General features: G+C 44.7%; 1 long non-coding RNA gene across 2 annotated transcripts; it reads right to left on the bottom strand.

Moving 5' to 3' along the window:
- Positions 1-55,643: 55,643 nt before the first annotated feature.
- LOC118915464 (uncharacterized) lies at positions 55,644-121,987 on the bottom strand. 2 transcript variants are annotated; one of them, XR_008991912.1, is made up of 5 exons: positions 121,835-121,987; positions 121,492-121,646; positions 96,001-96,162; positions 95,447-95,567; positions 55,644-57,975 (listed from the first exon to the last, which is right to left on the bottom strand). It is a non-coding gene; the product is annotated as an uncharacterized LOC118915464 (long non-coding RNA). The 2 variants fall into 2 exon arrangements; XR_005026081.2 differs by lacking the exon at positions 55,644-57,975 and adding an exon at positions 90,615-91,272.
- Between the last annotated feature and the right edge of the window lie 22,192 nt (positions 121,988-144,179).

Raw genomic sequence — 144,179 nt, 5'->3', positions numbered from 1 at the left:
ATGGGAATAAAAACACAGATTTACGCTGTTGTTACACTGGCTCAATGAATTATATTCTAAGGAGCTCAATAAATGTGCACTGAATCTGATTCACAAGTTAATTTTCAGTACTGTTTCCCTTCCCAGGCTCTCCAAGAGCCCCACCTGGGAGGAATGCAACCCCCTCCCACACATTTCTCATTTTTGTAAACACACTTTATTTATTAAATGGTTAGGAAAGAAGTTAACATTTATTTTCAATACTGCTAAGGTTATGATTTACTATTATTTTTACTGTGACATTTTTCATTAAGAAATAAATCTTAGGAAAGTATTAAGAAATAATTCTTAAGGGATTATTTCTTAATAATACATATTTCCTTGTTTTCTTAAGTAGAATGTTTGAATCACAATTTTACTCTTCCAGGATATACTTAGGTTCTTTGTTCAATTCCCACATATTTTGTTTGATTTTAAAATGGTCTCCTTTGTAAAATGAAAAAAAAAGAATTTTCTTATTACAAATTCAATATAGTCTCACTGAATAGCAATAAAAATTGCCAATTAGGAAAAAAAATCCACCAACACCAACAATCAGAACCTTCACACACACACACACATACTCTCTCTCTCTCTCTAAGAAGCTGAAAGGAAATGATTGATAGATATTATTTTGTATAAATTAAAACTGTCTCCATGTCAAAATCCACATAAACAAAATAAAAAGCAAATAGCAAAACTGACAAAATATTTGCACTAACATGACAGATAATATGGTGAATACCTTAAGTATATAATTATCCTTTGCTTTTAAATCTTGTCTTTCCAGCCCCACTTTGAGCTCCATGGAGGCAAAAGGGTTGTCTTTGGTTTTATAGCAGCTCCATTTCAGGGTCACCTCATCCATCTTTGCCAAACTGAATAGGATTGAGTCAAGAAGGCTGGATCTGAAGTTCATTTCTCACTCTTCTTCATAAAGTCTTACGCAAAATTGAGGCTCAATAAATAGTTCTTGAATGATATCTTCCCTATGATGTTTTGATGTCATATATTGGATTTCTGTAACAAATAAGCTACGTGTCCCTCTTGACTTTTGTGCCCAAGCCATCCACTGTGCCTCCCTGTCTCCCAGGGTGTTGCTTCTAATCTCTTGGCCACAGGAAATAGGAACATTTATTATGTACCAGGTGCTTTGCTCAGTGATAAGGATACAGAAACAAACACAATCCACGGGTCCTCAAATAAGTTTCGTCTTGGGAAGGAAGTTGTGATACAGCTCAAACAACCGTGACTGGCTTTGATAACCACTACGCCAGAGGCATCTACAGTAGGAGGAATGCCAGGCCGAAGGCTGGGGGGACGAAGCTGGCCTGTGGGAGAGAGCGGGGCTTCCTACCTTCCACCAAACTCCTGGATGGAAAACATGGGAGGCGGACATGGCAAATGAACTGTATATTCAAAGATGACCATACAGGCTCAGAGCAATGATCTGAATGATAGACAAAGGGAAAAGAAGCATAATTTATTGGTCACCTACAATGTCCCCAGCATGTCGCCAAGCACTTCACATGTGTCATCTGATGATTCTTCCAATGGTTCCTTTGACGAAAGTGGAAACTTAGATATTAAAGCAATGAGATCAATGATCATGTTAAGCAATGTAGCCAATAAAAAGCGAGCCCAGAATTCAAACCCAGGTCTGTCCCCAAAGCCCTTATATACCGTTATTTTGCAGGTGGGGGTTCTTGGAAGCCTTTTCTCACTCAGATCAGACGTGTCTTGCAAGGATGTGAATATAGGACAATTAAAGTGAATTCCACTGCCTTTTGTTCCAATAGGACGGCCCCAGGTGGGAGGATGGCATGCCAGACACTGGTCTGTTTGTAACCATGATTCTCTTGGCAGATTCCCACTCAAACAAACTCTTCTCCCTGTAGAGAAAACCCAAGCCTCAGCTTGCCCGTCGGGACAGATTCACCTGGTGCTGGAAGCTCTTTTTCTGTGAGCGCTCAGGGAAACCCGACACTTAATGACTCCTCTGCTCCTAAGGTGCTGCTGATCTATTATCACCCTCAACATGACACTGGGGCCATTTGTTTGTTTTTCAGAAATTGGCTGCATCGATTTCTGCCCATGTTAAACGTCACCTGGCTGGCTGGGAGGCACTGAGGCGAGACAAGACAAGAGCAGATCAAAGCCAGAATGGAGTTTTTCTGTGTGGCAGCATTTAAGGAGATGCAGAGCCTGCCCCAGATGTTCCTTGTCTCCTCTGGCCTAATTCAGTGCCCATGGTTCCAGTATGACCGTCAGAGCACTTGCGGAGTGGAAAGAGCCCAGGGAGACCATCCAAACACGTGTGCAGCAGCCCGTGAGTCAACGGAGAGCCACTGCCTCCTGGTGTGGCTTCCTGAGGCCACCAGAGAGGTCCTGGCAGCCGCTCAGCCTGTGAGCCCCAGTGCCAGGCAGCTGCAAGTCCCTCACTGAATATTTCTGCATCTATTGATTCTTACTGTCGAAGGGATCGGACTGTGACACCACCCCGGGAAGGTAAGAATTCTGCCTTTCATCTCTAGAGTCTGATGCTTATGGTTCTGTCCAGCTGAGCCAGGCTTTTCCCATCTCTCTGTGTGGCCGGCTCCATTTCATTTCTCCAGGCGTCGGTTCAAATGTCAGCTCCTCAGAGAGGCCTTCTAAGGTAGAGGGAGGAGTAGAGGAAAGGTCTCAGGCAAGAAAATCGAGGGTGTGGTTCAGAAATAGGGAGTGCTAAGCAGAGTACAGGGAGCTACTCCATACTGTGACTACGGAGAGAGGGGGCCGAAAAGATAGATTAGGGCCACGTGGTGGAGCGCCCCGACTTCTGGAGGGAGGCCTCACACCTCTGCCTCCGCCCTGTCCCATGACCATTTGCTCAGGAAGACATGTGTGACTTGACTTCCCTTGACATCTGCTGTCTTTCCTGGACCCAGAAATGTTCATCCATCCCCTCATTCAGCAAATGTATGGTGAGTGCTCACCACACGTCAGGCGCTGACTATGTTCCGGGGATGCAGTCTTCTGACCTCATAAAGTTTGCACTCCCGTGGGCCGCAGTACTACGAACCCCACTAAGTGAACGACAGTATGGAGTTACAGACTGTGCTGCATGTGCTGAAGGAAAGCAGCAGAATGAGGTGATAGGTACCAAGTTGTGGCAGGTACTGTAAATCTGATGGTCAGGGAAGGCCTCTCCGAGAAGGTGACATTGAAGTGAGGCCTGGAGGAATGAGATGGGGAAAGCCTGGCTCAGATGGACAAAAACCACAAGCAGAAGACTAGCGATAAAAAAGTAAGATAGAGGAACCTGAAATGACCCGGGTAATCCCAGTCATGGACAAACAGAAATGGGAAGCCCATAGGGAGGAGTCTTGGCACTGGACAAATTAAAAACAGAACCCATCCAAGTTACCATTAAATTAAAAAGTCCTCTCCTTATGGTTCTCAGACTTGAATGAATGTAAGAATACTCCAGACAGTCTATTAAAAAACATATTTAGGGCTTCCTAAATCCCAAGAAATTTAGAGGATTTTAAACAAGCCCCTGACTGATTTTGATGCAGGTCATCCTTAGAACACATTTGGAGAACCACTGAATTAAAGCGACAGGAAGGAAGGACAGCGCAGCTGGGCCCAGCAGGGGTGCGACCGGAGTGGGGGCCCAGAGGGAGTGAATCAGAGCGGGGCGTGCGATGTACCACCAGCGTCCTGTTTCCATACCTTGCTGTGACCTGCTTGCATCGCCTCCTTGGTGCCCAGATTGGTAAGCTGAGTCATGATGACAGCAGTGAATGCTAAAGAACTCAGTTCTGGGAACCTGGTACCCCCGGGGACATCAGGACGGAGAATTGTTATGGGATCGGGGGAGTGATTGCTAATGGGGCCCTAGTCATAGGTATCACACCCACATTTCCCGCTACCACATCCTCTCTGAGACTCAGGGGAAGATAATTCCTGGCTCTCCTGGGAGCACGAGGAGTTAAATGTAATGTATTTTCCGCGGGCTTGAGGTCCCACTGGACCGGCTGGATGTCACTGTTGGCAAGGTGTGGGCTGCTGAGGAGCTCTGCAAAATGGGCAAGACAGAGGCAAAACAATCGGCTGTTTCATCCCAAACCCTTCTCAGCAAATTTCATGGAGAGCAAAGCAAGAGTCATTTTGATTTGTTTAAATATATGTTGCAGATTTCATTAAGATTAGGCCAGCTTTGCACTTATCACTTGCTGGGGTATTTGCCTGATTCCTTAATCTTCATTTGCAAATGCCGATTAACCTCATAAAGGACTCTCGATGGCCAGGAGTAAACCCAGCCCTCCCCTTGCTTTCTTCTCCCCAGGACCTCAGCCAAGGAGATGCCTACCTGGGGACCGAGCCTGGAGAAGACCTCATAGATCTTCCCAAGGTACCCAAAGGCAAAAGAGGTGCAGACATACCAGTATAAAGGCCTTCTCAAATCAAAGTCCCCTCTAGGCCTCTAGGCAGGGCAAAGCACCAGAATGTCCTCTCTCTGCATTCCCACCTGCAGATGGATGCTCAGCCCGGGGAACACTTAGAGGGGGTGAATGGGATGATGGTGGTTCTCCATGTAGGTTGGGAAGTCATTCAACAATGCATTTAAATTCAGTTATTAAGCATAGGTGGCAGGCAGTGAGACAAACATCAGGGACACAAAAGACAAAAAAGATGAACATGCTAAAATTTCCTGGCTCTGACGTGGAGACGAGTGCATAAGCATGACTGCAGGTTAGAGGGAGGCAAAGAAATCATAATAATGCTGCACATGGCAGAGGGATTTGGAGTTTTATCAAGCAGACTGGAGGTTTTCAAGTCTTCTAGAAACAGCATCATTTATTTTTCCAAATGAGGTCTCATGCAGAGTCTCACAAGTTTCTGGAATGATCTTTCCCAAAGATCCATCTGATCATGTTGCTCCTTGACATAAGGCAAGGGTCTGCAACTCTTTCTATAAAGGGCCAGATAGTATGTGTTTTTACATTTTTGAGGCCAGACAGCTCATGTTGAAACTACCCAACTCTGCCCTCACAGAGGTAAGAAAGCCAGACGCAAGTAAATGAATGGCTGTGGTTGTGTTCAATAAAGACAGGCAGCTCGCCAGACTTGGCCTGTGGGATGTAGTTTGCCCATCCCTGTCTTAGAGTCGCTCAGTCTTCTCTCTCCTTAGCATGAGAGACACCGGACAATTGTACCATCTGAACTCCAGCACCCAGTTGACTCCTCTCTGCCTGCCCCCACTGCATACTCTGTTCCAGCCAAATAGGACCTTTCCATGCAGCCAGAAAATGCCATGGCCTTTCACAGTGCCGTCTTCATATATGCTGTTCCCCCTAGCTGGATGGTCTTCCCTTAATCAACAATGAAATTCCTAACTGTTCTTCACATCCTCGCACCCATGTCCCCTTGCTATGGTCTGTGTGTCTGTGTCCCCTATGTCTGCGGGTTGAAATCCTAATGCCCACTGTGATGGTATTGGGGCTTTAAGGAGGTGACTGGCTCCTGCGGACAGAGCCCTCACAGATGAGGTGGTTAAAGAGGCTCAGCGGAGCTCCCTGACCCCTTCCGCCACATGAGGACACAAGGAGAAGTCTGCAACCCAGAGGAGGTCCCTTGCCCCATCATGCTGGCACCCTGAGCTTATGACTCCAGCCTCTAGAACTGTGAAAAATGAACTCTGTTGCTTATGAGCCCCCCAGAGTAGGGTATTTCATGACAGCAGCCCGTAAAGCATGATACCCCTCATCTCATTTTTTCCGCAATACCTGATTATTTTTAAATGCTGCTTATTTCAATGCCCGTCTATTCCAGCAGAGTCTGAGTTCTTCAAAAGCAGGGACCATGTCTTTATTCCTCTCTGGATCTCAGCTCCCAAGGTCAAGAAATGGTTCACGGATGAAACATACCCTAAGAAGTGGCAGGCAGTAGACTGAAAGGCAACAGCATTATCCTTGTGTCCAGCTGGGTCAGAATCATTGTGGTTCATCTTAAGGAGGTCACTGCCCCCTTCGGATAAACCCACAACGTCTAACGTTTAGCCCTGGTGTCAAGGCAGCTCTACAAATGCCTCATTTGTTCTGTGGCTCTGAGAGTTGGCCACCCCCTGAGGCTCTGTCACTGTGGCTCCGCCACCTTCTCTTTTCCTTAAATCTGTAAATCTGCTTCCCAACCTTGAAGCCTGAGAAATCCTCTCTGGAGAGCCTCCCTCTTTCCAGATTCCTCTTTTTTTCTTTCTCCTCCATCTCCCCTTTCTATTTTAGTTTCACTACCATACCTCAACCTTTCAATAGGTACAGAATTATAAAGAGTTATTTCAAGTGCTATTGTTTAGTATTGCATTATAACTGAAAGTAACTGGAAGTTTTGCCTAAAACCATTTATTGAATGCGTATGTTTTTGAGCATCTTCCATGTATGTAAGACCCACCAGTTCACAAGGCAGATATCCTTCAGCCTCTCAAGAAGCTCAGAGGTAAGAGTATTTCTGTCTCAGGGAAAACTGTAGCATGTTCAAAGTTCATGGCAAATTTATCGGGGCCAACATCACTGTCCCAGGGATAGAATCTAATGCGTGGGGCCCCCAGCAGAGATCTCAGGAAGAGGCAGTACTTGGAATCATTCAGGTGGAAGCCATATAATTCCAACCAACCTGGCTTAGAGCAGGCTGGACTACAACCCAGGTCAGAAGGTGAGAGCCAGCAGTTCATGCATTCAAAGAATAGGAGTGAGCCGCTGCCATGTGGAGGGAGATACAAGGGTGAGACACTCCGACATGGACAGGCAGCTTTTCAGAAGCTTGTCAAGCAGGCTGCAGTCTTCAGGGGTTGGTGGGCACTGAGGATCAAGTTCTAGTACCAACAGGCGTGCCAAAGAGTCATCAGAAAGTAAGACAGAATGAGGAAAACAGAGAAGAGTAAAGCCCCCGGCTGTGGGAATTGGGGTAACTCTGACTCCAGATGCCAGTCACTGGTACATGGGAACACATCACTACTCTGCCCAGCTTGGAGACAGCTGGTTCTTGAAATCAGCGTGCCGGCATCATTGCTGATGTTACCTGGATCTGTAGTCACATGGCCCTGAAGCTGACAACAGCTTCCTTGGCCCAGTGGAAGAACAAAGCTCTGAAACGTTCTAGAGACTCACCTTCATTCTCATCGGCTTTGCCAGGGACATGCCTCCCTTTTCTTCTCACATGGGGTGACATTCTGTCCTCTGATTGGAAACACGTAAAAAAGAACCCACCACGGTCAAGCCCTTTTCGCTGAGATCCCCTTCAGCCTTCTGCTCTAACCTCCAATATGCTCTTCAGGAACACCACGCAGAGTCTGCTTCTATGTCTTCTGGGTTCTGGGGTTAGAGGTCAGCTCTTCATTGAGCCTCCCCACACCAAGAACAGACAACAAAGGTTGTCTCCCGGGGAGGATTTACATATTCAGCAGTCCGGCCTCTTTCCTCTTCTCCATTCAAGACAGAAGGATCTGCAGAAGCCTTGATCTCCTAGTGGTCTGCGGCCAGGATGCGGAGACAGAAATTTGCTTTGTTGAGGGCCCATGGGAAGACCGTGCTGTGGCTGCCCAAGTCTTATCAAAAGAAAACAGTTACAGCACTTTTTTAAAAAAGTAAGTAATGTAGGGAAAAAACTGTGAGTAAGAATATGAAATTAAATGTGCCAAAGACACTGAGAGTTGGAGAAACTTTATCTCTACTGTATAGTCAGACATATCAACATTGGGGGTGCCTGGCAATCGCTGCATGGCATAGATTCAGTTTGTTCTTGTGTAGACAATGTTATCTGGCACCAGGAACGGGAAACCTCAGCACAGATTTTAGTAAACACAATTCCAAATTGTGAGGAAGGGCCACTGGGAGCTCTTCAGGGACATTGCCAACAGGACCAGTCCAGATCTCCCCAGCTGGTGGGCCGTGTCCAGCAGCCTGGGAAGGGATGGAGAGGACAGAGCAGCCATCCCCCAGTGCCTCTGATGGATTGGCATTTCTCACATTTGGGGCTGGACAGTTTACGGAAAAAAGCAGAAATGGACCAGCATGGCATACCCAAAAAGACCATAAAGCCAGTTTTGTTTTTCTCTACAATGAATTCTAGTTGTTTTAGGGAATAATTTTTAACTCACTTGTATTTACAAACACATACATGCTCACTCACCCAAAACTGTAATAATGTCATCTGGAAAAATGATAGGGCACAGCCTCTGCCCATTTCAGGAGAATGTCAAGTACTTGTAAGGGGAGAGGAATATGGATGTTCAAATAAGTTGCCCTGATGGGAGAAGATAAATCAGACCTGCCGCTCCTTTCCCCATCCTAGCTCACTCCACCACTGCACATGCCAGGTACTGGATGTCGGCAGAACAAGAGCAGCCTCCTCTCCATTTGCCAAAGCTGTGCCTTCAGTGGATGCTTTGTTCCAGGTGACCACACATGAGCACGTCAGGGCTGGTTTACCACTGAGTACTATGGGCAGCTGATTCTCTTTTCTGTAATGGTAACTTCACCCCATTCAGGTCACATAAGCTATCTCAGATTTCCATGCTTGGGAGTCTAATGAGATAACCACTTCTGGTACCAAATATTTCATCCATCTGGGCTTTGTTATAGATAACAGGACTCTTCTAACCATTTTTGAGAGATTTAATGCAGAGAATTATTGGAGGAGCTAGAAGAGCAGCCTATAGAATTGGCCTCCAAGATTAATTTCTAGAATAACACTGTCAAAGTGGCTACCAGAGGAGCAACCTCCTCTGTCGCAAGAAGGATGCTGGAGGCCAGGAAGGCACTGGAAACAAGGACGGGTCCTGGGTCTGGTTCAAATCTTGCCATGCATGTCTGATTACAAAACCAAAATCATTACCAAAATCTTAGTTGCAAGGGAGTCCAGGAAATGGCATTTTTTAATTTTCCAGTCTGAGCACAAAAGAAGGAAGTACTTGAAGGAGGCGGCCAGCAGATGTGGAAGGAGAAATCTACTGTATTTTCTTCCCCACCACTATGAGTTCCAACCAAGTTCTCAAAGTATGGACCAACTAGCTAAGTGTTTGTTGAGGTCTTTCATGCATAACACATGTTAGAGGGTATAGAGATCTCTGCAGTATCTCTAAATCAAGATCAAGATGTTCCCATTTCACAAGCCACATGAATTCACCGACTGGAATGAATGCTCGCCTTCAAAGGGGAACCCTTGCAGATCATACATGATAGCTTTGCCTCAGAACTTTCCTGGATTTCCTATTAGGAATGGACTAGACTTTATGAGCATGCACATCTATGTGCACTTGGAAATCAGGCTCATAATTTTAAAGCCATGTCTGTCGGAGTACTCTCTCATGTTTACTATGTGCCAGGCAGCGTGCTCTGTTCTTCACACCCACTATCTTATTTCAACTGCCAATAAAGTGCACTGTGAAGTAGGTGCTATTACCTTTTGCATTTTAGTACATGAAAGAGAGGCTCAAAGCTAAGTGACTTTCCCAGAGTCACACATTTTCTAACAGTGGGGTAGGAGATGAGAACTGCAGACTTTGTGGCTTCAATGACCATTCTCTTCCCATAGCATTGCTCTCCTTTCCTTAACAGAAGTGGAGGTTTTCTTCTTGCATCATCATCTACCATCTCTCTCAGCCTTAGATCCCATTGACTTTCAAATCTTTCCAAATAAGGCATCCTCTCTTAGTGCTCAAAGAAATCTTTGAGTTGGTTACTGTGAGTGAGGACGTTCCAGTGAATGTGCTCTAGGGTCAGAGGTCAGTCCTAGGGAGAAGGAGCAGAAATGTTCCAAATCATGGCTTTATCACTGTGATATCCCCAAAGCTTCCCCAGGTGGCTACCAAAGAAAGGGACAATAATCAGCTAGGTTTAATAATCATAGGATACATAATCAGTAATTAGCAAGATTTAGAAAGTGAAGTATGCTTATTCAAAATTTAGACGTGTTACTTCATTGGTACAGCTTGGCCCCTGTCCTCAGGTCACATACAGTTTGTTCCCTCACTCACTTCCTTCCTTCATGATGTAATAGAATCTGGAGTCTGGACACATGAGCTCAGTTTAGTTTAGATTCTTGGCTCAGCCACTTACTACCAGGAACTTGAGCTAGTTACTTATTCCCTACCAAGCCACATTTTTCTCATAAGTAAGGTCGTCATAATAGTAGAGCCTGCCTCACAAGGTTCTTCACAGAGCTGAACAGATTAAACTCATTAAAAGCATTGGCATGCTCTCTGGTAAATAGTAAACACTAGTAAATGTGAGATATTAGTTATTAGTCACATACCAAACTCAAGGTGTGATATATGCACTAGGTGCCCTGAAGGTTCTCACCTTTGCTAATTCAACAAACACTTACTGAGTGTTGGGGATTAGAAAGAGTCTGGTATTGGTCTCAGTTCTTTAGTTGCTCCCCCTATGGTGAGGAGACACATATGTAGACAAATCAATGGAGGTAAAGTCGCAGCATCCATCCATGTTCCATATCGAGCCTGGCCACAGTGCCGGCATGGGAGTGGGTGGAGAGTTCTACTTGGTTGCCGTGTCTGGGGAGGTTCAAAAAGGTGATACCTGAGTCAAGTCTAGAAAGAGGACTTTTAGAGAGTAGAAAGAAAGGGAATTGCAGGCAGAAAAAAAAAAGGAACAAAAGCAAGATGACATGAAGGAAACTGTAGATAATGGGGCAAATCTCAGGCACAGGGTGGGAGGCAGGTGCATTTAGTCTGGTGGGAAATCACCACAAGCAGTCACACACAGGGTCAGCTCACACTGCTGTAAACCACAAATCCCAGGGCTCCACACGGCCCCGTCCCTACGCAGAGTCACATTCAAAGTAAAAGAACTGACAAGAGGTACTTAATGGCAAGCAAATTTTTCCTAGCTGTCATACCTCAAAATGCCAAGGAGCAGGAATCCGACAGTTGACTCCAAGATTTCCTAATTCTCTTTTAGGTTTGTGTCCCTCTCCCCAGCCTCATACACAGCGTGCTACTGAGCATGCTCTCTACTCCACACATCCCTACAAGCAATTCTTTCATTGTTTCTGTTCCTCCTTCGTACACGCCAGCCACAACCACCCCTTAGGCACCTGCTTTGCTCACATCTGCTGGCCTCTCCAGTGGGGGCACATATGGGATTCTCAATCTTGTTGCCCTAGAAGATGGTAGAGAGGAGGCACTAGTAGGCAGGTGTGGCTCAAGTGGCTTCAAGGAAAAAGACGCTGCCTCTAGCCCAGTGGCTCATAGAAGGCCTTGGGCAGCAGATGGTCCATGAGTTGGGGTAATGCTGTTTGAGAGGATTTGGACAGGTAGAAAAGGAGAAAGGGGCCATTTGCAGGGGGAAGAATGGAGGATAGTAGACCAACATTGACACATCTGTATGCAGTGGGGATGGTGGCGTTCTCTTTGCTGTCAGCACCCCTGTGGTACAGGCTTGAGGAATCACAGCATTTTGACATCGACTGGAACCTCAGATAGTCTGTCCTCCTGCTCTCTGGCTTTAGAAATTAGACTCAGGCCAAGATAAAAGTACACCCATATTCTTGCTTAAAATTCCAAAATTTACTTTATGTGAGAATCACTTCTTGCCCAGAGTTACAATCCAGCTTCACCACCCCTGGGAAACTGTGATGTTACTAATCATGAGTGTGAGTATATAGTCACAGAAACGTATGCCGTAGGCAGGTGTGTATGTATGTGTTCTTTTAAGGGGATTGACTCCTCAGGAGATGGGCTTCAGGATTCACTTTTCCAAGGATGGAATTGGAGGGTGTTGGCAGCATGGAGTGAGTTTTCAGGATTGGGACTAATTCTGATTCTGTCTGGGCTCTACCACTTATAAGTATTGTGGTTCAAGTTACTTAGCTTCTCAGCCTCAGTTTCCCAATCTGTAAAATGGAGTGCGTTTTAAGGATCGATTGAGATAATGTGCACAAAGCACTTAGAAGAGGGACTGGCACTGAGTCTCTGGCTCAGTCAGTGGCAGCTAATATTATTAGTGTTGTTGAACAAACAAATTTTGCAGCCACCTTGAGGCAAAAGACATTCTAATATGCTCACTGTCCACTTCAATCTTATTTGTCGTGCTGATCTTGTCTTCTGAGCCAAGGCCAGCATTTACAGGCAAGGGGCTATGTTGGCAACATCAGCATTGATTGTGGGGCCCCCTGGGGCCTTTAGGCTGTACCTTCCTCAAGTTAGCTATGCCACACAGTCCTCAGGAGGACAGCAGGGGCCTGCCAAGTGTGCCTGGCGTAGAGCATGTGGGCTGCAGGGCTGGCACGGCCTCCTTCCTGGCTGGACAAGGTAAGCCAGCAGATGTTGGCTCCAATACAGACGTTGCCCAGGAGAGAAGCCGCCTCTGGTGTCAGGATCTGCTAATTGTGCTGCCTTCCAGCACAGCGCTCTCACTCAGCCGCGGAATAGCACTTACAGTTAGAAAAGGACCCTTCCTGCCTCTCATTTTGTGGCAGTTTCTTTCCCAGGGACAAAGCCTGGCTCAGTTATGAGATTTGGTTTTCAGAAAAGGCTCTTGTGTTGTGCCCAGTTTTCCAGCTGGGCTGCTCTCTACACTAGAAAGAAAATTGACTTGGCCAAGTTCACCTGGCAAGCCCATTAACCTTAATAGGGCTCTTCCTTCCATATGGACACCAACCTCTGCTACTAAACCTCCTCTTTTAAAGGGCAAGACCTACTGATCATTTAGTGTGTTCCCTGCCAGAGAGCTCACAAAAACACATACACGTCCTTTAATCTAGCATGTGTATTGTAATATTTTTCCTTTTATATTTCAAGCATGGCTGTGTTTTACAGAGGGAAAGGGTATCCTTTGCTATTGGGAGTCTTGACTCTGAGTGCTAACTTCATTACACCACAGTTCTGTGACCTTGGACAAGTAATTTGACTTCTTTGGGCTGAGTCTCCTTGTGTGGATAAAATGTGGATAAGAGGAGAGGGGCGGAAGATGGTGGCGTGAGTAGAGCAGCGGAAATCTCCTCCCAAAACAACATATATCTATGAAAATATAACAAAGACAACCCTTTCTAGAATAAAGACCAGAGGACACAGGACAATATCCAGACCACATCCGCACCTGAGAGAACCCAGCGCCTTGCGAAGGGGGTAAGATACAAGCCCCGGCCCCGCGGGAGCCGAGCGCCCCTCCCCCCAGCTCCCGGCGGGAGAAGAGCAGGCAGAGCGGGAGGGAGACGAAGCCCAGGACTGCCGAACACCCAGCCCCAGCCATCCGGGCCAGAGTGCAGACACAGTGCGTGAGTGGGGCCCTGGATGCTAGGGAAACAGGGCAGCAAGAACAGTGAGCGGGCACCGGAGGCCGGGTGCCAGAGGACATAAGAAAAGCGTGCGACCATTTTTTTTTTTGCTGTTTTGTTTTAGCGAGCGCTTTTTGGAAGTCTTAAAGGGATAGGGACCCCAATACTAGGGAAACAGGGCAGCAAGACCGGTGAGCAGATGCCTGAGGCTGGCGCCGGAGAATAAAGAAAAACGAGCGGCCACTTTTTTTTTTTTTTTTTTAATCTTTTTTTGTGTGTGTGTGTGGTCGTTGTTTTGTTTTGGCAGGTGCTTTTTGGAAGTCTTAAAGGGGCAGGGCGGGACACTTAATCCAGAGGTAGGGAATCAGGGGATCTCTGGGCAACCTAACCCCTGGGCTGCAGGGAGCAGGGAGGCCCCTTACGGAGATAAATAGCCTCCCAACCACTCCCCCTCTAACGCGACTCCACCACTTTGGAGCAGCTGCCCGAGCCAGGCCACGCCCACAGCAACAGCGGAGATTAACTCCATAGCAGCCGGGCAGGAAGCAGAAGCCCTGTCTGCGTGCAGCTGCCCAGCACAAGCCACTAGAGGTCGCTGTTCTCCCAGGAGAGGAGGACCACAAACCAACAAGAAGGGAAGTTCTTCCAGCCGTCACTCGTCCCAGTTCTGCAAACTATTCCTATCACCATGAAAAGGCAAAGCTACAGGCAGACAAAGATCACAGAGACAACACCAGAGAAGGAGACAGACCTAACCAGTCTCCCTGACAAAGAATTCAAAATAAGAATCATAAACATCCTGACAGAGATGCAGAGAAATACGCAAGAGAAATGGGATGAAGTCCGGAGGGAGATCACAGATGCCAGAAAGGAGATCGCAGAAATGAAACAAACTCTGGAAGGCTTTATAAGCAGAATGGATAGGATGCAAGAGGCCATTGATGGAATTGAAACCAGAGAACAGGAACGCATAGAAGCTGACATAGAGAGAGACAAAAGGATCTCCAGGAATGAAACAATATTAAGAGAACTGTGTGACCAATCCAAAAGGAACAATATCCATATTATAGGGGTCCCAGAAGAAGAAGAGAGAGGAAAAGAGATGGAAAGTATCTTAGAAGAAATAATTGCTGAAAACTTCCCCACACTGGGGGAGGAAGTAATCGAACAGACCACGGAAATACACAGAACCCCCAACAGAAAGGATCCAAGAAGGGCAACACCAAGACACATAATAATTAAAATGGCAAAGATCAAGGACAAGGAAAGAGTGTTAAAGGCAGCTAGAGAGAAAAAGGTCACCTATAAAGGGAAACCCATCAGGATAACGTCAGATTTCTCAACAGAAACCCTACAGGCCAGAAGAGAATGGCATGATATATTTAATACAATGAAACAGAAGGGCCTTGAACCAAGGATACTGTATCCAGCATGACTATCATTCGAATATGACGGTAGGATTAAACAATTCCCAGTCAAACAAAAGCTGAGGGAATTTGCTTTCCACAAACCACCTCTACAGGACATCTTACAGGGACTGCTCCAGATGGGAGCACTACTAGAAACAGCACAGCACAAAACACCCAACATATGAAGAATTGAGGAGGAGGAATAAGAAGGGAGAGAAGAAAAGAATCTCCAGACAGTGTATATAACAGCTCAATAAGCGAGCTAAGTTAGGCAGTAAGATACTAAAGAGGCTAACCTTGAACCTTTGGTAACCACAAATTTAAAGCCTGCAATGGCAATAAGTACATATCTTTCAATAGTCACCCTAAATGTTAAATGGACTGAATGCACCAATCAAGAGACATAGAGTAATAGAATGGATAAAAAAGCAAGATCCATCTATCTGCTGCTTATAAGAAACTCACCTCAAACCCAAAGACATGTACAGACTAAAAGTCAAGGGATGGAAAAACATATTTCAAGCAAACAACAGTGAGAAAAAAGCAGGGGTTGCAGCACTAATATCAGACAAAATAGACTTCAAAACAAAGAAAGTAACAAGAGATAAAGAAGGACACTACATAATGATAAAGGGCTCAGTCCAACAAGAGGATATAACCATTCTAAATATATATGCACCCAACACAGGAGCACCAGCATATGTGAAACAAATACAAACAGAACTAAGGGGGGAAATAGACTGCATTGCATTCATTCTAGGAGACTTCAACACACCACTCACCCCAAAGGATAGATCCACTGGGCAGAAAATAAGTAAGGACATGGAAGCACTGAACAACACAGTAGAGCAGATGGACCTAATACACATCTACAGAACTCTACATCGAAAAGCAACAGGATACACATTCTTCTCAAGTGCACATGGAACATTTTCCAGAATAGACCACATACTAGGCCACAAAAAAAGCCTCAGTAAATTGCAAAAGTTTGAAATCCTACCAACCAACTTTTCAGACCACAAAGGCATAAAACTAGAAATAAACTGTACAAAGAAAGCAAAGAGGCTCACAAACACATGGAGGCTTAACAACACACTCCTAAATAATCAATGGATCAATAACCAAATCAAAATGGAAATCCAGCAATATATGGAAACAAATGACAACAACAACACTAAGCCCCAACTTCTGTGGGACGCAGCAAAAGCAGTCTTAAGAGGAAAGTATATAGCAATCCAAGCATATTTTAAAAAGGGAGAACAATCCCAAATGAATGATCTAATGTCACAATTATCGAAATTGGAAAAAGAAGAACAGATGAGGCCTAAGGTCAGCAGAAGGAGGGACATAATAAAGATCAGAGAAGAAATAAATAAAATTGAGAAGAATAAAACAATAGCAAAAATCAATGAAACCAAGAGCTGGTTCTTCGAGAAAATAAACAAAATAGATAAGCCTCTAGCCAGACTTATTAAGAAGAAAAGAGAGTCAACACAAATCAACAGTATCAGAAACGAGAAAGGAAAAATCACGACGGACCCCAAGGAAATGCAAAGAATTATTGGAGAATACTATGAAAACCTATATGCTAACAAGATAGGAAACCTAGGAGAAATGGGCAACTTCCTAGAAAAATACAACCTTCCACGATTGACCCAGAAAGAAACAGAAAATCTAAACAGATGAATTACCAGCAACGAAATTGAAGCGGTAATCAAAAAACTATCAAAGAACAAAACCACCGGGCCAGATGGATTTACCTCGGAATTTTATCAGACATACAGGGAAGACATAATACCCATTCTCCTTAGAGTTTTCCAAAAAATAGAGGAGGAGGGGATACTCTCAAACTCATTCTATGAAGCTAACATCACCCTAATACCAAAACCAGGCAAAGACCCCACCAAAAAAGAAAACTACAGACCAATATCCCTGATGAACGTAGATGCAAAAATACTCAACAAAATATTAGCAAACCGAATTCAAAAATACGTCAAAAGGATCATACATCATGACCAAGTGGGATTCATCCCAGGGATGCCAGGATGGTACAACATTCGAAAGTCCATCAACATCATCCACCACATCAACAAAAAGAAAGACAAAAACCACATGATCATCTCCATAGATGCTGAAAAAGCATTTGACAAAGTTCAACATCCATTCATGATAAAAACTCTCAGCAAAATGGGTATAGAGGGCAAGTACCTCAACATAATAAAGGCCATATATAAAAAAACCCACAGCCAACATCATACTGAACAGCGAGAAGCTGAAAGCTTTTCCTCTGAGATTAGGAACAAGACAGGGATGCCCACTCTCCCCACTGTTATTTAACATAGTACTGGAGGTCCTATCCACGGCAATCAGACGGAACAAAAACATACAAGGAATCCAGATTGGTAAAGAAGAAGTTAAACTGTCACTATTTGCAGATGACATGATACTGTACATAAAAAACCCTAAAGACTCCACCCCAAATATACTAGAACTGATATCAGAATACAGCAAAGTTGCAGGATACAAAATCAACACACAGAAATCTGTGGCTTTCCTATACACTAACAATGAACTAATAGAAAGAGAAATCAGGAAAACAATTCCATTCACAATAGCATCAAAAAGAATAAAATACCTAGGAATAAACCTAACCAAGGAAGTGAAAGACCTATACCCTAAAAACTATAAGACACTCTTAAGAGAAATTACAGAGGTCACTGACAAATGGAAACTCATCCCATGCTCGTGGCTAGGAAGAATTAATATTGTCAAAATGGCCATCCTGCCCAAAGCAATATACAGATTTGATGCAATCCCTATGAAACTACCAGCAACATTCTTCAATTAACTGGAACAATTAATTCAAAAATTCATATGGAAACACCAAAGACCCCGAATAGCCAAAGCAATCCTGAGAAAGAAGAATAAAGTAGGGGGGATCTCACTCCCCAACTTCAAGCTCTACTATAAAGCCATAGTAATCAAGACAATTTGGTACTGGCACAAGAACAGAGCCACAGACCAATGGAACAGACTAGAGAATCCAGACATTAACCCAGACATATATGGTCAATTAATATTTGATAAAGGAGCCATGGACATACAATGGCGAAATGACAGTCTCTTCAACAGATGGTGCTGGCAAAACTGGACAGCTACATGTAGGAGAATGAAACTGGACCATTGTCTAACCCCATATACAAAAGTAAACTCAAAATGGATCAAAGACCTGAATGTAAGTCATGAAACCATTAAACTCTTGGAAGAAAACATAGGCAAAAACCTCTTAGACATAAACATGAGTGACCTCTTCTTGAACATATCTCCCCGGGCAAGGAAAACAACAGCAAAAGTAAACAAGTGGGACTATATTAAGCTGAAAAGCTTCTGGACAGCAAAAGACACCATCAATAGAACAAAAAGGAACCCTATGGTATGGGAGAATATATTTGAAAATGACACATTCGATAAAGGCTTGACTTCCAGAATATATAAAGAGCTCACATGCCTCAACAAACAAAATATAAATAACCCAATTAAAAAATGGGCAGAGGAACTGAACAGACAGTTCTCCAAAAAAGAAATACAGATGGCAAACAGACACATGAAAAGATGCTCCACATCGCTAATTATCAGAGAAATGCAAATTAGAACAACAATTAGGTGTCACCTCACACCAGTAAGGATGGCTGCCATCCAAAAGACAAACAACAACAAATGTTGGCGAGGCTGTGGAGAAAGGGGAACCCTCCTACACTGCTGGTGGGAATGTAAGTTAGTTCAACCATTGTGGAAAGCCATATGGAGGTGCATCAAAATGCTCAAAACAGACTTACCATTTGACCCAGGAATTCCACTCCTAGGAATTTACCCTAAGAATGCATCAATCAAGTATGAGAAAGATCAGTGCACCCCTATGTTTATTGCTGCACTATTTACGATAGCCAAGAATTGGAAGCAACCTAAATGTCCATCGATAGATGAGTGGATAAAGAAGATGTGGTACATATACACAATGGAATACTACTCAGCCATAAGAAAAGGGCAAATCCAGCCATTTGCAGCAACATGGATGGAGCTGGAGGGTATTATGCTCAGTGAAACAAGCCAAGCAGAGAAAGAGAAATACCAAATGATTTCACTTATCTTTGGAATATAAGAACAAAGGAAAAACTGAAGGAACAAAACAGCAGCAGAATCACAGAACTCAAGAATGGACTAACAGGTACCAAAGGGAAAGGGACTGGGGAGGATGGGTGGGTAGGGAGGGATAAGGGGTGGGGAGAAGTAGGGGGGTATTAAGATTAACATGCATGGGGGGGGAGAAAGGGGAGGGCTGTACAACACAGAGAAGGCAAGTAGGGATTCTACAACATTTTGCTGTGCTGATGGACAGTGACTGTAAAGGGGTTTATAGGGGGGATCTGGTATAGGGGAGAGCCTAGTAAACATAATATTCATCATGTAAGTGTGGATTAGTGATACCAAAAAAAAAAAAAGGGCAGTCCCTGTGTGGTAACCTCCAATGAGTTCTACACAAGAGTATAAAGGGCATATAAAAGTGTGGGCAAAGGGTCTGTTTGTGTTTATACAGAGGATCATGCCTAATTGGGCTACCCCGAAAATGAACTAAGATACGATATGAAAAAGAACTTCCAACATCAGCACTCTCTGGAAGACTCATGCCAGAAGATGATCATCAAAAAACCCCAACAGAAGGGGGCGGAAGATGGCGGCGTGAGTAGAGCAGCGGAAATCTCCTCCCAAAACAACATATATCTATTAAAATATAACAAAGACAACCCTTCCTAGAATAAAGACCAGAGGACACAGGACAATATCCAGACCACATCCGCACCTGAGAGAACTCAGCGCCTCGCGAAGGGGGTAAGATACAAGCCCCGGCCCCGCCGGAGCCGAGCGCCCCTCCCCCCAGCTCCCGGCGGGAGAAGAGCAGGCAAAGCGGGAGGGAGACGGAGCCCAGGACTGCCGAACACCCAGCCCCAGCCATCCAGGCCAGAGTGCAGGGCCCTCGATACTGGGAAAACAGGGCAGCAAGAACAGTGAGCAGGCACTGGAGGCTGGGCGACAGAGGACATAAGAAAAGCGCGCGACCATTTTTTTTTGCTTTTTTGCTGTTTTGTTTTGGCGAGCGCTTTTTGGAAGTCTTAAAGGGATAGGGACCCCAATACTAGGGAAAAAGGGCAGAAAGACCGGTGAGCAGAGGACTGAGGCTGGCACCGGAGAATAAAGAAAAACGAACGACCACCTTTTTTTTATTTTATTTTTTTTAATTAAACACTTTTTTTTTTTTTTAATTAAAAAAATTTTTTTTTCTTTTTTTTTTTGGTGGGCATTGTTTTGTTTTGGCGGGTGCTTTTTGGAAGTCTTAAAGGGGCAGGGCGGGTCACTTAATCCAGAGGTAGGGAATCCGGGATCTCTGGGCACCCTAACCCCTGGGCTGCAGGGAGCAGGGAGGCCCCTTACGGAGATAAATAGCCTCCCAGCAGCTCCCCCTCCAACGCGACTCCACCATTTTGGAGTAGCTGCCGAGCCAGGCCACGCCCACAGCAACAGCGGAGATTAACTCCATAGCAGCCGGGCAGGAAGCAGAAACCCTGTCTGCTCGCAGCTACCCAGCACAAGCCACTAGAGGTCGCTGTTCTCCCAGGAGAGGAGGGCCACAAACCAACAAGAAGGGAAGTTCTTCCAGCCGTCACTCGTCCCAGTTCTGCAGACTATTCCTATCACCATGAAAAGGCAAAGCTACAGGCAGACAAAGATCACAGAGACAACACCAGAGAAGGAGACAGACCTAACCAGTCTCCCTGAAAAACAATTCAAAATAAGAATCATAAACATGCTGACAGAGATGCAGAGAAATACGCAAGAGAAATGGGATGAAGTCCGGAAGGAGATCACAGATGCCAGAAAGGAGATTGCAGAAATGAAACAAACTCTGGAAGGGTTTATAAGCAGAATGGATAGAATGCAAGAGGCCATTGATGGAATTGAAACCAGAGAACAGGAACGCATAGAAGCTGACATAGAGAGAGACAAAAGGATCTCCAGGAATGAAACAATATTAAGAGAACTGTGTGACCAATCTAAAAGGAACAATATCCATATTATAGGGGTCCCAGAAGAAGAAGAGAGAGGAAAAGAGATGGAAAGTATCTTAGAAGAAATAATTGCTGAAAACTTCCCCACACTGGGGGAGGAAGTAATCGAACAGACCACGGAAATACACAGAACCCCCAACAGAAAGGATCCAAGAAGGGCAACACCAAGACACATAATAATTAAAATGGCAAAGATCAAGGACAAGGAAAGAGTGTTAAAGGCAGCTAGAGAGAAAAAGGTCACCTATAAAGGGAAACCCATCAGGATAACGTCAGATTTCTCAACAGAAACCCTACAGGCCAGAAGAGAATGGCATGATATATTTAATACAATGAAACAGAACGGCCTTGAACCAAGGATACTGTATCCAGCACGACTATCATTCAAATATGACGGTGGGATTAAACAATTCCCAGACAAACAAAAGCTGAGGGAATTTGCTTTCCACAAACCACCTCTACAGAACATCTTACAGGAACTGCTCTAGATGGGAGCACTCCTAGAAAGAGCACAGCACAAAACACCCAACATATGAAGAATCGAGGAGGAAGAATGAGAAGGGAGAGAAGAAAAGAATCTCCAGACAGTGTATATAACAGCTCAATAAGCGAGCTAAGTTAGGCAGTAAGATACTAAAGAGGCTAACCTTGAACCTTTGGTAACCACGAATTTAAAGCCTGCAATGGCAATAAGTACATATCTTTCAATAGTCACCCTAAATGTTAATGGACTGAATGCACCAATCAAAAGACACAGAGTAACAGAATGGATAAAAAAGCAAGACCCATCTATATGCTGCTTACAAGAAACTCACCTCAAACCCAAAGACATGTACAGACTAAAAGTCAAGGGATGGAAAAACATATTTCAAGCAAACAACAGTGAGAAGAAAGCAGGGGTTGCAGTACTAATATCAGACAAAATAGACTTCAAAACAAAGAAAGTAACAAGAGATAAAGAAGGACACTACATAATGATAAAGGGCTCAGTCAAACAAGAGGATATAACCATTCTAAATATATATGCACCCAACACAGGAGCACCAGCATATGTGAAACAAATACTAACAGAACTAAAGGGGGAAATAGACTGCAATGCATTCATTCTAGGAGACTTTAACACACCACTCACCCCAAAGGACAGATCCACTGGGCAGAAAATAAGTAAGGACACAGAAGCACTGAATAACACAGTAGAGCAGATGGACCTAATAGACATCTATAGAACTCTACATCCAAAAGCAGCGGGATATACATTCTTCTCAAGTGCACATGGAACATTCTCCAGAATAGACCACATACTAGGCCACAAAAAGAGCCTCAGAAAATTCCAAAAGATTGAAATCCTACCAACCAACTTTTCAGACCACAAAGGCATAAAACTAGAAATAAACTGTACAAAGAAAGCAAAGAGGCTCACAAACACATGGAGGCTTAACAACATGCTCCTAAATAATCAATGGATCAATGACCAAATCAAAATGGAGATCCAGCAATATATGGAAACAAATGACAACAACAACACTAAGCCCCAACTTCTGTGGGACACAGCAAAAGCAGTCTTAAGAGGAAAGTATATAGCAATCCAAGCATATTTAAAAAAGGAAGAGCAATCCCAAATGAATGGTCTAATGTCACAATTATCGAAATTGGAAAAAGAAGTACAGATGAGGCCTAAGGTCAGCAGAAGGAGGGACATAATAAAGATCAGAGAAGAAATAAATAAAATTGAGAAGAATAAAACAATAGCAAAAATCAATGAAACCAAGAGCTGGTTCTTCGAGAAAATAAACAAAATAGATAAGCCTCTAGCCAGACTTATTAAGAAGAAAAGAGAGTCAACACAAATCAACAGTATCAGAAACGAGAAAGGAAAAATCACGACGGACCCCAAGGAAATGCAAAGAATTATTGGAGAATACTATGAAAACCTATATGCTAACAAGATAGGAAACCTAGGAGAAATGGGCAACTTCCTAGAAAAATACAACCTTCCACGATTGACCCAGAAAGAAACAGAAAATCTAAACAGATGAATTACCAGCAACGAAATTGAAGCGGTAATCAAAAAACTATCAAAGAACAAAACCACCGGACCAGATGGATTTACCTCGGAATTTTATCAGACATACAGGGAAGACATAATACCCATTCTCCTTAGAGTTTTCCAAAAAATAGAGGAGGAGGGGATACTCTCAAACTCATTCTATGAAGCTAACATCACCCTAATACCAAAACCAGGCAAAGACCCCACCAAAAAAGAAAACTACAGACCAATATCCCTGATGAACGTAGATGCAAAAATACTCAACAAAATATTAGCAAACCGAATTCAAAAATACATCAAAAGGATCATACACCATGACAAAGTGGGATTCATCCCAGGGATGCAAGGATGGTACAACATTCGAAAGTCCATCAACATCATCCACCACATCAACAAAAAGAAAGACAAAAACCACATGATCATCTCCATAGATGCTGAAAAAGCATTTGACAAAGTTCAACATCCATTCATGTTAAAAACTCTCAGCAAAATGGGAATAGAGGGCAAGTACCTCAACATAATAAAGGCCATCTATGATAAACCCACAGCCAACATTATATTGAACAGCGAGAAGCTGAAAGCATTTCCTCTGAGATCGGGAACTAGACAGGGATGCCCACTCTCTCCACTGTTATTTAACATAGTACTGGAGGTCCTAGCCACGGCAATCAGACAAAATAAAGAAATACAAGGAATCCAGATTGGTAAAGAAGAAGTTAAACTGTCACTATTTGCAGATGACATGATACTGTACATAAAAAACCCTAAAGACTCCACCCCAAAACTACTAGAACTGATATCGGAATACAGCAAAGTTGCAGGATACAAAATCAACACACAGAAATCTGTGGCTTTCCTATATACTAACAATGAACCAACAGAAAGAGAAATCAGGAAAACAACTCCATTCACAATTGCATCAAAAAAAATAAAATACCTAGGAATAAACCTAACCAAAGAAGTGAAAGACTTATACTCTGAAAACTACAAGTCACTCTTAAGAGAAATTAAAGGGGACACTAACAGATGGAAACTCATCCCATGCTCGTGGCTAGGAAGAATTAATATCGTTAAAATGGCCATCCTGCCCAAAGCAATATACAGATTTGATGCAATCCTTATGAAACTACCAGCAACATTCTTCAATGAACTGGAACAAATAATTCAAAAATTCATATGGAAACACCAAAGACCCCGAATAGCCAAAGCAATCCTGAGAAAGAAGAATAAAGTAGGGGGGATCTCACTCCCCAACTTCAAGCTCTACTATAAAGCCATAGTAATCAAGACAATTTGGTACTGGCACAAGAGCAGAGCCGCAGACCAATGGAACAGACTAGACAATCCAGACATTAACCCAGACATATATGGTCAATTAATATTTGATAAAGGAGCCATGGACATACAATGGCGAAATGACAGTCTCTTCAACAGATGGTGCTGGCAAAACTGGACAGCTACATGTAGGAGAATGAAACTGGACCATTGTCTAACCCCATATACAAAAGTAAACTCAAAATGGATCAAAGACCTGAATGTAAGCCATGAAACCATTAAACTCTTGGAAGAAAACATAGGCGAAAACCTCTTAGACATAAACATGAGAGACCTCTTCTTGAACATATCTCCCCGGGCAAGGAAAACAACAGCAAAAATGAGTAAGTGGGACTATATTAAGCTGAAAAGCTTCTGTACAGCAAAAGACACCATCAATAGAACAAGAAGGATCCCTACAGTATGGGAGAATATATTTGAAAATGACACATCCGATAAAGGCTTGACGTCCAGAATATATAAGGAGCTCACACGCCTCAACAAACAAAAAACAAATAACCCAATTAAAAAATGGGCAGAGGAACTGAACAGACAGTTCTCCAAAAAAGAAATACAGATGGCAAACAGACACATGAAAAGATGCTCCACATCGCTAATTATCAGAGACATGCAAATTAAAACTACAATGAGGTATCACCTCACACCAGTAAGGATGGCTGCCATCCAAAAGACAAACAACAACAAATGTTGGCGAGGCTGTGGAGAAAGGGGAACCCTCCTACACTGCTGGTGGGAATGTAAGTTAGTTCAACCATTGTGGAAAGCAGTATGGAGGTACATCAAAATGCTCAAAACAGACTTACCATTTGACCCAGGAATTCCACTCCTAGGAATTTACCCTAAGAACGCAGCAATCAAGTTTGAGAAAGACAGATGCACCCCTATGTTTATCGCAGCACTATTTACAATAGCCAAGAATTGGAAGCAACCTAAATGTCCATCAATAGATGAATGGATAAAGAAGATGTGGTACATATACACAATGGAATACTACTCAGCCATAAGAAAAGGGCAAATCCAATCATTTGCAGCAACATGGATGGAGCTGGAGGGTATTATGCTCAGTGAAACAAGCCAAGCGGAGAAAGAGAAATACCAAATGATTTCACTTATCTGTGGAATATAAGAACAAAGGAAAAACTGAAGGAACAAAACAGCAGCAGAATCACAGAACTCAAGAATGGACTAACAGGTACCAAAGGGAAAGGGACTGGGGAGGATGGGTGGGTAGGGAGGGATAAGGGGGGGAGAAGTAGGGGGGTATTAAGATTAACATGCATGGGGGGGTAGGAGAAAAGGGAGGGCTGTACAACACAGAGAAGGCAAGTAGTGATTCTACAACATTTTGCTATGCTGATGGACAGTGACTGTAAAGGGGTTTATAGGGGAGACCTGGTATAGGGGAGAGCCTAGTTAACATAATATTCATCATGTAAGTGTAGATTAGTGATACCAAAAACAAAGCAAAAAAAAAAAAAAGGGCAGTTCCTGTGTGGTAACCTCCAACGAGTTCTACACAAGGGTATAAAGGGCATATAAAAGTGTAGGCAAAGGGTCTGTTTGTGTTTATACAGAGGATCAAAGCCTAATTGGGCTACCCCGAAAATGAACTAAGATACGATATGAAAAAGAACTTCCAACATCTGCACTCTCTGGAAGACTCATGCCAGAAGATGATCATCAAAAAACACCAACAAAGATCCACGCACTGCTACAGCTGTAGATGCACCCATCCCACCAGTTTCTGGACTTGCCATGGGAATGAGGAAGGAGATATCTAAGCTGGCCTGTGCATACAGTAAAACAACAAATTTGACTGGATCTATACTGTTGGAACTCAATCAAGAATTAGGAGAAGTGCAAATTGTAGTGCTCCAAACTCTTACAACTACAGACTATTTACTGTTAAAAGAACATATGGCATGTGAACAGTCCCCAGGAATGGGTTGTTTTAATTTGTCTGATTTCTCTCAGACTGTTCAAGTTCAGTTGGACAATATCCACCATATCATAGATAAGTTTTCACAAATGCCTAAGGTGCCTAACTGGTTTTCTTGGTTTCACTGCAGATGGCTGGTAATTACAGATATGCTTTGGTTATGTAACTATACTCCTATTATGTTAATGTGTGTGCGCAATTTAAGTAGTAGCTTAAAACCTATCCATGCTGAAGTTACTCTACAAGAAGATATGTCAAAGAAATAATCAATCTTCCCAGGTTTTCTTCCGCCTGCTACTTCTATAGCTTTTCTTCTTCCTTCCTAATTACAACCCTTAAATAGAATTCGTGCCTCATATCAAATTTACCGAATATCATAACTCCTCCAAGTGGTAAAGATACCTCAAGACAAATGCTGGGCATAGAAGCCACAGGGCATAAATATGCAAAGAAGTAAAAAGCTAACCTTTTCAAACAATAAGGCTTCCCTCTCACTTACCAACTTCACATTTCCCTGTATGGCCCCGGAAGATGACTGGTTAGCCAGAGACGGGTAAGATTCCTCAAGGGAGGAACAACCTAAGACAGGCACAGTCGCAGGGGGGCCATCAGGTGAGAAATTGGGGATCAACAGAGGTGAGGCTTAGAACTTCACCCCCCCGCTCTGAGAGAAATCTTCTGCATACGTGGATGTTTTATTGCCCTGGTCTAGCTTGGATTAACACATAGTCTACAGGCACACACCTGATCATCTACATTTGCTCTCTTACAACACTAAACTACGTTTTCTACCTTTATCTTGTATCTACCTACCACTTCAGCATTTTATTAAAAATAATAATAATAAAGAGAGAAATGTGGTATCCACATATAAATCAAGTATAAAAACCAAATGAGTATTCATATTTGAACTGACTGTTTAGAGTTCATAATGCATGAGCAAAACCGAAAGTTTCTGTGATGACTGCCCTTGTACTGTTCACGATGTAACTTATTCATTATGTCAGAATTTGTTCTACATGTAAGAACTTGTTTGTTATGCCTCAGAAGATTGGAGACTGACGAAAATTAGGCTTGGGGTGGATTAATGATTGTGCATTGAGCATTGACTCCCCTATACAGAATTTTATTGTCGTTAACAACCATTTGATCAATAAATATGAGAGATGCCCTCACAAAAAAAAAAAAAAAAAAAAAAGGACAGACTTCCAATGGTAAAATAAATAAGTAACTGGGATGTAATGTATAGCATAAGGAATATAGTCAAGATAAAAAAAAAAAAAAACCCCAACAAAGATCCACGCACTGCTACAGCTGTAGATGCACTCATCCCACCAGCTCCTGGACTTGCCATGGGAATGAAGGAGATATCTAAGCTGGCCTGTGCATACAGTAAAACAACAAATTTGACTGGATCTATTCTGTTGGAACTCAATCAAGAATTAGGAGAAGTGCAAATTGTAGCGCTCCAAAATCTTACAACTATAGACTATTTACTGTTAAAAGAACATAAGGGATGTGAACATTCCCCAGGAATGGGTTGTTTTAATTTGTCTGATTTCTCTCAGACTGTTCAAGTTCAGTTGGACAATATCCACCATATCATAGATAAGTTTTCACAAATGCCTAAGGTGCCTAACTGGTTTTCTTGGTTTCACTGGAGATGGCTGGTAATTACAGATATGCTTTGGTTATGTAACTATACTCCTATTATGTTAATGTGTGTGTGCAATTTAAGTAGTAGCTTAAAACCTATACATGCTGAAGTTACTCTACAAGAAGATATGTCAAAGAAATAATCAATCTTCCCAGGTTTTCTTCCGCCTGCTATTTCTATAGCTTTTCTTCTTCCTTCCTAATTACAACCCTTAAATAGAATTCGTGCCTCATATCAAATTTACCGAGTATCATAATTCTTCCAAGTGGTAAAGATACCTCAAGACAAATGCTGGGCATAGAAGCTACAGGGCATAAATATGCAAAGAAATAAAAAGCTAACCATTTCAAACAATAAGGCTTCTCTCTCACTTACCAACTTTACATTTCCCTGTATGGCCCCAGAAGATGACTGGTTAGCCAGAGACGGGTAAGATTCCTCAAGGGAGGAACAACCTAAGACAGGCACAGTCGCAGGGGGGTCATCAGGTGAGAAATTAGGGATCAACAGAGGTGAGGCTTAGAACCTCACCCCCCTGTTCTGAGAGAAATCTTCTGCATACGTGGATGTTTTATTGCCCTTGTCTAGCTCGGATTAACACATAGTCTACAGGCACACACCTGATCATCTACATTTGCTCCCTTACAACACTAAACTATGTTTTCTACCTTTATCTTGTATCTACCTACCACTTCAGCATTTTATTAAAAATAATAATAATAAAGAGAGAAATGTGGTATCCACATATAAATCAAGTATAAAAATCAAATGAGTATTCATATTTGAACTGACTGTTTATAGTTCATAATGCATGAGCAAAACTGAAGGTTTCTGTGATGGCTGCCCTTGTACTGTTCACCATGTAAGAACTTATTCACTATGTAAGAATTTGTTCTACATGTAAGAACTTGTTTGTTATGCCTCAGAAGATTGGAGACTGACGAAAATTAGGCTTGGGGTGGATTAATGATTGTGCATTGAGCATTGACTCCCCTATACAGAATTTTATTGTTGTTAACAACCATTTGATCAATAAATATGAGAGATGCCCTCACAAAAAAAAAATGTGGATAAGACAGCTTACTCCTACATGTTGTGAAGATTAAAGGAGTTAATTTATGTAAATGACTTGATACTGTGCCTGGAGCACCATAAGTTCTTATTAAATGTCCCTGCTATTATTTCATGTAACTCATCACAAGACAAATAAAATCACATCTGTTTTAATAGTACAATTAATTTCTCAAGCTCCGCCTATGCCTAAGTTACCAAGAAGCCCACAGTCTCCTACTGGGGCCCCGAGTGGTCCAAGAATGCTTCATCAGCACAAAAGAGGCCGCTCTGCTGACACATTCTTCACCCCAAGCTGGAGGACCCAGTTAGCAGGTGGGCCGGTTCCCAGCCATTGCTTTATACCAGGTTGACATTAAAACCTGGGCCCACGTCGTCCGGTGAGCCCGTGTGTTTTGCAGCATGATGCCAATGCTGGTCCAGCAGTGGTTTTTCCAGAATGCAGAGGTGGAGGGCAAGACATCTCCATCTGCAGTGGAATGCAGGCCTGTGGTCCAGCGTGCCACCACGGGTCTGTCTTTCAGATACAGTGAGGCTTGACCTGCAGGCACGAGTACTGACCCTAGTATGGGCCCAAACTGGTCAGCTCAAACTTATCAGTGCACAAGGGGAGAAAAACAACAGGGTCAGGTTGAGAGACTCAGGACACCGTAGTGGGGAAGGGTGCAGATTCAGATGCCAGCTGGTCTGTGTTCTAATGTGGATGCTTCCTGTGTACCCTTGGGCAATTTACTTGAACTCTCTGTGCCTCCCTCCCCATATCTGGAAAATGGGGGTCCTAGTTAGTAATTCGCAAGGTAGTACAGAGGGTTAAATGGTTTGATACACACGAAGCACTAAGAACAGTGCTTGACATAAACAAAGCATGCCATAAATGTGAGTGATCATAAATATAAGTCCTAGATCAATCACTACTTACCTATCTGACCACAGGCAATTCACTCATCTCTCCCTCTGTGGCTTCCTTGTATGTAAAATGCAACAGATGGGAAGTACAGCCATATGCTGACTCATGGCATCTGGTTTCCAGTTCTATTCTACACTTAATTAGCTCTGGATTTTTGGCAAGCAATTCTATCTCATTGTGCCTCAGTATTCTCATCTATAAAACAAGAGCACAGGATCAGAACATCTCTAAAATCCTGTTAGTCTAAAGATAGATGTTTTTATTATCTTAGCCTATTGCTGAGTGCCGCTCAACATCAATGATCCTTTAAACCCATAATGTGGCTTTTATTGTTGATTCATAATTACAATCACTTCATGGGGTTGTAGCAAATGGGAATATACATAGTCTCATTTGCTATTTACAACAATCCTATGAGAAAATAATATTGACAAGAACCACTAACATTGTTTCAGTGCTTATCATATGCCAACTTTTGTGTTAAATACTTTGTATGCTCTACTTCATTTCTCACAACAATGGCCCTATGGCTTAGCTGTTATCCTTATTCTGGTTGTTCGGATGAGGAAACTGAGACTCAGAGGTTTAAATAACACGTTCATTAGCAAGTGGTGGAGTTGGAGTTCAAGAATGGGCCTGACTGACCCATTGAGAACACAACTGTTCTATAGACAGTCAGTTATTAATGAACCTGCCGTACAAAGGGAGACTCTAAGACTCATTCAGCAAATAATGTGTCCAGGTTCACTTATAAGTTAGAAGCATGGCCAAGACCAGAATCCAGGCTTTCCCTCCACTTATCTGAAATACGGTGCACCTGCAGCCTCTCAGAGCCCCTTGCTTGCGAAATCAGTGCATACAAAGGAAGGCTGATTTGTATTCATTTTCAGCTAGTCAGATTTACACTCTGTCTGTTGCTCACTTCCAACAAACACATCCCCATGCATACACTGTTAGGGCTTCAGGGACCTGTCCTCTCTCTCTGACTCACTCCCTGGCCCTGGGAAACTAAGATCATAGCTCTGCCTATAAGCATATCGAAGGACGGCTACAGTTGGCACTGGGGAAACAGTGGCAGATGCTTCTGCTTTACCTGGTAGGGAGAACAGACAGAGGTCTCTAAGTGCAGATGTCACAATCACGCAAGACAAAACAAACCATGATGAATCCCAGGGCTGACAGCAGTTGCATGAATTCTCAGGTAGGCATGTTGGCTGACCTAAAGTATTGCACCACATGAGAGGACACCCATTCTTAAATTCCTGGGCAGTAAAAACTGAGCCAATGGATAAGTAACAGAGGAATCCCTTGAAGCTGTAGCTGCCTATCAATAGCCTCTCCAGCATCCATTCTACCCATGGCAGTAAAGGTAATAATGACTTTAACAAATAGAAATCCCAACTCAAACAGAGTTAAAACAATGGATACTGGGAGCTATAGGTGGGGAGGAGTCCAGGCATGGAAATGTCAGGAGTTCAAAAATATTACTGATAACAAGTCCTTTTTTACCTCCATTCTGCAGCCAGTAGCAATAGCCTCATTCTAAGTTGACCCTTATTATTGTCACAAAGTGACTGCTGGTGGTAATAAGGACTATCCACTTTCTTATTCATCTCCATCAAGGAGAGAGGAACACCTCTTCTTCAAGCACAGAATGTAGTCTTTCCTCTCTGGTTCAAGTTAGGTTTTGGCCTAACCCCAGGCTAATAACAGTCACCGGGAGGCCTTCCATGCTCTTGTTATATTAGGCTAACCATGGAATTTACCCAGGCACAGGGTGGTTTCCTCTGGGTCACATGGGCTGCATGGCAGGTAAGTAAACACATGAATAAAATCAGGTTTCTGTTGGAAGAGTGGAAGGATTGTAGGGTAGCCAACAGGGTTCATTATAGTCCCCTTCCCACATCATAATGGCCTTAAAACCCTTGACTTAGGCTCAGTCGATCACCGTATTTCATCATGGACCCATGAGTCATTGGGTTCTAATCCTGTCTAGTCAGTAAACCTCATGACTTTTCTTGATTGGCTGGGATAAAAACTCTTTCTCTCTTCTTTTATGTAATGGTGATGTGTGGCCGGGAGGTCCTAGAACAGCTCTTGCCACTTTTTCTAATGAGGAAGGAAAAGCAGCCCAAGGAGGGTGCTGAAACCTGCAGGAAGTCAGGACAGAGAATTCCTGAGAAATGGGACAGAACCCTGAGGACACTATGCACCTGGAACTCAGTCTCCACCCTGAACTTCTCAATTACCGAGCTGATCAATTCTATTTTTAAATCCAACTTCAGCCTTGATTTCTGTTACTTGCAACAAGAAGAATCCTTACTGACAGCAAAATCCAGTTCAATCCATTGAAAATGTTCCTAATCATCAGAATGCCTCCAGAATGAAACAGGCCGCCTCCTGTTCTCTTCTGTCTTCCGTTCACTGGAGGTGTTCATGCAGAGACTGGCCAACCATCTGGCCAGGATGCTATAAAAAGGATTTCTACATTGGTGGGAGGCTGAAAAACCACCTTCAAAGAACACTTCCAATTCTGATACACTAATACCCCTAGTAAGCCAAGAAGAAAGTGGAAAATGTGCTGAAACATGTATAGGAGGATCTAAATCAAAGCTACTTAGATGAACGGTGAGGGTCTTTCTCTCTGAAGCAGAATCAAAGAAGAGGCACAATTCACTCATCTGTTCTTTGGTCCACTCATTTATCCAACAGAATTGTATTGATCTCCAAATATGTGCTAGGCACTAAAGATGGGAAGAAAAAATAACCAAGAGCCTATTTTCACAGTGCTTATATTCTAGTGGTCATGCTATAGTGGGAAGACATGGGCTTTCGGCTCAGAAATATCTGATGGGTAGGCATGGCCTCTACTAGACATGTAACCTTGGGCTGGCTTCCCTGACCTTCAATATCTTAATTGGTTGAATAGGAGCTATCACACCTACCTCATACAGTAATGTGAAGGTTAAATGAGATAATCCATATATGTAAAGTACCTAATAAAGACCAGGAACAAAGCAGTTTATCGATAAATGGTATTTCTCTTCCGCAGCTAGAGCACTAATGTCCAATGTGTTAAAGGGAAAATTCCAACATTTCATCTCCTGCGTGATCTCCACAACGCTCAGTTATAATAGAAAGTGGAAAGTCATGTAGGACTCTGGAAGAAATTGATTTAAAATGAATCAGATCAGCATAATTTGGATGAAAGAGGTGGGAAGTGCATTCGTTCATTCATTCATTCAACAAAAATGTATTGAGTATCTTCAATGAATTAACAACTACTCTAGCTGTCTGGGATTTAGCAGTGACCAAAAGAGAAATATTCCTTCCCTTCTAAGGCTTGTATTGTCCTGGAGGTAGAAATACAAGATATAAAGTATGGGGGAATTGTCATAACACTGCATGGCACTAAATGCTAATTAATGGTGCTGATAACTGTGCTAAGACAATGGGGAAGAAGTGGAGAGACCCACGGATTTGCATAGCCAGAGAATCCTTGAACGGGAATACAGGGAAGCTGGGGCTGAAGGGGTAAGTACCTAAAGCCCTGTGGTGCTCCTTAGTAAAAGGGAGACTGTGATGATGATGTGTGGAGGGTGGCATGTGTCTTTAAAAACTCTGCAAAGTGATTGCAGACCAGAGGGATTTTGAGGAACCAGTGCATAAAAGTGTGCGGGGTAGGATCACCTTATAAATGCATAGAAGGATTTAGCTGAGTTCAAATCCTGCCTTTAACACTTAGTAAGTCACTGTGAGCAATTTGTCATCGAGTTGAAATGAGGATTAAGTGACAGAAATCCTGTGAGGTACTCAGTGCATACCAAGCTTGAAATGAATTATGATTATGATTATGACTATTATTGTTATTGCTGCTGTTATTATTATTATTATTACCATGATATCAAGGCACATAAAACAAGTGTATTCATTTTCTATGGCTTTAATAACAAATGTCCAAAACCTTAGCAACGTAAAACAGCACCCATTAACTAACTCACAGTTCTGTGCTTTAGAAATCTTAGTGCTCTTAGCTGGGCTCCCTGCTCATGATATCACAAGGCTGAAATCTTGGTGCCAGCTGGGCTGGGCTCTTATCTGGAGGCTTGGAGGAAGAATCTACTTCCAGATTCATCTATATTGTTGGAAGAATTCAGTTCTTTAAGGTTGTGGAGCTGAGGCCCCGTTTCTTTGCTGCCAGGGGCCACTTTCTGCTCCCAGAGGCTCACCGAGCCCCTCCCTCTTCAAACCAGCCTCACTGCATCTGGCTTTTCTCACACTTCCAATCTCTCTGATTTCCTCTTACACCACCAGCTAGAGAAAATTCTGCTTTGAAAGGGCCCATGTGATTATGTTAGGCCAACCTTTAAAAAAAAATCTATCTCAAAGTCAACTGAAATTTAATTACATCTGTAAAATCTCCTTTGTCTCGTCAACTAACGTAGTGAGATTATCCCATCGTATCACAGGGGTGGAAATTATACGTGGGGGAAAGTCTTTGGGAATCATCTTAGAATTCTGCCTACCATGCCAAGACTTACGAAACTAATTTGTGTGACCACAGAATGCAGCAGGGAAAAGAAGCCACTGGGAAGCTGCCCCCACCTAAGATGTGGATGGTCATGTTGAAGCCACATTCACTTAGCACCTCGTCCTTCTCAAATGTATCTCTGGACAGCTACCCTGACCCAGTACTTGAGTAGCCTGTAACACTCCCAGCCAGTTATAAACGCCCATGGACCAATCTGCTGAGATTGATTTGGATTCCTATTGTATCACCGGTGTTCTTGTTACACCCCCAGTGTCAGTTTCAGACATGATGAGTGTGCCTTCTTTGTCCTCACCCGAGTCATTAGGGAAAAGATTAAATAGGACAAAAATACATAGCCAGTTATCTAGCCCCTGTTGACTTCCTCCAGGTTCACAGAAACTGTTAAGCAACATCCTGTGGTTATGATTATGCACCTCCATTACTATCTTCCTAGTTTTACTAGCATCAGGACCTGTGCTCTGTCTTTACTCCTCATGCATCCTGAGGGATGCATCCAACCGCCTGATGATGCCTAGCTATCATCTTTCCAGCACAGGTCCCTCATCTCCACTCCTCCAGCCCTGGCTCCATTCTCTTGGACATCGAGCATCGGCAGCCTTGGTTGGATATTGGCAAGTTCCCCAAGCACTGATGGTGTCTTCAGAGAGCATTATCACAGATAGTTGGAGAAGGACAGGAGGTAAAATTGCAAGATGCCCCCTGGTGATGGGAGGGCTAAGTACAGAACACACTATACGCACTGTGGGTTCCACAGGCTTATTTGTAAAAATTGTGAAGAGCGCTGTGGTTCCTACATTGCAATAGAGAATGAAGCCAGAGAAATATTGTTTTCTGTCTTTGTTATTAAGGATGAACCCTGGTTGGGTTTCAGTGGCCTGAGAAATCCTGGAGGCATGATAATTAGGGATAACAACATATATTCCATGAAGGGATTAAATGAGATCATGTATTCAAAGTTCAGACACAATAACTGGACCATGGAAGATTCCAGTAACTTACTTAGGCCAGGAGATGTATGCTCATTTAAAAAAGGTAAATGAAAATTTTTATTCTTTTTTGGTAACTTCTCACCCATTTTTAGCTTCTAATACCCTGTTGACAAATATTTGCCCTTTCTTTTTTAATAAGATATTTCCCTGAAAGAAAAGAAGAAAGGAGGAAAAATGGAGTATGATTTTTCTCATTATTACAACAAAATTGTACAAATGGCCTCAGTCAGCCTGTCTCTTCCTTGCATATCTTCTTATTCCAAACTTATCTAAAAAATGTGATGCTGGCACAGGAAATAGATAGACAAATCAATGGAACAAAATAGATAACCCAGGAATAGATTCCAGTATGTATGATAAAGGAGACATAATGCACCAATGAGAAAAGGAAGGATTATTTAACAAATGGTGCTGGGACCTCTGGGTAGCAGTTTACAGGGGGAAATCAAGTTTAGGCCCTTATTTCACATCATGCAGAGAAATCAATTTCAGATGGGTTAAATAATTAAATATAAAAGAGACCAAATCTTAGACAAACTAGAGAAAAAAGAGAAGTGAATAAGAATTCAATCTCCAGAGGAGTAAGAACTTTCCAAGCTCAGAGCAACCGAATAAAACACAATGAAGATCAACAGATTCAACTACTTACAATTTAATATTTAAAATCCTGACACACAGACATACAAAAGCTAAAATCAGACTTGAAAGAATAGTTGCAGCAAATATTAACAGTGTTCATTTTTTCTATAAATGGCTCACATCAATTAATATAAAAGAACACTAAGACCTAGATCAAGAAATGATCAAAGACATGTAAAATTCACATATGAGGGAAATATATCTGATAAACAAACATGGGCAAAGATTAACACTTGCTAGTAATTGAGACATGATGCTATGACACTTGGAAAGATTTCAGATAATTTTAAGCTGCATTTCCAATTTTCAGAATCTAAGCTAAAAAATACTTTTAAATGCTAGAGTGAGAAGAGAAACAGAAAGGGAGAGGGCTATTAGCAACAGGCTTTGTGCAACATAATTTAAAATAATAAATAATTGTAAGTAATATTAACAGCAAGAAGGAAATTGAGTCCGTTATGATATATTCACTCTTGTTATATATGGTGTTAGTGAGTATATAGGTCAAGGTTCTAGAGGCAACAGGTGATGAGTTCAAATTAGAATAATCTGGGACAGGTTCAGGAAAGAATCAGTCTACAACAAACAAAGGCATGGAAAACATATAGGGCAACATATGACACAGAGCTAGTAAAAGAGGAGCGCTGACGGCTCTGAGTCTAATGAGGTACAGGAAAGAGGCACTTGCCAGAACTTGTAAGCAGAGTCCACCTTGACAGGAGCTGTGCCTTTTTTAAGCCAGGAAGTCCTGAAACCGTCTTACAGGGAGGGATCCTGAAGACAACCTGAAAACCATCCTACAGGGAGGGATCCGAGAGAATAAATATTCTGATACTATTCCCTTTCTTATCCCTGTCAACCTTAATAAAATAAAAATATCCAATTAGTTTACTGCAAAATGAGTTTATTCAGGAATTGCAACTTAGGACATGCAAAACATGGCAAACTGTAGGCAATCCAGAAAACAAATAAGGGTTTGCTTTTATAGAGGAAAGGAAGAATTTGAGAGGGGCTGTTGGAGGCCAAGTCCACTGGAAGAAAGCCGGCGGTCTGGGCTGTGATGACTTGCCATTGGGTGAGTGGCAGTGTTTCTCATTGGCTGGGTTGTTGCTGGGCAGGGAGAAAAATCTTGCCTCCCGCTGCTGGAGTAGTAAAGGAAACTTCTTCCTGTCTGTGTATGTGAAGTAACTGGTACAGGCATGAGAGCACCCCCTTCAGGACTTCTTACTGTGTTTTGAATGAGTATTGCCTTTACTCATGTTCGCCAGCCCAGTAAGTCTCCAGGACCCCATCCCCCATCACCACCACCCCCCATTACACCAGTGCAAAGCTGGAGGAAAGAGAACATCTTGATGTCATCCACACAAATCAGCCTTACAGAACAGCACAGGGACAAAGGAGCACAAACAGATCAGGAGAGAGAGAATGGAGACACCCAGTACAATGGAGAAAAGCAGGGTACAACCTTGTCCTTATGATATGAACCAAATATTAAGAAGAAATAAAAGAAACACACTAAAATATTAAGTTTCATGTTAGGGACATAGGACTATTTCTGATTTTTCCTTTTCTTTGTATTTTCTAAAGTTGGGGGTTGTTGAAATAGGAAAGAAACCATTTTCTTCAATCTTTGCATTTCCAGCACACAGCATGGTATTTGGCACATTACAGACATTTAATATAATTTAAAATATCAGTCCTATTATTGTCATATTGTTGGAAAATTTTTTATCTCCAACCCAGAAGATGCACAAACCTCATCCCTTATCGTATCATTGAAAAGCGGTGTTAATTCACTGTCACCTGATGTTTAAAACGTTAAACACAGCCTGGGATTAGAGAAGAGGTGAAAAAGAGAAACAAGCCATTAACTTAAAATATCTGTCACTCCCTGCCTCTGCACATGGCCACAGGGTCTAAGCGGGTAATCACAGCCACCTTCTTCCACCACTTCTTCTGTTTCCCTTCTTCCATTCTGTCAGTACCTCAGGAAGATGGGGACCCTGACCAGTCATTTCAGTGGCACCTGAGTCTTGAGAGGCCTTGTTTTCCACTGACCAAGACTGTTGGGTGAGGAAGTACTAGGGGTACTTCGGTAAATCCTCTAAATGTGAGCTTATGGCGCTGCAGCGGCCCAATTTCCCATGGTAACTGGGGTCAGTCATGCAGGACAGGGCAAAGGTCCATCCTCTTCCTACATAAGGAGTCCAGGGAAACCAGGGAGCAACCTCAGCTTACGAATCACCAGAACCACGACTATACTTGGCGGAAGTATTACTCTTCGGGTAATAGCACGTGCAGACCCCACCAAGCCTAAGGTTGCCAGGACAGGAAGCAAAAATTCCTCAGATGGGTTATTAAGTGTAATAGTGTGAGAGTCCCTATGCCCACCTCCGCCTGGACTGATGCATTCTGGCTTTGTTGTTTAGCTCCTGGTTTACAGTAGGCAAGTACCCCAACCACCAAGTGTGGCTCCCGGCTGGCGCCATAAATGAGACTTTAATAACCATCCCATCATTTTCTCAAGCCAGTTCCTTCTGAGTAGTGAAGAAAATGTTAAGATCAGTGAAGGCCATGGATATGAGTCCATGACTACATTTTCTCTGCTATAAAATGAGTTTCTTGATCAAAGGAGATAGTGTTTCAGATATCAGGGCACAGATAAAGCAATGTATTTTTGAGCTAAGAACATTGGTGCTGAGTAGTTTGGGCAGGGAAAGCAAATTCTTGGAATTTGTGCCTATCCCTGTTAGAACAAAGTTACCCTCGCTGTGAAAGGAGGGATGCGGTGTTACCAACATTTTAATGGATGGCTGCCTGGTTCCCCTGGAAGCGTACCACAGCCAGAGCTTAGAGCTAACCTCTGATGACAAGCTGGGCGCTCGGCAGGGCTCAGCCAGGCCAGCGTGGTTGAGAGACATCCACGACGCCAGGGCAGTACAGTCTCCACCTCCGCTGCCATGTCTACTTTGTACATAGGCCCATTGAGCAAGCTGCAGCATGTCTAGGACTGTGGCCTGTGGACTTACATCCACAAAACATTCTTCTTGTGTCTGTGATTTATAAGAGATTCCTCTGCCATGGATGCCCTCAGATGGAATTCATGTTTCCTTACAGATCCCTTTGTCCCTAATCTTCCGGTCTTGTTCTTTTCCCCAAGCAGTCAGCCAACCCATTAGCCACTGCGTATATGTCAGTGTAGATCTCAGCTCAGACCAACTTTCCTTCCACATGAACTGAACAACCAGGATATGGCCTGAGGGTCTTCGCACTGGAATATGGTCCTTCAGTGCTTCCTTTCAGAGACGTCCCAGTGTGGGGCGGAGGCACAGCCGCCATCCGCTTCCAGCTTATGCACTCATACTTTGCAGACCCATCAGAAAACCAAGCCCATGCTTTGTCTTCCTCCCTAACTTGTCGCAAGGAGCTCCTCATGCAGCCAGATGTGTTAGTTGAGGGAAAGGCGGCAAACTAGTCAATGAGACTCTAGTGGAGTCTTACCATCCGTAAGTGCCGTTTACTTGCATCTTCCAGAACAATTCGGGCCTGATCCCATATATTCCATTTATACTTTATAAGGAAATGCTACTGCACATGCCAGGGTTATGCTTCAGCGTATCAAGGTCATGAGGAGCAGCTCAGGTTCTGCAGTCACTTGGTGTCTTGTGGCTAAGCATTCAGTTTCCATCAGGGTCCCGTAGATGCTTTTCAAATAGAGAGTAATTGTCCCAGAAGAAAGCCTCATTACAAACCCCAGGAGTCAAGCACCTTTTAAGGCTTGCCGGAGGCTTCATACAGTATCTCTGTTTGCTCTAGATGTTTCCAATACCATTGGGCCTATAGCATCAAAAAGCTCTGTGATGCTTTGCAGCACAGACAGAGCCTTATTTTGCTCCAAGCCCCATTCAGAGCTGTCATCATTACAAGTTACTCAATAAATGGGTCAGAGGAGCTTGACCAAATATGACATATGTTGCCTGCAACACACAGAAAGGCCCACCGAGGGCTGTGCTGCTTTCTTCGTGGGGGACGATGAAAGGCACAGCAACCAGGCTCTGATGTCAGCGGTATAATGCTGCTACGCACAGGGCCGCCAGGCGTGAGTAACCTCATCCACATGAAAGGCATCTGAAATTTAACAGGATTTTTATCCTCTACCTTTGGACACGGATATACATCTTATATATCTTATTAAGGTATGTGGGGTGTCTGATATTTCCTGCTAGCCATAGCCAAGTACCATCATGTCATCAGTGGAACAGACCAGGGTAATATTTGGTAGGTTATGAGAATAATCGTGGCCCCACCAGACTATAGTGCAAAGACCAAGAAGACCAAGAAAGCTGAAACAGCTCGGGGTGAAGACAGTAAAGGTACAGCTCTACCAGCTAAGTATGCACAGGTTGATTTTGCTTTTGCTTACTAATTGAGATGGGACACAAAGCATTTGCTGCATCATAGCCGTGTGGGGCAGGGACTGTATGGGCTATTCCAGCAAAGATACCACTTTAGCTGGGATTGCAGCGCCACTCAGTTCAGTTTAGGATAACCAACGCCATCCTCCGTGATCCAAATCCCTTTTGTGGCAGCCAAACAGATGAGTTAAAAAGGAATCTGCTAAGAATCATGACTCCTACAGTCTCTCAAATCTCTGCTGGAAGCACTGGTTTCTGATTCATGTGGTATTGCTCTGGTTCGCCGTTTTGTCCTAGGGCTACTTGTCTGTTCATGATAGGTACGAGGCCCTTCACGTGGCCTTGTCCCTTCCAGCCCTTACTCTCGCAATTCTTTGTACATATATTCCCACTACATAGTCAGGGACTGCGGGTGAATGACAGGCGGGTGTTTAGACCACTGGATCCGCGCGAGACATTCTTGAGCTCCGATCCCATCTATCACCCCCCTGCCTGTGCGGCCCCTCCCTCATGGGTGGACTGTGGTGATCCTTCAGGGCTCCACGTATGACCTGGAAGATGTGGGCATTATCCTTTTTTCAGAGTATAACCACCCAAATAAATGGCCACAGTTCCCTTTGGAGAAGGTTTTGGGGAAGATTCATGTTATACACGTGGAAAAAACCCTCAGGATCCTTCTCCAAGGAGGGCCAGGCTCACCCACAGCTCAGAAGCTGTGGGTATGTGAACTGGCTTAGGTTTAGGGAGACTAAACCTTTTGTAAAAGGCTAAAGGTGCCCACTGCAGTGACACAAATCATATTTCTGCCTAGCTGTCTTAGAATTTTTACCGTGTAAGTAAAGCAGCACCTTTGTAGATTGTTTTGTGTTGAGGGCGACTGTGAGCGATTCACCACCTTCATAGATCCCTGAGAGTTAAAATATATCTATGGCCAGTCCATCCCTTTGGCTACCCTGTTGCCTGCATCACTATCTCTACTGGGTAAGAACTGCCACCTAACTTATGCCAGAGTGGGATCCCACTAACTCTCATTAGCAACAGGAAATCCAATTCCTAGACCTCCAGCCCACAGGAGACAGCAAACACTGTGCTTTAAGGATGCTTCTGACCCTCCCACCAGTGAATTTCTTAATTCCCTCCAGCGCTTGTCTGCAGGCCCTCCTGTGAGACATGGTTAGGGGCAGGCTACACAGATTGCACACGATACATCCATTTAAAAAATTCCCATCTCCCTGAGCATTCAGACTCCTCTTCTGAAATATACCAAGGAAGGTCCAGTATTTAAACCTCATTAACTTACACTCTTTGACACTCCAAGTTTCAATTTATCCAGCCTAAGAGATGACAGATGCCTAGGGTATGTGGCCAAACCAACACAGTAATTCCTAAATCTCACAAGGAAACTTCCTGTTCATGAATTTGGCCCACTGGAACTTAATATTCTATCCCCCTGGATTAACACCCTTATAATGCAGTCCCGCACATGCTTCCCAGCCCTTGAAATGTTTCTGAATACGAATAGAATAAGAATTCTGAATAAAAAAGAATAAGCTCTTTCTTGCAGGAACAGGCCTGTGCTTCTTTCTCAGCCTTGCTCTGCTGGGTCAGGTGATGGGGCTGGAGACCGTGAGATGTCCTGGGTGTGAGTCCTGGGATAATCGGCATCAGCTTCTGAGCAACTGCCCCTCATGTGGCAGGGGTGGTGACGGCAGCCCCAGAGTGGGGGTGGTGGGAACCCGCGCGTGGGTAGAGCTGCCTCTGTAGACAAAGGAAGTTCAGAGGAATTTGAGTAATTCAAGGATTTAAAATTTGGTCTCAGCCTTATCTATACCTGCTCAGATGTCTGTCTGCATCTCTGGGAATCACATACTTTTCCTTTCCTCTCTGTTTTATCTGTGGGGCAGAGTTGCACCAAATGTGCAAATAGTTGGTGCTACAAACTATGCGCCTCATAACAAGACACTCAGCTTGGTCCTCACCACGGCTGCCTTACGACAGCAAATGCAGGCCTTCTTCAGTCACGGCATGGAAGCTTCCTGACTGTCCACCACATTCTCAGCTGGATATATACAGCTTGCAAATTCTCTGCTCCCCCTAGGAAACTTCCTAAGGCCATCAGAAGAGGCCATGTAAACTCACATTTTTTATCATTATCAATGCAGCAACAAAGTATCACAGGCACTTAATTTCCCAACACCTTTCCCTCCACCTGCTGATCCTCCATGCTACTATTGATGAAAACTTAAATATCATGGTGCATGCCACCACTTACCGTGGATTACACACACCTCCTCTCTTCTTAGCAAGGGGGTTATCCCTACATTAGTCAAACATATGAGCAACCCCGTCCTAGAATCCAATACTGAAGGTCTCTCTTCTGGGACCTCCAGTGATTTAATCAAGATCCCAACGGGAGATAAATGGCAAATTCTATTTAGGTTAAATTGATAAGAGCTTACTAAATGGACTACTTACAAAGATGAGAGGAAGGTGCAGTAAAACCACAAAAGACGTTCCCCAAGGTGGCTACAGCCCTTAGGTATGGAGGCTAGAGGGATGGAAAAGGTTATGGAACCTGGAAGGGGAAAGTCCCATGCAGAGCAGTTCCTTGACAGGAGCTTTGATCTGCAGCTGAAAAAGGAAGCCTGCCTGTAGCGAACCTGCAGGAAGAGAGCAAGGAGAAACATTAGCCCGGTATCAGTCTATTCCCTTCTTCTGATCTCCTGCTGGGATTTCCCATTAGCCAAATGCCAACTGGAGGCCAGAGGGAAGAGACACGGTGGCTGCATTCAAACCAGCTGAACTCCCAGGACAGAGCGTGGAGGTAAGGAGACGATGTGGAGAGAAACCTAACACGGGGGGAATAGCAGTGTGGAAGTTTGCCCTAACGACGTTACTATGATTAGTAATAGATATTAGGGAGTAAAGGGGAGACTGGAATAAATAAAACAAAATATCAGTGTTTTTGTTAGATTAGAGGGTTTTATTACCTTCATAGACTCATTTTTCAAACTGCAATGGGAGCTAGACTGGCAACTCCTTAATAGGCACTATAGCTTTTAAATAAAGCACTTTCTCCTCAGTATCTAATACGGTAGTTTGGAAATAAAAGGTACTTACTTAATTTTAGAAATAACAACAAATGTAAGTATGCATTTAGAAAGTGCAAAATACATACTTTTTTAGGGCATACAGGAACAAAATACTTCTGACAGTGTGCTGGTGCACTAGACAAGTCTCACACAAGTTTATAGCTGCCACCTCTTCCTTCCAGTTTTCTTCGATTCTTTTACCTGCTAATGAGCCTTCTCCCATTCTTTTCATAGTTGTGGGACACTTTTCCTCTAGTAGGACTTTGGAAAGAGGAGCTAAGTGTATCTTTAATGTCATATCTTGGCTCAGCCATGTCCTAGTTATTTATTTCTTCACTCTCCTCATGAGCCTTCTGGGCCAAAAACACCATTGGGAACACTCAGAATCCCATCCCAACCTCCTCTACCTCCCACCCCATCTAAGCCATACCGTCAGCTCTTGGCTTTTTGACTTGAATTTATGATACCCCAGAAAGGCTGATTTTATATGCCTCTCTGGCTCTCAGGACCCTTGGCTTAGTCAGTTAGGGTTCCTGTCCTGTGGATCCAGCACCCATTTCAATCCCCCTGGGTCCCCTACGCACCATCCCTTCCACATGCATGCGTAGGATAGATCAAAAGAGTGCATCCCATTAGACTCTGTTGCTAAAATCTAGACTTATGGGAAGCTGAAAGTTTCCTATTTGGATCAAAAGGACTGGGGGCAAAGGAAGAGTATGAAGACCCCCAAGAATTTTTTTTTTAATTGGGTAAATCACCCAACACAGCAGACAACAAAATAGGACATTGACAAGTGCTTGGTAGAGTGTGTTGGAAGGAAAACGGTGACTCTGTGTGCGTGCTGTAATGGGCTGAATTAGTGACAGGCTCCCGAGGGAGAGTACAGAGTCATCCCAAAAAGTTCAGCAAAGACATCTGCTCAGATGAAGACATCTGCTCAGTAAAGACGCCACAGTGGGAGTACAAAAGAAAAGAGAGTGAATTAGAATTTAAAAAGCAGCTGAGAAAAATTAGTACAGCATTGAATATCTTATTAAATGCCGCTGGAAAGCCTGATCCTATAGCCCCCATGTAGACGTCGCATATATTGTACTCAGCACAGGGCACAAGCTAAAAGCAGACGTCCAGTAGAGATCAGCCTGCCCATAAACGTCATTGTGTCCTCAGTGCGTGCTAGGTTCTCTAACAGTCTTATGGTAATAATTCCTGTCTGAACATCAAAATGATTGGGAAAGCGGTAAAAATAAATGTAGAGATGATAGCAAAAGACCTGATCCACAGCAAGCATTTGATCAATGTTGCCAGAGTCATGAGTGGATTGAAACTTAAACAAATATTTCCGGAGTGCCTGTCATGTGCCAGGCACGGTTCTAGGCACTAGAGTGACAGAGGTGAACGAGATACCCCCCTTCTTATGGAGCTTATGTTCAAGGGGGCTGAGATAGACAAAACACAGGTAATGCTGTGTGCAGGAGGCAAGGATAGAGAGCAGGGGCGTGTGACTGAAGGAGCCATCTGCAGGTTTCCTTTGAGCAGGAACCTGCAGAAGTGACTGGGCCATGTAACAGTCTGAAAGTAGAGTGTCCCCAGTAGAAGGGGTGGGGAATGCACAGGCCACAAGGCAGCCTGAGCATGTCAGGTGTGACGCACAGCAGGTGGCAAGTATAGCTAGAGCAGAATGTGCTAGAAGGAGGGGGCTTGATGAGATTTTGTGGGGGAAGCCAGGGCCTGACTTAATACGTAGAGTCTTAATGAGTTGTGGTAAGCAACACGGAGGTTTGGAGAAAGGGACACAGGTGAGCTTGTTTGCATGTGACTAGATATGAATTGGCAGTTTCTCTGTGGTCTCCATATTCGTAAAAAGGCCCATAGTTAAAAACAGGAGAATCAAAGTATGCTCAATCTTCCAGAAGCTGCCTGATTTCCCCTCAACAGATCTTATAAGAGAAAAGGCATGATCCTTCAGTTCTCACCTCATCCTAACCACATGGAAGAGAAAATTAACGCTTTGAGAAAACTGTTGAACTTGAGAGGGTGGTTACATTTCCCCTGCCCTCGGGGTAAGGGGAGACTGCCTCTATTCAAAGGAAAATAAGGTTTGTAAAGAAAACCCCACAGAGACGTTGGGTGTGCGTCCAGGAGAGAACTGACATCTAACTGTCTAGTTGAGACCCTCTGACACATACCTATCAGAATGGCTAAAATCCAAAATACTGACAGCACCAAGAGCTAGCAAGGATATGGAGCAACAGGAGCATTCACTGCTGATGGGAAGACAGTTTGGTAGTTCCTTATAAAGTGAAACATAGTTTTGCTATACAATCCACAGTTGAGTTCCTATGCATTTACCCAAAGGACATGAAAACATGTCCACATAGGAAGCGACACACAAATGTTTACAGCAGCTTTATTCATAACTGCCAAAAACTGGAAGCAGCCAAGATGTCCTTTAGTAGGTAGATGGAGACACAAACTATGTTACAACCATACAATATAACATTATTCAGTATTTAAAAGAAATGAGTGATCAAGCCAAAAAAAAAAAAACATGGAGGAGCCTTAAGTGCCTATCACTAAATGAAAGAAGCCAATCTGAAGAGGTTACATACTATATTATTCCAATTATATGGCTTTCTGAAAAAAGAAAAACTATAGCTACAGTAAAAGGATCACTGGTTGCCAGGGGTTTGAGGGAAGAAAAGCAATATACATAGATGGAACACAGGGACTTTGAGGGCAGTGACACTATTCTGTATGATACTGTAATGGTGGATGCATGGCATTGTGGATCCGTCAAACCCATAGAAGAATACAACATAAAATGTTCACCTTAATGTGAATTATGCACTAATTAATAATAATCAATATTGGTTCACTAATTTTAACAAATTTACCACATGTGTGCAAGATGTTAATGACAGAGGAGGCTGTGTGGGGAGGAGGTATATATGGGAACTCTCTGTACTGTATGCTCAGTTTTCCTGTAAATCTGAAGCTCTTCTGAAAAACCAAGTTTTTCAGAGCCGTAAAATGAAACCACAGTGGAGCGGCAAGAACAGGTTTGTGGATGACGCTGAAATGTTCAGGACCGTGGTCAGAAATTTGTCAGTGCGTAAACGGAGATTGCAAGGGTACCAATGAGCTCCCTGGGACTGACTTCAAAAGTCCATCTAGCTGATTGTGAAAATCGGATTAAAGATGAACAAGAAAGGATGAGAGACCATGACAGCATTTCAAGTGAGGCACAGTGACTCTTAAGCTAGCGCGATGGCAATGGATGTAGAAGAAAAGGGACAGCTGAAAGATCTTTAGAGGTGGAATTAACAGGACAGGTGATTGCCTGGTTGTCCAGCAGGAGGGAGAGGGAAAGGTCTAGGTCTGCTTTCAGCTGCTTGGCTGAGCAACTGGATGGAGGGAAGACTGGGGGATAGGCCGGTGTCTTACCAATGGGCTTCAGCCCCGGACAAGTTCACTACGGATTCAGTGAGACCAAAGAATGACAATGGAACGCTCTTGGGGTGAAAGGGTTATACCCAACTTTATTCCCACAGTGGCAGGTCAATCCCTAGAATCCTGTGCACTCAGAGCGAGTCTGCGTACAGCAAGCCGGTCTCTGCCACTGGGCCTCTCTGCTCCGCAGCCTTCTCAGTCTCTGTCCTCGGGGCTGCCACCACTCCAGTCTCTGCTCTCCTGCAGCCTTTGCAGCCATAGGGCCATGCCACCGTGTCGCCCAGAGCACTGGGTGGAGCTCTTTATATAGCATCAGTAACAAAGTATTGCCCACACGTGTCTAGTGAGCTGGCCAACCAGGGCCAGGTGAGAATTCTGGCCACAGGCACCTTCCCTTTATCCACAGCCGGCTTGGGAGGAAGATCACTAGTTCCCTTTTGGATCTGTCGAGACCAAAGCCTGTTGAGTGCCTGTAAGTAAGACTTGCAGGAAGAGATGTTGAGTGGGTAGGTAGGTGTCTAGGTCACGGCCCGGCTGAGGAGTCCATGCTGAGATGCAAAAGCCTGGAGGACTTTAACACACAAGCACATTGCATCTACATGGGCTCCCAGTCCCTCAGCTAATAAGAATGGCAGCTCACCTTTCTGAACTCTTAGTATTCACCAAGCATAAAGAATGCTATATACTAATTGCCTTATTCAATCTTCAGTCCAACCTTATGAGGTAGAGTCTACTGGTTTCACACTTTAAAGATAAAAAAAAATCGAGACTCCAAAACATCTCCCATGTTCTTGTCTTCCTGCTTTCAAACCCGGTGTTTTTAAGTATCAATAGTTCAGATATTCAAGTATGTTTTCAAGTTTAACTTAACCAGCTTACATGGGTATACATACCTATCTAACCTTCCCACCCACCCAGAAGTCTCAGCCTTTATTAAGATTTCCTTCAGGAAGAAATATCTGAGACTGCTTTGATATTCCAATTTTCGTCTGTTTCTTTCATTTTTCTATTGTGGTAAAAAAAACTGCAAAATGTGAGCAGATAGTTTCCAAGTCTCATTAGTCAAATTAATATTTGTACTGCAAGCAACCTGAAATTTTGGCAACCGCAATGGAAAAGGTTTAGAGAAATCAGGGACAGTGATTGCTGTTGGAGGAGAAATTAAACAGTGTTTCATTTGGAAAAAGAGAAACAACTTTCAATTTACAAAATAACATGTTTGGTTATTTTAAGATTCTCTGAGAGGCAATCAGCCCAACAATGGGAAATGCAAATCCAGAGGCTCTGGGTGTATTGGCAAGTCCGTTCTCTGCTCTAGACCTCAGTTTCCCCATCTGTCAAAGGAGAATAAGAGCAGCTGCCCTGGTTAGTTCAGAAGGTTGTGATGAGACACAGGTGAGATGATAGAGATGAGGAAACTTCATGAAGTGTAAAGAGTGATGGACAAATACAAGAGTTAATTGAGTAATGATTATGCTTCATATAGAGACAAGCCACAGGTATTCCCAGACTGCATATCCAAGCTGAGATATGCCCACGGGAGGGATGGAGCTTAGCAATTGCCAGGATAAAGACCCTCACTTGACAGATGAAGCCAGAAAGGGTAGGAGGCTCGCTCAAGGTCAGTGACAGAGGTGAGATTAACAGCTACATTTCTGCTTCTGGTCTATTGGTTTTTCTCTCTTTCTTTAGCAAAGAGGCCTCTTGGCCATTTGTTGGGTCATTACTATCTCCTGGCAGAAAAGAATCTGGAACAATCAAAAGAGAATAGTCTGACTGCCAGTTTGGGTCTTAGTAAGATAAATGGCTTTGCCTGGGAAGAAAAATATGTTAACATAAAGCTCAGAGAGGATGAGTGTTCCACGTGTCCCAGAGTATGGGCAAACAACAGAAGCATCCTGATGTCAGACGCAGCTCACCTGCGCTGGCTGCTCAACCTGCACCTGGGGCTGTGCTAAGCCGTTCACCTCCACATGTGTCTCCTGTTATCCTCACAACACTCCTATACACTGGATGCTATTATCGACTCCATTTTAAGGATAGATAGACCAAGGCTTGGTGACGTTAAAAAAGTTGTACTGGGCCACAGGCCACAAAGGTTAAAAGTGGTGATGCCCCCCAGCCAGTGCGGCAGTTTCCAGATTTCAACCACTGGGCATATTGGCACTCCACTAAATCCTAAGGTCCTTGGAGCTGCTCTTGTGGGCCTCTCACAACCAGCCTGTCTGACTTTCTCACTTCAAATCTGGAGAAGACTTTGGGTCTGATCTTTTACCTCGTCACACAGTAGGGATACTTCTGAAGGACAAAATACTCAGCCTCTCTATTCTCTTGTCCTTGGGCTCTGCTGGAGCTGTGTCCCCTACCCAGGCAGACTGGTCAAGCAGAATGACTGGTCCTCTGCTTGTTCACATCTTACTCTTGTGTTAAGGATCCCCTAATATTCCACCTCCCTCAGGTGCTCCCAGCCACTAAGTCCACGTCGTTGAGTCCCTCCCACAGTTAACGTCTGTACCTTCCGTGGGTCCTGTTGGGCTCAGTGTTCTGATCACTCTGATTGTTTCCACTTGCTTATACTTAGGGATGCTCCTCTTACACCCTCAACCACATTAGAAGCTCCTCAAGGGCAATGTCAATGGCTGTTTCTCCTGGGTCCTCCACAGTGCCTAGAATGGGGCTAAGGGATCATCAGTAGTCATATTTTAAAAGGAATAAAATAAGAACAGGAGGAAGCTATGAGAAGTAACTTTCAGCTAAATGGGAGGCTAACTTCCTCCACTGACAGCTTTTTTTTTTAAGCAATGGAAAGAACATCCTTGTGATGTCAGTGTTTAGCTATCACTGGAGGTCTGTGCATAAAGAATTTCTCAGGGACATTGTGGATGGGATTCCCGCTTTGGGGAACTGGTGGAATGAGCCTACGGGATTCCTTCTAGCTCTGAGAGTCTAATCCCATGACTGAATGAGTGTGTGAATGAATGCATTTGAAGGTGTCAGTCGTTCACGCTTGGACTCCCCCCCACAGCAACCGAGCCAGTGTTCTGCACAACCCAGTTGTGCTTTATCTGAAAAACACTGATGTGAAGTAAGTGAAGAGATCTTATTTCCTCTGTTTTCCAGATGAGGAAACAGACTTATTGTGGTAAAAATAATTTGCCTGAAGTCAGCAGTTGGTTGCACACCAGAGCCAGCCTTCATGCTCCCATGCACATTTAGTCTTAGCTTCAAAAGCCCCAGACAGCTCGCTGGGGTCCCCACATCTGCTCTCCTCCTTTGAAGCATAGAGAGGAAGCTGGAAGAAATCTTGGCTTCTCCCTGTTCTGTGCCCTCAACCACAAAGCCACTTAGGTTTTACCTCTTGAGTATTTCTGTTTGGACCTCTTTCATAAGCATTGCACTGCCCTCACGTTCTCCTGTGCAAAGGGAGGTTCCCAACGTGGGCAGGCTGGATTCACTTCTCAGCAGTGGCTCCTTGGCCACGTTGCTTAACCTCTCTCAATCTCGGGATGAGAACCACAGTTAGAACCCACCTCATGGGGCAGTGGCGAGGAGGAAATGAAGGTATGTGGAAATAGGTGAGTAGACAGAGCTTAGGGCAGTGCCTGGCACATAGTACAGACTCAACATGGGTTCCACTAGGTCTCTTTATATGTGGGTGGGGATGCTTTTTCCTAATCATGTGACCTTGAGTAAGACACTTAACAACTCTGTGACTCAGTTTCCACATCGGTAAGTTAGAGATCCTGATAATAGTGACCCCACCGCCCAATGATTTTTGTGAGGAATAAACATGGCCATGTATACACAGAGCACTTAGAAATTGCCTGACAGACCGCAGGAGCTCTGATGGTGTCACTACTTCTGCATTTCCTGCTGAGTGACGCACGCACTCCGCCTCTTGTATATGCACCTTGGTGTGCGCTGTGTCCTTTGGAGTCATCTCCGCAGGCAAATCATCCTAGACGGGCCATAGCAGCTCTCATTTTTCACCACAATTTTTTAAAAGATTTCTGCTTTTATTATGTCCATAATCACCCTTTTTTTTCCACACTTCCTGCTTTTTTCCCTTATCAGATATGATGGTAATTACCTGTAAGGTAATCGGTCTGTAAGGAACCTCAAGATGAGGCATGAATGCTACAAAGTCAGCATAGATACTAAGAAACAAGGAGAATTTGACCAAGAGTGATCTCCAGAGGAGGCTGGCAGGGGTGCTGGCCCTGGGCTGACATAGAGATTTGGGCATGTCTGGGAGAGCTTCATGGCTCCATGACTAGCTGTCAGTGTCCTATTTTGATGGCTTTGGGGACTGTTTGCTAAGAGAGCCCACTTACTCCATATCTTCATCCTCATGTGTAGTGCAGTCCTGTCCTCACGAAAGGTGCTCACCAAAAGCGGACCAATTTACTCACCTAGATGCAAGCTTCTCGATTCTACAGCTCTGCTCAGAAACTGGGACAGACAATAAGTTCATACATTACAGATGACACAGCGAGCCTTGTTCAGCCACTTTCCATTCTTCAAGGCCCAGTTCAAATGCTAACTCCTCTATGAAGATTTCCTTGATTTACCCCACACTGACATCTAAATTGATTTTCCCCTGAATGCCCTTGACTCCTTTCAGTACATAAATGGAGGTACTCAAATAAGTCCACATGACTGCAGAACTCTAAGAATCCTTGAGGGCAGGGTCTGTGCCTGTGACTTAGGAAAGACTAGGGCAAAACTTTTTACATGAATAAATAGATGAGAAATGGCATAATGAGAGCCAGAATCAGGGATTCTGCGATCCTGTCTCCTAGGAGGCCGCACTGCCTCCCACCAAAATGAATCCTCCTGACCTCCCCTTAGGGTCCTGAGCTGGGTTGAATCATTTCCTGAGAGATGCATCTGAGGAAGCCACGTAGGCTAAGGTGCTCTTTATAAGGGACTATTCCAGACGGATGACGATGGCTCTGTGACAATTAAGGGTGGAGGAAATTTGGGGAATGGAATGGGAAGAAGGGTCCTGACCTCATAATTCACTGGGACTTTCCCGGGGCTCAGCTCTCGAGGAGGCAGAATTTAGATGTATGTTAAGCCCCTTTAGAGAATGGAGAGGCACGGATCTAATGGGATAAATTAACAGGTCCCTGGAAGAGAACATGCCCATCACAACGACCTTGGTGAGCGCTCAGCTAGGGAGATCCTGACTGCAAATGCATTGAAAGTAGGAAGTGGGCCTCCCCCTCAGTGCTTTTTACAGGATCTTAGAACAGCCGCCCTGTGAAGCACCAGCCCTCCACCTTCAACATCCCTCCCTCCCCTTATTCCTCTTACCCCTACTGAGCCTCAAAGACAGGGTGAAGTGCAAGTCCTTCGAATACTCCCCAATTCCAGCCCTGAGCTCTTCACAGCCCACTCTGCAGCCGTCCCTTTCCCAGCTGGTGTCCCTTGATGGCCCCCCACAGACCCAGTAGTGTTCGTGCAGGAAGGACTAAGCTGATCCATTCCCTAGGAAGGAGGAGGGGTGTGGTTTCAAGAATCTCTAGTTTAATCACAGCCTAACAGGCCTTGCCGCCTCCTGTGCCCCGGGCCCCACCTAGTGCCCCTTCCCTGGGTCCTAAGCCCTGCCTGGGTGACGTGCCATGTCCCACTCCTCTAAGAAATCCTGCTTTGTAGATACCATTGAATTTAAGCCACTGTCCCCATCCCTACCCTTGCTGGAAACCTGTCAGTAGGCTCCCTAATTCTCTCCTAATTCTATGCACTGAAATACTACACAGGAAGTTCAAGGTGCTGCAAGAATCAGCCTGCGCTCACCACCCACATCTCACACCACATCTTTCTGTGTCCAGCTGCTCTGACCCTCCAGTTGCTGTGGAGCACCCCCACTCCACCACAGGGCTGATGCACGTCGCCGCCGTCCCTCTGATGGAGCCTTACCATGGAAACGCCAGGCTGGTATGGTGGGAAGATGTTTTCAAAATCTAAGAAAGCAAGGCCAAGTGCTTACAAAAGGTCACATATCTGATGCACTTTCTTCCCAGTACATACATGAATCTGGGGGTGGAGAAGACAGAATGACAGGTTTAGAAAATGGAGAAAGAATAATGGGTCTGTTAGACAGCTGACCCCTGAGAGGGCCCAGGGCCCACGAAGTGGGGAGAGCAGATTCCAGAGGCCCCATTGCCCTGCCACAAAGCAGCCGTGGACCCCCACCTCTGTTTTGAGGTCAGGTGATAGATGGCTGCCCTCCCCTTGGCTTTTGATATACGGGGATTGAGGGAGGCTGGTTCCAGACACAGTAGGTGGGAGGGCAGGCTGCCCTCCCCACACCATCTTGCAATTATTTTCATCAAGCTCTTGGCTTACTGGAGATTTATGAAGCTTTCTCTCTGTCTATCACATTTAAAAGGCGCTATGAAGAGAAGAGAAAGCTTTTAGCTACAATGGAATCAGATAGTCGTTTTTTTTACCCCTTCTATCTGATCTAATGGAATTGAAAAGGAAATTATTGCTTGGCAAAGCAGAAGATGAAAACTGCAATGTCCTTGTTAAACCACTCCATCAGACTCCTAGTCTCTCTTTTTGCACAGAAACTCAGAGAAGGACAGTTGGTCACCCAGTAACACACAGCATGTTCGTGGAGCCAAATTCAGAGTCAAGCCAGAGATGATTGACTTGAGAGCCCTTGGGTGGGTCAATTCCCACAACCGGTAGGTGAGACTTTGTATCATTGGATCCATGGACAGGAGCTGCTGTGATTTCCATCAGATTCTTGTACAGATCCGTAACCCAAACCAGGTTAAAAGCCACTAGCATCCTAACTCCCAATCCTTAACATTAGGAGTTCATAAAATGTAATTGAGGCAATAAAACTGACCCATAGGAAACAATCAGAGAAAAACACACTGATGGTTTGGTGTTAGAATGAAGTGAGTGCACTATTAACTCCCTAAAAAGGAAGGAAAGAAAGTGGCATGTGGTCGCTAAGAATACTAATGACCAGGACGGATGTAGAGCTTCTTTGTGCCAGGCACCACTTGGCACCTTTGTGTTAAGTTAATCCTCACAGCAATGTATGAGGTATGTGCTATTGTCACTCCTTGTGGGGAAACAGAAATTGAGTCATTTGCCTAAGATCAATGGCCAGTAAGGGGCAGAACCAGGATTAGCATCATCCTGTGAAACACCACCATCTGGACATAGAGGATTCCACGCAGGGCACAGCACAGAGGCAGGCATATCACACAGCCCCTGCCTCTGGCAGTTAAAGGCCTATGGGAGGAGGCTGATGCAAAAACACTGATGATGCTTAGAAGGGAACAAGCTAGGAGCACGTTCTAAAGATGTGATGGATGGGCAGGGTTCAGGGGAAAGATGGAAATAGCCCACAGCCCACCAGACAGGTGGCAGCAAGACATGAGTTTAAGCCTGTTGTGCAGGACAGCCTGGCACACTCTGTGGGTTCAGTCTGGCCAGCCAGACGAGCCCTAATTTCAGAAGCAGATCATATCTAGCCAGCCAAAGAGGCAGGCCAGGTAGAAGCCCCACTAAGGATCCAACACCTGGGAGCTGGCCATTCAGTTCTCATGCCAGGACACCTGTCTCTGCAGGCAACCAGACAGCAGGATGAGCCCAGTGACTGGCCTTGGAGTCCCTGGGCCCCAACCAGATGGTCTGGGATTTGCTACAGTGGGAAGTGAGTGAAGAAAAGCAGTTTTCCAGGCTTAGAATGAGGCAAGAAAACAGTACCACTCACCACCTACCCCTACTAGCTGGACCTCCAGCAGTGCACCCTACACCCACCTTTTTTCTCATCTGTGAACAGCATCCTCATGTCACCTCTCTCATAGGACTGTTGTGGGGTTGAAAAGACATGAAGTGTTTTTTCACAGTGCCTGACATAAAGTAAGCACCCAATATACTTACCATTCCCCTCATTCAACAGCAATCTGTTGAGTACCAACTAGGTTCCGGGTTCTGGACCAGATGCTGTAGATCCACATGTTTATAAGCCAGCGTGGCTTCTGTCCTTGCAAAATTCACAGTGGATCACTCTCACTGAGGACTGTTATCAGTCTAAGCGTAGTGTTACCCTCTTGTTTATAATGATTGCGTAAGGAGGCCTTGCTTTCTCCTGTCCCCATTCCCTCCATTCGACCTCCAGGAGTGCCCACATCACACTGCGTGTCAGTCTCCTTGTCTTCACCTGGCTCCAGGGCAGGTCTCCTGTTCTTACCCAGTCTTGTATTCCTCAGTGTACCCTACTCGTTCCTGCAACCCACAGAGCCTGACCCAGAGTGAGCCCCAGGGATGTGTGCTGGCTTGAACTGGATCGAGCCTGGACAAGGGCCCAGACCCTTGACCACGGTGACTCCAGTGGGGGCTGGTGAGTAGAGAAAGGGGGGCAGGAGAGGCTGGGGGAGGGTCTGCCACCTTCCAAGTGTCAGGGTTCACTGCTCTGCTGGTCCCATGTAGGCTCCAGCCAAAGACCCCAGCAGTCTGCTGCACCCCAGCCCAGATCTGAGAGTGGGACTGCACCCCTGCTTCTGCAGACACGAGGCAGAGAAGCGGCCACCGCATCTCACTGGGATTTGCTCAGGAGCAGGCCTGGGCTGCAGACATGTGTGAAAGGCTTTGGTGGCCACAGCTGAGGTGCTGGATGGATCTACACTGAAGCCGATACACTTTGGGCCCTCTTTATTTAAAAACTTTTTTTAATTAGAAATTTTTTTAATTGTTTAAGATTGTATTTATTATTTATTTACTTATTTTTTTATTGACGTATAGTTGATATACAATATTATATTAGTTTCAGGTATACAATATAGTGATTTGACAGTTTTATACTTCATGAAATGCTCACCCCAGTAACTGTAGTTTCCATCTGTCACCACGCAAGTTATAATATTATTGACTATATTTCCCCTGCTGTACTTTGCATCCCCATGACTTAATTTTTTTATAATTAAAAGTTTGGACCTCTCTATCCCTTTCACCTCTTACCTATTTTGGGCCCTCTTTAAGAAAAGGAATACAAAATTAGGTTTAAAATGGAATTAAAAACGTCAAAAAAAAAGGTCCATGCAAAGCTCATGACATCAGAGAAATAATATAATATTTTAATTAATTTATCCACAATAAATGGATTGTGCTAAACTTTGGGCTGCTTACTCTTTGAAAGACTCTCCACGTGATAAAAATTGTGTAGTATTATGCTACAGGAAGAATAGGGAGATAATTAGACTTACTCAAATCAAAACAATTTTATTAATAGTTTATCAAAGGTTCCACTAACCTCACAATGCAATATTGGTGATGTCCTGTAAATGCTTATGATCATAATCAAAATATAGTGAGTCTTCTATCACACATACTTCACATGTGAACTGTGATGACTTTACTCATAATTGGTGGTGCTGTTAGGAGTTTTTTCCCTAGAAACATGAGGATTATGACAAACCATATTTTCCACAATTCCCTTCAAAAAAGACTCCCACCCCCATACAAAAATATGCTGTGTTTATGATTGTATGGGTGGAATTATCAAGTATATTTCTGACAAGGAACTTTCATGTCAACTATGTATTGATGGGAGAGGACTTAATACTTCCATTTACAAATGTGCATCCTCTAAGGGCGGAAGACAGTTGCAAATACTTATTCTGTACATTTCTGCTTATATAATCCTGGCTCTGTACATTTCAAACTTTGTTTTCTTCCACTACATGTGGACCTCCAGTACCACCTGCTATAGGACATACTCATTCCACAATAAGCCCTAGGCAGTGGATCATGCTGCAAAGTGAATCGACAGCAGGAAGCCATTCTTACAGCAGAATGACCAGCAATATCGTGATTATGTGCAGAAATGGCTGTGGGCACGTAAATGTATCTCACTAAATCCTAAGCCAAATTTGTTCCCCATCTCAATGTTCCCTTTGCCGATGCCAGAGAGGTCCAGGGCCACTCCCAGGCAGCCACCACCCAAAATGAGAAGACATCCGTCTTCACTGATGGTGACTGCAGGTTTACAACAGTACATTGTCTTGGACTGAATGTCTGAGTCCCTTCAAAATCCAAATGTTGAAATCGAGTCCCTGATGTGATGGCATTTGGAGGCGGGTCCTTTGAGAGGGAATCAGGTAATCGGGGTGGGGCCTTCATGAACAGAGTAAGTGCCCTTCTAAGAAAAGGCCAGAAAGCTAACTTGCGCTCTTTCTGCCACTTGAGGATACAAGGAGAAGTTGACAGTCTGCAATCCGGAAGAGGGTCCTCAATAGACCGTAACCACACGGGAACCCTGATCTTAGATTTCTGGCCTCCAGAAAGGTAAGAAATAAATTTCATTGTTTATAAGCCACTTGGTCTATGGTACTTGTTACAGAAGCCTGAACAGATAAAGACTTGCTCATGTGAACACATTGCCAGGGCTTCCCCCAGCGCCTCAAAGGGATCTGGGCAAGTGGGGGTCCTGACTCTTCAGCTTCACTTACTGCCTTCAGGGTAGACCCACCTCGGGTTATGAACCCTGGGGAGGAGGGAAGCCTGGGTTGGTGCTCTGAGCTGTGACCCATAGTGTGCTGGCATTGGGTGAGGGCTGCCCAGGACAGTCTGTGCCTTTTGTCTCTTGTGTCCCTATTTTGGCATTCTGTCCCTCTCTCTCTGGGAGAAGCAGGTAGCTCTGAACCTCCCTGAAAAACAGACAGGGAAGGAAAGAGAGGACAAATCATCCAGCTCAAGGAGGCAGCATCCAAGTGTGAGCTAGTCATTTCCATTTCTTTTTCCTGGAGAAATGAGGCACTGTGGACAGCCTGCTGGCTGTACCCCCCGATCCTCCCCCTAACCTGCTCAATCTGAAGCTGATTAGCCAAGTGGCCATCAGCCCCTGCAATTACAGAATCACATCAGCTGTAATAGGTTTGATGAAGAGACCCCATAAGGGGGAGAGACAATCGTAGCAAGCTTCAAAAGATCTGTAGAAACATCTGCTATCACATCTCCTGGGAATCAGAGCATGTGCACTTCACAATTCTAGTCTTCAAGCTGGGTTCTGAGCCTTGAGTGCAGACACTGTGTTCACAGAGAAACAGAAGCAAAAATTTGACAGAGATCCCTTTTGATGGACATAGCTCAGGACCATCCCAAAGGGTCATTTTTAAACCTTTTGGGAAAAATTGGAGTTTCCTATTGAAAACAGGAATCTGGCAAGGCAGGTGGGCTCCCCACCTGCCCCCCAACCTGCCTCAGACATGAGAGGGGACAAGAGCTGGACGGAGCAGGCCTGGGTGAGCACCTTCTGGAATGCTCAGCACTCAGGTGAAGTGATTCCTGATCGTGCTCTGAGTATCTCTCGTCTGCAAAAAATCATATCAACCCTCAAAGTAAAAAAAAAAAGACTCCCACAAAGTTCCAATACCCTTCCCCAGTAGGGATTTAGATGCAATTGTTGAAATATTGAAATGTCAAATTATCTGTAAAAACCATTTTTATTGTTATCCCTTCTTTGTAGGTGACCTAGGTGGGATTCAGTTCATGTGTTAAGTGCTCAAACCCCAGGAAGAAGGTGCCTGCCAGGAATCCAAGTTCATTCAATCCAATGGCCCTATTTATTTAGGGAGAATAAGCGCCTCAAAAGGATCTGTGCAAGTGGGGGAGAAAATTGACTTGGCCAAGACCGCACAGTAAGCTGGGGGTGGAAATGGTGCAAATACTCAGGTCTCAAATTCCTGATCCAGGGCTCAAATTGCATTCTTATCCCATCTGCTTGCCAGAAACTTAACGAGAGTTCCGTTCAAAGACCTGGCCTCCCCACACAAGCTTCTGGACAAGGCTCCTGGTTTCCTGCCCAGGAAAGCGCCCCACAGCCTTCTGTCACAAGCATCAATGCCTCACCCATTCCAAAGACACCTGGTTCCGTGTTTGCTCCCTGGACTTGGCTCCCAACCCTGGCAGATGAGGAGATGCACATTTACCTGCTCAAAGCCCAGACTGACTACGCGTATCATTTCCCAGCTGGAGCACCAGGCCAGGGAACATTAGCTCAGCAATGTTCTGGGACTTGGGGAGACTCGTGGCACGCTGGGGTCCAGGGCAGCTGTGCAGTGATGGGGAGGCTTCTGGGTGATGTTGGGAAGCAGGTCAGTGCTGGCATCCTCTTTTGAGGGCATCTTGGTTCAAATGTCACCTCGATCCTGAGGCTCTCCCTGACCATCTAAAATAAACCCCAGTCATTCTTAATCACACTTTGCCATTATTGTTTCCATGGCACTGATCACTCTCTAAAATGACATTCTTGTTTGTTTAGATGCCAGTTATCTATCTTTTGGGAGCTTTTGGCAGGTAGGGATCCCACCTGTCTTGACAACCGCTGCATCCCCTTGCCCAGTGCAGAGCCAAACACAGAGAATGTTATGTGCAGAATGAATGAATGACCTTGTTCAAGCTGCTGTCCTCCGGGATCCACAGTGCAGTGAGCTGCCCATGGCGTGATGTGGCCTTTCTCCCAGAGCTGTCAGGACTGGCCGAGCCTGAAGATGAAGAGCTCGCTGCCCAGCGCCTGGCAGGGAATTGACTCTCACAGCTCAGTCACCTCCCCAGCAACCCAGCCCTGCCAGGAACCTCGGAGGGACCTGGTAGCTGAGCTGGAAGCACAAGGGTAGAATCAGATCTCTTAGATTCCTGAATCCCAGAAGTATATATTTACTTTATTTTCTTCTTATTTGTTTTCACAAGAAGCCAGAATCCCCTTCTGCTAATAGCTTTGGTGTGCTATGGGCTTTCATCTTAAAAAAAAAAAAAAAAAAACACCTTCACAGCTTCTGTGCCTGGTAATTCTTTTTTCTCAGCCTTTTGCCTCCCTGTCCACCTGCGGAGCCAGCGACAATCCCCCAGCCTCTGCGCAGTGCCCACTGAATCACCCTGACACTGGCTTCCCATTGGTTTCCTTGCCTCTGCCTTACAGACATGGATGAAAAGAAACAGTTTTTATCTAGCCTGGAGGAAAGTGGGTACTGACGGGGAGATGCAGAGGAAATTTCTGGAAGAAGTTGCAGTGGTCCTGCACATCAACAAAATCCAAATAGCAGAGTGCGTCTAGCTCATATACAGCAGGCATGGATCTAAAAAAATAACAGATAAAAAAATTCCTAGGCAGACCTATAACTAAAATGAGAAGCCTGTCAGCGACAGTATAATTCACTTTCAGCTCCTAATTTGGGAAGTAATGAGATCATCTCCACCTCTCAGGCTGCATTAGGTGACTGTTAGACTGCAAAGTGGAATACTCATCTCCATCAGAAATGGTTTCTTCCCTTAGTTCTCAGGCCACACACATGGAGCGTATTTAATGGGGCCTGAGGGATTGCCCTGGGACAGAGACAGGAGGCTGGTTTGGCCACGGGATTTCTGGAAGACAGGAGACGATAACCTGCAAAGACAGGCCCCGGAACAAGTGCGAGGTTTCTTTGGCCATTTTCTGCTTTGCAGAGGAAGGTGCTAGTCTCACTGCTGAGGTTATCATGGGCTATTCAGTTTCTCCCTCCCTTCCTTCCTTCATTTGCTTGCTGAATTATTTACTGCTAAGTCACGGGCTAAGCAGCAGGGCTGAGCAACGCCCTCTCCTCGGGGTGTTCACACTTTCACGTAGAGAAAGAGAAAAGCCAGCGGTCAGTTTCAGGACAGTGTACTCGGTACTGGGTCGGAGGAAACCCCCAGCACCACAGGGGCGCTGCCATGGAACACCATTCCCGCACTCCAGGGAGAGGGTGGTGTCCAAGAGGGTTTTCTGCATGGGGTCTATTCAACCAGGACTTAAAAGAAGAGCAGACGTTTGTCAAGAGAATAAAAATAAGCCTCAGACCACTGAGACAAAGCATTACATGGGCAGGGCCTGCTGGACAGATAAGACACAAATCTGACCCATCTTAACCTGTCAGTGGCTTCCCATTGCTTCCCATCCTGGGAGACCCAAACCCTTTCGCCCAACAGGTCAGACCCTGAGGTTCTGGTCCCTTTATGAGGAGCTGCACGTCAGCCCCATCCTGCCTGCCCCTTCCTGAGGCTCTGACCACACTTACTGTAGCTCTCACACCTTCCAGGGCACACTCTTCTCTCTGTGTGGACCATTCTCTTCTCCAAATCCCTCTTTGCCTAATGCACCCTGTTCATTTTTCAGCTCTTAGCTCAGGAAAGCTTTCTGTAGTGAGTTGAATAGTACCCCCCAAAACTGATATCCATCCAGAGCCTCAGAATGTGACCTTACTTGGAATGAGTTTTTGCAGATGTAACTACTTAAGATGAGATGATACTGAATTAAAGAAGGCCCTAAATCCGGTGACTTATAGTATAAAGTACTCTTACAAAGAGAGGACAGACACAGAGAAATATGCACCAGGACAAAGGCCATGTGACAACAGAGGCAGAGATTTGAGTGATGCGATTACAGGGCACAGAACAGCAAAACAGCTGCAGACGCCAGGAAAACACTTCTTCCCTAGAACCTTCAGAGAAAGCAGAGCTCAGCTCTACTTCCAGCCTCCACAACTGTGAGAGAATAAGTTTTGGTTTTCTGAAACCACCTAGTTTGTGATAATTTGTGACGACAGCCACAGGAATCTAATACACCCTCACCTCCCCAGCTTTCCCAGAAACACCCCAGTCCCTGCTGTACATACAACCCACTTAATACATGTCGTGGCAGTCTGAGCTTGTCTTGGGTATTGCTTATCACAGTTTGTAATGACATATTTATTCACATGATACTTTCATTGATATTTGTCTTGCCCACTAGATTATAAGCCCTATTATGTTAGGGAGTCTTACTTAAGTCACCTTTAAGTCATCAATCATGTGGGACCACAATAAATGTTATTATATTAATTAATTGTCAACCTATCCCACACAAAGGTAGGTCACTATAAGAAATCCATTAAATCATTAACTAAGTACCAGAAAGAAAAAGAGAGAGAAAGGAGGGAGGGAAGGGGGAGAGTGGGAAGGAGGAGGATGGGAGGGGAGGGGAGAAGAGAGGAAAAGCATTGGGAGCAGAAGAGAGAGAGCCTGGTGGTGTGGAATCCACAGAGAAGCCTGTGAGTTGTGCCTAGAATGGATTCAGCAGAGGAAGCCCCTAAAGTGGCGTGCCTGAAACTGGCAGCTTACCCGTCTTCTGGTTGTGACCCACAGTGAGACACGCGTCTTGCGTCCTGGGTGCCACGGGAGGAACCATGTCCTGAAGCTCTGTGGGGTGTGGCCCTGTAGACTCCATTCTGCTCTCTTCTAGGCCCCTCGGTGCGTACCCACCCTCCCCTGCAGCCCCTGTTGCTTCTCCTCCTCCTCCTCCTCCTCCCTCGATCCTAGTGCTGTTGCTGGACGGAGCTCATTACACTCCTGTCCCAACCCATTCACAGGTTGGACGGTTCCATCCAGACTACAGGCCCCATGAGGGCAGGGCCCACGGCTGCTTTGCTCACAGCTCTGCCCCCAGAACCTAACACAATCCCTGATGCATACTTCTTGCTGGGCAAAGGTTCGTGGAGCGAATGAGCAAATAAATGTATCAAGAGTTCCATTTTGTGGCAGCTCCTAACAAGCTGTCCCTTCACATCTGATCCTCGAAGACCACTCTTCTCTTTCATCGGACCCCTTCAAAGTCAGCTGTCTTCAAAGCTAAGTAAGGTAATTCGTACTTTATGTTCCGTGTTTCCTTTCATGATATTAACCACTCAGTCAGTTCTAGGAGCTAAGATGCAAATCTAATCCTTTAACTCCTCCGTTTAAAATCTTCGTATTTATTCACTTCTTTAACTCACATTTGTCTAACACGTACAATGTGTGTGAAAGCACACACTGTTTACAGGTTCACCTTTCACCTTACCCTTCTTTATTCCTCTTAATTCCACTATACCGTGCACACACCACCCCCTACGTACACCATGACACCCTTCCATGTCCCATGCCTCCCCCTAGACTGCCCCCTCCACTTGGAATCGTTAAAAAGCCTTTGCATATCTCACCTGATGGAAGAGGAACAGCCTGACAGGCCACCTTCAAAGTGGACCCAGCCCCATAGCCAGGGCCAGCATGTACACATAACTATACGTATATACTTCCCCAGTTTGAATGCAGATAGATCATTTCTTACGTTATTTTGTAATTATGTTAGCCATTTTCTCCCTAGCCTTTGAGCTCCTTGAGGACAGAAATGAATGGAATATTATTAATCTTCATCTTGTATCTCCGGCGCACAGTAAGCGCTGAAGAAAGATAGGAAAAAGGGAGGGACGAAGAGAGCAGAGGACTCAGATAAAGGCCCTCCACCTCCTTATCACTGCCCTTGTCTGTGTCCATTGCTGTGAGGTTCATAGCACTGTCTCCTTTATTGCTTATTCCAGCTTCTGAAAAATGAAATGATTATTAGGCTTTTACAACAATTTATCAGTCGACATGTTTTCACAGAGTCAGACCTCCAGCAGATGTCTGCCTCATTGAAATTCTCCCTGGGCCAAGATCTTAATTCTTTGCAGATTTGGAAATCTATATACGAAAAACATCATCTGTTATTTTGAGTCTGAAAATCTCTAACCCCCTGACCTTCCTCCCATTGAAATGTTTCTTTAATAACTTGAATGTTGATCCTAAGAAGTTTGTCAAGAACATCCCATTCCTGCTCTTGCAGAACAGAGTGCATTATGTCTATGTGCTCCCCTTGGGTTCTAAATGCTGTTCCCTGCATATGGAACCCTTCTTGTGCTCCACCCCTGTATCTCCTCAACTCACTGGCTCCTATTCATTCCCATGTCTCAGTTTGGCCAAATGAATTCTTCAAGATCCCTGCAAGACCTCTGGTCCTTCTCTCTTTTCACCTCACTGAAAAATCTATCTTCTATCAATTCACCTATTCAGTCAGTATTTATTAAAGGTCTGCATTTGCTTAGTGTAATACAGGAAACAAGACACAGTCCGTGCCTTTTAGGAAGGTGAAATCTAGTCCAGAGCAGGTGGCTGACATGTAAAAGCATAACAATAACACATGGTGTTACTGTCCAGCCTTGGGATGGAGATGGGGTGGGGGGGTGCATTTCCCAAAAAGGTGACCTCCAAGGGAAAACACTGGGAAAAAAGGGACCTGTCACATCACAGGTCTTGTGAGAACTCTCTATTCTCGCATAAAACGTGAAAGTTGTGTTCTTGAGAAAAACACAATTTTTGTCAGAACACTGTGTTATGATAACAATTGTTTCTTTTAGGAAAGAAAGAACTCAGAGCAGAGAATTTCAGATGCAAAATAACAAGGCTGGTTTCCTTCCAAAAATTTCAGAACTAATGGTGTTTTAAATAGCTCCAAGTTGGTTTTGCTACTGCAAGCTAAAAATAATAAATTGGCTAAAGAAATGCTTCAAAACCAAACCTCAATGCAGATTAGTTTGCTCTTTGATACCCAGGTAGTCTAAACAAAACAACAAGAGAACCTCAGTAATTATTATTTTTTACTATGCATTTCTCACTCCCAATTGGGTTATAACCAATAGAGGTCTATGTAATAAAGATTATGTATTTAATTAATTAACTGATGGTTTTATAGCCCAGGTGTACCCTGAAGACACCTGTTGTGTAAGCAACCCTGGAGTTCAGTAGGGTAGAATCCTTGCTTCAACTTGCAAGTCTGAGATTCTCCCCCAGGTTCATTATCTGAGTGGAACAAGCCCCTCTTTTTTAGACTAATTTTATTTAAACAAGTTGCAGCCTCTGTGTCATGTTTAAGCATAAGTCCGGGCCCGGATCAGCTTGGGCACCCCACTCTTCCTTGCCACCAACCCCACAGCTCGCTCTGCCCCTGGACATCCCTCCACCTCCCCAAGCCTGGCTGAATCTCTCTCATTCCTCTCCTCCTCGATGCTTCCAAGACTTGCAGAAATTTGCCTTCTATGAATTTTACTGTTAATAGTAAAGGAAACACATGAAAATGGAGGGAAGTTCAAGGAAGAATACATTATGGAAGAACATTACAAAGGTCCCAGGATTTCCCAGGTCTCAGAGTCAAGGCTCTGAGTCCCCTACCTCTTTGCCAAGAATCCTTAGAATCCACACTGAATTCTGATCCCTCCTTAGCTCCTAAGGGCATACTTAGCTCACTGAGTGTTTTCCCTGCAGGCAGACCTGGATATGCAGTGGGGGTGGGTCCATAGGCATGAACTGGAGTACAGAGAAGTGTCTGCTTGTGTTAATGAGCTCACTGGAATTTCTGTGAGCTGACAGGGAAACGCAGAAGCATCTCACAGATCTACCTGTTTGTCAGATATTCACTGAGCACACACAGCATATCAGGTATTGCACATTCACGTGATCACCCTCACTTCCCCTTGTTTGATTTCATTCCATGGTTACATGAGACATGGGTATCTTCCCGAAGTCTTCCTTGCTCACTAGTTTATCTCCTCTGGCGACTGGGAAATTTGGGAGAGAAGAATGCATTTATCCATTTATTTATTTATCCATTCTTAATGCTTCCTTCTACCCTGTACCCTTCCTGAAGTAGAAGGTGTGACATAGCTAATGGGTGAGTGTGAAAGGACACACCTGGCCTGCATGGCAGATCTGATCCCCTGCATGGATTCTGGCTAGTTCATAGCCAAGCAGTGTGCTGAGTTCACGTTAGGAATCCACTTGTCTTAGCCCAGACTGCCATAACTGAATGGCTTAATAGATGCCGTTGTTGGAGGCTAGAAGTCCAAGATCAGGGTACCAGCATGATGGGGTTCTGGAGACAGCCCTCTTCCTGGCTTGCAGACACTACCTTGTCACTGTGTGCTCATGTGGTGGAGAGGGACAGAGCGAAAGAGAGAGAAAAAAAGTGCCTGGGTGATTCTTCTTATAAGGGCACTAATCCTGGCATGAGGAGCCCACCCTCATGACCTCATATAAGCCTACCTCCCAAAGGCCCATCTCCAAATGCCATCACACTGTGGGGGAGGCTTCCACACACAAACTTGGGAGGAACGCAGTTCAGTCCATAGCACTCCTGAGTGAAAGACCTTAAAACACATTCTCCACCCTGCTCTGACTAGTAAGGAAGGTACACCTGTACGTCCTTCTCTCTGACTTTGCTGTTCATCTCTAAGTCAGTTCCTAGCTCTGGCAGAGAATAAGATTTTATTTAATGAGCTCTATCAAATGCCAACCAATCTACTCAAAGGTTTATAGAATTGTGAAAGGAGATGGAAGGGATTCTATAGAACTGCTATCTTCCTCTAGATCAGTGTTTCTCAAATGGGGGGCCATGGGTCACTAGCTTTTTAATGAGACATTAAAGGGTGTTGGTGGGAGAAAAAGATCCTATGGTCAAAGTTGTGGAAGACTTTTTTCCCTAACCCCTACTGAAAGTCACCGTGCATGGGGGGTGCGAGAGGTCCTTCCCTCAAGAAACCTGATCAGGTTTGTGTAACTGGAGCTCAGAACCATTTTTAGGTGAGAACAGTTAACCTCATGGGCAACTGAGGCTCCCACATTTGGGAATAGCTGTCCTAGGTGACGACCTTCATTCTCCTCTGTCTCCTGACACACTGTTTTATCTGAGTCCTTCTTATCCCTCCCAAATTTCAGTTTAAAATACCCTTGATCAAATTAGTTCAACCATTGTGGAAAGCAGTATGGAGGTTCCTCAAAAAGCTCAAAATAGAAATACCATTTGACCCAGGAATTCCACTTCTAGGAATTTACCCTAAGAATGCAGCACTCCAGTTTGAAAAAGACAGATGCACCCCTATGTTTATCGCAGCACTATTTACAACAGCTAAGAAATGGAAGCAACCTAAGTGTCCATCAGTAGATGAATGGATAAAGAATATGTGGCACATATACACAATGGAATATTACTCAGCTATAAGAGAAAAACAGATCCTACCATTTGCAACAACATGGATGGAGCTGGAGGGTATTATGCTCAGTGAAATAAGCCAGACGGAGAAAGACAAATACCAAATGATTTAACTCATATGTGGAGTATATGAACAAAGAAAAACTGAAGGAACAAAACAGCAGCAGAATCACAGAACCCAAGAATGGACTAACAGTTACCAAAGGGAAAGGGACTGGGGAGGATGGGTGGGAAGGGAGGGATAAGGGGGGAAAAAGAAAGGGGACATTACGATTAGCATGTATAATGTGGGAGCAGCATAGGGAGGGATGTGCAACACAGAGAAGACAAGTAGTGAGTCTACAGCATCTTACTATGCTGATGGACAGTGACTGTAATAGAGTTTGTGGGGGGGTCTTGGTGAAGGGGGGAGTCTAGTAACCGTAATGTTCTTCATGTAATTGTAGATTAATGATAATAAAATGAATTTTAAAAATCCCCTTATCAAGAGAGCAAGCTCGCTTTTAGGAAAACCCTTTCTCTGCAGTAAACTTTAGCCACAGCAAGCTATTATTCCAGTATCTTAAAACATAGTCCGAAAGACTGTGACCCATTTCTTTGAAGTTTTCTACAAGGTTCACCCCACACACCTTCCTTTCTCTTCTAAATGATCATCCTTCAGTGAGGAGAAAGAAGAAATGTCAGTATCTTCTGTCTTGAGGGCCTTTGGTCTCCTTCCCCAGACATTAAACTATTAATACTGAGTCAAGTTTCAGGCCGCTTAAGCTAGTCCAGTTCTCCCCACACATCCTGGGAGAAGTGGGTAGGGATCGCTGGGCCTGATGCATCTCGGCAGATGGTTGGTCACGGCAGGAAGTCAGCGTATCCGATCTACATGCAGGCACCCCCACATGGCTCAGCAGACTCCAGGCCACCCTGCAGTCTTCCTCCTGGACCAGTAGTCACAAAGCTCCTTGAACTTGCTCCTTTAAGGCCCTGCACACATGCGCTGCAGCAGCTCTTTAGCAGGTCCAGCTGTCCGTCTGCAGGAGGGCCCTGGGCCTGCCACCCCTTCAGCTTCACAGCCTTTCCCAGCGCTTGCTTTTCTGCACTGCATTCTTCCTCTGGCCAGCCTCCGAACAATGGTTTAATTCTTCCTCTGCCTCCCCTTGAATCTTTTTTTCTCTCTCTTTCACTGTCATGTTGGATTATGGCTCCTACCAGTCAGGGATTGCTTCATTCTCACTAGGAAGAAGGAGCCCAGAGAGAAATTCCTAAATCCCCTTTCCCTTCTCCCTAGCAGGGTGCCCAGTTCATAGTTCCAGAACCCACAGTTGATGAAGCCTTCAGGCAGAAAGACAACCATAACCCATTCGGCGCAGGTCACTGGAGATCTGTCCCTACCTCCTGGGCAGCAGGTTAAGAGATCGGGGCGCCTCCCCAAGCTCCCTCACTCTTAGCTGCTAAGCAAACTCTTTGTTCATCCTCTTTGCCACTGGGGTCTTAGCAGGGACTCGTGGGCACATGATCTGGGACCGGCCCCTCCTACTCCCTACTTAGCAGCCCCCGCTCACCTGATAACGCAGTATTTTCCAAACTTATTAGATCATTGACACTTTCAACACCTTCGCAATTTTTACGCACTGGTGGAATGCCAACAGTGGCTTGTGCATTACAAAGCGCAGTCCTTTGTCGTCTCCTGCGAATGCATTCTGAGTTCTTGTTTGATTCAGACAGTTTGGAGAAGCTAAGACTCCTCAACTGGTTCAAGGCTTCCTTCTTTCTGCCATACATCTCCGGGTAATAAGTCAGAATCCTATAAATATTTACCATGCGGTACAATTTGAATACTACCACAGTCATGGGTTGAAATTATACATAACCAAGCTGACATTAATGTGGTGGTCACCTGGTGCGGCAGGATACATGTTAGAGATAGCTGGTCACATGATGATTAAAGCAATTACATACATGTGCTTAGTTTTGGACAGGAAAAGGTGATTGTAGATCATCTTTACCCTAGAAAGGTTAGGATGTTACTGTCTTGCTAAGTTGATGGGGCCAAAATCACATGCTAGTGGTTGGTGGTAGGGCATCCTCCTGAAGGAAATTAACATGTGTCTTGCCCAGCATGCTGGGGAGCTAATTAATCTGGGGTCAGAAAATGGGTTTTTAAACAGAGGAGAGAACTGGACTCCTCCTCCCTGGGGCTGGGAGCAGTGGAGACCTGTAGAGAGAGCTGGAGGGGTCCAGATGGTCGAGGCAAATGGCCCCTGGACAGGCAGAGACAGCTAAGTACCAGTGGTACCCCCTGAGCACTCCATTTTTGCAGAAAACTTAGTGAGTGGCAGTGTCAGCACCAGAAGCATGAAGAAAGAGCTAGTATCTGAAACAGACCGCAGCTGTAAAACCCCCTCTTTCAGGGGGTCGATCTGGTTTCTTGCTCCAGAGAAGCCACACAACAGCCGAGACTGACACTCTGGATATGATGAAGGCGGTGCCTTCTGGCTGAGGCAAGTGAGGAGCCAGAGACGAGCTGCTTGTTCCAAGAATCAGCAACAGAAAAGGCAGCAAACAAAGAAATTGGGATGGAGAGCCCAGAAAAACACATCTTCCATGTAAGGAGTGCACCGCAGGAAAAATCTCAGAAATGACTGGAGGGGGACACTTGGATGTGAAACGATCCCTGGCAAGTAGGCTGGTGGGTGTTGATTCTATAAAGAGAGCCTAAGGCCTGGTTGCCGCTGTCAGCAGGCCAGGTCAATAACCAAGATCTTATACTTAGATATCCATCACCAGTCAACTGAATGAGCCGGACTTGGCAAGATGTGAACAGAAGCTTGCTGTGTTCTTCTGCACCTCTCTTCCTTTGAAACTCTTGACTTATCCCTCCTTGTCTGTGATAAAATCTCAGGAAGATCTCATAACTTCACAACTCTGCTACCAAACAAAACGTCTTTTCCCTGGTATTAATAAAAGATAGTCCAGGGAGGTATCAAAACTCCAAGCCTCAGACAATTTCAAACCTTTCTCTGCCCCCAGTACAAGTCAGAAGCAGAGATGGGAGGGGAGTGACAGTTCCTTTTTGTCTGGCTGCCCCCCGTGCCTTACCTTCCCCTCCACTCACCAGCCGCTATCTGAGGCCCCTGCAGTGTTGAGAGGATGCCAGGGCCTGCTCTGACAAGCGCTGTTTGACTTTCACTTGGAGAGCTTACAGGTAAGATGGATGTCTGAAAGCGACTCTCCTTTCTTAGGGCATCTTTGTCGGATCTTTATGAACTCCCAGGACACTTGATCTTCTCAGCTGCTGCCCCCTGATTCTATGCCCCTCACCAGCCTGGTTTCCAGTGGCCACTCCTCTATGCTAGTTCCTCACCACCCGCTCCCAAGCAGTCTTTTTGGAGAGACACCCTCTCATGACTCCCAAGCCGTATGGCCATCCTAGGGGCCCACATTTGGCTCTCCAGAAACGTGCGTGCATTCTCATGCCACAAAACTCCAGAAGGCGGGCCCCTTCCCAGAGCAGCTGTCCTTGTGTCCTGGTGTGCATGCCAGCTCGGGAAGCATCGGCCCCAGTTCTCATGTGCAGACTTTTCAAACCTGAAGAAGATCCCAGCCCTGCCTCCCTCAGCCCTAGGGGATGCATGTCAAGGTCTAGAAATGTCTTCTTGAAGTTTTCCTTGCTTGGCTGGAGTTGTGGGGGAAGCACCCCCATGCCCTGTGGTGGACAGGGGAGTGGGGACTCATTCCTCCCTGACAGCTCTTTCCCTGAAAAGGTTTCACTTTTTGATCTCTTCTAAGTCTTCAATCCTACCCACATCCCCTGATACCAAGGTCAAGTGTCGGGCTAGTGCAAGCAGAGATGTATTCACATCCTCAGAAGTATATCTATTTAGCATGTGGGAATACTAGGGACTATTGTGTTGTCCTTGACCTCTGAGGCTTCTGAGAAAATAGGAAGCACTTCATTTAATAATCTTTTGTGTAAACTGTCGGACAAATTATTGTTCCATCATTTATGGGCGCAGGCATGGCTATGTAGGTACTAATCATGCTAACATCTTGCAGAACTCAATGTGAGAAATCTGGGCTAAGGAGTGTCTGATTAACTTGCACCAGAGAGAATCAGCCCAACTTCTGAGAACAACACTTACTCAGAGAGTCTTGGGCAGAACGATCCAAAACACCTACAACGTTTTGCTGAAATCAGACCCCAGGCTGCGAAGTTTGCCACCGAGTTTGGCGAGTCTTCCGCCCACAGGGGATTGGATTTGAATCGTTCAGCTCTATTTGGAATGAACAAAGCACAATTACACAACAGTTGTCTGGGCTTCTAAATGATGCCGGGGGACGGGGAACATGTAAAACAAGACTGTCCCACTTAGAGAAATTACCTCGGACCTCAACCTCACCATTATGAGGCTAATCAGCTTACTCACCAGCTCCATATCCTGAGATCCCACTGTTCCCTATAACACCTCCTTGGGGATTAGAAAAGATGCTCCTCTGGGCAGATGAATTGAAAGAGGTGGGACCCTGGGCAGGTGCACCTCCAAGCCACAGCCAACTGTGCTCTTATTTCCGCTCTAGCAGACCCTTCGGCTAGGTGCCCTGGGCAGCACACAAACTCTGCAATTGCAAGGGTGGGCCTAAACCTCTTTTAAATAAAGTTCGTATTTCCATTATACATGCAATACATACCCTTTAGAAATAAAAATTATTAGAAATAAAAATGATTCCTAATACATATAAAAATGAACTGTCTCCCCCATCCTAAAGGCATGTATGCTATTATATTTCCTAAGTATGTTGTAAGTGGTTGTGATCATACTGTATAAATGACTTTGTATATATTTTTTTATTATATTCTTTCTTGATAAAAGCTCTTTCGTGCTCTACAAATTCTCTGTAAGGACACCTTCAAAGGTTCACCCTTCGATATCCATCAGAAAGGCATTACCAAATCTCAGGGAACTCAGAAAAGGGTGAAAGAAAACTGAAAACGAGCAAAGAACCCCAGGACTATCCTCTGGAAAAGATGAAAAGAGAGAAACATCTATACAACAGATGGAATCCTTGAGCCTCAGATTTTGGCAGGTACTCCCAGGGTCAGAGTGCAGATCTTGAAGGGACTTGAGAATGAGGCTCAGGAAATCTGGTACTCACTGTGGAATCCTGCTCTCTCCCTCTGAGGAAAGCTGTAGCAAAAGGTGCCCCACCGGGTCGACTCACGCCAGCTTCTCGAAGCCAAGGATAACATTTTTGCCAAGTATATTGCTTTCCAGTCAATGGAAAGTCAAGCCTTAAAAATAGTCAGAGGCATTTTGCAAACCTAATTTGTGCCTTCTGAGATCTTCTGATGGCCCCTGAGCACCACCAGCCTGAATCTGGCTGACAGGAAGTGAGATACCCTACTTGAGGGGTCCCAGTGATGGGAGAGCGCTCGGAGGGGCAAGCAGATAAGCCACCCCACTCGCTCACCTGCTTGAGGGAGACCACAGCTGAAGTTCAGGGAGTGTCCTTGGAAGTTGTTACTTGGAGAAAGCTGTGCTTAGCATTCTCCATCCCCTCTCCTTTCTGAAAGCACCTCACCAGAGAAAGTCCTCATCTCCACATTTTCTCCTCCTTCATCTATCAAATAAGTTCTGGAAAGAGTCAGATTTGGTCAGTTTGGGAGAAAAAGTCAGACCATGCCCTGACTTGAGGTCGCTGACTCACTGAATGAACTCTGGCGCATGGATCTTTCTGGGCCGTGGCAGTGACTCTATATTTGAAAGCGCCTTAGCTTTTGTCTTTATGAAAAGGATGCTCGTGTTAGAGTTCAGGTTGCAACTCATACATTCCATTCAAGAAGTGTTTATTCAACATCCTTTATGAAACACAGATTTTATAAAAAAAAAAAAAACCATGCTAAATTATGAAAATAAACTTAAATTATATAAATTTTCTGAATGGAAAGGAAAGCAAAGTTGTTCATAAAAACTTTTATGAGTTTCTGTAACTGAATTGACTGTAGTCCTGATGTGAAACAGATGGTTCGCTCAAAAGGGATGGAGCTTAAAAAAGGACTACTTATAAAAGTGTGGGCAGGCTTAAGAGAAACCCAGAAAGGACAGCAAACCACTCTGGGGCAGCATCAGTGGAAATCCTCTACCTTTGCTACCCCAGAAGAGGCTATTACCAGAACTGACGAGACCTGTGGGAGGGCATGGTTTCCCAACTGGGACTGTGGTTTTCATTAGCAGAAGGTGCCATTGACAAACTGAAAAGAAAGACAGGGAAATGAATGTTCAAGCTTTCTCCCCATCCACCCTCCAGTCTTCTGCCAGTGACTCTTACTGACTGAATCCCACAGGAATTGAACAATCCTTAGAGGTCAGTCTCTTAGGGCACAGAAGAGGGATGGAAAAGTGTAGGGAGTGCTTCCGGGTAAGCAAATGAAGACCATCCACCATAATGAGCCCCCTTTCTTCCTTTGCATCACTTTTACATGTTGCATGGAAAATTCATATCCTTAACAGGTGGAGCACAAAAAAATTCCATCAGCTGTCATATCATCACCTGATAATGCCAGTTCAGCTATATTTCCACCTTGAACCTTAAATATTAACAACTAGGTGGTGGGGGCAGAGGACTTATGCAAGACCACCTTTAGCTACTCCAGTTCATACTTCTGTAACTAGTCACAAGGCATGAACTGATGAGCATAGCTTCCTTCTACCATGTTACAATTGCTATCTATAGAACATCTCCTGCATCTTCTTTACCACGTGGGGTGACCAAACCCTCATTTTTTTAGGATCATAGTCATTGACCATCTTTCTTTATTGAACTGTACAGTTTTCAGTTGACCAGGACTATTGAGCAAGGAAGTACTAGAGACCCAGAGAATTTTGGGGTGGGGGATCTCAGATTGGTCTTCCATTTAGTATTTCTGGGTGATAGGGCACAATAGATATAAGCCAATTGCTTCAAATTCTTCATCTTAAATTTAGCACCTTGAGGTAGGCAGCCTTCTAAAATGGTCTCCAATGATCTCTACCTCCTGGTATTCACACCCTTGTGTGAGCCCCTCCCCGAGAGTGTGAGTGTGGGTTAGACTCAGTGACTTGATTCTGATGTACAGAATACAGCAGAAATGATGGCATGTTTCTCCTGAAATGGGGTTACTCAGGATTTATACCTCTCTCTCCCCGTTTTTCTTGCTTTCCTGGTGTACTTGCTCTGATGATGCTGACGTGTGTGAGGGGCCCTGTGCAGGGACACTGAGGATGCCCTCCAGGCAGTCACCAGTCCAGGAACTGGGGAACTGAAGGCCCCTGTCCAGTAATTATTGCAGAACTGAATTCTGCTGACAACCCTGTGAGGAAACTTGGAAATGGATCCTTCCCCAGTTGATATGAGGCATGCATGTGTCTCCTAAGATATATAAACTGTTTGGTATCCAGCACATCAAGTTCAATTAGCATCATGTCTTTAATGTAATAGACTTGTGTGCTATTCCAAGTTCTTTGATTATCGGGCCCCTTGTCTTCAGCCTTGTGAGCAACCCTGAAGCATAAGACTTTACCTGATAAATGCCTGTTATTTTAAACCACTAAGGGTCTGGATAATTTCTTATACAGCCATAGATAATTAATACAATAAGCGATATAATGTGGGCCACCATGGTGGTGGATAAGGCAACAACACATTCTCATGGGTAATCAGGATCCGATCTTTACAAGGACCCCTTTCTCTGCTTATTGGCCCAGCAGCACAAGGAGCCCAAAACGGCTGGGGGAATTCTCAGCTTCACACTTACCAGCACCATGTCTGTGTTTTCTGGTGGAAGCATTCCCCCTTTGGGCACAAGGATCTCTAAACACTCGAAGGATAACATTGTTGAGAACAGAAGTGAAAATTCCTTCAGTATTCTCTTATTTCCATTCCTTTACAGAAGGGAGGCAATACCACGTACAGGCCATGATTTAAGGCATATGCTGCACCTTATAAGGTCTGACCTCATAGGATGTTGTCTCCTAGCTGGCACCATAAATGCTTCAACAGGACATTCCATCAGTTTATCACACCAGCTCCTCCTGGGTGATGGGATTCAAAAGATATGAGTCCAATGATGCACCCCTTTCCCCATCATGTAAGTTCCTTTGTTGAGGCATGAAGTATGGGAAGCCATGGTAATAGATAAAACATTCTTAGTCCATGACTGGTGGTGCTGGCAGAAGCATCGCAGGCAGGAAAGCTTAGCTTATATTTGGAATATCTATATATCTGTCCATCTATGCACACACACATATTCCCTTAAAGACCACTGCCACCTCCTCCACAAGAAAAGAAACCTAATGGAATCCACCCACATTAAAGTGGATGGCTTACCCCCAAGGAGAAGTTCCATATGAGAGGTTCCGCAATGGCTTCTGATGCTGGTAAATCGGGCACTCGGAAGTGGCAGTAATCAAATAGGTGTTCACAAGAGAAAGTCCTTGATGTTGGGCTCAAGCCCCCAAAATTTGAGAATGCCCACCTAGTAGTGTAGGAAGTACAAGAGGCAGTTACTTGTGTCTCACTCATAAGGGGACTCACACAAGACCACCAGATACCTAGAAACTTTAGCAATTAGGCTCCTGAATTTTTTTATTTTTCTCTCATCCTCTGGCAGTCATATTTCTCATAAGGTGGATAAATTGTTTGGTATTTGGCTAAGTCCAGTCAGCATCCTGTATTTAATGTAATAGACTAGCATGATATTCTATAGGATATCAAGATAATCGAGTTTCCTCATGACACTATTAAGGCAACAGCAGGAGAACTGACATAATCCTGACATAATCCTGTGTGACGAGAATGGCCCCCTATTCTGGCCATATGAAGGCAAATTGCTTCCAGCTACCTTTATCAATGGATATTGCAAAAAAAAACAAAACATTTGCTTGACCAATAGATGTATGTTAGATGCCAGAGACCTGATTTTTTTCCAGTAAACATCCCTCATCATGAACCACAGTTGCAGTTGGTATCCCTACCTGATTATATTTGTGATAATCCAGACTTCCCCAGGCTATTTGGATTTTGCACTGAAACAAGAGTCAAGTTGAACAGGGAATAATGACCCCTGAATCTTTCAGGTCTTTATGATGGCATTTATGTCCACAATTCGCCCCGAGGATACAGTATTACTTCTTTATTTGGAAGAAGTGGTGGACAATTCCTTCCCATCAAAATACCCTTCCCTTAATGGGTCAGTGAATCATAGGGTTTCTGTCAATTATTAAGAATGTCTATTCCCAATTGTATTTCTGATTTTCTGTTACTAAGGGACAAAGTACCATAAATTTAGCTGCTTAAAACAACAGTTCTAAAGATCTCATCTACAGATGAGAATTCTGGGTGGGCTGGACTGGGTTCTCTACTTGGAACTCACAAGTTCAAAGTCAAGTTAACTGAACTGGGCTCTTAACCTGGAAGCTCTGGGGAAGGATCCAGTTCCAAGCTCATTCAGATTGTTGGCAGAATTCAGTTTTTGTCATTGGAGGACTGAGGTCTTCATTTCCTTCTGGCTATCAGCTGGGGACTGCTGTCAATTTCTAAAGAACCCCTGCATACCTTGGCATGGGGCCCCCTCCCTCTCTGAAGCCTACAATGGCACCTTGAATCCCCTCTATGCTTCAAACCTCTGACCTCCCCTTCTGTCACGAGCTGGAATAGAAATTGTTTTCAAAGGGCTCATGTGATTAGATTAGGCTCATCCAGATGATGTCCTTCTTACCATATAATGTAACATAATCACAGGAGTGATAGCTCATCATATTCACAGATTCCATGCACTCTCAAAAGGGGGGACATTATACAAGGGTCAGAGTCCTTGGGAGTCATTCTTAGAAATCTACCTACCACATCATTATATATTTATGGTCTGAAAAAATAGCCACAGTATGGGTCCACAACCCCCTACTCCCCTGTGAGTTAGACCCTTCCCAAGACTTGATTCATCACCTGACTTCCATAAGCCTCCACGCTGAATGACGGAACCATATGGTGTTCGATGTGTCTGAGGAACAGGCATCAGTTTAAAGCTAGTACCTGGTAACTTTTGGGACATCCGGGTACTTCCCACCCCCTAGTTTATAGTCACCCTGGAAAATAGTAACAGGTCCCTTATGGGAAGGCTTGGGGGAAGATTGATTGAGTAAGCTTTTCAAGGGCTTTTTCTCAAAGGGACTTGGCTTCCCCCTCAATTGATGGGCTGTGGATGCACGAGCCAGTGTGGGTACGGGAACCGAAAATGAGGTCATAAATCCCCACTATGGCAACTTGAGTCAGATTGGTACCCACAGAGCTAAAACTTTTTCACTTACAGGTCAAGTATCACCTTAGTAAGCTGCACATCTATTTCGTTACTAGGGACCCATTGATCAATTAGCATCACCATAATTTCCTGCGAGTCAAAAGTCCCTGATTGCCACTCTGTCCCTGGGGCTTAATTTAGTAATTACACTCACTTATCTCTGACAATTAAGTTATGCACAAGGCCTCTATGACGTCTGAGTCCCTATTCCCACTGAAATCTTGAGCCCAATTTCATTGCATCATCTTACTCTTAGCCTACACAGTACAGCCATCACAGAACTTTTTGAGAACTCCCTCCTCTTTGCGAGGAAAGTTCTATCATCCAAATCTCTTTGACTAATAGGGTGATATTGAATCCAGTCTTCAATTACCCAATCTAGTAGATTGTTAATGCCATTCCCAGCTGTTTACAGGAATACATTAAATCTGAAATCTTAAATGAACGTCCCCCACTGAAAAAGTTGTTCTAATTTAGTCATGTCTTGTGATCCTCTTGATCTATTACTCTTAGAATCAACTCCCATAGTCTCCAGACTTCTGTTGATAAAAATCAGCAAGACTGCAGACCTGACAGTTATCTTTCTGATAAAGATTGCTGCAAATGCTTTGTATTTGTATCAGCAAATACTGGTTAGCTAGGCTGCTATAACAAGGTTTCACAGACTGGGTCATACAAGCAACAGAAACTTATTTCCTTGGAATGGAAGTTCTGGAGGTTTGAACCCAAGATCAAGGTATTGACAAGGGTGATTTCTTCTAAGGCTCGTAGGTGGCCTCTTCTTGGCTTGTAGATGGCCATCTTCTTCTTCTGTCTTCACAACGTCTTCCCTCCATGCAGTCCCTCCCTTTCCGAATCTCCTTTTCTTATAACATACCAGTCTATTGGATTAGGGCCCACCTTAATGACTTCATTTACCCTTAGTTACCTCTTTAATGACCTTATCTCCAAATGCAGTCACATTCTGAAACCCTAGGGGTTAGGACTTCAACATATGAATTTGATGGGGTATATACTTGTGGGTAAAATTGTACTATTCCCAGAATATCTCGCCTGACTTTAGTGCATTTGCATATCCTCAGGGGTGGAGAGAAGTTCATCTCCACATCAATGCGTAATTACCTGGGCAACAGAGGGCGTGTCTGAACGGAGAGTTTAGAGGGAGGGGCTTGCTTGCTTGCTTGCTTCTTCAGGAGCAGAGGAGAGAGACGGCCCTGGACTGCAGTTTGTAAGTAATAAATGGGTTTTAAACTTTATTTCTCCCTTTGACTGATTTTGGGTTTTAGAGGTATTTTGCCCCGGGATTTCCTCTCCCTGGACTTACAATACTCTAGCCCATAATACTATTCTTCCCATAGATAAGGGCATTGATCATTTCTTCCCAGGAATATTGACTGACCCTATGATCTGTTTTAGACAACAGATCGTGGTAGAAAAAATATCGGATGACTTCTGAGGCTGGACCTTAAGAAATGCTCAGCTTCCTCCTTCACGTTGGACCACTGCCTCTTCAAAGCCACCTACTAGGTAAGAAGCTCCACACCAGTAGAGAGGGCCTGCGGAGGGAGGCCTGAAACTGTCCTGCATGCTCCACCTCCAGCTAAGCTCCCAGCAGAAGAACTACCCAGCAGAGCCCTAACCAACTTACAGGATCATAAGAGATAATATGATGTGGCTACTTCAGGCCACTGAAGTTTGAGGGCACAGATTGTTACCCACCCAACACTAAACTAAAATGATAAGCTAGCCCCTTTTGGAGCAGTCCTTACACCTCTCTGGCTGAACAGGACTCTGTCATTATGAGTCTGGAGGCAGATCCTGAGAATCTGCACTTGGCCAGAGTGCTTACCACCTGGGGAAACTTCTCCTCAGACAAGAGCAGCAAGGAATACTCAACAGAAGTTCTCAGTTGCAGCTATGTCCGTCCAAAACCCCCATCCCGTGTCTTAGGGTCTCACTCTCTCCTCCAGGCCTTGGCTTTTGCGTAAGAGACACAGCAGCTGTTGGCTCTGCAATCCCACAGCTCTTACAACCAGGTGCTGAACTTGACCCTCAGCAGCTATTCCTGGACATAAGAGACTCATTCCAAATGGCCAGTGGAGCATTCTGGTTTTACCCCTGTGCCCTCTGAAGGGCATTCAAGTCTGGAAATTTGTCTTTTTCTATATATATGCTCTCCAGTGCCACCAGATGCAACCTGCCCACATGACATTTCTGAAATCTCCACTGTTGCCATAGTGACTGAGTATCTCGGTCCTTTGATCTCCCAAAGTCTTGGCCTCCATAAGCACCATCTCTCATGCTACCAGTAATTTTAGAAATTGATGCCGACACATGCCACGGATAACCAGTGTCTTATTTTCTCCAGCAAGAAGGTTACACAGCACTCACCAGATGTGTGAGCCACCCAGTCCCTGAATCCTCTGACAAGTTCCAGTGGAATCACTGCATAAGCCAGGGTCCTGCCTTGAGTTTAAGAAAGGAACCATTTACAAATACATGGGCAGAGGCAAGGAGCAACTACCAGGGAGGGTGAAGCACCTGGGGCCATCCATGGCAGGAAGCTGTAAGCACCCCTAGGCTTGGAATGGACAAGGAATGGGAATAGTTACCAGAACTGGCAAGAGCTAAAGCTGTAAGAGAGGCCTGGCCAGTGGGACTGGGACTGTCAGGAAAGGCACGCAGACACTGCTGAACAGGGGCCTGGTGCAGAGGAAGCCAGAAATTAATACCACACCTCTCTCTCCTCCAAGCTACTCATCTCCTGCCAACTTCTACCATTGGCCAAAGCCACCAGGAAGCCAGGGACAAGGGATACAGGCAGATGTGGTTCACAGAAGATCGCCTCCTGGGCTCACAGCAGTCAGAGCAGGGTGGGAAGCAGATCTGGAGAGGCACGTGAAAATTCCCAACACCGTGACGCAGATCCACATCTTCTTGTTTCCTCCCTGGAATGTTCTGCACACACAACCTCGCTTGACTACCACTTTGCTTGATGGAGGCCCTAATTAGGTCCTGCTTGCTGTTTTCCATACGGGTTCTGAATCTCTCCAAAATGCAGATATAATGTCCTCCAGGATGGGTCACTGGTTTTCAGGCACGACTCTGAGCTTTGCTTTTATTGTTCTTACTGTATTTTTTCCCTTTTCTTGATTCATTTGTCCTTTTTTAAAAAAAATTTCCATTCCCACCTTATTTTTCCTAGCCTCCTGAACTGCCACTCTGATGTGTTTATTAGCTATTCTTGAGTTTATGTATAAATTTGTTAATAGGTAATGTTTTATAAGTACTGGTGTCTTTAATTTATAGGCATGGTATTGTATTCTTTTTTAATTCAACATTATATTTCTGAGACCCATGCTCATTGCTGTGTGTATAAACAGTTGGCTGTTTCTAACTACTGCTAAGTAGTATTCTGTAGTTAGTGTCCATTTGTGGGTAAAATTGCAGTATTTCCAGAATCTCTCACCTGGCCTTAGTGCATCTTCATATCAATAGATGTTTCCAAGGGGTGGAGAGAAGTAGTCCATCTCCATATCAATAGAGGATTACATGAGGGAGGGAGGGTACATCTGCCCTGGAGAAGTTGGGTGAAGTCCCTTTTTGCAGCCGGATCTCTAGAGACATGGGTGAGCAGAAGTGGACACCTGCTTGTAAGAAATAAATGGGTTTCTCCTGCTTTATTTCTCCCTTTGACTGATTTCAGTTTCAAGGGTATTTTGCCCCATGCTGGGAAAATATTTTCCCCGCGGACTTAGCGCATTCATTTCACTTAGCCATTCCCTCCAGTGATGAATCTTTAGGTGGCGTCCATCTCCCAAGACCCCACACCCAGCACTCCAATGACCACCTCCTGACCTGAGTCCTTATGACCTGGCATGAGAAGCACTCAGAGCTATATATTCAGAATTGTTTTCCTGGTCCAGAAGTAGTCTGATGTGGATGGAGGTTTCCTAAGTGTGAGTTTTAATTCTCTTTTTTTTAGGTTGCTCCATTGTTTATGATACTTCCATTTGATCAAGATTTTTTTATTATGATTTCTGGCTTAGCCTTGGCTATTTCATTCCTTTCACCGGGACTTCTTAATTAGAATTGTAACACAGGAATAGAGAATGACAGAAATGAAAGGGTCCTAAGTGGCCAGTCTTGTCATTTTTCTAAATGAAGAAAGCAGCGGCTAGAAAGGAGATTTTTAATTCAGTTGAATTATGTTTTCAGTTTGACCTCAGGCAACTTTATTGAATATCCTATTTCTGATGTGTCAAGCATCAGGGAGAAGGACTCCTACCCTGGCCAGCAAGCTGGCAAGGCTGGCGTTACTCTACTGATGCACAGGTAGGATAACTGAGGCACACAGAGCACCTAAGATGTCAGAGTTAGGAGCACAGAAGCTGGGCCTTCTAACTCCAAGTCTCTTGCGTTTGCCTACAACACACAATTCCAAATTCCATGATTTGGGTTGCCTCTGCTAAAGGTGAATCGACAAAAACCAGGGTAAACTGCATTCAAAATCCTGATGTGTCTTATTACACTTCAGCATGTATCCCAGAATAAATTGACTATCTCAGACCTCTTGCCCTCATCTAGTAGCTCTTAGACTACTGGCCACTGGGTATACTTATGATTTCACCTCTGCCTTTTGAAGCCTGTGTTTGGAAGTTAAATTTATTTGGTGATAAGGAAAAGGTTCTCAATATAAAAGTAGATTTAGGAGAGTATTCATCTTCTTTAGGAGAGCATGATCCTTGATCAAATTATCAATCATAATAGTTAATAGCTACTATAAATTGGACACTGTAATGCTAAGTACTCACAAATACATTATCCTTTCACCACATGGCTTCCTGAACAAGCAGATACGGACCCCTCTGCCCTACTGTCCCTAACACCCAGATAATGAACACAAATAGGATGTGTCCCCTGGTCCTGGGGATCTTTACCTCCTCTCTAATGCCACCGTCCCCCGGCTGTGTGAGCTCTCAAGCAGACAGTTCTCTAGTTCCCTGGTTCTTGTTCCTTGTATGTACATCCCTTTCCAGAAGAGAGGAGAGATCACTGCAGAATAACTGAAACCTGGCCCTGAGCCCCTGATACTTGTAACCACCCATATATGTCATTTGCACGCTAGAGCTGAGAGCTTTTAAGTGACATTCCCAAGGGACCTAAGCAGTAGACAGGAATGTCCAGCTGTTCTGTGCTCCATTCATAAATGCATTAGTTTCCATCTGCTGGGAAATGCAAGTGACTGGTTTCTACCTAAAAGACAGTCATAATACCTGGCACCGCTGCTGGGAGATGTCGGTGCAGAGTTGCGACTGCTAGATTATAGGTTTGCTAACACCGATGCTCGCTTGTAAAAAAATTTTACTCACACTGCAGTTCTTCGGGATCCTCTCCTAGCTTTCCTGATTAAACCCTGCTACTTCGTGTCCTCTTTGCATGAGCAGTAGGAGAACCTGAGACCTAATTCCAAGCCGCTCAGTCCGCAGGGGGCATGCGCTTTCCCACTGGGTGCAGCAGGCAGAGCTGGTCCAAGGCCCAGCTTTTCAGAACCTCAGGACTCTCTGATCTCCTTCCACACCCCTTATAAGCCCACAACCTCCTGGGTAGGCATAATGATTCTTGTCCAATATTGGACAAGATGGGGGTGTTAAGAGATTATCTTTTCAGACCCCCACTTGAAGCAGGGCTGCTGGCCCAGCAGGCCGGCAGCTGGCTCCTGCTTCTCTGGAGAACGTCCGTCTTATTTCTCCCTGTCACTCAGGCGGCTCCCACCTTGGGGGAGTGCCAGCCTGGATCTGGTCTGAAATCACCTTCCTGCACCTCCTCTGCTTCATACCACCCAGCTCCCGGGGCTGCCCGGCCCGAGGTGCGCCTCCTGCCCCCTGAGAACCATCACAGCACTGCCGCACAGGCAGGGCGGTTTGTCTCCTCCAGAGAGATGGCCGCGTCCCCCTTGTTTTGTATCCTTGCATAAATAAACTCAGGTCCAAGAGTTTTCCCTCTAGGCACTATTTCCTCTTTACCCTTAGGCCTCCTTATGGAATGAGGACTACTGACCCCTGAAAGGCACCTCAAGAATTTGTACAAGTGTTTAGGGTGTGGTTAGGGGGTGAAGAATACCGTTCATTGTCTCTCAAATGAGACCAGGTGAGCAATTCCCAATCCCTCTCACCCTCTGTACCTAGTGGACTCCAGAGGGAGTCACAGAATGGCTGTAAGATAGCCTGTCCCCCGACACACACCGCAGGCACACACAGGAGGATCTCTGGGGTTTCCCTGGGCAGGGGGGTGAGATCACTGCCAAGACTCCATTACAGAAAAATAAAGCCTGTAATGCTGAGGAAGCCAGCCCAGGCACCACCACCATGCAGAGGGCAGAGACCCAGGGCTGGAGAGCCGGGGCACAGTGGGAAGCTGGGTCGCCGGACCGCACTGAGCCCAGCTGCTCCTGCCAGAGAATTAGTTGCTTCATTAGCCAAGAGCAGGTTCAGTCAAGGAGGTTAATTAAAGTCTGCAGCCTGTGCTTTCAGAAAGGAACCTGGTGGCCACAGGTTGCAGTCACAGACGAGACACAGCCCAGTAGCCTAGCCTCCAGCCTTTGCCCTCCCCGCTAGCCAGGGGAGCCTAGTATCACTTCTTAAAGGAACAGAACTTGATTTGCTTAAGAGTCTTCCTTCTTGGGTCCTCACAAGGCAAAGGGTTATCGTCCCAGATGAAAATGAGCAGGAAATAGTTTTCCCGTGTGTGTGTGTGTGTGTGTGTGTGTGTGTGTGTGTGTGTGTGTGTGTGTGTGTGTGTGTTTGCATATCTATTAATGATTGAATGAATTAACCCAGGGCAGCACACGAATGACACAGAACAATGGCTGGAGAAGGTCAGGCATTTGCCTTGGCGTCCAGAAAGGATGCATTTTAGTTTCCTCAGGGCTGATGTGGCCTTTCCAGATTGGATATTTCAAGGCCCCCTGAGGCCATGGTTGAACTGTGTAAATCTGCTTTCATTTAAAATTGTATATAAATGAGTATATTTATACAATGATAACTAATTCTGCAATTATTTGAATGAGAAGTGCATACATGAATATATCTATTATATATTAATAATCAAACCCTTCTGGAAGAAGCGAGGATGGATATAATGCAGAGTTTTCAATCCATAGTGTCAGTACAGAAATAGCATGTGCTCCTCCCCAAACCACCAGCTCACCTCTAAGAAGCTCATCCAACCATCATACTATTCTGTGAGGGGCTTTGTCAGCAGGCTTAACGTAACCCAGCATCCAGGGTCTGCCACCCTCTGTGCTTGCTCTCTACTGGAGCTGGGGCCCCTTGATTGGTGGGTTTTCCTAAAATCTGTAGAATCTCCAAATGAATTCAGAGTTTAACAGAACTGATCTCCCAGCTGGCTGCTACCGTCCATGCCTTCCCTTTCTCTGGAGCTCACTGGGACTCCGGTCAGGGAGCAGACCATGGCCAGCGGTGCCATTGCCCCTACCCACACCACCCTCCACCTGCTTGCCCTCTTAGAACAGCCCCCACCCCACCCCTACACATGACAGGCCCATTCTCAGGAGGCTTCACAGAAGTCAAAAATAGTTTCTTATCAGAAATATCTCAGGCCCCCTGCTTTAATATGAAAACCTTTGAGAATGGCCTTTTCAGCTTCAAAGCCACTGTGGTGGGCAAAGCTTCAAAGACAGGGCAGTGTAAGCCTTTAATGGTCTGGTGTCTTTAAAGCACTGGTCTTAACCTTTTTCTAGGTCATAAACCTCTCTGGAAACCTAATAAAAGCTATGGAGCCCCGTGCCATCGCAATAAACAAGTTTAATGAAAAAGTTGCTGGCAGCTGCAGCAGGCTTGTGTATCCCCTGAACACTATCTGCAGACCCCAGAATAAGAATTCCTACTCTAATAGCATTGCCCGCATCAAGATGTCTTTTCCAACTTTCTCTGAAGGACCCCAGTGAGCACTGATTCCTCTAATCTCATCTCTCTATATTTTTACCTTTCCCCTTTTCTCAAGGTTGTGCTATGTTCATCCTTCTACCCAGGGCTGACATTCAGGAAGTACCCATGATTTTGGTCAAATTTTTTTTATAGTCAACATCCTTTCTGATTGGTAGGTGCCCATATCTCATAGGTTTATTTTGAATATTACTCCCACATTCACCATTCATCTATCCATCTATCCATCCTTCCATCCAACCATTCATTCATTCCCAGGCAGTTGTTTTTTCTCGAACCTTCTGTCTCCTAGGACCGTTCCAGTCACGGTCAGGAGACAGCAGGAACCAACACACAGATTCCCATCTTCATGTCACTGACAGCTAAGCGAAGAGACGGACATATAAAACAGCAGTTACAAGGCAATGGGGTAAATGCTCTAGAGGAAGAGGACAAGACACTTCGAGAACATAGAGGGGGAATGTAGCCCAGATTTGGTAGCAGAGAATCAAGCATGCTTTCCAAAGAAAAAATTTATATCTGAGAGTAAAGGATAAGTAAGAATTAGCCAAATACAGTGCAGGTAGAGGAGCAGATGAAAGAATACACAATTGCCCAGAGGTTTGAGCTTTATCCTGTAGGCAATGGAGAGTAACTGCAGGGTTTTAAGTGGGATAACAATGATCACATTTGAGTGTCCTGAGATTGCTCCATCTCTCCAGAGGAGAGTGTGGATTGGAGGAATCAAGACTAGAGACAGGAAGCTGGAGAAAGCCATTGGTAATATTCCAAATGGTGGCTTAGATTTGATGATGGCAGCAGGGTTGGAAGAAAGTGGGTCCTTTCATGAGATACAGAGGTATAAATGGTAGATTTGGTGACTGGCCAAATTAGAGGGTGTGCTAAGTGGGGAGGAATAGCCAAGGATAAAAGGATAATAGCCTGATTTCTGGTTTGGCCAGCAAGGTGGTTGGATGCGCTACTTATGTGAATGATAGAAAAGAATCTGATTTGGCAGCGAGGCCAACTGATAATATTCAACATTTAGCACTGAGATTCAAAAACAAAAAAGTTTATTACCTTGTCTCTCAGACTAACAGAAGCAGCTGCAATCGCAACAAAAGCTTCGTTTGTCCAGATTGTGTCTCTTCCAGGAGTTCAGATCCTTACAGAACCTCGGCTGCATCGTTGGCTTAGGCCATGACTGTGGTAGGATTGGGAAATGAGCCTCAGTAGCTGAAGACAAGTGGAGGGTATCAGGCAAAAAACCCTCAGTTGGTATCTCAAAAGACTCCCCTCTACATGTCTTTGACCGGCTCTGGTCTTTGGGACATTCTTTGGTTAAGCCACAGTCTTACTCCCTCTAGGCTGCATCACTTAATCTTGGCTCCATTTTCTAGACAGAAAAAGGACAAGGCTACCTTCCTCCACATGGAAGCCTTTCAGGGGTTTGAAAGCTGAGTTTAAGGCCTTAGCCTGTTCTCTCTCTCTCACTGTCCCACTTCCCAGTCTTCTCACTTTTAACATCTCTTGGTCCTTTACCCCTTCTTCCTACAACATGAGTTTAAGTCCTCTGCATGGGCTCAAATTTGTCTCTGGCCCTCCTGCAGCACAGGCACCATGATGGGCCACAATACCAGGTGTGTGGTTGAGCAGGAACAGAACGCCCTTGCCAACGTCTCAGTTATTTATTTCTGCCGCCACTTCTCATTCGTCCAGAGGTTTGAACCTTATCCTAAAGGCAATGGAGGGTAACCACAGGAGAATAATGATCAGAACTGAGTTTCTCTAAGATCCCCCCAGCTCTCCAGAGAAGAGAATGCATTGGAGGAATCAAGACGGAAGGCAGCAAACTCACCAGAAAGCTGTCCAAGTGTTCCAGATGGTGGCTGGTTCATTTGGAACCTCTGGCCCCTAAATTATTTTAACCCATGTTCTATGAGGCTAGATTACCTCTGTCTTAATGCTTTTGAACTTGGAGTTCAGTTTCCTTTATTTAGTGGTGGGAGACAAGAGCCCTCATTATTTTTTTCTTAATCCTTTGGTCATTCATTTGCATTAGGGCCACATGCCTCCTTCTTGTGCTTCTAAAACAAGCTTTTAACTTTTTACTTGGCATCATGTGTCTGTGTGCTCAGATTAGCTGTGTACATCCTCCCTGCCCCTGCTCAGGAACCTGAGTCTTTTGAAGAGACACTCTGGGCCTTTTCCACTTTACATTTCCCATCACATAACCAAGCACCTTGTACACAGGGAACCTTGTTGTATTCGCTGAATTAAGCCGAGATGAAGGGGGCTGAATTAAAAGCTGCTGTTAAAATACAAATACACTATCTTACAAGACATTAAGATGCCCATTAAAACCTTAGCACGGACTAATTTATTGGATCGGCGAATAACCACCCAGTAGGCAGTGAGGGACTGAAACGCAGGCAAGTATAATTCAGACTTGAGAGAGCTTCCCAAGAGATAGTTGTGGGTATGGAAATGAGACACCAGCCTGGCCTGGCTGAAGGGTAAGCACTTTAGGCCCTGCCTCCCCTAGAGGGAACATGGACTTTGAAGCCAGGATAAACTGAGTTCAAGTTCCAGCTCTGCCCTGTGACCTGGGGAGAGTTAATTAAACCCTCTGGACCATGGCCTTGCACAGTCAAGTGGCCAAGACCTGTCCGGCTCATCTCTCCTTTCTGAAAGTCACACACATCGCAGTCAGGAGCCAGTGTCTCCTGGGTCTGCTGCAGACGGGTGCCCAGCATGTGGTAGGCACGTGAGGAGTGGTGGTTGAGTGACGAAAATAACTGTGGGACATTAGCCTGACGCGGGTGGGGAAGCCAGTGCCCCCACCTCTACCAGCCCGCTTGGGTCACCTGCGTCAGCTCACACTGCCTCATTTGTTAAAACTGCAAAATGGGAAGTGCAACACCCACCTCTCAGTTTATCACAAAGACTAAATGAGAAGGTCCGCAAAGTATCCTGCACATAATCAGTGAATATTGATTCTCCCCATTTCCCTTGCTAACACACCTAATGCCATTTCCACACATTTCTAGCCAGAAAATGAATTGCTTGGCATTTGGCTTTACCCAAAATTTTCCCTTCCAGATGAATTCCTGACTGAACAAGACATGATTGGTTTAGGTGGACCTGAGCTCACTCCGTGTATGTGAACATGGGGGGAAGGGTTTACGCACTCAGGTACCTTGGCCCACTTTCCCCCAGAGAAAGAGACAAAATGCACGAATGCAGTAGCAGTAAACAACGGACAGGCTGTAGGAGCCCAACACCAACGCCTGCATGGCTGTGAATTTCTAGCAGCCCTGCCATAAATGGCCACATGACCCCCATCAGCGCGGAGAGCTTACAACTCACAGGTGCAAGAACAGTTTTTCAATTAGGGATAATATTGTTCGCCAATTCATGCTTTTCTGGAGCCCCGTGGGAGGAGGGAGGGGCTCTGGCCAGGTGGGTGCTCAGCACAACCCTTACAGTTTAGCAGCATGAGCTGTGTTTTCCCAAAGAGCGTCTGCTCTCATAGCTTTACGGAGTGAAAGTTCATGGTGGGGATTTATTTTGCTTGAACGAATGGGCAGACCCAGTGCTAATCTTTTTTAAATTATCCCAAATGTATGGACTTATTCACAGGCCACTTCTTATCCAATTCAGGCTGAATTATCTTTGAATCCATTGTCGGTTTCCAAATCCCATAGACTTTCTCTTTTCATGCGTCCTCTGCCCATCATATGTTTTTCAAGCAAGCCTTTGCTCCTACAGTTACGATGAACAGACCTAGTAGCACAGCTTGCATTCGACCTCAAAGGAAAGAGTCAGATTCAAAGAGGGGAGGCAGACCGGCATCCTAGCTGGAAGAACCGTGTGGGCCTACGCCTGGTTGGCGAAAGGACAGTACAGAAACCACGGTGTGTAGAGTAAGGGGGGCTGGCTGGGATACAGAGGGAGAGGAAGGTAAAAACAGGTGGGGTCAAGTTGTTGAGACATGATTTCCTTATAAATGTACTTTTGACTTTATTATGGAACCTGTGGGGAACCATGGGAGGTTTTAGGGAAAAGGAATTTTGTCATCAGTCTGGTGTCTGTGCAAAGGACAGACTGCCAGAGACTAGAAGCGTGAGATTAGTTAGGTTTATTCAGGCTTCTTATTTGGGGGGACCAGAGGAATGTAACTCAACCTAACGTGTTTTGAGCCAACTGTGAAACTCAGGACTGTGCAGAGCCGAGATGTGCCTACTATTGAATTTTAACCTCAAAATGCACAGAGCAACACAGATTCCTGCTCAGCAAACACTTACTGTCAGTTAGGGATGCTTTTGGCCACAAGTAACAGAAACCAGGATAACATGGCTTAGTGATGAGGAGGTGAGCTACCGCACCTGCTAAGAAGTCTGGAGATTGTCATCAGCGTGTTGGCCAGTAAGTGGCCATATTGTCACCCCCTCCCAGTTGTCTCTCCTCTAGATTCGGGGTATCAGTCCTCAGTGCAGGTACCACATGGTTGGGGGCCATGGCTCTAAGCCAGCCAGGAACCTGCCTTTGACTATCTGACTTTCCCAGACTTGCGATCTTTGCAGTTACCTTAATTCATATCTGCAAATCTGGCCAGTATCCCCAAGAGGGGAACACTAAGCCCTTCCAGCATCGGCCACACCCCATGCTCAGGAACCTGACATTGCTTCCCAAAGGTTTCAAGTGCAAAGACTCCTTTTTATAAAAAAAAGTGAAATGCAGCTAACCTCTTCCCTCATGGTAGAAGTCATGTATTCAACACTAACTAATCGAGAAGGTGGATACTGGCTAAAATCTGTGTTGAATTTAGAGATACTCTTAAAGAACTACTGCTTTTTTAATGAAAATAAAATCTTGCATGTGCCCTGGGGACTCCCAATACATTTAATAAAAAGAGGAACATGTGAATTTGAGAGACACTAGATCTATCTACTCTACAGACAATTCTGGAATATTCATGGATCTGAGAGCCCTGAACAATGACTCCTTAGCTTCTGGGAGGTGTCTCCCTCGCCTCTGGTTTAAAACATTTGGTGTTCACACCACCTCTGCAGAGATTTTTTGTTTTAATGAGGAAACCAAGACCAAGACATCATTAGAAAAGCAGATCTCCCAAAGCAGGAACACCAGCATCAGGCAAATGTGAATTCAAGCTTATCCCTACAGCAACATAGCTTGAGAATTCTTCCTTTTTTTCTTCTATGCTCAGAATCTTGGTCCCTTAGCGGAAGTGGAGCTCACCTCTGTTGTTCTACTTCCGACCCCTTCCACACCCACATGCTCCGCTGGGCACCAGGTTCTAGCCTGGAGTGGACAGGGGTGATTTATCGTTTTACAAAGCAAATACAGTTCGAGTGAAAAGAAAGCCAAGTGATAAATAATCCTGAACCAGAAAGCTACTGTGGAAGTTTTGGAGCAAAAGAGAGAAACAAAAACAAACCCCCAGAAAACATAAAAGCTCAGGATGATTTATTTCATAATTTAAAAATCAAAATTGCCTCCAGGCACTAGGACTTGTTTGCCCAGTTTTATCCCAGAGGGAGTCATAATAGCTAAGTTATATACCCTTGGAAAAACCAGAGCTTCTCCAGGGGGAGCATCGAGGTGTCATTAAGCCCGGAACTGTGTGCGGCGGTGCCAGAATCAAATGTCCTTTGAAATCGAGACCAGCAGAGAGAAAGCCTCAGGGCCAGGGCTGTGCTCCTCCAGACCAAGTCTGGTCCCCACGGTCTCATCCAGGAGGTGGCTGGGAAAGAATTGTGGGGAGCAGAAAATCACTTTGGTTTTAGGGGCAGCGCCCAGGAGAGATGTGGGGAAGGCTTATAGATTCAGATCTAGGTGAGTAGCAGGGGGCAAGAGGCTATTAATGACATGGGGCAGATTGACTTCTGTCTGCAACAGGGGCCCAGGCTGGATACAGCCACCAATAAGTCCAGGCCTGTATGAGTTATCCACTGCCACAATAATGCAGCATAAAAAAGTCCCCAGACTGTAAACATGGATTTTCTCTCACAAGTCTGTGAACCGCATTTGGCTAGTCTCAGCTGGTCTCGCTGTTGTGTCTGTGGTCAGCTGGCGGGTCAATTGGGGGATGGTGGATATGTAACAGGTTCACTCATGCCTGGTGGTTGACTGTCTACCAGCTAAAACCATGAAGATGAAGAAGAGGCAAAGTTTTCCTGGACCCTTAGGGTCCCTAGCTGGGTCTGCAAATTAAACTGACAAAGGCAGATTCACAGGAGAAAAGCATATACATTTATCTAATGTAAGCTTTACGTGATAGAGGAGCCTTCATAAGGAAATGAAGACCCAAAGAAGCAGTTCCACCTGAGCAATTTTATGCCAGACTTGATGAGCGTGGACAGTCGTAGAGAAAAATGACAGAGCAAAGGCATGAGTAGGTGTAGTGAACTGAGGGAAACTTAGGAAGGCTTGATGTTCGGACTCTTGCCAGCATCCCTTTGAGATAGGATGCTCTTTCCTGAGGGTATGGGGGGGGTACCTCTCAACAAGAGGGTTTTACGACTTACTTGCCTTGAGGGGAGAAGGTCACTCTGAGCTCCCTGGTTCCACTGTCTTCTCAAATCCCTCACCTTAAAATATTCACTATGCCACGGTGCCATATTTTGGAGTGGCAAGTCCTGAACCCCACCAGAGGTCACCAGCCATCATCATCCAGCAGGCTAGCCTGGGCTTGTTCATATCGTGGTGGCAGAGTTCCAGGAAAGAATGGAGGCACAGAAGACCCAGTCACACAGCCAGCTCAGATTCACGGGATGGGAAAGTGGATTCTAAGACTCGTCAGACGGAGAAGTCCAGAGAAGCACAGATAGGATGAGGGGGGAGAGCTCCCCACAGTCAGTCTTCCACAAGAATAAGCCACGTGCCAAGGTTGCAGAAGACAGACGGCTCATGAAGCCAGAGAGTAAGGTGCCCACCTGTTTGTCGGAAGGCAGATTTCATCTCAGAATCTGAGCAGGGGAAAGAGTCCAAGCTGCTTGAGAATAAAACAGGCTCCATTAAGAAGTAATGTTTTTACATTGTAATAATTACTAATGTTAATTGGGTGCCTTTCATGTGCGTCAGACAATGTTCTGAGTGGCTCATGGAAATGAATCAGCACAATAACGCTGCGAGCAGGTGGCCGTGAACTGTTATGCGGGGATGTTCTGTAGAAACGGACTGCCTGGCAGAGAGGCCACCGTGCCTGCCATGTCTTGAGCCCTCAGTGTGGAGCTGTGTCTGCTTGGACCTTTTTCTAATTTATATCCAGGTGATGTTTTAACTGGCAGAAGCCCTGCCTGCTTAGGAAGTTGGTATTATTCTGACTCCTTTTAGAGCTAAGCTGAATGAAGCTGAAGGGAGCTGAGGTCTGTCCTGGAATACACAGGTTTCAAGCAGAAGAGAGAACTGAACTCATACCCTGGGACTACACAGTCCATGCTCTGGACTGGAGAACTATCCTATCTTACAAGACGCTCACAACGACCAGCTCAGGATGGCATTGCCATTTCAGATGAGAAATCTGAAGCCAAAAATAAAGGAACTTGCTAAAAAGTCCTTTATTCAGATAATGGAGGGCTCAGTGAAGGAACTTGTTCCCACATCCATCTACTTTCAAAGTCTATTTGCTTTTAATTATCAGTAGTCTAAGAAAGCCTCCTTTACTGAAGACATCCAAGAAGAGATTGGAAAGCTATATGTATGTATGTATGTATATCAGGAATGCTAGGAGACATTAATGCATCAGCCAGAGAATTATAAATTAGGGCCCTTTCTCCTCTGAGATTCCATGAACAGGATGGGCTGCGAAGCCTCTCTTGGCCATATTATTCTTGGCCTGGCCAATCCCCAATGCTCATGGGTAATCCAGGCAAGGAGCTCCTTTAGACAAAAATGATTATCCAAAGCTGAGAACGGCATGGAGACCTGGTTAGGACTTTCATTTTGTCTTTCATTATTTACCTGCTCCAGGGGAGGGGGCTCTGGGGAGTGCAGGGTCGGGTCTCACTAGATCCCATTAATGGCCTGTCGTAGGCCCTGAGACACCCTTCCCTTGGGGAAGACACCCCCAAGCCTGCCAAGCTGTTCTGACGCCTCGAGTCTATCATACAAAGAGTGATTTAAAGTAAAAGGTCCAGCTCTGTGTGTGAGGCCCTGTGGCCCTAGAAAACTCATGAGCTGCAGAGAGAGGCAGAGGCTAGGCCACCAAAGGCCAGGACACCCGGCAGGCGCCCCACAACCCCTGCTTCGCTCTCCTGCTCTTGTCAGCCTGGGGCTCTGATGCCGACCCTCCTCATAGCCTAGGATTCCTTTAGAGCTGGGACCTAATTCATCCCACCCACATGAACTGCATATGTTTCTTTGATCCTTCAGATTTTAAGTGGCCCTACACCCTCACCCCACGACAAACCTGCTTCGGCTCCCAAGTTCATAGGCTATAGCATAACCCAGGCTGGCTAGCTTTGCTGCACCAGCACCCACTGCCCATCCCAGAGGGACTCTGAGTTTGAAACCTGGCTTTACAGTTGATTCATTGCATCACCTTGGGCTGGCTGCCTAAAACTATCTAAGCCTCACTCACATAGGAAATATTATCACCCAGGGTTGTGTTAAGAACTCAGAAAGATGAAGTATATAAGGTGCTTGATACAGAGCTGGCAATTAGTAAGTAATTAATTTGCATCTCCAGTCTGCACCTCTTCCACAGTCTGCCCATACACCCCTCACATTCTAGGCTTGCACAGATAGCTGTCCACTTGGCTTCTCCACTTCAATGCCTAATGGGTATTTCCAGTGTATTGTGTCCAAAACACAAGTGGTTTCCACTGAAAGCTCTTCCCAACACAGGTTTCCCAGTCTTGGAAGGAAGGTAACACCCACCTTTCCAGATCTTAGGCTAAAATCCTGATCCTCCTTTTCTATCACATCCCACATCTGACCTATCAGGAAACTCATTGGTTCTGCATTCAGAGCCTATCCAGAACCTGACCATCTCTCAGCAACTCGATGGCCGTAGTGGACCCAGTCACCATCACCTCTCACCTGGCTTAGGCGACAGGCTTCTCACCGGTCTCCCTGCTTCCTTCCAACCCTTGGTGGAACTGGAGAATAATTCTCTCTAACTGTAAGAAAGATCACGTCCTTCCCCTGCTTGGAACCCTCCAGCAGCTTCTCCATTTCACTCAGAATCAAAGCCAGTCCTGGCAATGGCCTACGAGGCCCTAAGCGCTGTGCCCACCCCCATTTCCTCCTTGCTCTCATCTCCCACTCTCCCCGCTGCTCTCTCCTCTCCAGCCACGGGCCCTCCTTACTGTATCTCAAAACACACCAGGCACCCGCAGGGCCTTTGCATGGGCTATTCCAACATGCTTCCACCAGCTACCTTCATGCCTCATGTTTTCCACCCCGTGCTTCTTCCTCAAAGATACCTACCCCACCAGCCTATTTGCCATTGCAACCCTCCCTTCCACTCTCAGCACTACCAATTTCTATAACCCTCTTCTTTTCTTTCCCCGGCATTTTCTTTAGCTTTTATTACATTCCAATATATTATATAATTCACCCATTTATTGTGTTCATTGTTTCCTACCTCTCCCCCAATTGCAAAATGTAAACTCCAATGGGCAGGGCTTTTTGTCTAGCCTGTTTGCAGATAGTTCTCTGTGCCTGATACAGCACCTTGCACAGAGTAGATGTGCCACAAATATTTGTTGAGGAAAGGAGCAGATGAACCATAGCTGTTAGCATTGTCATGTTTTGATCCCCTTAAAACCAGGAGCCATGTCTTATCCCTGTCTGTATCCCCAGCACTTACCACGCACTGCCAAGATGCTCAGTGCGGTTTGCCAAACGAGTGAAACCAAGCACTTCCCCTTCCTGGAGACAGAGGGGCATCCAACACCGACCTCATATTGGCTTCCCTCAAAGGACAACCCCTCGCATCACGAACAGACAGCAAAATTGCTTTTGACATGTAATTTAAAAGCTGAGATGCCTGGATATAAAGTCTTATTCCAGTAAATGAGATCAAACATCAGGGCATTTCCACTCTGCCAAATGGATATTCTGGATTTACTATGTCACCTGTTCCCTCCCAGGCCTCTCAGGCTGCTCCCCGGAGGGGAAAGAGGCAGATGAATCCGGCAATTGCTATCAAGAGGTTGATGGTCTTACTTCAGCCAGGTAATCCCAGGTCCCAGCACAGTCTTGCTTTAATATCTGATCACTGAGAGGCCGTCCCCTCCATCATTTCTATTCTGAGCCTCCCCCATGTAACCCAGACCCAGAAGAACCTACAGTCTTCCCTGTGACAGCCTCAATCCCGCAGAACGTGGAGTCCATCTGCGGCCCTGGAGACCTTCAGACCACTGTACTCACAGTCAGTTGCACATCTGCAGCTGTGGGAAGAACACCAGCTTCAGTGTGAATCTCCAGTCTGCTCACTACTTCCTGCGGGACCTGGAGCAAGTGGCTGAACCTCTGTGGACTGTTTCTTCATCTGTAAAATGGACCAAAAGAAAACCCACCATTTGTTATTTTTGTGGGATCTAGATGAAATACACATTCATCCCCTGTCAGACCCTGAGTTCTCCAGGACAGAGACCACTTTCTTTTCCTTCTTTTTATTCCTTCACTTATTGAGCACCTACATTTATTGAGATCCATACAAGATCTCAAAAGGACAAATATTAAAGTACTGTCTCTGCCTTAGAGAAGCTTACAGTCCAAGGTAATAAACCATTACAGTCCAAGGTAATAAACCATTATAATATAATGTGATGAGTGTTAAAATGGAACTATGAACAAACACCACGAGAACACAGACAATTATACTTAAAATGATCAGAGAAGGCAAACAGAATGTAACGTGTGATCAGTTTTGAAATATCATTGCTGGGCAGAAAGGGGATTAGGGGAAAGGGCCATCTGACCCTGTTCCATCAGTGAATACCGACAGCTTCTCAGGTTTCCTGAGAATAATGGGAAGACTGGGTCTTCCCTCTCTCCTCTGCCTCCTCTAACTCTGCTCCATCTTGGTCACTGGACTACTGAATTTTCTAGAGTCTCGAGTAGTCCTAGGGAAGATGATCAGTCTGTAAGATGAATAAACACGTCAGAAATGCAGAAAATCCTCCCTGCTGGGAAGCCAGGGAATGGCCTGGCTCACCCTGGGGCCAGGTCTGAGGAGCAGAAATCATCAGAGGATTTCTGAAAAGAACGAACAGGAACAGCCAGAAGCAAAGATGAAAACTTGCAGAAGGCATAGCCATAGAAAACAGAACTTCTGGCGTGTGTGTGTCTCCAAGTATGTGTGTGTGTGTGTGTGTGTGTGTGTGTGTGTAGGAACATGAGGGGATGGGTGAATGGACATGGTCACATGCAGTGGGAAAAAATAGTATATAGAAGTGAACTTGAAGGGAGACTGTGCAAACAAAGTTACGTTGCCAGAAGAAACCTCTAAGAATTCTTCCTTCTGCAGACATTTTTAATACCCTCATACACCACAAATGTCCATTCCATAAGGCCCTCTAACATGTCTTTAATTTTGATTAACTAAACTGCTTGCTTCACCAAATACCAGAAAATTATTCAAACCTGCGTTAGAGACTTAAAGGTTTTATATTGAATATGACATAGGCGTTTTTTAATCAATAGCTACATACAATAGTGATCTTGGTAATGTAGTTCTCAAAGTCAAGCAAATCCTCCTCTCTGGTATTAAAAATACCATTTTTTTTCATGCACAGAAACTAAACACTAGATTGGGGATAAATGACAAGGTTTGTGGAGGACAAACTAAAGCTAATTATTCTTTAGAGGTTCTCTGTCAAAACTGCCTCTACCTTTCCATCAATTTCCTAGGAGGAAATATTGGATAACGGAATCAAGCAGGACAGTCCGATTGGATGGTGTGGGGATTAAATGCCATTGTACGGAATTGCACAGGGATATTCATCAGGCCCTGCACTTGTGTCCAAAAACCAGCTGCACCTTGTCCACACAGGACAGTGAACAGAATAAGGCAGAGCAGCCACACGAGGCTCAGAGTAAATCGGCCACACTAAGCATATGTTGAAGCCATGCCTACAAGCTTTGAGCATCCTAGAACACAGAGAAAGCTGGATAAATGTTTGCTGATTTCATATCAACATAAATGAATTCAAGAATAGAAATGAGATAAGAATAGCCATCCTGTTCTCCAAGCTGAGCAAAACACATGCAAGGTTGGGATTTGTCCTGTGTCACTATGCTTTGAGGACTACAGCACCCTGGAGTGTGGTACAGATTTGGTACCTGGATCTCAAAACACTGTTCTAAGAAGAAAGGTGAAGGAATGCAGAACATTCTGCTCAGAAGAGCACTCATGGGGCATGACCGTTGTCTTCAGAAAATGGAAGGCTCTTGCCCTATGTTTATTGCAGCACTATTTACAATAGCCAAGAAATGGAAGCAACCTAAGTGTCCATCAGTAGATGAATGGATAAAGAAGATGTGGTACATGTACACAATGGAATATTATTCAGCCATAAGAAGCAAACAAATTCTACCATTTGCGACAACATGGATAGAGCTAGAGGGTATTATGCTCAGTGAAATAAGCCAGGCGGAGAAAGACAAGTACCAAATGATTTCACTCATCTGTGGAGTATAAGAACAAAGCAAAAACTGAAGGAACAAAACAGCAGCAGACTCACAGAACCCAAGAATGGACTAACAGTTACCAAAGGGAAAGGGACTGGGGAGGGTGGGTGGGAAGGGAGGAATAAGGGGGGAAAAGGGGCATTACAATTAGTGCACATAATGTAGCGGGGTGGGGGACATGGGAAAGGCAGTATATACAGAGAACACAAGTAATGATTCTATAGCATCTTAGAACACTGATGGACAGTGACTGTAATGGGGTATGTGGTGGGGACTTGATGATGGGGGGGCGTCTAGTAACCATAATGTTGTTTAAGTAATTGTACATTAACAACACCAAAGTAAATAAATAAATAAATAATGGTAGGCTCTTGATGTAGGAAGGGGAATCACAGTTTGCTTTATGTGACCTTAAGGGGAATGGAACCCTGCCTGGGAATTACTGTGATACAGCTTTACCTTGAAATTTAAAATTTAGCAATGTTTCAATGTAGAACTTTTAAAGATAGAGTGGGCTGACTCAATAGAAAGTAAGCCCAAGTAACTTAGCCCTTAAAGTAAATGTCTTCAAGAGATTTTTTTTTATGGGGTCTTAAGATTCAAAAGTTAGTCTGGATTACCTTTACAGGCAAAGACTTTTGGATTTTATGAAGGGGTGGGGGGAGGGGAAAATCACTATTTTATTTGGAGTAAGAGCTAGGCTTCCATAACAAAGAAACTCAAAATTTCACTCACTGGAAGAACCAAGGATGGTGTGACTCTCTCATATGACAGCGTAAAGCAGGCTGGCCGCCTCTGCTCCATGAAATCCTCATGGGAACCAGGCTGAGTGGGATTGGGGTGCAGCTCTGCCCTCAGCCGGGGGCTCCCAAGGCCACCCAGTCACAAACATTCCCACTCAGTGGGAGGAAACTGGCAAAGCCCAGGACCCATGCTTCTTACTAACCAAGCGATTCAGAAGTTGAACATGTGACTACCACTCCTGCTCCATTGTTCTGTCTGCTCACATGACAACATCTCTCTTTAAGGCATTCTGGGAAGTGTAGTCTGAGCTGAACAGCCAGGAATTACAAAGGAAAATGGATCAGGAGACCAACAGCCGACTCCACCGCAATAATGATCTATAAGTTTAAGTATCTGTTCACTAACATGTTTATTAATCAATTCATCTATTAGTAATAATAAGTATTAATATGTTAACATTAATATTAATGCCTTATATAGTTAACACAGCTTTGGGGCCAATCTCTCTGGTGTCTATACCTAGCTCCACCATTTAATAACTGATGGTGGGCAAGTTAACCTCTGTATGCCTCAATTTCTGTATCTGTTATGTGAGGATAGTAAAACTACTTATTGAATAAGGTTTTTGGGAGGATTAAACGAAACAGTGCAACTAATATTCTCAGAACAATGCCTGGTACTTAGTAAGAGCTCAGTAAGTATTGTTACTTATGACTATGCAAATAGTAAGGAAGGACATTTTTCAGGGTATCCTCTAGAGAGAATTCCCATTGGCCTATGTGAGCAGAATGTGAAGACTTTTCAGGGAATGTAACTGAAAGGAATGATCTGGCCTTTGTCACTTTCAGATATGGATCCACTCATACCCACCTATTTGCCAACTCAGAAAGAAATTATTGCTTCCTAAGGCTTCCTTTCCATCCACCTTCCCACATGCTTTGGAAAAGGAAACCTGCAAGGTTCCACCCCTGCCTGTTCTGTGATGTAAATCCTAAGTGAACAAATGCACCCCACTTGTTGAGCAGGTTCCAATCAGTCTTTGGAAGAAAAATAACAACACCATCCCAAGAACAAACACCGAACCACAAGAAAATAAATAAAAATGTTCCCCGTGTCTCAGTGCCAGCTCGGGGCACGTGTCTCATTGCCAGCTCGGGGCACGTGTCTCATTGCCAGCTTGCATTGGCAAATGAATAATCAGAGTTTTCAAATGGAAACATACTCTTGCCGTCTCCTTTGGGCTTTTATGATGAATTTTACGTGATGGTTAAGGCTGCCTTACTAGAGACCTGGGAAAACCTCCTCCCATGATACGGCTGCTGATCGCCTCTGAGAGGTTAGGGTTGCTTAAAAATCCACCCCATTAATTAGCAAGCACCCCGGCTACAGGGGATGGTCAAGGCCTTGTGGGGAGTTGTGGAGTTGGCCAAACAGGAAGATTCATGCTGGAAGCTGCAGTCCCTTTAGGGGGCAGGAGTGAGCTGACCCGAGGGATGTGAGATCTAATTGTTTTGAGCACCAACCTGGGCCTGTATCCTTTGAGCATCTGCCCTTTAGGGTCAGCCCACCGCCTATCTGCTGAAAACCTTGTGTCTCACTCACCCATTCTTTTAATAGCAACAATTAGCATGTACTACGTGCCTGGTGGCCTCGGAGGGCTGGGGAGTCATCAGTGGAAATATTAAATCCCTGCCGTGTGAGGGCTCACCTTCTAGATGGAGAAGGCAGAATGTAAGCATATAAGTAGACAAATAAGCACCCATAATGTGTCGATGGTGATGAGCGCTCGGAAGGATAAGCAGTGTGCAGTGACAGGAAGAGCCCAGGTGGAGGGCAGGCAGGATAGAGGGGACAGGATTGACACTCCAGCAGAGACCTGAGCGAGATGAAGGAGGGACCCACGCAGACCCTGGGGGAGTGGACTCGGCCGGATGTGCCCCGTCAGCAGCACCTGCAGCGAGGCGCAGGGGAGGAAGAGTGGGGAGGGCGGTGGCCCAGGGGGAGCATGGGTCATGCTGCCCCGACTGGGACTGACCACTCTCTGCTTCCCACCTTCCCCACACAGTCCCAGGACCTGTGTTTCTACCTGCCCTACTCTGGTCAACTGGTAACGTGTCAGTCTCCAGGGGGCTGTGACCCCCTGGGGCTGATGACCTTGTTTTCTTCCCCATGGGGCCCTCGTTCCTGGTCCAGAATGGTTCTCATAGTCCTGACTTGTGACGGTCAGGTCCCAGATTGGGAGGACTCGGCAGCAAGGCATGGGGGTGAAAGCCAGGCCTAGGCAGCAGGGGGTGTGGAGTTGCCGTCACGGCTCCTGTGGGCCAGCCCATCACATCAGCCTAGTCCAACGGGTCGGACCCCATGCATGTGTGATGCTCAGAGCCAGGACCATGTCGCGTCTGTAATCTGTGTGTGAGTCGTCAGAGGGGTTCCAGAAACAGGACCAGGATGCTGAGGGGCTGCTAAGAGGTGAAAGGAGAGGAAGGAGCCAGGAGGCTGAGTGAGGACACAGCTCAGAGCTCAACCGCAGCTGAGAAGTGAGGTGTTCAATAGGAAAGAGAGGCAGGAAGCCTGTCTGCAAGTCTGGGCCAGCACAGCAGGTAAGGAGAAGGCTGAAGCAGGTGACTCGATGCCTCCCAGACACCCAGCCTCACCCCCCAGGTACCTCCAGTCCTACACCTGTAGCTGCTACAAGGGCAGAGACAACTGTCCCTCCTGATGAAATCCGGGTCTGGGAGGAAACTCCGGCAGACGGACGGAAGGCACCATCGTTTCTGGCCTCTTCAGATGCACAGAGATCACACTGAAGCCTCAGCCCTGTGGAACGGTTCAGATAACGCCCACTTTCTCTCTGCCATCAGCGGGCATCTCCACACACAATCTCTTCCCTGCCTCCACCCTGATTTCCTCAGAGCCTCATGTGACAGTCTGGGTGGTGACTGGGGGGAGCACATCACGTCCAATAGGTCTCTCCTTAGAGCCAATTTTGAGCCTGAGAAGCAATCTGCAGCTGGGTAACAACTCCTGAGTGCATCCCCACTTCTCCTCCTCCCTCCAGCGATTAATCCAGGAGCTTTTAATGAGCTTCCTTGGCCTTCCTGTTCTCCTCCAGGCTTGCTGTTGAGTCTCTGGTGAAGTCTCCAGAGTCACTGAATGCAGAAGTGGGTTCACCCAGCTAATGGTCACCACTCTCCCCTCTGCCTATGCCAGCACCACACTCCAGAAGTGAATGGAGTGGCTTGATGCCTCCAACACTGGGCATGAGGCAGGCAGAGCTCCAAAAAACAGGTCTCTCAAGCCTCCAAAATAGCCTCATACTACAGATGAAAAAAACTGAGATGTGGAGAGAAAGATCTTTTCGTGGCATTTAGCTTCACTTTGGCCTTTGAAGAAATGGCCTGTCTCTGGCTACCTGTTGGTTTCCAGATTTTATTTTAATCTCTATCATTAATCTTTCACCTCTGGTTACTGAAAGTGAGATCTGAGCATTCCAGAGCACTGCTCTGGAGACAGCCCCTCACAGTTCACAATGGGCAAGAGCTTGGGGAAGGGGTTAGGACATGAATGCTCTTATTAGTGCCCCTCCCCTTCCTGGAGATAGATACCTACCCCAACCCCAAGCCCAAAGGTCCCACTTTGGGCATCTCATTAAGCAGAAGGAAACTATAGTTATAGCTAACTTAGATGGGATGGTGAGGGAATCCTCATGGAGAAGATGGCATTGAGTTGGGTCATGAATGTCAAGACTTGGGCAGCCATGAGGAGATCTGAGAACGAAGGGCTCCACTCAAATGCAAAGGTACTGGTGTAGAAACAAATCTTTTGTTAAGAATGAAGTGACCATCCTCCCTTGCCTCAATTCTTTCAAGAACCTCCAAACTGGTTCTCCCTCTTTCTGCCATTGACCCCTACAGTATATTTTAAAATAATAGCCAGAAAAATAATTTAAAATATAAATCAGATCATTTTACTTATTTTTCCTAACCTCCTGGCCCCTTCATTTAGAGAAAAAAAGAAAAAGAAAGCCACCCACACAAAGTGTCACCCACTTAATCCAATACCAGCCACTCTCTTCTGATATCATTCTATTTTATTGTCTTCACAAATATTGTTCACTGTCTGAAAGTGTCTTGTTTATGTGTTATTGATTATTTTCTGTCCCTATCCCCTCAAAGGTAGGCTCTAACAGGATAGGGACCTAGTCTATCTAGTTTATTGTTGTATCCCCATTGCCTAGAAAGTAGTAGGCACTACATAAATATTTGTTGAATGAATGAATCAGTGGATGAAGACCAAATGTGCTGTAAGAGGATGTTAGAGGGCAGAGACCAGAAAGTCTGCCTTGTAAACGTGGGCCTTGTAAACCACACTTGGAAGTTGAACTTCATTCTGTGTTTGATGGGAAACTGTTGGGAAAATGAAAAGGGGAGTCACTTGACCATACTTTCCTTTAAAAAATTTCACTCTGTTGTGTGGAGAATATATTCTACAGAGGAAAAAGGAGATACGGGGAGATGATAGGAGTGATCAGTGAGTGCTCTGGTCCAGATGAGAGAGGACAGTGAGCTGCACCAGGTACATTTGTGGAAATGGAGAAAAATGAGTGGATTCAAGACCAATTTTGGAGGCAGAGCTTTTAAGAACTTACTCCTGATGTAAGGGATTAGAGAAAGGAAGCAATCACATAAATGGTCCCCAAACCCACATCTTCAGGACAGAACGTTTCTCCAAACTCATATATTCAACATCCTATTTCACCTCTTTACCTGAATGTCCTATGATAAATCTAGAAGTAAAATCCTTATCTCCTTTCTACTAAAAGAACTATTCCTTCTCCTTGTCTTTATTTAAAGCTCAGAGAAGAACCTTGAATGGTCCATTTAAGACACATACCCGATCCTTGGACCAAGCAGTTGGAGAGCTATGATTGGTCAGGCTGGGTCATGTGGGTGGAAGAAGGCTGTGATTGGCTAGCTCCCCAGAACCATATGGAATTGGGAAAGACAGTCCTGCCAAAGGACAGATGGGGGGAGATGATAATTAGAAGGGAAAGGAAATGATTGTTCGCAGACAGAAACAACAGTTACCAACTGCTAATGGCAGATCGTTGCCCTCACTAACTGTGCTCTGGGGGAACTTAACAACCTGCAGTTCTCGCAGGATGCCCTGCATCTCCCAGAACTTCTACTGGAAAGGCCCCCTGCCTGTTTCTTTGTCCAAAACCTGTTCTATTCAGCTCCTATGTGATGTTTTAAGAGAAAGCCCTTCCTGATACTCAGGCTGCCATAGACTCTATGCTTCCATCTTTCAGCACCTGCAGCCTGTGTGTGCACTCACCTGGGAGCTCCTTGAGAAAACAGCTGTGCCTTTCATTTCTTTCCACCGACATTTTAAATGTCTGTGTTTGCCGCATTTGTGAATGGGACGGAAAAGAGAATCAGGGAGTACAGACAGGAGAAAAGAAGGGATGGAGGGTCTCAGCAATGAATGAGAGAGGCTTTTATAATATAACAAAAGAATACAGACCCTGGGGAAAGTCCATAGACAACCCTCAGCTTCTCATACAAAACTGGGTTGGTCAAAGTTTGTGACTGGGGTAGGAGACAATCTGGGGGCAGAACATCTGTGCATGACCTGAGGCAGATATGTGAAAGTGTCTAGGTAACACATTTTTTTCTGGAAATTCCCAGATGTGAAGGAATAGCCACAGTCACACACTGCTGGTGGGAGTGTGCATAGGGATAAGCCTTTGGGGGAGCGGCTTAGCAGCACCTTGAAAAGTGGAAGATGCACATACCCTTTGACCCAACTATGCCCCACTCCTACATCTAGAGAATCCCTCAGACACATGGGGGCATTCACAAGACTGTTCACTGAAAGATTACTTGTAACTGTGAAAAATTCGGCTGAATTGTCTATTTGCAAGAGAACAGATAACTAAATCCTGATGTGTTCATTTATGGCAGTAGATGTCAGGAGGCAAAGGGAATGAACTAGCATGACTTACATCAAAATAGGTGAATTCCAAGGGCATTTGGGAAAAAATAAATTTTAGGAAGATATGTAAAGGATGACATAAGCAAAGTTTAAAAATATGCAAAACACATCAACATCTTATGGTATATAGTACAAGTATACAAATGTGCATGGAAATATTAACTGTGCCCAGAAGAGTAATTATAACTGGTGAGGAAGGGATGTAAATGAAATGGGGGGGGGGGATGAAGATAGTGTTTATAGGGAAATTTTAACTGCATCTGTAGTTTTATTTCTTTTTAAAAGTCTGAAATACAGATGAAAATACTGATAAGTCTGCATAATGGACATAGGGGTTTTAAATATTACCCCTTATAATAGAGTAGTCACTAGCCACCTACAGCTGATTCATTTTAAATTTAAATTAAATTAAATTTCACAAAATTAAAAATTCAGTTCCTTAGTACACTAGCCACATTTCATGTGTTCAGTAACCACATGTGGCCAGTGGCTGCTGTTACTGGAAGGCTGTGGCTGCCATATAGAGCACAGCAGATTTTAGAATATTCAATCATTGTAGAAAGTTCTATTGGATAACCCTAATCTATACTCTTGTATAACTGAATATTTCATAGTTAAAATTTTGAGATTAAATTGACTAAAGCATCCTCTGCTGTCAGCTATCTTAATGACATGGGATCACAGTACTTAATTATATAAAATCTATCCTATACCATCTTAAGTCTCTCAACCTGTGAAGGTAACCTGTTTTGGGAGAGTCACTGGTCCCATTACAGCCACCATGATGTAGGAAACTAAGCCCTGACTCAGAAAACACAGAATAAAAGGCATGTGGGTAAATAACCTGGACTAGCTGAGGAATTTCTTAGACCTAAATAGGTGGAGAATGTTGGAAAATTCTTACTCTCTGATGCCATTAGATTGGAGCCAGGATCTAAAACCAGACCAGCACCAGTGGTTCTATATATGCATGCCCTCCCATAAGGAAACAGGAGGGAATAGTAATGAAGAAAGGATGTTTGAGAGAAAACACACATGCATGCACACACACACACACACACACACACAGGTGGATATTCCAGAATAGAAAAACTGAAAAAGAGGAATCAGAATCATGTTTGCTTGATTAGATACATTATTATCATTATTATCCTTATCATACAGGTGAAGAAAACAAACCTCCAATAAAAACATTAAGTGATTTTCCAAGGATCATAGGCAGGAATAACAATAATGACCATTTACTGAATGCATGCTAAATGCAAGACACTCTATGAGGCATTTTACAATTGCTATCTCACTTGATTCTCATAATCACACCTCAGAATTGACAGGCAAGATTTGAACTCCAGTCCATCTAATGTCAAAGTCCAGGCTCTTCCCCCAGTATCATGTCAACTCTCTAGGAGTTACTGTTCCTGAATAAGATAGTCTCTAGATTTAAAAACCTTCTACCTGTAAGGGGTGTCTGTCATGTAACAAGACCAGTATAACATGATATGATCAGTGATGTAGAAGAAGAAAGTATGGGATGGCATGGGAACCAGAGGAGGGGCCCATACCTGAGTCTCCTAGGATACAAGAAAGGCTCCTGAAGGAGGGACACATCACTGAGTGTTGGAGAAGAGTGGGATTGAAACAGGGAAAGAAAGCATTACTAAAGTCTCTGTTTGCAGTTAACATGATCTTATATACTGGAAACCCTAAAAATGCCAGAAAAAAACTTATTTGAATCGATAAATGAATTCAGTTACGGGATACAAAATCAACAAAGAAAAATCAGTTGTTCCTATAAACTAACAACAAACTATCTGAAAATGAAATTAAGAAAACAATTCAATTTCTAATAGATTCAAAAAGAATAAAATACTTAGGAATAAACTTTACCAAGGAGGTGAAAGATTTGTACACTGAAAAGTACATAATATTGATGAAGTAAATTAAAGACACAAATATAGAGAAAGATATCCCATGTTCATGGATTGCAACACAATATTGTTAAAATGTCCATACGACTCAGAGCAATCTACAGATTCAATGCAATCCCTATAAAAATCCAATGGCATTTTTTACAGAAATAGAAAAAATAATCCTAAGATTTATTTGGAACCATGAAGATCTGCATAGCCAAAGTAATCCTGAGAAAGAAAATAAAAAGAGCTGGAGGCATCACGCTTCCTGATTTCAAAATATATTACAAAACTCTAGTAATTACAAAAGTATGGTTCTGGCATAAAAACAGATATATAGACCAATGGAACCAAATAGAGAGCCCAGAAATAAACCCACACATACACAGTCAACCGATCTTCAAAAAGGTGCCAAGAATACACAAGGAAAGGATAATCTCTTCAACAAATGATGTTAGGAAAACTGGATAGCTACATGCAAGAGAATTTACATGCAAGAGAATTAAATTGAACCCTTATTTTATACCATACCCCAAAATCAACTCAAAATGGATTAACCATTTAAACATAAGATATGAAACTGTAAAACTTCTGGGGGAAAGCTTCATGACATTGGTCTACACAATAATTTCTTAGATGTAACTCTAAAAACAGAAGCTACAAAAGCAAAAAATAGACAAGTAGGACTGTATCTAACACACCCTGGATTTTGACACAAGCCAAAATCTGATCTAACTGAAATCCCAACCTTTTTTTCCTTTCAGATCTCACTTTCCTATACACCTCATTTCCCCCATCTTCCCCCATCTACTAGAGGAGTCTCCTGTTTTTACTTCCTTCCCTACCTGCCCTAAAATCAATGATGTGGTTACTCTTGTGACATTCCCCTCAACCGCATTCCTGCCTGTTGATCTCCAATACCTGACAAGATCCTATCCCTGAGTTAATCCACTAAGAGCATCTGGTGCTACAGGATATAAGAGCATAATAGTTTGAAAGAGGATAATGGGGCAAGTCTTCAGCTATACTGTCAGAGTAGTCCACCAGTCCTTAATATCCAAAGTCAGCTCATAATTTAACTCCTTTATTTTTGCTAACTTTCTATCTCTGCACTTCCAGCCACCAGGTTCCTCCCCTACTCTGGCATATAATCCCCTTACTTCACAGAAGAATTATAAACCAAGGAGCAGAAGTACCATCCAAATCCCCTGCTCTAACTATGATCTCATTTTCATCTGATGCTGTCTGAAACTCATTTAACTTTTTTTAACAATGGGAGAAATATTCCTCTTCTCCCTAAGACTAAATATTCCATTTTTTAAAATTCCTCTCTTTTCCTGCCCCCTCAAGGAGCTCACTCCTTGACATTAGTCTTGACAAATGACTTTTTGGATTTGATATCAAAAACAAAGGTAATGAAAGTAAAAATACACAAGTGGGAGTATATCACACTAAAAATTCTCTGCACAGCAAGGAAACAATCAACGAAATGAAAAGGCAACCTACAGAATGGGAGAAAAGATTTGTAAACCATATTCCTGATAATGGATTAATTTCCAACATGTGTAAGGACCTCTTATAACTCAAAAGCAAAAAACAATGAATAACGTGGTTTAAAAGTGAGTAAATGATCTGAACAGACATTTTTCCAGAGAGATGTACAAATGACCAACAGGTACATGAAAAGTTGCTCTACATCACTAATCATCAGGGAGATGCAATCAAAAACATGAGATACCACCTCACACCTGTTAAGATGACAATTATCAAACAGACAACAAATCTGACAAGGAGGTAAAGAAATTGGAAACCTTCTGCACTATTGGTAGGATTGTAAAATTGAGGCATACGTTATGAAAAATAGTATGGAGGTTTCTCAAAATATTAAAAATAGAACTACCATATGATCCAATAATCCCACTCCTGGGAATATGCCAAAAGAAACGAAATAGCTATCTCAAAGAAATACCTGCACTCCTGTGTTCATTGCAGCATTATCCACAATAGCCAAGAAATGGGAACAGGCCAAATTTCTATCTACAGGTGAATGGATAAAGAAAATATACACATGCAATCACATGCATGTGTGCACACACACACATACACATACACACACACATGGAATATTATTTGGCCTTAAAAGAGGAGGAAATTCAGCCATCTAAAACAACATGGATGAACCTGGGGACCATTATGCTTAGTGAGATGAGCCAGACAGATAAAGACAAATACTGTAAGGAACCACATATATATGGAATCTTAAAAAAAAAGAAAGTTGAACTCATAAAAACAGATAGTAGGTCAGTGGTTGCCCAGGCTTGTGGGTGGTGGAAATGGGGATATGCTGGTCAAAGGATACACATTTTCAGTTCTAGGATGAGTAAGTTCTCAGGATCTAATGTCCAGTATGGTGAGCATAGTTAATAATACTGTAAGATATACATAATTAAAATAATACTGCACTATACTTGAAATTTGCTAACAGAATAGATCTTTGGCATTCTCAACAAAAAAAATAGATAACTATTTTGAATTACCACATTGTACATTTTTAATATATTATACTTTTGTCAATTATACCTCAATAAAGCTGGAAAACAGATTAGTTTCCAAGTCTACTATTAACATAAATACATTACAAATAAATAAAACGTTTTCCCCAAAATAAGCTACAGCAAGAAAAATAAAATTTCATTTACAAAACTTTTAAAGAAGGTATCAGGGGAGTGTTCCGTCCTCAGGATACAGTATGTGGAACAGCTCCAACCCAGGGGGCTTGATTTTCATTAAGATTTCAGGTTTGAGGCACATCAGTGGTTCAAGGTGGCTAAACTGTAGTTCTGGAGAGGGACTGGAAAGAGATGAGGCTGGATAGCCAGGAGGTGACAGGGAATGACATTGTTGGTCACGGTTGACAGTTAAGGCAAGGGAAGCCACTAAATATTTTTATGCAAGGAATTAGCTAGCTGATTCGCATTTTAAGAATATGCCTCTGGCTACTATGTGGATGATTATCTGGAAGGAAATTGGTCAGAGGTTATTGTAATGATCTAACCAAGAAGTGATGAGAGGCTTAACTAGGAAGAGATAGGGAGGACAGAGTTTAACGAATTTAAATTTTAGAGGGAGAATTCATAGGACGTGGTGACTAACTGCATGCAGAGATGAAAGGAGAAGATGAAATTAAGAATGGTTGCTATGCTTTGTGCCTGGTTGACAGTTAAATGTAACCAAAATGAGGAACATGGGAAAACAGAGCCAGTTTGGAGAGAAAGACACAAGTGAATTTTTTGACATGTTGTATTTTAGATGCCCATAAAACCCACAGGTGGTGGTATTAATAAGCACTTGATTTTATAGGTCTGAAGCTCATGAGAGAGTTCTGTGTGACCAGTACAGACATTGGTGAGTCCTCAGTATGGAGATGGTGGCAGACATGGGGCAGGGATGGTAGTGTTATAGGAAGCACAGCAAAGGACCTCAAGGGGACATACCGGGAAAGGGAAGACGGAAGGAATTCTACTCTGCTCTGCCTGCTGCTCTTCATACCCCTTCCTCACTTCTCCTCCAAGAGAAAGGAGGGGTAATCTGATTGTCCAGATTTTAGGATATTGATGGATCATAAATAAGTAGGTGAAATCACTTCATGTTAAAAGATCAGCCCAGGCTTTTCTGCATCCCCCACCTCTGTGTGGTCGGTAGACCCAGTCTAAGCAATCCCTTTTCAGAGCCTACGTCTTTCTTACTGCATCAGTCAGGGTAAACCATTGTGCTGCAGTAACAAACAATTCCAAAAACCTCAGTGACTCCACAAGCAAAGATTTATTTCACATGTCACATATTTATTTTGGATCAGCTGGGGTCTCTGTTCCATGTCCTTATCATTCAGTAACCCAGGCTAATGGAGTCACCATCATCTGAAACATAGTGATAACCATGGAAAGGAGAAATTAATGTGGCAGAATGAAAATATAATCGTAAAGGCTTCACATTTCCTTGTCCAAGGCAAGACACATGGTCTTACCCAACTTCAAACTGTTCAGGAAGCATGATCCTCTTATGTGTTTAGAAGAAATACAACTGGAAATGTTCAAGGTCAGCTCCCTTAGGTGTACAGGCTGGGCAGTGGGCTAAAGGTAAAATGTGGAATTGGATTTGGGGAGGAGAGAGAAGCATGAACTTAAGCTCAAGCCTAAACAAAAAATAGCAAATCAACTTTATCTGAAGGCCCACATATATGGTAAACAAAGCACTAACTCAACTCAGGGTATAATTTTATTTGTTTCCCATCTTTTCCTTCTTCATGAAACTCACTAAGTGGGGGTGATTGCGATTGCAAAGCAATATTTGTGCCTTCCTAGATCCTCCAGCCAAATAGCATCAAGGACCATTCAAAGTGCACCTGCATGATAATAGAGTCCCTAATAAAACCAACAACCATATGGTTGGGTAGAATAGGAGTGTAAAAATGAACAGTTAAAGATATTGAAGGAAATCAAACTAAATGAAAGCCAAAAGAAGAGAGATTTCAAAAGGAGGGAGTTGCTAGAAGTTCAAGTGTCAATAAAGATTAGGAAAAAGAAGCCTTTGGATACAGCCACTTGGAAGCCATGGATGACCTTGGAAAGAGCAACCACAGTGCTGGGGATAGAAGCCCTTTCCAAGGATTTTCACCAGGGAGGGATGGACCAACACAGGACAATAACTAGAGACCATTTGTCAAGAAAATATATCTTGAGTGGGAAAACCTTGAACATATTGCATCCTACAGGAGAAGGATCAACATAGAGGACAAGTAGAAGGTCAAGTATTGAAAGAGTGAGGACTTTGAGGCATATCCATAGGCTCCAGCAATTCCACTTTTGGGTGTATATCCAGAAGGAATGAAACCAGGATCTCAAAGAGGTATCTACCCTCCTGTGTTCTTTGCAGCAGTGTTCACAATAACTAAGCTACAGAAGCAACCTACATGTCCACCAACAGATGAATAGACTTTTTTTAATGTGGTATATTACTTAGCCCTAAAAAAGGAAATCCTGCCATATGCAGCAACATGGACAAACCTGGAGGTCATGACGCTAAGTGAAATAAGCCAACCACAGAAGGACAAGTACTGCGTGATTCCACTTACATTAAGTATCTAAAATACTCAAACTCACAGAAACAGAGAGTAGAATGGTGGTTTCTAGGAGCCAGGGAGAGAGGGAAGTAGAGAGTTGTTGTTCAACAGATACAAGGTTTCAGTGACACAGGTGAATAACTCCTAGGGCTCTGCTATACAGCATCAGTGCCTACAGTTAGCAACGTTGTATTTTGTGTTTAAAAGTTTAAGAAGGCAGATCTCATGTTAAGGGTTCTTACCCTAAAAAAAAAAATCCAGCGCATGTCAAAAGAAATGAAAAGTTAAGGTCCCACAAATTCCTGTAAGTCAATGTGTACCGTTCTTTGTACATAATTTCTCAAAACCTGAAATAAGACAAATATTTTTTAACTGGTAAGCAGAAAAACAAAATCAGTACATTCATGCGATGAATGCCACTCAGCAAGAAAATAGATGCACCAACATCAGTGAATATGCTCTCCATACTGTATGATTCCATCTATATGACATCCTCAAAAAGGCAAAATCGCAGGGCAGAAAACAGCAGTGGCTGCCAGGGACTGGGGGACTTGACTCCTCTGTGCCAGCCCTTCCTTCCTTTGGAAAGAGGATGGGGAGGGGAGAAACACACCAGAAACTTCAGATCCCTCGACACACTCACAACCCAGCATTGGTACACGACTTTTAAATCCTTGATAACTTTCCACAACATTCTACTGTATTCCGTGGATAGACAAAGTGGGGATTAAACCTGCCAATTATAGACAGTTAGGCTGCAAATTGAAAGCCTTGGACATTCAGTGGCAGAGCCGGGGTGGAAACTGGCAGCCTTCATAATCATTGCCAATATAAAATAGACATATCACTCCCTCCAGCACTCTAGTTTCATCTGAGAAACAATGGAATTGGCTCACAGAGAATTTACCTGATCTGCAGAGTGGAGTGGCACGGGAGTTAATGATCCGGTGGGTAGCACGCAGCGACAGGGTAATTGAAGGGTTAGCACCATGGGGTGGTGGGGTAATTACCAGACTGATGGTTGAAGCCTTTGTTTCAGGTCCAGACAGCAATTAAAGACCCTGGCACAGTGCTTATTAACTAGACATCCAGGTGGCTGCGGGATTGTTCACACACTGTAATTTGCTACAGACCCTCGCTGGTCCCCCCCACCAGTGACACTGGCTCTGCAAACAGCCCCCCATAGATGAGTAAGGGCACCCCTCTCTCTGCTTAAAGCTGAACGGTTTTACCGAGCACGTTACATTCTGCAGTAGAGAGCTGCAGGATTATTTTTTTTCTAACAAAGATCTAAAAGTCTAATTTAAAAAGACAGCGGCACGATTTGCTGCAAGTTTCCCTGCCTATAAAGGAGCAGGCCTGAGGAAGTGGGGGAGTTTCTTTGTTGGGTAGTTTTTTTCCAATTTCATTGTCAGCAGTATTTCTACTTCCCTGTTTTCAAACATTTCCTTTGTTCTGTCTTTCTAAGACTCCAGCCACTGCCTGTTTGTATAGTAAATTCCCAGGAGGAAATCCAGTTGTATCTGTCAGTTCAGAACGTTTTCCACTTACTTTTAAGGAGAAAAGTCAACAACTCAAGAACCATTACAAAGGAGGGAATAGCAAAATGGCAGGTAGCTGCTTTAATTTTCTTTCAAAGGCTTCCTGGCCAGGCGGCCTGGCGGAGGCGGGCTGCAGGGCCGACATTCCGAACGATCTGCAGGCCGCAGCACAGTGCCGGGCTCTGCTTCCCACGCCTGCCATCTGCTTACTACCAATATGGCTGACCATTGACTTGTGACTCTTTTCTTTACATTAATGCACCTGTTTTTAATTACATAAACATATTTGAAATGGCAACGCTGTGTCAAGGGCAAGAAGAACTTCTTCTTTGCCTAAAAGGGATTTACAGGAATTGAATTGGGGTGGAGGGTGGGTACCCAAAGAGTGCTGTGACAAGGAAATGAACACCTGGGAAATGCAGCTGGGGAAAGTGGTGGGCAGAGGAGTGCCTGAGTGAGAACGGAGCCGCGCTGCCATGCACACCTGTCCCCTCTCCCACCCGCCCCCTAGAGATCGCCTGGGTCACACTTCCAAGAGCCGGACCACGGAACTCCATTGCCCCCATGCATAATACGCACGTACAGACAGGCACATACATCCCCCTCCAGGGCACCTTCTCCCTTCCTCTCTCCTCTACTACCCTGCACCCCAGGGCCCAACACTGACTCAGGTTCCAGGAGAGTAGCCAATATTTGTGCACAATAATACAACCCACTCCAGAACTGAAGTTAGAAATGGATTCTTCATTGTGCAGAAACAGGAATCACGTGGCTCTCCCCTTCCAACACCATGCAAAATAGCCCTGGGTGCAGGGGTTAAAATACATTATAGTTTTGGATCACATTGTACCCAGCATCTTGTAAGTTATAAGGACACTGAGAAAGGGGAAATTAATACTAATCAAGGAATGACAGAGAACTTTAAGCAGAATGCATTTACCTTGAATTTAGAAGGACAGATGAAGTCTTGATAAGAGGGGAAGGTTGAATGAGATTGTGGCTGGAGGGACTAGCCTGAACAAGGCTAGGAAGAGCAAAAGTGTCAGAAAAGAGCAAGTGATTGAGTGTGGTCACATGTTAGAGTAAACAGTGAGCAGTACAATTAGGAGACAAAGTTGAAAAATTAGGTTGGGAATAAAACATACTTTGTTACCTGTGCAATGGACAACCATTGGATATTTTCATGCAAAGAAAGAACAACCAGACTTAGGATTCAGAGTTATCTCTAGCAGTCATGCACAGCTAGAGAGACAATGCCATTTTATGGGGCTATGACTGTAGCTCATGTAATATGAAGGGGCTGGATTAAGGCAACGTCCATTCATTCGTCATTCACCCAACGAACATTTGTTGAGTCCCTCCTCTGGAGATAGAGTGGTTGGCAATAGAAAATTAGTTTACTGGGGAAGAAACAGTCCTTGATCAAACAGTCAAGCAAATAAATACAAAATTGAAGTGGCCCTTAAGTGCCATTTGGGAGGTACATGAGTGTGTTTGATAGGCAGGTCTGACCTGGTCTTGGGACTCTTCCCCAAGGAAATGACTGTTGAGCCAAGATCTAAAAAATTAATACAAATACTTGATATAAAACAGAAGAAAGGACTTTCCCTGTAGAAAGAATACACAAAAGCCCTCTGATTGCAGGAATATAGCATATAGGAAAGAAATGAGAGAAATTCAGGACTGGGAAACAACAGTGGGTGAACGTTTGGAGGAAAAGGAATCAGACCACGTAGGGTCCCTTAGCCTGTGTTAAATATTTGTGTCTTTATTTCAAGAGCAAATGGAAGACACCAAAGGGTTTTAAACAAGAAGGTGACACAATGGGATTTGCATTTATGTATGTATGTCTGTGTATACTTATAGTCTAATTGGAGACTTGCACAGAGAGGAGCAACATTCAGTGTGGAGAATCCCATCGTGAGGCAATAGTCATCAGTCTTGTGAGAGATGATCATACCCTGGACCAGGGTAGTGATGGGGGAACCCAGGAAAATGGATAGATGCAAAGATATTTAAAAGGTGAAATCAATAGGATTTGGCAGTAGATTGAACATGGGAAGAGAGGGAAAAGGAAATGACAAGGATAAGGTATGGCTTACATGGCTGGATAGATGGTGGTTATGTGCCCTGAGACAAGCAATGACGGGGAGGGGTGCATGTGCATTGACACACACAGATCGCAAGTCCAGTTTGGGAGATGTTAAGCTTGCCCATGTCTTTTCAGACACCCAGAAGAAGCTGTCAAGTCAACAGCCCATAGGAACGTCTGGAGTTCAGCAAGAATAGCAAGGAAAGGAAGGTATCAAAGCTGCAAGGTGCCATATAAACCATTTTCTGACCAGTAATGTTCAGGTCTCCCAAGGAAAGAACCATTGTATGCTGATTATATCAGTGTTTTTATTTGCAAGTAACTGGCTTAATTCAGACTGACTACAATATCAAGGAAAGTTGTTCTCTCATGTATCTGGAAGCAGTGGGGTAGGGTGGACATGTATGTTGTTGATGCAAAGACTCGTTAATGTCAGTGAGGGCTCAGATTCTTTCTATTCCTCTGTTTTGCCATTCTTGGTATTGTGTCCATCTTCAGAAGATGAAAGTCACCCTAAGTCTCACGATTACATCTAAACTTGACAAAGCCCAGAGGAAAAAAATGGACCAATGTGTTTCTCCCATCAAGTGTCATTAATTAGGATTGGCTCACAGGCCAATGCCTGGATCAATCACCAGCAAGTGGATGGAATTATACCTTGATTGGCTCTGACTAATGATCTGTGGTCATACGGATGTTGCATAGTCAACCACCATGTCTTTATGATGGAGTAGACTAGATAGATATAGATAAATAGACATATACATAGACTGATATGTAGACAGACATAATAATAAGCAATCATTGAGAGTTAGCTACGCCAGGTATTGCAGTATTTTCTTTCATGTATTGCCTCATTTAATCCAAAAACACAAGTTGCATTTTTTTATTCCCATTTTACTGATGCAGAAACTGAAACTCAGAGATGTTGAATAATTTGCTCATGGTTACACCAGTATTAAGTAGCTAAGATGTCATCACACGTTTAATTCCAAAACTTAACAGCTAGGTGATATTACTACCATTCCCTGACCTCTACCAGAATTTTTAATATCAGCATTAAAAAGAAAACATGTCATTTTATAAACACACACACTCATACACACAGAAAACATGTACACGTACAATGATCTTTTTGCAAAGATTCTCATTTTGAATTCTCTAATTTTGCCATATTCATTTACATGTCTACTTTGTAGTCACAGATTCGATTTTCAGCCTCTTTTTCCTCTTAACACCATGTTGTATATATTTTTATTGTCTCTATGGTCTTTATAATCACTTGTTAATAACTACATAATATTTTAGTGAGCGGCTAAACAGTGATTTAGTAAACAATTATTCTCCCACTGTTGGAGGTCATTTTCAATTTTACATAATATTGATAATGCTGCCTACATGAACTTCAGACATGTCAGATATCTTTCCTCTTCTGTGGAGTTATTTGTCCAGACAGATTAGGAAAAGTACCAGGCCAACAAGTATAAAGCCTCTTATAGCTCTGGCTATGTCCTGCAAAATTGCCTGACAAAAATGTCTCGCTAATTTGCACTGCCAACCACGGTCTATAAGTATGCCATTAACATAATGTCCAGCCAGTATGGGTTGTTTGGATGGCGACTATATTTTTATTATGTAACAGAGATAAAATGGAACCTCCATATTTTCTTCTGATGACCAGTGAGGTTGAATGCTTTCCTGTGCATTTAATTCCCATTCGTATGTCTTCCCATCTTGTATCCATACCTTTCACCTGTCCGATTTAGGAGTTTTAAACGGTGTGCACTGAGGGTATTCTGGGAGAAGGGATCCATTTAAGGGAGGGTCCGTGTGAAATGAAAAGTGTTTCTCTTGAAGTTTGGGCTTTTTAATGTCTGAGAATCTGTTCCAAGCACAAGGCAACGAAGCCATAGATGTGAGCGCCCTTAATGGGGCTGTGAGGAGATGTGATTGCCGAGATGTATTCGGCTCATTCAGGCTATAAATTCATTTCTTAGCCCGATTCCACTAAGTGCCATAAATAACTAGAGCTGTGTAAACAATGTCACCCAGGCACACGAACCCACCGAAATTAGACTTAAAAAATAATAGTAACCTGGTGTAGCTACTTGATTCTTGCATGTGTCATGCACCAAGATCACCCTTGGCCCCCCCAAAGCTGTACACACGAGACACACACATACGTATCCATACACACGCACACACATGCACACAACACACATACTATGGTTGCCTGAGGAATAAATGGTCTCATAGGGGGTCATTCTAATGAAGTGCAAGGAAATGGAGAAAGATGTTGACAGATAAATCATTGTTAGAAAAACATTAACATTTTTCCTTAAGCAATTCTTCAGCTCTAATGAGGACTTACTGGGAGGTACGTGAGAAAGTGGAAAGTAGAGTCACAGAAATAAGGGTTTGTCACCAGTTTTTCTATCAGCGCCCATCTTCTAGGTGAGGAAACATGGGGCTTTAATTGGGTAACTCCGTGGGAAGTGAAAATTAATAGACATACACAACCCAGACCAAGAGAAAACCCAATCAGGGATATGATGTAGTGACTTGAGTTTGCAATAGTGGGCATGAAAGGCAGCCTCCCTCAATGCTTATTAGGTGATTCTTAAAGGTTCAGGGAAGTAATTTTGTACAAATCACGGAGATGCATGCTATTGCCACTGGACCTTGCAAGGTGAGTTAAAGCAGCAATTTTAAATGATACATCTGTACACGAATCCCTCCTGTATGCCCAGCAATGAGGTTTTACCCCTGGCTGCAGCCCAGGGGGGTGGCGGGTCTTGGCCTAGGGTCAGCCTCACTCAGAGCCCGTGGTCTTGTCCTGCCCTGTGCTGATTATTCAGCAGTCACCATATTAGTGTCATGATTTGAGAGATAACCCCATGCATTTGCCTCATTAGCTTTTCACCCAGCAAACATTTGGGGGGTTGCAATAGACTGAATGTTTGTGTCCCCACAAAGTTCCTACGTTGAAATCCTAACCTCCAGTGCGAGAGCATTAGGAGCTGGGGACCTCAGGAGATAATTACATCATGAAGGTAGATTCCCCAAAAATGGTATCAGTGTTCTTGTAAGAGGAACCCCAAAGAGCTCCCTCACCCTTCCCCCACCTGAGGACACAGAGAGAAGACAGCCATCTCTGAACCAGAAAGCTGGTCTCACGAGACACCAAAACTGCCAGCACCTTGATCTTGGACTTTCAGCCTCCAGAAGTATGAAAATTAAGCATCTGTCGGTTACACTGCACCCAGTATTCTGGTACAACAGCCTAAACAGACTAAGAGAAGGGCCCGCCTTGTGCTGGACAGTGTGCTTGTGAATAATACACAATCCTTATCCTCAATTTGTGTTGGGTCTGGTGCAGGAGAGAGACTTTTTTAAATTAAAATATGGTATGAAACACACCATGGTGGGCGTAGGCAGAGGTGCTGTGGGGATACACAGGAGAGAGCTTGACCTGCCCTTAAGGGACTGAGGCTCCAAGAATTCTCCTGAGTCATCAGGACTCATACAGCTAAAAAGCAGCAGAGCTGGGTCAGCATCTGCCAAAATCCTACAGGCATCTGTTTTCCCATCTGTGAAATGGGAATAATACTAACTACCCCCATCAGCTTATAAGGGTCAAGTAAGGGAAAACATGTTCTATGATAGCCATGGCATGGGGGTGTTCTATGAAATTTAAAGAATTCAGTAAGTGCTATTTATGGTCACTGTTGCTATTATTACCAGGCTATGCCATGCCAGCCACAGGATTTGGGAGGGAACAAGGAAAACAAGAATAATAGAGATCAAAATATGGGTGTAATTTGATTAGCTTATCTGATTCATCTTCTAAGTTCATTCATTATAATCAATTAAAATCCATCAAAGGCCTACAATGTCCATGGCACAAGATAGGCTCTGGGAATAAGCAATGAAAAAAACAGTCAAGCCACCGATTACACATTCTTTACTCAATAATCTTCACACATGCCATAAAAAAAAGAATTTGGGGCACACACGGGCTTATAGAAGGGAAGCTGACGTGCTTTGGAAGGGCAGGGAAGGCTTCCCTGAGGAGGTGTCGTCAAGTCAAGAGCCAAAGGTTGAGTAGGAGTTCCAAGCAGAGGGAAGAGCATGTGAGGGAGGCCCTGAGCCAGGAAGGAGAGTGGCTGTAAAAGTCAAGGCAAGTGGAGTCAAGGAGCAAGGTCAGAGAACAGGAGCTAAGATCCTCTATACACAAGGAGGGATCTAGGCAACAAGGTGCCAGCAAGGTGCTCAACACAAAGGAATGCCACCGAATGACTTAACTTTTAAAAAGCTCATTGTGGCTAGCTGTGTTGGGACTGGATGGAAAAGAGGCAAGACTGGATGTGGAGAGTCCAGTGAGGAAGACATTACTCTGGTCCAGGAAAGAAAGGATGGAGCATAGCTTGGGGAGTTGACAATGAAGTTGAAGCACCTCAAGGATGTGTGCCAGAGAAATACAAGGTCCTCCTGATGAAAAACCTTTCCATTTAAACAAGGAATCCATTTCATCATCTAGCTGCGCATGAATACATTTCCCCATCCAACTGTGCATTCCCACCCCCCTGCCCCAAGGCCAGTGCCCCTTGCCCATAAAGAAGTCGTCAATAAATAGTGTTCCTTCACTCTGACCTCTAGATGGGATGTGCCATCAGTGAGCATCCCTTAGTTCTCAGATGGTTGTGTGCTGAGAAGCATGCCAAAGAAAAGTGCTTGGATCCAACCCAGACTGTTTGTCCTCTTCTTAAATGGAGGTCCTTCTTGTCATCTAATCCTGAGTGATTCTGAGATGAAGGCAACTTAACTTGTGTCATGCCATCCACACCAGATTTACCTGGAGGAAATTAAACTGCTGTGTCCATGGGGCCTAACCCTTGGCAGAGGAGAGATAGTGCTTTGTGCCCTCGTGCTTGCAAACAGTCACTTCTAACCAGTTCTACTCCAGTCAAGACATCCTCATAGCTCTCCCAGAGAAATACCTCCCCCTACTTCTTCAACTTCTATATTTCAAGGGCCTTCGGTGCTCTCTGAGCGGGACAGAGGAGAGAGATGAAGGCCACCTCTTTGTGTGGATTTCTGGGGCTATACAGAGGGCACTGATGGCATGGGTTTTGCCTGTACAATCCCACTAGCCATGGGGGAAGCCAACAACCTCATTTCAGAGCTAGGGACCCTGAAGCCTACCCAAGCAGGTGAGCTGGTGGCACTCGTCACAGAGCAGGCTTCCCAGAAACTGGGCCTTAGGTGGGGAGAAACCTGGAGGGGAGTGCGGAAGCAGGACCAGGTAGGAAAGAAATTAGACCACAACAGCACTTCAGGAGAATAGACTCAGCCTGATTCCTTCGGGAGCTCCGGGTATTAACTGCAGCACAGAGGGTGTCCTGCCCAAATGCCAGAGAGCTGAGGCCTTAATTCCACCCAGCAGTCACGGGGCATGGGCTGCCCCCTGGGGTGGGTGGGGAGCTTAAGCTCCCAGGCATCTCTGGGCAAGGACAATCATTCGTAGAAGAATGCAGATGGGAGCTGTTAGCTGCCAACACCTGCTGTAGCTATGGAAGGCCAGGGGGAGCAGAGAGCCCACCATGGGACTTGCACGGAGCATCAGAAGCATCTGCTACAGAGTCTGTGACCCTTCCTAAATATTCATGCATTATGGGGATGGTGGTTAGGAATGATGCTCAAAGGGTACCACGTATGAACAGCCACTCTCATGTGATGCGGTCTTGGGTAAGTGACTTCCACTCTCTGAATCCCCATGACTCTTTTGCTAAATGGGTTATTGGTCACTAGGGACTATAAAATCCTTACAGGTTCTGTGTTTCTGACATGGATCCTACGCTCTTGTTAAATTCAAGTTTGTTAGAGAGTTTCCCTAACCATAGATTACAACCTGGAAACATTTTGGTCTCTGCCACCTTGGAACCCAGAAGTGTGTGTTTGGTGGAAAATTCAGATATGGACTGTGGGGAGGTAAGTGGGGTGATGGCCACAAGCCATAGACTGTGACGCCCTCCAGGACAGCGGCTATAGCCCCTCATTTTTGCATCTCCAGGGCCCAGCCAGCAACTGGCATTTAAAGTCTGTACAAAGAATAAGAGAGAAAAAAGAAAAAGGTAAAGATAAAGGAGGGGGCCAGGGCAGTCAGGCAAGTATCTGGGAAGTGCTATAGTAGTTATTTTGATCCCCCAAATGTCCTGACTTTAGGTAGCAATAGTATATTTCTAAACATGTACAAATGAACCTGAAAAAATGGACAGGGAGAGAAGAAACGTCCAGAGAGGGAGGAAGAAAAACAAGTATGACTAATACCCCAGAACCCATTCAAGGTCAAGGGGACAGGGGCAGTAGTGTCTCACCTGCCAAGAAGTCAAGCAGACAAGGATGGGCGAGTTCCCGCTGGATTGGTCAACAAGGAAATGACTGGCAACTCTCTTCAGCAAGCGCGGCCCTTGATTCAGCGACCTTTCGTTCATTGCCGTGGTGGTGATCACCAAGGCAGGGCTGGCAGGGGCTACAGGAGGATGAGAATAGGAGACCATGGCAATGCTGGAGAGAAGGGACCCACGGATTGTTCATGCACCCCCACGTGGGTAATGGAATCCTGCTCAAACTGCCCCCCCAGCGCACCCCCTCCCAAGTAAGGAATTGCAGCTAATGTGCAAACATTCCATATGTTCTGATTAGCTACAACCTCATTACCATGCTCTGCCTTGCAATGTAGCCCTTCGGTTAATGAAATCTGGTGCTGGAGCAATGAGTCCACGTAGGAGAGGAGGCTGTGATGGTGGCAGCTGAGCTTTAGTTCTTTCACTTGTGATTCCTACTTCCTCCATCCTCATCCTAGAAAGAGAAAGGGCTAGGAGAAGAGGGGAGAAAGGAGACAGAATTTGAAACAGCCTCTAAACCCAAACAACAAAAACAGCAATTGCTATATTTCAAAGCCAGTGCAAATGAGACTAAGCGGCCGCAGAAGCCAAATGGAAATCATAATTCTTCCAGTCCCTTGCTGCTCCGACACGTGTAATAGTTTTGGCAGAGAGTCAAGGAAAACGGGGGCCAAGCCGCGGTATGTTTCAAAGAATCTAAAGGCTGCTTGCTGTGGGGAAGCCAGATTTCTGCCCAGCTTGGAGGGGGGACATCCGGACTGAACTGAACGGTCGCAGTTCTCCATTGGAGAAGGGTCCCGGGCCTTTGACAGACTGGAAGCCTGCAAGAAGAGGCGGGCATGTTTGTTGGCAACAGCAGGCTTGCATGTACAGGGCCGAGTTTGGGTGGGGAAACGTGCACACCCGGGACCAGATGTGATTTTAGCCATTGCTAAATCAATGCTAAATCGGGACCAGAGAGAGGGGACCAGCCTCCTTCCAGGAGGGGAAGGCTGGGGAGCATTGGGAGAGGCTGCCAGGAAATGCTCCTGCCTGGATTTGTTGCAAGAGAGACGGAGAAGAGGAGGAGGGGCAATTGAAGGCAGCTTTCCCTGCTCTGTTCAGGCGCTCTGCTGGGCTTTCTCATTTAACCCTCAGGACAGCTGTCAGCCTGCCTGCTTCCCAGAGGAAAGTGAGGGCTGGAGAGCCTCAGGGCTAGCCCAGCCTCATAGACATGGGAAACAGTGAAGGTCAAGGTTTAGACCCAGGTCTTCCTAACTGCAAAGCTCATGTCTTCTCCCCTACCCCAGGGCCAACAAACGTTTTCTGTAAGCTCCAATAGCAAATATTTTCAGTTTTACAAGCCAGATGGTCCCTGCTGTACCTACTCAACTCTGTTATTATAGGGGAAAGCAGTTATAAACCTATAGACAATATGGAAACAAATAGGCATGGCTGTGTTCCAATAAAACTTTATTTACAAAAGCAGGCGGTGGGCCAAATTTGGCCTGTTGGCCATACTTTGCCACCATTGTCCTACACTAATACAAAAAGAAAACAAAGGCATATTGCAGAGACTTATGGGGGGAAAAAGTAATCTTAAGACTACAACAAATACAACCAGAATGATAAATGTGTTCACATACCAGAAGGCAATACGGCATATGGGTTTGAGCACAGATTTTACATAACTCAGTCCTGTGTACGAGTCTGTCTTTGCTCCAAAACTGGTTAGATCCCCTGGGGCAGATTATTTAACTTTTTTCAGTCTTTGTTTTTCCTATTGTATTCCTTGGACATACTATCCAAGCCTATCTCAGTAGTTTGATAAGAATGAAAGGAGATAATACTTGTAATGTGCTTAGCATGTCCCCAACGCATAATAAACATTTCAGTAAATATTAGCTGCGATTATTCCAGCAGATACTTAATCATCAGCGGGCCACGCAAAGTGGCTCTCATCACCCGCACACGGTGAATGAGGACACAGAGTTTCCGTAGGATTCAGGATGGTGCCAGGGTCACACAGCCTGGAAGGGGAGCTGACAGCATCTGAGTCTCAAGCTCATTCTCATTCCACCCCACTGTGGGAGGAAACACCCGAAAACGAGGGTTCCTGGAAAAGAGAAAGACAGACGGCCAGCACCCTGTCCCTGCAGAGTCCCAAAGGATCGCCCGCCAGAGCTTCCGCCTGGACCAGGGACCGGACCTGCTATAAGAGCTCTCCAGAGGCCCCACTCTCGATTTCGAGAGCCTTAAAAACACTGTCTGGGTGTGAAAGGCCGCCGCCTCTGATAGCTCTGCGTAGCTGCGGAAGCCTGCGGGTGCAGGACCAACGGGCGGGCTCTCTTCCCAGCGCCGGAAAGGAGTGATGGCAATCTGTGTTTCCAGGGCACGCGAGCAGCAAAGCTGCCTGTGTTCCAGTGTCCCAGGAGCTCAGTCACCAAGTGTTCATGTTCACTGGGCAGGAAGCTCCAACAGGAAAAACAGAGGGGTCTTAATTCAGAAAATTTTAATGGAATTGGAAAAAATCACTGCTTTGCTTGATTCCTGGCAAAATGCCTCTTTCTACATGTCTTTGGGGTTATACCTTAGTTTCCTGTGGCTTCTGTAACATATGACCACAAACTGGGTGGCTTTAAAAACAGGAATTTATTCTCTTACAGTTCTAGAGGCTAAACGTCTACACTGTACATGTGACCAGGACCCTCCTCTGTCTGGGCTCTTGTGGGGAATCCATGCCTTGCCTGTCCCAGCTTCTGGTGGCTGCCCTGGCATTCTTGGCTTTGTGGTCCCATCCCCACAGTCTCTGCCTCCATCTTCACATTGTCTTCGCCTCTCTGTGTCTCTCTCTTATAAGGACATGTGTCATTGGATTTAGGGCCTCCGAAATAATCCAGGATCATCTCCTCATCTCAAGAGCCTTCGTTTAAGTACATCCGCAAAGACGTTTTTTCCAAATAAAGTCACATTCACAGGTACCGGGGATTAGGACATGGACATATCTCGGTGGGGGCGGACACTCTTCAGGCCACTACAGGGTGTCTCGTTGTTGGATTCAGAATCAAAGCATTGATTCCTGATGCCAGAGAATCCCTGTGTCAGAGTCTGACAAGACATCAGAGAGCATCAAATGCATCCCTCTCTTCTGCTCCTTCATTTTTTCTGTAAGAAGTTAAATAATTTTCTCTAAGCTGCTCTACTTACAGCAGGAGAGCTGAGCCTAGAACCTGGCCCTCCCTGTCCAGCTCCTTCTGTTGTTGTGTTTTTCCATTGCTCTCCCTGGGGAAATAAACACACCTCCAGGTCTCTACCTCCCATGTTTCTGCTTGGTCCGATTAGGTCAACCCCACTGAGCTCAATGTAATTATGCTTTCATAAAATGCACCATGCTGCCACGCTGGGGGAGTGTCATTTTTGCCCTAGAATTAAGGTTGCAATAGACTTAAACTCGGTTTCAAACACAGCTTTCGGAGCACAGAATCTTGGTAACGACACTGATTCTTCTTCCTCTGTCCTCTGTGCTTAGATGACAATTTATGGGCATCCACGTGCCCACAGGACAAGGTTGGCTTGAATCTTAACATGGTGACTGAAGGCGAAAGAGAAAGGCCTCCATTCCATTGTTCCCCTATGAGGGCTCACGATTAGACACAGACGGCAGAAAATAAACAAGCGAGAACTGAGGCTTTGGGAAGGAGCTTGCTGTCAAGCCCCTGGAGTTTTACAGAGAATTGATGGTGTGCGTTTTGTGTTACAAATACCGTGTGAACACAGTTTTATGGAAAAATGAATGATCGATCAATAAGTATCTATTAGTGCCTATCATGCATTCCAGACCATGTAAGCAGAGCTCATAGTTTATTACTTAGTACAAGCATTTCTTTGTTTATCTACCTTTGATGGGTATTTACCCTGGCAATGGCTAAAATCACATCGTAATATAAGAAATGCCATCAGATGATGGGGTGGGGAACACTGGGCATTAGTATGTGCATCACTCTCAGGGCCGAAGAGCAGGACCCTGTCTGTGTAGAAGTGGGGGTATGTCCCCCCAAAGCTCATGGCCAGAGGGTAGCCAAGGGGAGCAGCCCCAGTGGGGTGCCCTGCTCTAAGAACACGGTGAAGCCTTGAGGCCTGACTCTTAAAATCGCTACACTTTTCCCATGTAGTTGAGGTAAATGGGTTTTGCTGACTGAGGTCACCCAGAAATTCGCACTGCCTGTCAGCAGCAAGATACTTAATGAAGCAACACACTTAATGGAGGATATGTGTGTGCCATGGTGTGTTCTCTTAATTAAAATTTTAATATGTTTGTGGTGAGAGGGCTTGATCATCTGAGAAAAAGGGAATTAAATGCATTCAAAGTGCTTAATATAATATCAGGCATGTGGGAAATGCCCGGTAGATGGCAGCCATTATTATCAAGAGGACCTTGTGCCAGGACCGCTGTGTGGTGCACCCGACCTGGGAGAAGTCACTGAAGGTGGGACAGAGGGAGATGTGAGGGGTGTGGTGTGTCTGCCTCCCTCCATCTCAGTTCAACAGCTTGAGAGTAAAGGGACCTTGACTGTTTACCTCCCCTCTGGGTCTCCAGCTCTGCATCCTCTGCCTGGCAAAGAGCAGGCTCAGGACCAGTAACTGGTGCAGCTGAAATGGCCATGACCCCCCACAGCACACAGTGAGAGCTTTTGAGGGCACATCAGATCTGGTTCTGACCAGTCATGTCATGCTGGGAAAGACATGGCTCTTGCCTAGGCTCAAGGGCTTTCATCTGAGAAATGGGAAGTCTTAGCCCCTTGATCTCTGTAATCCATTCTGACCTACCTAAATGTCAATGATTCCATGACTCTTTGTTCAAAGCCATAAGTCTTGGTTAAATTGTGTTGGGATTGGAGTCATCCTGCTCGACTTCGGAGGCTATTTAAGATGAATGTGATCCTTTACCCTAAAGTGCTTTCCAATCTAATGAAGGAAATACACAACACGGACAAGTATTAATGCATAATAAAGAGTTAAATGATAACACATTCCTTTACGGCTAAAGATAATGCTAAAGGAGACATTGTTTTTCACAAAATAAATGGTCTAGATCAGGAGTCAGCAAACAACTACAACTACCCAGGAGCCAAATGCAACCCCTCACCTGATTTTCTACAGACAATTTATTAGAACACAGCCACCCCATTTGTTTAAGTATTATGTATGTCTACTTTCCTTCCACAATGGCAAGATTGAGTCGTTGAAACAGAAACCAGTTGGTTCACAAAGCCTAAAATATTTAGTATCTGCCTCTTTGCAAAGTTCACTGGCCCCTGGTCTATATGAAAAAGGATATATTGTAAAAGAAGGCTCCATCATGGTGAGCTGCAGTGGTCTAGTAAAGCTGGGTGGAAGAAAAGGTTTTTGGAGAGAGCCCTAAGAATTGGGCAGGTAAGAGAGAGGCAGAGAGAAAGGAAAAATCCACAGTTGTGGAATCCTAGAGTGGAATGCACCTTAGAGGCCCCTGTGCAGCGCATCCTCAGAATGGAATCCTCTGTGGATCACGCCTGACGGATACCTAATCAAACAATCTCTGCGGGAATTTGCAGTGAGGGCAAACCCGCCGTCCATATGGCGACAGCAGCCACAGTGCACCACCCTGGGACTGGCAGGAAGTTGCCGTGGTTAGTGAGGGCTTCCTTCTCAAAGACTGAAATCTGCTTCCCGGGAACTTCTGCTTAGTTGAACCCTCAGATATTTGGAAAGATAAATTAGCTGCTTCGGAGTCGTCGCTGTACCAGACTAAATTTCTCATAGCACAGTTCCCATCTATGGTTCTCAGGCTCTTGACCATCACTCCTGCCTCCTCTGAAATTACCTGTTTGTAAATGCCCACTTCCAGGAAAGCACCACAAGCTGATCTCCCTGCTCCAGGGATTTGGGTTTTCCGTGGATCTTTGGCTCCTTCGTTTTTCCCCAGACACTTCCCTCAAGGGCAATGTGTTTTGAAAAAGCCCTAGCTTTAGCATCACACAGATCTGCATATAAATCCCAGCTCTCCTTTACACATTTCTGCAAGCCTCGGTTCCCTCGTCTTTTCATTACAGGCTACAGGATTCCTATGAGGACTAGAGTAGATAGCTATAAAGAGCCCAGGATATACAAAACACTCAACAAATAGTAGTTATCCATATCATTCTAGGTAGCCAGCTCTACTAATGAAGTCTGAAGTCACAGGGCAATCAATCCTTAAGACAAGCTTTGCTCCTTGCCAGAAGTCCCTGTGTCTGTTCCCATAAAACATTTACACTTTCTTTTTGTGGAAAAAGCAGGATCCTGATTTGCCCCAACAGAGGTCAGAGGCCAATTACAAGCCACCCTTAGGTTGCAGGGCTCTCTCTGTGCTCCTTCTCTTTGGGTTGGGGCGAGCAGCTCCAGCTGCCTGCGCACTTCCATGGTCCTGGCATCTCCGCTCTGACCTCCTGCTCCTGCCTTCTGGCTCCTGGGGGCAGGGCAATGTAGGCCTCATTCGGCTCTGCCACAGGGCGGGACCGCCAACCGCACAATGCCTGACATCAGGACAGCGTGGGGCCTCTGAGATGCTGGGGACCAACCTCATCCTGATTTTGATGCCTTTCTGTCCTTGGCATTCTCAAAGAACAAACTTTTCCTTTCCTCACAAGGCTGTTTTTCCAAACAGGCAGCACAGAGATAAAAACGGATTCTAACTACAAGCCCAGTAGCTGGACTGGGGTAAAAGCCAAGGATGAATGTGAATTTATTCCAGAAATGCCTACGAAGCACCGAGTGTGGCCAGCAGATCAGACCCCAAAAAGATGTGCACGCCCTTATCCCTGGAACCTGTGAATGTATTACCTTACACAGCAAACGGACTTTGCAGAAGCAACTTATTAAATTAAGGACTGTAATGTAAGATGGAGAGGTTGTTTGGGATGATCCGGGGGCACCGATGTAATCACAAGGGTCCTTAACAGTGGGTAGGGAGGCAGAAGGGAGGTCAGAGGGATGTGATGAGAAAAGGACTTCATCATTGCTGGGTGTAAAGAAGGAAGAAGGGACCCCGAGCCAGGGAATGTGGACAGCCTCAAGAGCCAGCAGAGGCAAGGAAATAGATCACTGCTCAAGTCACCAGAAGGGAGTGCAGCGCTGCCCACACCGTGATTCTAGCCCAGTGACACCTGTGTCAGACTTCTCAACCACAGAACTTCAAGATGATATACATTTGTGTTGCTCAAGCCACTAAATTTGTGGTGATTCGTTATGGCAGCAATAGAAAACTACTACCCTCCAGAAAAACAGACAGGAAGATCAAAAGACAAAAAGAGAGGGTTTGTCAGAAAAATCCATGCAGACTAGAGATTCAAAGCTGGAAGGTGGCTATTTTAAGAACTGTTGGAAGGTTAAAGGAGATCAGAACTGAAAAAAGAAATCCTGGTCCTCTTCCCCTGCATTCTAACCCACGTCTTCTATTTCCAGCTCCCCCCACCACCCCCACGCCCACCCATAATAATATCCAACAGCCACTAGGGTGATATTTTTAAAACAGAGATCGAATCACATCATTCTCCAGTTTGAAACTTTCTCCTACTTCCACAGTCTTCATGGTCAAGTCCAAAACTGCTTGCAAGACATAATCTACACACAGCCACCTCTCCAAGTCTGTGCCCTGCCACTTCGTCCAAGTTCCAAAACACACTGACCTTTCCAAACACACGGACCTGCTAACGCTCCATTTTACAACCACGACACATTGGGGGCACTCATGCCCCCACACGTTTCACCTGCTGCCCCATCCCCTGGGTCTGCTCGGGGCCAGCTGACAATCCCTGCAGCAGTCCTCAAGGCCTAGTTCCAGCATGTGCCTCCCCTGGGATGCTTTCTCTGATCAGCCCCAGTCTCAGTCTTGAATTCCTCCATGAGCCATGATAACCTGGGTGTGCCTCTATGATTCAGAACTGTGCTTTTCAGGGCAGAGCCCAGCTGGCTCCCAGTTCTTAGCGTATCTCAACTCCCCTCCTTGGGTCTTGGCTCTGACTTAGACTAAGGTTTCTCTGAGACCAAGGCTAGGAAGACAGAACTGGCCTGTGGCTACCAGATATACAGCAGAGGGACCCAGGAAAAAACAGGGTCTAGACCATGCAACAGATATGATGATGGACATGTGCTGTATCTAACACTGTCCCTTAGCCACAGGGGACTACTGAGCACTTGAAAGGTGACTAGTATGACTGAGCAACCAGACTTTTCATTTTATTTAATTTTAATTTATATTTAAGTAGTCACATGTGGTTATTGGCTACTGGATTGAAAAGTACAGATAGTGGAAAGGCAAGTGAAATAGCAGTATAAGCAAGATATCAAACCCAAAGCAGTGAGAGCTTAGCCATTCTGAAACCACAAGACATTTATATGGGAATTGAACAACTGAGTAAATAGATGGCAGAAGGGGGAACCAGGTTTCTCACATTACAGTGGAAAGTCATGGAAAACCAAGGGAAGAAGGCTGGGATGATCCATATGTTCATGGATCAGTGTTCAACACATAAGTCTGAATTCATATTAAGCTTAATATAGATACAAATGGTTAGGTACAGAAATATTTACAGATACATGTAGATTCACCTGTTGCTATAGACACATGTATTTCCTTCTCTCTGGGCTGAGAAGGCCCAGGAGCAGGAACATCCCAGTAGCAACAAGCACACTTAACACCCAGATCTTGGTCTTTAATACCATTCTACTAAAAACAGGAACCAGGGATTTTTAGAGAAATGACTGATTCTAGGATTGGATCAGGAAATATACAAATAAACAAGATAAGCCTGGGGCTTCCTTGTAGTACCAGAAGGTAAGGAACCGGGGGAAAAAACACACCATGATAGAGCAAGCCTGTGGGGCACAGGAACCAAATGCAAGAAGACCCCCCCGCCAACGCCAAGGGAGGAACAATTTGAGCAAAATAAAATCGACTGATTAATTCATTAGAATTGGATTATATTACTCAGAGTATAAAAAATACATTCAGGAGTCCATACTGACATAAATAAATGATTGAATAAATAAGTAAATGAGGGGGAATAGATAAATCTGCACAGAAACATTTTAAATAATTAATGTAGATACTACACCATCCAGGGGATGGAGCACAATTCCCATTCCTTCTGTGTGACTGTGCATAATGACTTTTTGCCAGGAAAGCGAGTACCTGTAAATCTGGAAAATCTGACAAAAATAGCCTCAGCCAGGTAACCAAGGTAAACATCAGCAGTGAAAAGTCACATACTCTTAATATGATGTGAAAAGAGATAAAATGGTACTTTACCTCTGGGTCTTCCTCCCCAAAACCCATAACTGCAGTCTAATTATGAGAAAAACATCTGAGAGGTCCCAACCAGAGGGAGATTCTATAAAACACCTGATCAACACTCCTCAAAAGTGTCAAGGTCATCAAAAACCAGGCAAAATCTGAGAAACTGTAATAGCCAAGAGGGATTTAAGCAGACATGATGGCTCAGTGTCATGTGGTGTTCTGGACGGGACCCTGGCACAGAAAAGGGACGTGAGCTAAACACTAAGGAAATTGACTTAAAGTATGGACTTTAGTGAATAATAAAGGATCAATATTGGTTCATTAATTGTAACAAACGTACCACAGTAATGTCAGATATAATAGAGGACACTGAGTGTGGGATCTATGGAAACTCTCTACTATATTCATAATTTTTCTGTAAACCTACAACTATTCTAAAACAAAATGGGAATTTCTTAAAAATCCAAAGAGAGCAGCAAAAAATTTAATAACTGTGGGGTTTTTTTCCTGGTCTTCATGGGGAATTTTCTCCACCCCAAGTCCTACTTCACATGATTGGGAGAAAACTTTTCCCCACATCTTTACCCCGATGGAGGATGAGTCTATGACCCAGGCCCAGCCAATCAAAGCTCTCCATCCCCACGGCCATTCTGACTGGCTCAGGAACAGGCACGTGATCCCGGCCAAGCCCATCACCTGCTGCTGGTTGGTTGGAACCGCTGAGGAAGAAATTCTCTCCCCCACGCCACCAGGGTCCCTGAGAGGGTATCAGCTGGCAGCCATCCTGCCGTCACAGCGGACATCTTGCCCGACAAGGGTGTCAAAACAGGACAAGGCTGAGAGAAGCAGAGGGAGTCCTAACGAAGTCCTCTGAGCTCCTAACACACCGTGTACCAACTGAGAAGTAACCCTGGATTTTGCAGTTTGATGAACACACTAGTCCCTTTTGCTTAAGCAAATTTGAATTGGGGTTTTAATCAATTGCATCCACAAGAGTCTTAACCAATATGGTGGGGGTTGAGGGTCATGGTCTGGGGCCAGAACCTACAAGAGAGAAGACAGGAGTCACCCTTCCCCCCAGCCTTCATGTTTCCATACAAAATATTTCTGCCCCGGCTATCAAACTGGGTGTAAGTAACTTCCACTCCTCCTTTCTGGATAGAGTGATGACCGTCAAACAGATAATATCCAAAAAGGAAACAAGAATGTGTGCATCCATTCCATCTGGAGACCTGCCTGCAAACTGGGTATGTTCTAGCCGACCACTGCCACGTGGGCACCCACGTTAGGGCCCGGGCCCATACCTTCATTCCAGCAGCAGGTCTCAAGGCTCATCTTCTCTGACCTCACTCTTCAACCTCAGTAGGTTCCTGTTCTGGATAAGGGGGACAGCTTCACAGACCCCCAACTCTCCGTTGGATGCATTGTGCTGTGGTTTGAATTCAAGGGTAAAAACTAGGATGCCTGATTGTCTCTGCAGATTTAAAACACACTCTCCAAGTTAGCATTACCCATAATAAAAGAGGTATTTTGCCCTCCAATTGTCTGACATCTATTTCTCATTCTGTTCTGAACTCAAAGTTGAGAGAAAGGGTGTGATTAATTCCCACCTGTCAAGTTGAGACAGAATAGGTTTGAGGATGGAGCATGGAGAATAAAACTTAGGGACATGCCATGGCAGAAGTCATTTTATGGTCCTTATATAACCCTTCACCTGTGTGTGTGGACAGAGAAGTGTTCGGGAGAGTGTATCTTTTTTAAAACTATTAAGAAGGGTTAAGAACTAGCTTCTGAAAGAGTAAACTTCTCATGTCATTGTGCATAGCAATGCAGGCACACATAAAGATTAACAGGTAATTCCTTGATATCTTTTCTGCTGCCCTGAATGAAAAATAAACTGAAATAAGGGGCACACAATTACATTATGCCCTAAATAAGCTATAAGGAAAATTGGTCTCACCTTCCAGGGATTTATCTATCCACCAGTCTTGCAAAGACATCCTCCCGAAACGCTGCTTCTGAACTAGTCCCTTTATCTGTCTGTTCAACAGGAACAATAACTTCCCCTATTTTATGGGAGCTTGGCTGTAAAAATCAACTTGGTTAAAGCTTCTAAAGTGCCGGGCAAGTACCAAGAATTGCAATAGGGGAGTCAGAAAGCAGGAGTGAATTCTGAGAAAGCTCCCATTCCTTTTGAATAAATAACTTGTGCCGTTATCTTAGTTTCTCAAGTCAAAATTTCTTTTTGTAAATAATTCACAGTAATAGACAGGGAGCTGGCTATGAGGGGAAGTGGTAAATTATTTAGAGTAGTGGCAGAATATGAAACCTAACACAATCTGGAAGGAGAATTAGGAATGTGTTGGGGATCAACGAGACCAGCCCCCTTCGGAGGAGAGGATGCTCACAAACAGATTCAATAATATTAGCGCACATCTCAGTGAGCTAAGGCCTGCTGTGCTTAACCCCTGGAGTAGAGCAGTAACCAAAGAGCAGAGTTCAAACAGCTAAAAATAATTTCAAGTAGCACTTGCTTGTAGGTCTTGAATCTCAAGCAGGATGCACATAACAAAATACACGCACTGGGTGTTTCTTCTGTTGGGTGAGATGGGGAGCAAGGAGAGACTGAACAGGCTAAGTCAGAATGCTGTTTAGCAAACAAGAGGTAGAGGTCTGAGGGCACACACGTGCTAACTTCTATCACTCTGCAACGTAATAACCTACATCTATGGGACTCTTACCTTGACCTTACCAGCATTGTATAATTTCATTTTCTTAGCAACCTCCAGATTGTCACCATCCTCATTTTTATAGATACTAAAACTGGGTTTCAGAGAAGTTAGGAAACTTGGCTGTGGTCACACAACCAGCAGATGGAGAACTGGGATGCAGCCTCGGGTCTGGCTTCCCCACTTGTTTTCCCACCCAGTCCAGTGGAAACATACCACTAGCCTCACAACAGTTTCTTGCAGGTCACACATGGACAACCCTTGAATCCTTTCTTCTCACCCATGAAGAGATACAGCCTCGGGGTTGCAGGATGGGGTGGGGTAAAAGCATTGGCTTCAGGTTGAGCCAAACCTAGGCTAGAACTTTGCACCTTTGTTTAACAGCTGTGTGACTCCAGCCAAGTGATTCAACCACGCAAAGCCTGTTTCATTGTTGATTCATCCCACAAATACTCATCGGGAGCCCCTCATGTGCCGGGCAAGTGTTCAAAGGAAAGAAACGAACACAAACGAGCCTGCTCTCATGGTGCTTACATTCTAGTGGTATGTTGAGGAGACCATGCAGGGGACAGGGGAGAGTTAGCCCCAGTCAATACAAATAAATACTGCGTATGGTACATTAGATGGTGCTGTATGCTGAAGAGAGGAAGAGGGCAGGAGACAAAGAGCAGAGAAGGAGTAGAGGGCAGGCCCTGGAGCGATCCTGTTTTACTATGGTGATCAAAGAAGGTTCCATTAAGATGGGGACATTTGACAGAGACTTGAAGGAGTGAGGTGCAAACCCTGTGGACATCTGGGAGGAGGATTCCACGCACAGAGGAGACCAAGGGCAAAGGCCCTGAGATGGCCTCAGGTGAGGAGGTGACAGTTTACCTGGCAGGTAGAGCAACAGCAAGGAGGCCAGAAAGGCTAGAGCAGAGGGAACGTGAATGGGAAGAGAAGAGGGGGCCAGACAGGTGACGTGGCACAGGAGCAGAGCCCGCAGAGCCCGCCTGACCCGAGGGACCCATTCTCCTTGTGTGGGACGGGGAACTACAGGTGGTTTTTAGCAAAGAGCAATGCGATCAGACATCAGTTTTAAAAGACCCTTCTTAACTCTGACAAGGTGCATAGAATTTCAAGAGACAAGGGTTTGCCTTCTACCAATGGTGCCAATGGTGGGGGATGACAATACCACAGGGGCTGGCTGGCAAGAATTCAAGGAAGCGTTGTCTGGAAAGCACCCGGCACACAGTAGGACACAATAAGTGACCGCTAGCACTACATAGATCCCTTTTCAGGGGAAGACGGCTTTCACCCTTGTTTATGAAACATTTTTAGGAAGCTGCTTAAGTCATCAGAGGATGACAGCAGGAAAGCGTGTGCACGTTCATACACCTTCGCAGCAGCACTAACTGGGCTTCTTGCAGTGGGAGCGCTGTCTGAAGAGCTGTAAAGATGCCCACTGATCTCCTCCTGCTGGGGAGTGATTTTCCTGCTTCCTATTCTGGCTGCACAGAATCATTTAATAAAGTGATTTCTGACTGTCTCCCTGAAATCTACACAAAATGCAAAGCTTTTGGCTCCCCTGATTATTCTTCTTGACACTGGGGACTTCATGATGTTGGTGGTCATGGTATTATTGTTCTTGGAATTGGATCAATTCCAACATGTATCATTTATTTAATGGGTGTGACACCATGAGGTCGACTGTCCAAAGGAGAAGCAACTCAGCCCCCAGCCTCCAAACAGTCCCAGAGAGTCAAGCCCACAGCTAATTCGATACAGCAAGGCAATCAGCACCTTTGTGATGTGTGCAAAGCCCCATGGGAACGGAGTGTAAGAACTCGACGTCAGTGAGTCGGGGATCCTTCACAGAGGAGGTGCTGTTTGCCATGAAGCTTAAGAGATGAATTTGCCAGGCCAGAATAAAATACAGTAGAGGCAGGGGGGCAGCCCTCTTGGAGAAAAAACAGCTTATGAAAGAAGGCACACGGGCGTGAAGGAGCCTGGCCCAAGAAAGAGACACAAATATTTCTGAATAGCTCTTGGGAGGTTTTGAAATACATGTGATACAGGATAGACTCCATGTCCTCCAATGTCTGTTCCCACCCCGAGAAGCAGGCGACTGCCCCGTCACCTTGGTGAGCCCCGAGCATGTGCCAGGTGCTGGGAGTTCAGAGAAGAGCAAACCACAGTGTTTTCCTTCCAGGGAGTGGGGGGCTTGTCGTCTATGAGGATTTTCTAGCAGCATAAAACAAAGGACCTTTTCCTTGTGGATATGTCACAGAAACATAGTTCTGCTCCCACAATGGCTTGTCACTGGGCAATCTGAGGGCCCCAGTCAATGTGCACTATTGAATGAATGTTGTGTCCCCCGAGATTCATGTGTTGAAATTTAATCTCCAATGTGATGGTATCTGGGCTTTGGGAGGCGGCTGGGATTACTGCCTTTCTAAAAGGTGCCCCAGAGAGCTGCCTCGCCCTTCCACCGTGTGAGCACACAACAGAACAGCGGCTGCCTGTTAACTAGGAGGCGACCCTCCTCGCCAGCCCCTGAATCTGCCCTGCCTTGGTCCTGGACTTCCAGCCTCTGGAACGTGCCTCCTTGAGCAGGTGTATTCCCTCTCAGTCTCTCTCTCACCTTGCAATCCACGACCTACATCTTCAGGTGAGAGGTGGGACAGGCTAGTTAAGAAAGGTGTGGAAGGAAAGGGGGAGGCTCAGAAGATGACACAGGAAAGAAGGAAAGGGAGAGGAGGGGACAGGTACCTTCAGAGTAAACACCCCTGCATGGCCTCTGCAACCACTAACCAATTACCACTAACCAATTACCAATTACCAGGCTGTCAGACCATGAAAGCTAAACTGGCCCACCACGGTTGTCTATCTTAAATAAGAGTCATAAAAAGCTGATATCACAACACAACCTATCATGCTGCTCAAAATAGAAGTGATTAATTTAGCAGAGACCACATGGCAGCTTTTCAAAGGGCACCCATCTGACCCCTGAAGCCAAATGGGGAGGGTCTGCTTAAAAACGTTCATACTTCCCCACTCCTCCAGTTCTGGAGGCTGAAAAGGGAAGATGGTCATGGGGTCCCCAGAGGTCAAGCAAGTCATTCCTCCAATACTATGTCCTGCGGTGACCATGTTCACACACACGACAATTGTTCCAAGACCCTCACAACCTCCAAACATCCTGAAAAACAGTCCTGTACAAGAAAAAAACTGAACTAAACTAAAAATACAACTTTGTAAGTATCTGAGATGATAACCTTTCTCCATTTTACATAAAAACACAAAGTACTTTTTTCTCTATTTTATGCTATTTTCATGCTGAATTATCCCGGAGTATGACTACCACGTAAATCAAGGGAATATGTGTTTGCTTTGCTCAGAACTGTCCCAAGAGTTGACAGCTGATTCACAAAACATGCCCAATAGCAGGGCTGCTGGTGGCATTGGTCTTGGCAAAATAGTACCCCTGGGTCATGTGTCCCTCAAGTTCATGGTGATTTTACAGCACTGGCATCTGAATGCTTATATGCTCCTATAGTTTCACCTGGTACATTTTACTACTTATTAAATGTTAAATGCATTCTTGTTTTATTAAACACCACTTTGCTTTTTACGGTTAGGGAATGCATTTTTTAAATTTTGTGTTGAGGTAAGTGTATTTTACCTATAAATTTCATATAAATGGGACATAATAAAATATTTGTAACATGAAAGTGTCTTAGGCCAGGTTTCCCAGGAAACAGATGGAAATCTACATGCAGGAAGCATACTGGAGGGCGCCCTTGGGACCAGCTGTGAAAGGTAGGTGGGTAGATGGGGCAGAGGGAGAAGCTGAGCCATGAAATAGTCCCAACAGAGGCCTCGGCCAATCGCACGAGCAGCTCTGGGGCTGGGATGGCCTTGCAGAGTTGTCCTGCCTTGAGGCAAGGGGACTGAGCCTTTATACGCCCACCTGGACCAGTCTGGACCTGCAGGGCGGACATGACTTCTGCTGAGGGCAGGTCTTGAGAGAGACTCGGCTGTGAACTCTCAACATTCCCGGCAGCCGGGGGATTGAGGGCCTCGGGCCTGGTCGCTTCGGACAACACACCACAGCAACGCGCCAAGGTCCACCCTGCTCTGTTCAGATATGTGTGCTCCATGAAACGAGTTCTAGGAATAACACCTATGCGATTCTGGGGGGTGTCTTTAAAAGAAGTATATGTCGGGCTGCCATAACATACCATAGACTGGATGGCTTAAAATAAATTTTTTTTAACATGTATTTCTCACAATTCTAGAAGTCCAAGATCAGGGTGCCAGAAAGGTAGGCTTTATCCTAAGGCCTCTTCTCCTGTCGGTGGCTGCCATCTCGCTGTGTCCTCACATGACCTCTTCTTTGGGCAGAGAGGAGAAAGTAGGGGTGGGGAGCACATGACAGCTCTGGTGTCCCTTCTTAGGAAGGTGCTAATATCACAGGACCAGGGACCACCCTCAGGACCTCATCTAGCCCTAGTTACCTCCACAGGCCCCATTTCCAAATGCTATCACCCTGAGGATAAGGGCTTCGATATGTGAATTTGCAGGGCACCCAAACATTCATTCCATAATATTAAATCTGTATTAGAGTTCTTCAGAGAAACAGAACCAATAGGATACGTATGTGTATTAAATAAATCTCTTCATATATACATGTACATATAAAATATAATGTGTATCAATCCTTTTATATGTAAGGAATTGGCTCATGCAGTTATGAAGACTAAGGGGTCCCAAGACAGTCAACAAGCTGGAGATACAAGAAAGCCGACGTGTAGCTCCAGTCTGAGTTCTAAGGCCTGAGAACCAAGAGAACTAATGGTATGAGCTCCAGTCTGAAGGTTGGCAGGCGCAATGCCCAGGCAAAGCCAATGTTTCAGTCCAGTCCAAAGGCCAGAAAAGACCGTGGGCCCAGCTCAAGGAGACAGGCAGGCAGAGTCCCCTCTTAGCCTTTTTGTTCTAGGCCGGCCATCAACTGATTGGATGAGGCCCACCCACACTGGGAAGGCACTCTGCTTTACTTACTCTACCTATTTAAATGTCACACTCATCCAGAAACACCTTCACAGACATACCCAGAATAATGTTTGGCCAAATTTCTGGGCACCCCATGGCCCAGTCAAGTTGACACCTAGAATTAGCCATCACAAGAAAGTTGGCCACAGACAATGGCAGACTCTGAATATCACATCAAGGAATCCCATAGATTCTGCTGTGGGAAGGCTGGGTTGTGACATGGAATGTAGTGACATGGAATGCTCTGGAAAGGGGTGCAGACATGGTTAGAACTATTTGGGGAACGGACGTGTTCGGTGAGGAAAGACAAGCATTGCAGCCATTGTGTGTCCACAGGCTTTGAAAGCTGGCATCATCAGTGCATTTCTGTGTGTGCAGAAGCGTTCCACCTCATCCACTCAGGGCTCTCTGTTTACCTAATTTTTGTTGTAAACCAGCAAGCTATTCAGCCCCCTGCCAGGGTACAAGACACCGTGACAGATGGCAGTGCCCAGGCTGGGGAATAAGTTGCACATTTCTGCCAATAAAACTAGCCAGGAGAGCAAGGAGGTCACCACTGGTGGGCAAATGAAGCTGGCGACTTTGGGTTTGTTTTCAGGGTAGAGGGATGTGGAATGAAGGCAGCAGTGACATTGCTAATGGCGGGGCCCCAGCCTCCTGGGAATATAACGCAGAAATCCAGTGAGTCCCACTGACACTCGCAGTCCTGCACAGCAGAAGCATACAGAGTGATTTAATTAAGATCGTGTATGTCCTGATGACCAAGCATGTGACCTAAACGAATGAAGAAAAGGCGAGGATGGTCACAGACACTGTTAGGGAAGGATGAGAGGCTGTTAAACTTGCTGACTCACCTGTGAGCCCTAGAAAAAATTCTGAAAGCTCCTTCCCTCATCCCATAGGCTAAAGTCCGAGCAGGGACACAGCCGAACTCCAGAAGAGGCTGAAACAGGTTGGAAGGACCAGGGTTTCACTTTGAGCTGTTTCGGTCCCTTCCCAGGATTTAAGATCCTTTGCTTTTGAAGGTCCTACCTCACATAGCTCACAGCTTACAAACCAGTACGTGGCACCCACATTCCAGATCCACGTAATTTACATAGAACCTTATAAGAATAAAGTTGCAAGGGGCAAGCTGACCAACTATCATCTTCCATAAATATTTAACTAACTGCATATATTTGTTTTGATTGTACAGTATTCTTTTACTATGTTTGAGCTAATCATCATTTCTCAGGTCTCAAATATTTTGGGAGACTCTTACAAGGCTCGTACTTCCCAGGCTGCGTGCTCAGAGTACCGAATGAAGAGATCAGCTCTGCAATGTAGTGACTGGGTGACTTCAGGCAAGTGACAAAATCGAGCCTCAGCTTCCTCATCTATAACCCTGGGAGAGTAATAGCTGCTCACCCTGCTGCTTTGAAAAGCCCCACCGTGAGAAAGTGCTTCGTACAGAAGAAACACACCACAAAACTGTCTTTGGTTTAACTGTGAAGGTCTTGGAAAGCCAGGAGGCCTTGAGGGAGGAGGGAGGAGGCGCCACTAACTCAGGACTGGACGCAGGACAGAGACTCTGCAGGCCCCTTTGTATACGACCTCTTTCAGCAAACCCCGAAAGCCCCAAATGGGCTAAAAGGCCACATTATCCTCATGCTGCTAATGGAGGATTGAAGCCCATCACGGTGGCAAGACTGAGCGAGGCTCCTCAGACCTGGGAGGCAGAAGCAGTGAAAGTTCACAGAAAGGGTTTTTGGAGAATGAGAAGAGATTGAGTTTTTCTCTCATATCCTTGCTCCAGAATCATGAAGGTTAAATTCCTATCCCTGTAGTCACGAGGAGGCATGAAGGAGGGGGAGGCGGGGTCTCTGGAGGTGTGGAGGACAGAAGCACACCCCAACCTCAGCCCACCCTGTCTCTGCATCAGATGGCAGGCTTCAGAGATACCAGGGCTACAGCCGACCTGGGAGTCAGTAGCAGACCTGTGACTTAGCCACTGGATCCCAGGTGGGGAGAGTGAAAAGGATAAAAAGGTTTGGAAAGACAGAGGAAAGAAAGGAAATGCACACACACACACTCATGCATATATATGTATATATAGGCAACTTAGAATAGGAAAAGCTTTTCCACACGCTTGGTCATCTTAAGACTATCAATCCACGTGACCGCCTTCTCAGAAGACCAAACATCAGCATGTTAAATGAAATGACCCCCACAGGTGACGGTCAAGGTCAAATTCAAGGTCAAAGGAAGAAACCACTGATCGTCTTTGCATGTGTGCTATGTAATCCATATAATTCTTCCTGTTTTACAAGTGAGAATTCTGAGTCTCAGAATCTTTGCAATTTGTTCAAGGTCACAAAGCTGATTAAGTAGTAGAACCAGATTTTGAACATAGGTCTGTTGCATTCCGAGGACCAAGGGCTTTACCCAAAAGCTTGTGCCTCAGGTTTTAGAACGAAGATTTAGTTTTCTAGAAAACTCTTTTAACGTAGTAGTGGGGCATGCTGTAAGCACTAATACTAGGAGCATGTCACTTACTGACATGCCTGATCCTCCCCTGAGCCCTGTGAATTAAGTGTTCTAACTTCCAGTTTGTCGGTGAGAAAATAACGTTTTCAAAGAGCTGGCAAGTGATGGCGCTGGCCCTGGGACTCAGGACCTCTAATTGCAACCCCCACTCCCGTTCCAGTCTGGAGAATGGTCTCCTCATCGTCTTGAAGTGAGCCATGTCACCTACACCCACTAACATAAGCATCTCTTGGGTCAGAGAGCTGGGCAGGTGACAAGCAAAATAAAAATCCAGGAACTTTGGAAAAAGCAAGGGAGGGTGGCTCCCCGTTGAGCACATTTCTGAACTCCCACTTCTCAGAACTCCTGAGAGGTGATGGTATTCTCCGTGCTGATCTAGTAAATGAATTCCCATCAGCATACGCTGAACAGAGAAGGAGGTCCTGACCGGGGTCTTCGAGTTTCAATGATGAAGTTGTAATTGTGTCCCTGGGCCAGACAGCTGCCAGCTTCCGGAGGAAGGAAATGTCTTTTAAGTTTTAAAGAGACTTTGTTTAAAAAATAAACACAGAGAAAGTCCTGGTTTTACTCATTCTCCTCCACCTTTTCAAGGGAGTAAGGAAAGGCAAAGGATGTGTAATTGGTCCAGGCATCTGCTAAATAAAGTGACACAGACATGCCGTTTCCACAGCCGCGCAAGGTGAGAGTCAGAATTTGATATAAGTTGGTGAAAATGCGACAACAGAAATAGACTGCAGCCAACCGAGTAAAGGTCATAAATAAAGCAACAACCCCACATTAGAGGGCATGGCATGGGATGTGAATCCAAAATCTAGCAGGCAAGAAGCATCTCTTGACTTGCTTTTGAGTGGTGTCTTGGAAATGGTTCCTAACAGCCATGAATTTCAATTTGGCTTAGTAATGCCATCCGAAGCAAAACCTAATAAGGGAGTAATCAGGACATCAGATTGCAGCGAATGGTAGAAGACCATGAGTGAATTTTATGGAAGCTAATCAATACGTGGATAATCGTGAATGTTTCGGTCATGTACTCCATCCACCAAGATGCGCCGGGTCTGTTAGCACAGAGGGTCTCAGCCAACCACAAACCCAGAGAAGACAAACAAAGAAAGGAAAGGGGAATGGGATGAGAAGGGACGCACTGAGTTATTCCCCCTGTTATTATTAGAAACACCGCTGTTATTTTACAACCCCACCCTGGCAATCAGATGTGTTCCAGAAAGTGTTTTGGTCAATGACTGAGAAAGACCGGGGCTCCAGGGCCCCTTCTTGGTCTCAGACTTGTCACCTGCTGGTCTCCAGGGGATTCAATTATTTTTCCTTCTACTCTTCAAGATGTCCCCACTCTGTCCCCTCTCTTTCCTGGAGGGAGTTGCTCTCCTAAGCACTGGTTGCTGAGCAGGACATAGGCCCCTTTTTATTTTAGGAGTTTTACCACTGACTGCCAAAGGGAAAATTGGAGGTATGAATAAAATAATGAACTTGGGGGAAGTACAACGTTAATAAATCTTGTAGGCATTCTTGCCGCTATGGTCCTTGGTTGGAGGTGGCCGGAGGATGGAGCCCTCAAGGGGGCGGTGCGGTGCCAGGCTGGGAGGTCCAGCTCCAGGACCCCGTAACCCCGCTTTAAATCCAACTGGGCACCTGCCAGTGGGAGGCCTCAGGCGAGTCACCTACAGCTTCTGGACCTCATTTTCTCTTTTGTAAGATAAAAAAATAGGATCTACAAGGAGTAGTTGTTTTGAGGATTTAAGCTTATAATCCATTACACACAAACACACACACATAGCCCCGGATGTATATGTATATAGACATAGATATAGAAATGCTATAGGTATAGATGTAAACACAGATACAGATATAGACCACATACATAGCATCATACGTGGGCATGAGCTCGCTATGGCCATTTTTGTCCCTGCAAGAGTCACTGGATGGCCACCCTATATCATTGCCCCATGGGTAAAATTCAACAAACTTTTCCCTTCCTTTCTACCCTGAAAGTGAATAGCTGACTAACACAATCCACCCTGTCCCCTTCAGGTCTTAAAATGTAACTCCACCCAGTCCAACCAAGAGAGAAGCATCAGACAATCCCACATTGAGGGACATTCTAACAAAACCCCTGACCAGTACCCCTCAAAGCCATGAAGGTTCTCAAAAACAAGGAAAATCTGAGAAATTGTCACAGACCAGAGAAGTCTAAGAAAAATGCAAGTAAGTGCAATATGGTATCCTGAATGGGATCCTGGAACAGGAAAAGGGCATTAAGTAAAAACTAGTCAAGTCCAAATAAAGTGTGGAGTTTACTTAGTAGAAATGAACAGGGTCTCTACGCTTTTTGACAAACGTACAATAGTAGTGTGGGATGTGCACAGTGGGAGAAACTAGGGGAGGGGTATTTGGGAACTCTGTACTATCCCTGCAATGGTTCTGTAAATCTAAAACTATTCTAAAATAAAAGATTTATTTAAATTTAAAAGTTAACCTTGCAGAGCAGTAGGTACCTCCAGACAGTAAGGATACTTTGAAACACTGCAATAATAATTAACAATTACTAAGATTTACCATGGCCCAGAAACTGGAATATCTTATTACCTGGCATTATTTCATTAAATCATCCTAGTCACCCCAGGAGGTGGGCACTAAAATGATGCAGCTGGCTGGTAGGGATTCACTTGATAGTCACATTACATTTCCTTACGTTATGATAGCAGTTTAGAAATCTAAAAATATTCCTTCCTGGAAAAAAATATTATAAGAAGAGAGAATTTTTAGAAGTAGGGTAGACTGAGCTAATTTAGCTGCTCCTCCAGCCCCACCCCACACCCATTATAGAAATGCTAGATGAATTATAACAACCAAAATAATTTAACATATACTCAGCCTGGGGATGAGGAAGAGGATAAGAAAATTCCTAGATTCTGGAAACAAAGCTCTAAGCCCAAGCATTAAGAGTCTGAATTTATGTAACAACAGTCCAGACATCCAGAAATAGGAATAAAGGCTAGGGGTTTAAGAATAAAAATCCAAAGATTAGGAGAACAGGGCTTAGAATCAGTCCTTAGAAAAATCAT

This window comes from Manis pentadactyla, chromosome 10 (genome assembly GCF_030020395.1).
Source record: "Manis pentadactyla isolate mManPen7 chromosome 10, mManPen7.hap1, whole genome shotgun sequence".
Lineage (NCBI taxonomy): Eukaryota > Metazoa > Chordata > Mammalia > Pholidota > Manidae > Manis > Manis pentadactyla.
Note: the sequence above shows the minus strand (reverse complement) of the source record. Positions and strands in the feature narration are given on the sequence as shown.